The sequence below is a fragment of the Rhipicephalus microplus genome, chromosome 1 (assembly GCF_043290135.1).
Source record: "Rhipicephalus microplus isolate Deutch F79 chromosome 1, USDA_Rmic, whole genome shotgun sequence".
In the NCBI taxonomy this organism is placed as follows: Eukaryota; Metazoa; Arthropoda; class Arachnida; order Ixodida; family Ixodidae; genus Rhipicephalus; species Rhipicephalus microplus.
The window spans coordinates 90,644,813-90,776,296 of record NC_134700.1 but is presented as its reverse complement, the minus strand read 5'-3'; the positions used below and the strand labels follow the sequence as shown (position 1 = coordinate 90,776,296).

At 44.2% G+C, this 131,484-nt stretch overlaps 3 protein-coding genes across 4 annotated transcripts in view; 2 read left to right on the top strand and 1 right to left on the bottom strand.

Annotated features, from left to right (window-relative positions):
* The first annotated feature begins 10,022 nt into the window (after nucleotides 1-10,022).
* Nucleotides 10,023-77,664, top strand: LOC119178511 (coiled-coil domain-containing protein 149). Of its 2 annotated transcripts, XM_075884718.1 has the most exons (12): nucleotides 10,023-10,196; nucleotides 16,115-16,273; nucleotides 21,706-21,762; nucleotides 25,025-25,129; nucleotides 25,474-25,596; nucleotides 28,385-28,560; nucleotides 52,365-52,437; nucleotides 54,183-54,249; nucleotides 55,009-55,141; nucleotides 73,222-73,307; nucleotides 74,060-74,167; nucleotides 77,329-77,664. In XM_075884718.1, exons 1-12 carry the CDS (start codon nucleotides 10,140-10,142, stop codon nucleotides 77,511-77,513), a joined length of 1,329 nt encoding a protein of 442 aa, XP_075740833.1. In that variant the 5' UTR covers nucleotides 10,023-10,139; the 3' UTR covers nucleotides 77,514-77,664. The 2 variants fall into 2 exon arrangements, with proteins under 2 accessions (XP_075740833.1, XP_075740850.1); XM_075884735.1 differs by lacking the exon at nucleotides 16,115-16,273.
* Nucleotides 77,665-90,420: 12,756 nt separating this feature from the next.
* Nucleotides 90,421-120,488, top strand: LOC119178512 (growth hormone-regulated TBC protein 1). The gene is made up of 9 exons (XM_037429718.2): nucleotides 90,421-90,569; nucleotides 95,544-95,713; nucleotides 97,132-97,178; nucleotides 97,557-97,668; nucleotides 101,121-101,239; nucleotides 104,108-104,268; nucleotides 108,777-108,885; nucleotides 111,224-111,409; nucleotides 120,311-120,488. The coding sequence occupies exons 1-9, from the start codon at nucleotides 90,508-90,510 to the stop codon at nucleotides 120,401-120,403; spliced, it is 1,059 nt and encodes a 352-aa protein (XP_037285615.2). The 5' UTR covers nucleotides 90,421-90,507; the 3' UTR covers nucleotides 120,404-120,488.
* Nucleotides 120,489-130,272: 9,784 nt separating this feature from the next.
* LOC119178513 (4'-phosphopantetheine phosphatase) overlaps nucleotides 130,273-131,484 on the bottom strand; it is a 181,740-nt gene continuing 180,528 nt past the window's right edge. The window contains exon 17 of the mRNA XM_037429719.2: nucleotides 130,273-130,582. Within this exon, the coding sequence (XP_037285616.2) occupies nucleotides 130,526-130,582 (57 nt within the window). The 3' untranslated portion in view covers nucleotides 130,273-130,525. The remainder of the gene's footprint in view (nucleotides 130,583-131,484) is intronic.

Genomic DNA, 131,484 nt, shown 5'->3' with positions numbered 1-131,484 from the left:
CATTTAAAATGTTGAGGGGGCTTTTCTTTTTTTATTGAAATAGAAAATAAATGGAGTTTTTTGTCGCCATTATTTGGCGACGGTGATCCCTTTCCACTTGATTGTTACAAATACAAAAATAGAAACATATAAATACAAAAAGAAGGCTTAAGCATTTTTTATGGCACAAAGCTAGTGCCCAAGGAACTAGTGACCGATTGCCGAAAGTGTTAGGAAAATCGGGCATTAGCTAAATCAAACCCAGGAGATCAGACATTCCTGAATCACGAGCTGAGATCTGGTCATCCTGCAGTCCCAGTGCTCCGGGGTGGGATCAATCTATTATTATCATTATCTTCTTTTTTCATAACTTTGCTTGGTTCCTAGGATTTGTGTTCGTATTGCCAAGCAAAGAAGACATTGGGGAGTATTTTTCTACACCTTCATTGCTACTACTGTAATATCATGCTCAAATTATTCATGTAGGCCTGACTACATGCGCACATGCACTATCGGAAGTCGAAGGCCACAAGGCTTTCTTTAGGTTCATCTTTAGTTAGCCAAAGCCAAGTGTAGGCGTGATGTAAAAGTGTGATCAATCTTCCAGTTTAAAAAAAATAAACAGTGGCATAACTTGGCGTACAAGCAATTGCGTTATAACAACATATACTGAAGGAAGATACAAATTATCCTCGCACGTCTGTTGTCATTGATACCCCACACGAAAGGGGCAAATACTCTATGCACGCCCTGACATTTATCTCACAAGCAGCTCAGTACCTCACAAATGTAAATAACCTTTGGGACAAGAAGTAAATTGCATACCTGCACACAAGCAAACACAAGGTTCTCTTCACCCATCCATGCTTGCGAGGTGCGCTTGACAAGCATGGGTCCTAACTAGCAGTGCAGCCTTGTGTTCCGTTTTGTATGCAAATGCACAAGGTGCCCGAACGGTGGTGCACTGTTCTTCTAATACCAGCAGATCTAGAGCATTCTGTTCCTTACTAACCAATTTTTTTTCATTCTATCAACCACTCGAGACGTGGGGCAAAACTTCTTGGTCTTCTTGAACACTACTTTTGTCAATATGCTATGTCATCAGTTTGGCATTAACAAATTTAAGCTTAAGCAAATAAAATATCACCATTTGTTCAAACATGCTGACTGTGCAAATACTATTTGCAGCGGGAGAACTGCTCCTACAAGAATTAGTAGGGTGGTTTTACTGCACAAGATATGCCAACAAACTACTAACCCTGGACCTTGGTAACGTGTTTAACGTACATTTGCAGTTATTAATGCATCTCATGGCACTATATTTATGGTCTCATTCATTTTAACTCATTAAAACTATGAAGATTCATTTTCTACATTGAGGAATTGAAGGAATCGAATTGAACGGTCCTGCCATTCCTGGAGTGGGAATTGGCCAATTTTTTTCATTCCGAAGAATTAAAAGGAATGAAATTGAAATGGAATAGAGACACCCATTCCGCAACACTGGAGCAAACCAAGCAGGAAAGTTGAGAGAAGGCGATCACTCCCATGTGCCTAGTACATCAGCAACAAAATATCAAAAGCAGCCATCCCTGCTGCTAGAGCACTCTGGTATGTAAGAGTACTACCTACTGCCAAGTCTGTTGTTAACAAGTATAGGTGCATGCCTCATAAAAATGAAGCTTGGGCCATGAATAGACTGCCTAGATCCTTTAATGCAATGAAAACTTTAACCGAGAACCTTTGAAGCAGTAATGCAACTGTAAAGCAATAGCGCAGCTTTTTATGCATTTATCTCAAAGAAGGCTCCATGTCTGCCATGGTGGATTAGCGGTTACAATGCTTGGCTGCTGACTCAAAGGTTGCGGGTTCGATCTCGAGCACGTGGTTTTACTTTGATGAAGGCTGAGTGCTAGAGGCTTGTGTTCTGTGCAGTGTCAGTGCTTGTTAAAGAACATCAGATGTGCGAAATTTATAGAGCTCTCCTCTACAGCATCTCTCATCTTATTATTGTTTCGGGACATAAAACTCCAGGAAAGAGTTCGTTAAATTTGGCTTGGTGGACAAGTTAGTTTTGTTTATCGTGGTTGACAATAATGTTGAGCCTTGTGGGTACCTGTAAGAAAATTTCATCTATGCTAGAGGTCAGAAGTTGAACTTCTGTGAAGTCTAAATTCTTTACATGCACTTTTCATTTGGAAATTTTATTTTAGCTTCTGTGTAAGTTTGTTCCATATTGTTTTATCTCTTCTGATGGTTTGTCTTCTTTTGTTCATGTTGGTGAATGCTGCTACCATGGGTGAACACCTCAAGCATGCTCTGCAAATGCTTTTCTCTCATGAGGAGGCCTTCAGTGCCATATAGGCATTAATATATTCCCATATTGCACTTTCAGAGCCAAACAAAAAAGCTTCCTTGGTGTGTGTATATATATATATATATATATATATATATATATATATATATATATATATATATATATATATATATATATATATATATATATATATATATATATATATATATATATATATATATATATATATATATTCCCATACACCATGGCACATCTACTAGTGCCCATGTTCTTTGCAAAAACTAAAACTAGACTTGTGCGAATATTCGAATGTTTCAAATATTTCAACGAATATTACTGTTATTTGAATTTGTTTTGATTCAAGTTTGAATTGTTGAAAATTTCGAAGTTTGAAATAAACGAATCTATAGTAAACCACATGTAATCGCCTGTAAAGGTGGTCTCACTGCAGTAAATAAGCGGTAAGCCGTGAAGATTATTAGAAAAAAATCTGCACTACCGTGATGTTGCACTTCAAGATTAAAGAGCATTTCAACCTCACATCAGTTCATCATTTGTTAAGTTTAAGAGCTTGTTATACTGGCCTATGCGATCTTAGTATAGTAAATTTTAACACTTAACATATTTTACAGTTGTCACTTGTATTCTATCAAAAGCCAAATCTAGCTACTTTTGAAAGTTGTATCCATGTACTTTCTTTGAATCGAAAAGAATAGCATTTTCCATGCCTTATTTTAAATTCTTTAAAATATTGTTTAGATTAGTTTGGTGAGGACAAATATGCCTATTTTTCTGAATAATTTGTGATATATACTATTCAAGTTCTGTTCGAAATTATTTGACCAAAATTGCTATTTGCTTCGAATTCACTTTGAACCTAAAAGTCACTATTTGCACAAGCATAATTAAAACCACATGAATCAAATCTGAACTCATTGCCTCAGGACTCCTGCAGATCTTGTGCATTGCATCACGAATATATGAAGAATAAAAAGTGCTGAAGCTTGCACCAAGTCGTTCAAGGCTCAAAGCACCGAAACTTAACGATCCTGAAGTCAAATTTGGTTGCGTCTGGGTAATTTCCACGATTTAGTTAGGTGATGCTATGTTGTTTCTGCATTGATTCTCAGTGCAGAGAGGTTCAAGTTAAACCATAGAGAGTCGCAAACACGATACAGATGTCCGAATACTGGAGTCAAAAAAAAAGTTATGGCATATTAACGAAGTTGATAATGATGAGTGGCCAAAGCAGTGAGATCATTCTATGTTACTGTAGCTCTCTCTTGACATTGACCACTTATGCTTGTAAATGAGTGCCAAGTGGTGTGTATTTATATACAATGCTTATTTGTCATAACTGGTTATGCTGTGTTGAGTTGTGAATTTCGTTTTGCCTTCATTATTACAACTTTGTAGTTTCGCACCAAGCTTGAGGTTGGCAAAGACGAGGTCTGTGCACATTCTCCGGTGGTTGTTGGCTGTTTCCAGTTATACGAAATGCATCGCAAAGCTTGTCAAGACGTCATCTACTGCTCTAGCCATTCTTCGTACGTGATCGTCATCTTCATCTTCATTGTCATGATGTATAGTGGGTATTTTGCATCTTCTGTGTCGTGATAGTAGAAAGAGAATGTGTGGTCTGGAACACGCTTGTTCTTCATCGTCATCAGTGGCGGCTATGGCACCACAGAGGACAGGCCTCCTTCATAAGCTGCTTTGCATCGGAAACCAAGCATTTGCACATCTCATAGATGTATTGGCACGTCATCATTGGCGTAGGCGTTCCACCATTTTGGCATCTCTTAGTAGCCATCATTGAAACGTTTCCTAGTATTCTCTCATTGCACATACTTGGGGTATTCAGTTCATCGTCGTCGCTTAGCGCTCATTTGTTGCCTTCTACATTTTTAGTGGACCGGTGGTAAGTAGTAATATGTACCCAATTTCTGTGACACGTACCCGTTAATGATGATAATAGTTTTTGGTATCATTCATTTTGAGCTTTTTAACAGCTTCTCCTTTAAAACATCACTTAAGACGGGAGACCGGATGCCTTATTTGGTCTTCAGTGCTGTTTTATTCTTCATCTACGAGCGTCAACTATACCAATCAAGCACACAGTACATGAGTGTTCAGTTTGTATGCATTAGCCCTTAGTATCCAGATCTCGTGCAGCAACATAATTGCTATACTTCATTTCGTTTGAGAAACACGATAAACTAACATTGTCATAGACACATGCATGAAATTCCTTAAAAAATTGGTTCACAATTTATCAATATTGTTACGGAAAAGAAGAGACGGCGTATCGACGAGGCTGTGGATTAGATGTATTTGAAACCAGCGGTAATGACGTGACCAGTTTACCAGCGATCGAGCGGAGACCACCCTTCGTCTTCCTCGTCAGGCGAGGGGCATATTTGATCGGCGACGGATAGCGGCGTGGTTGGGGCGATGGGGAACGGCGGCGTTGAGGTGACGGCGAACGAGCGGTGGAGCGGTCGTTAGGGACGTCTGAAGAAGGGTACACACGACTGGGCGAATACCGACGGGAGTCCTCGTATGGTCGAGTAGAGAAAAATGAGCTCCAGTTTGAGAGCGTCCAAGTGCTGCGGCAGTAGCAGGAGATATGACCAACTCAGTGGCAGCAGAAGTAGATCGGTCTGCCGTCTGCAGTTCTCCATTCCGTCGGATTGCGGGATCGCGGAATGAAATGTAACTGGTGGTGCACTTATTGTCATTGGTCTGGAGGTGGGTCGGGAGGCAGAGCAGGCCACAGGAATACCGAGCTTTTCAATTTCATGCCTGACGACGGCTTGAATAACGGAGACCGCCGGAGGCGTTTTTGCGGCGCCATGGTCGAGCGGATGTGGAGGAAATGGTGCCGGACATTGCGCCTCAAGCTCCCGTCAAACTATACATGTCACACTGTCCTGCATGGGCGGTGCGGAACCAAGATCGGTGCTGGTTGATGTAACAGCCGTGTTTGGTAGCCATGTAAACTGAGGCAGAACACCGCGGCTTTTGGCCGTTTCGAAGCGGTGGAATTTTTTAGTAATCATATCTATGGTCGTAATGTTGGTATACACGAGTGAGTTGAAAGCGTCGTCCGTGATGCCCTTGAGAATGTGGCCCACCTTGTCACTCTATCATTTGCTCGATCGTTCACTTTCCGGCACCTGAGCAAGTCCTGTATGTACGAGACATACGACTCAGCTGAGGACTGTGCACGAATGGCAAGTTCTTTTCGCGCTTTCATTTGGCAACCGGATGGTCCCCAAAGAGGTCGCGAAGTCGCTTCTTGAAGATATCCCAGCTGGTGAGCTCGGTCTCATGGGCGTCGAATCAAACACGTGGGGTGCCGTCCAAGTAAAATATTACGGTGGCGAGCATCATTGTAGGGTCCCATAGGTGTGTTTGGCTAACGCGCTCGTACATACGGAGCCAGTAGTCAACGTCAAGCCAAGGTTGTGCGGAGAATGTACCGGGATCACGGGGGTGGGGCATCGTCAGGTATGTCGTGGCTTGAGCTACAGATGGAGACGCTGAAGAGTTGTTGTTATTGGTAGCCATGGCCGGAGACTGAACGGTGCGGCCACTGCGAAGCTTCGTGGTGAGGACGGGGAACGTTCCACCTCCACCAAATATGTTACGCAAAAGAAGAGATGCCGTATCGACGGGGCTGTGGACTAGATGTATTTGAAACCAGCGGTAATGGCGTGACCAGTTTACCAGCGATCGAGCTTGTTTATTTGTTTCCCTGGACTGATGGCTCATACCCACTCAGGGGGATTGGTCAAGAAAGCGTAGTGTAGTTTTTCTGTGAACATTTTAAGTATGAATGATTTTGTATTATAATAGGACTAATGTAAGAAAAACCACATAAAAAGAGAGCAAACGAGAAGAAAAAATAGAAAAGTCAAGTTTAAAAACTTTGAGATTTCAGGTGTTGTGAATACCACTCAGCTGCGTTTACTTCACTTTGCCATATAGAATTTTTGGGGGAGTATCAAATAATAATTATTTGATTGAAGATCACAAAGGTATATGCTTGGTTGCCTGAATATAATCGCAAACGGCATTGAAAGCATCCCTGTGGCAACGCCCTAAAACTGAGGCACCAAAGCTTAGTGCAGTTTCCGCCGTCAATCTAACGCCTATTTTCAGAAATGAAATAACCAGTAACCTTTTTCGAAGTATAGTGTATCGGCGACAATACAAAAAATAATGTTCTAGTGATTCCATTTCTCCGCAGGATGCGCAGAGGGGTGATGTCTGACCAGCTCTGTGTAAAAACAGGTTTAGGGGGGGAGGGGGGACATGACATCGAAATTTAGTACTTAAAACTTCGAGCTTTCTGGACTGGCTCCAGTGGGTCGCCATGGAAACTTGAGGTGGTTATATTCTGTCCATGTAGTTACTTTTTCTATCGTATCAGAGGAGATTGCTGATTTTCGATATCTTATTGCTGTAATATATTCAACATCTGGCAGTATGGATCAAACTGGGCCATCAAGTGCGGCTCGTGCTAAGGAATCGGCTAATTCATTTAATCTTAATCCACAGTGTCCCGGAACCCACAGTAACCTCGGGAGTCTCAACTGTGGGGGTACTAATGTTTTGAATGTCTTTAGAATTCGAGAGTTCTCTGTAGCTGTCAGAGCTGCGCAAACTGAAGGAGAATCCGTCATTATGACTGTGTTGTTGTGATTTGACGGAAGTTTTCGAAGAGCTAAAATAATCGCCACGAGTTCCGCTTCAAAAACTGGAGTAAAATCAGGCAGTCTCACTGAAAAGGACCAGTCAAGCAAATCAGAGGCAATGCCTACACCTGCCTTTTGATTATTTACTGAAGCATCTTTGGCTATCATATTTTTAGTTTCTGCATGCTCCAAGCAATCTCATAATATGTTATTTAAAATTTTGAGAGATCGTAACTTGGTGTTTGTGGGGAATATATCATCATACTCAATTATAACACGACAACTCGAGTCATTAGTCTCAATTACATATGTTCACAATTATACTTTGTATATTCTTTTGTACAAACATTATCTGAGGTGTGTGAAACCGGGGCCAATGAGCAAGAAAGAAGGCGTCTGGGTTTGCGATAAAAGCATATTGAGATCTTCTTGCCGGTAAGCTATAAAATTTTAAAAATGCTTGTACGGTCAAAATGCGAAATCGACAAAGTAGTGTAGGCAGGCGCGCTTCCTGGTACAGTACGTTGATAGCCACAAACCTAGAGAATCTCAGACACATTCGCAGTGCTTCTCGCTCCAAGACAAGTAGAGGTTTTTTTTTCATAAGCAGGGCCACGCAAGAATAGTGTACATCCGAATTCCATGATGGGGCACATGTACATCTTGTACAACATTATCAAGATGTGCCTCCGTAACCCACATTTCCGGTTACATAGCTTGTGCAGTAAGCCTGAAACCCGCTGTGGCTTGGTAGTTATATACTCTATGTGTGGACCCCAGTTAAGTTTGTCGTTATAAATTATTCCCAAATAGCGCGGAGACCACCCTTCGTCTTCCTCGTCAGGCACACAGTGCGTCGCCCCCTAGAATCTCAATATGCATGCATGTAGCAATATTCTGGGTTTGTTGTGCAGCTCTTTTCAAGGGAGGAATCTATAAGAGTTTATAGAAACGGACATAATACAAGAAAATAGCAAGGTGAATTCCTTAGGCTAATAGCTTGCCGATGTCTCAATGTGTAAAAACATTTTCGCATGACATCGCCATCGTTGAACTGTATTTCTCCAGTATTGCACTGACAGCCACAGTGTTTGAAACACTGGCACTAATTCTAGGTGGTTGCTTCACAAATGTGATAGGATCTTGTGTAGACCTCTGATGGTATTAATGCTGCAAAAACCTGCAAAGATGGCACTTAAGCAAAATACTTATCCACCAAATTGATTAATGTGCATCAGCGTTACTGAGAAAGCTTGTCAATTTACTCTCTCAATTAGACAAAAGAAATAGATCATTTCACTATTTTTTATATGCTTGCGTTCTTTCAAAATATGCGCATACAAGCTTGGAGCTTTTAACTCAATAAACACTACACTCCATACTGAGTACATTTTATAAGATTGTGCACAAGATGTAATCTTCTTTGGTTGCATGTAGTATATGTGTACAAAATTATGAAAAAGAAAAAGTGTTGCTACCACACTATAAAACTTTTCATTTAATTTCTATCTATGTATACAATAATAGTTTTCTGTAACAGTTATATTCAAACCGGATTGAAATTTTCACACTTTGAACACAGATAAAAATTTGTCCTAATTGATCAACTCTTTACATGACAGGAATATAAATAAAAGCCAGAAATAGTGGGCTTGGGGATGGAAGGATCAAAGCACTGCACAGATTTTCATGCAATGCATTAACAAGGCCATAGTTCTGAGCTTGCCTGCAGTAGCCATGTTCTCCAAATTCAATGATATTGTTGATGTAAAAACATTGCATACAGTTTTATTATTCATCTACGAGCTCAGTTCCTTGTACTGATGACAAAACACAAATCTCGTGAATTTGCCATGCACTCAGCAAAACATGATATTTGAAATGAAAGAGGAATATGTAATAAATGAAAAATTATAAAATACAAGTTCTAATTAACTAACAAGTGTTGTTGTCCTGAGCAGTACTGTCTTATATTCCATTTGATTGCATTTATTTATGTGGTATTGCTGTGCAGCCAAGGTGCCAGAGATGAATTATGGTTGGCCAAAGTGGTTGGCGAACCAGTTCAATGTTGCGAATCATTTTAAGTTTTCATTTCTCCTAAATAGAACTGAATGAAAATTAAATTGAGCTTGTTGGGTCAAACTGACCCCTCTCTCTTATTATTTTGTTTTGACATTCTGCTTAAATCAGTCATTTTTGAATTCTTTTAAATAACTTTAGTGTCCTTGTATGAAATGATTTTCACAGCCAAGAATGACATTTAATTTGTTTTACTATTTGAGCTTGTGGTGAGCTTGTTACGACAATCGTGAATTTTTTTTGTCACACATATAGCGCTACAGGTACTCTAGGATTATCTGATGCGCCAGTTGAACCCCTTAATTTCGTTAGTCACGCGGCACTACAGTGATACGCGCTGCAGATATCCACATGTTACTTCTGAATCGTTTACATGCGAGCGCTAGATACCATAAAAACGCGTGGTCTTAAAGCACGTACCGGTTACGGTTAGATAGGAGCAACAGACAAGAGAACTCTTCCCTTGTTTGTCGCTTCGATCATTATACGTGCACGTCCCGTCCTGCCGCGCAGTTTTTTCAGGTGATGACCGCGTACCTAACGCGTACCAACTTGCACAACTATTCAGCGCTAGTCATGGTTGGGCGTTGTGTGCCTCACGCGTCCCACACTTAACTACGCGCAGTGCACGAACTCCTTCACTATTAGCAGCGTTTAGCTGCAGTGTTTTAAACATCGAAGTAAAGAAATAAAAAACTTCAAATGTCGCGCGTAATTTTGTACACAGTGTTGCTTATTTAGTATTTGACTTGGCTGTTATTGGCTGCATTTTCTTGCAACCGTCGCTGACCTAAATTGAAGTTTTAGCAACAAGTGTGACAAAGACTAAAAGCACCACCAAAACTTTGAAGACGCGTTTTGCCTGAATAATACGCTTTTAGGTTTTTTTACCCTGTTGCGCGTTTCGGAAAAGGAACTGTCCAACGTTGCCAGTAGCCGCATCGAGCGCGTAGGTGGGCGCGCCGCAGCTGGTTGTTGCGGCTGTGCGCGTTTGAGAAGCGAAAGTGTGTGCCGTTGCACTTATGTCATGTGCTCGCCACATCTAACCTAAATGAGAGATGTCTTCGACGAAGTACGCTAAGCTCGAGCAAGACTACCAGAAGCTCGTCAGCGAGGTGAGCCGGCTCTTTTTGTTTACCCCGGCGTGAGGCCACGAAGCGAGGCGATTCCGGCACACACATCCGTACGAACGCCGACAACAGCTGCGCGATGTCACGGCTTTGCTATCGCCGAGCGCTGCTTATATACTGACGGAGTTTTTGCACAGCTTGCCACTAAAAGCAGGATGGAATCCCGATGGCTGCGTGTTTGATGGTATCCGACGCACATCTGTTAACTGTTCCGTAGCATGCGAGCATATTATACCGTAGTGTGGATCGATGTGCTAAAGCTTGTATTCTGCAGCCTCGGGGCTTACGAAGGGCATCGCGCTGCTGCGATATTGAGTACTCGTAGAGCTCATACACGTATGAACTTATTCTGTTAACCTTTTAATCACAATGAGGATCGAGCGCGTGTGTTTCGTTGGATATCGCGCGCGCATGTGGGATTTGCCTGTTTTTTTCTTTTTACTATCAGAATGTTTCAAAGAGAAATGTAACTGTGGTTTTGAAGATATATGAGAGAATTGCTGGCATACGTGGTTCTTCTGAAATGTTAATTACGGAAATGTCTAGGAATTGTATTCGATCATTCTGAAACAATTCTTCAGTAAAGTTCAGGCCTCCTCCATTTAATTCTAATTATTTGCTCAGTGGTGCAACTATACAGGGTCAAAGTCATCAACACTACAAAAATCATGCACTCGTCCACGTACCGAAAAACCTTAATAATAAGGCGTCCTCTAAAAATTTGTTGATCTCGCGAAGGTATAAATCACTAAAAATCATTGCAACATTAGACTCAATGCTAATTTATGATATCCGCACATAAATGCCTTCTTTTCAACCTGTCGTCGTTGACGTTAAAATGCATTGTAAAGGATTAAAAGAAAAACTTCATATACACTCCGCACTTATCAGGGAAAACTGCTTTCTGCACTTGTCTATCAGCAAAATCTTTAACACACTCTAATAATCCTCCATGCAGCAAGGAACAATAAATGTCTTCAATATCCATACGCAAAATTTTACAACTACCAAGGTTGTTCTGTGAGAGAAACTGAACAAGTGTTTTGAGAATTATATGCTGTCTTGACTCGCTCCTGAGGTCGATGTTTGCACACTCCGTCTCTATAACATGAATACTTGCCAACCAGCTCAGCTCTTCATTATTGTAATGTGTATGTGCTGTCAGTAAACTTTAACAAAGTGCTTAATTGGCCTGGTTGGTACTGCATGGTAGACAAAGAAAGTGCTTAACAGTGCAAACAACAGGAGGGAATAGAAAAGACGAGAACAGAGTGCTGAACTCCAAATCCAAACCTGGACAAGGTGGAGCTGCTTAGCCTCGTAATAAGAACCGTTGGACAAGTAAAAGATGATGAAATTAGTCGACTCATCCAGGAGGGAGTTGAGTGCCTTCCTTGCGCAAGATGTCAAGACGGCTCGACAACGGTCTAGTGCCGTCGTCGCCAGCCTACGAAAGCCTGATGTAAAGTTTCTCCAATCTGATAAGGAAGGAGGGTTTGTGCTCACGCCGAAGCTTTCGTATGACAGCAAGGCTGAAGAAGCCATGCGAAAGAATTTCAAGTTGCTCCCAGCCATCAAAGGAACTAGAGTGAGGACGCAAGCGGCAAAACTGTGCGACAAAGTGGGGCTAACCACTTTGGTAAAGTCCGTAAAAAGGGCAAAAGGCCTGAGCCTTTCGGTCTTTTCAGTGGAAACACACAAAGAAGGCAATTCTTTCAGAGCCATCGTCTGTGAGCGCGGTACTTGGCAATATCCTGTTGCATTGTATCTTCAGAGGTGTCTAGCAGTCCTGCCCATTGATTACCCCTATCGAGTCAAGAGCCCAATCACCATCAGTGATTACCTCCGGACTGAGTGCTCGAAACGAGTAAGCGCCTTCTCTGTTGATGTCAAGGACTAGTTTTATTTTTTACCTCATTATCTTGTGTGCGATGAAGTTAGCCAGTGCATTGAGCGTTACGGTGGCACCAAATTTAAGAATGCATGTGGAATTCATGTTCACAGGTTTTTAGAACTACTGTGCTTTTATCTGCTTTCGACCTTTTGTACTTTACAAGGACTCCTTCTACACTCAGCGCGAAAGACTGTGCATTGGCTCATACTTAGCTTTGGTTCTTTTTACTCGTGCGGTGTGACAGAAGTCTCATGGCTAACCTTCATCAGACAAGCACAGTTGAACTGTTCCACTACATTGGCGACTATTTTAGTGTTTTACCGGTGAGATATTTGACACCGGTGAGATATTTGACATATTTTGGCATGAAATGCAGCAGCTAGAATTAACATTGAAGCTTATTTATGATGACAAGTTACGATTTTTTTACTTATAAATGCTTTTTTTTGGTGGACCATGTCTATTGGCGGTACGAGCCACGCTCAAAGAAAAGCCTTCTTCCTTTTATGTCCGCCCATTATAAGCTAGTCAAGCGTAGCATCGCTTTTTTCAGCCTAAAGGCAGCTCTAACTCGCTCTTGTCACCACCAGATAGAATGCAGTTCTTCATACCAAGTTCACCGTCTTTAACAAGCAGGTCTTCCTAATTCCCTGCTAAATCCCATCGCCGAGACTATCCTTACGTCACTAGGAGTGTCTAATAAGGGACAAAGCAACAGCTTACTCAACAAGCCTCATTCTAGCACGGCTGTAATTCCCTTCGTACACGAAGTTTCCCATAGGCTAAAAAAGGTCACTGGCAAAATAGGTGTAAGAGATGTGTTCTGCGCACGTGACAAGCTCGTTGGGCTATTTCGCAGGGTCAACAGTAAAGGACCTATAAAAGAAGCATGCAAAAAGAAGCATGCTATGTGCGATGTTCAATGTGTTTTAGCGTTTGTATACAAAGTATTGTTTACATCTGGGCTCTGTTACATTGGCCGAACAGGCCAATGCATTAATGATCGGTTGAGGGAGCACGCTTGTTCTCTAAAAGGCTCTGTTCCCAGCTACTTGACAGACCATTGTAAAAAGTGTGGTTGTCAGCAAATTCTTGACAAGTGTGTGATTATGGGGCGATATAAAAATCAGCGTGAGCACGAGATTAGTGATGCCTTCCACATTCAACAATCTGGTGCTTCCTGTGCTAGCGGACCTTCGATTTTTATTCATAGCTGTGAAATTAGTTATCTAGGGTCCACTGATATGACTGGCTCTTGATAAGGTAGGCCGTTTGGCACATGTATGTGCCATTTTGCTGATTTTACGTGGTTATGCGCAGATTCTGTTTTCCTATATATTTCTGTTGGTTTGCAATAAAATTTGCTTGTTGGTTCAGTGCTCCGTTCTCGTCTCTTCTATCCTCTCCAGTCGTTTGCGCTGTTAAGCACTTTCTTCGTCTACCGTACTGTCAGTAAAATGATGTACAGTTGAAACTCGATTCAACAAAGTGATGACCGTGCGGGAATTGAATCATTACATCAGGAAGTTCATAATATCGAGTAAGCAATGTTTTAGTGTGTTGATACCTCACATTTTAATGTAGCAACACCCAAAAGCTACCATGGCAATGCTTTTTCCATCAGCCAATGGAGCAAAGGCAGCTCAAACATGGAGCTTCATGTGACAAACGAATGTAGCGATTGTGCGTGCTGGTCGAGCAAAAAAGGTGCGAGGAGACGGTCAGTGTGATCTGTCGCATAAACCATAAAAAAAGGAAAGTAGCCTCCACCATTGTCCCTAAGTTCAATTGGTACTCAAAGACATCGTCAACTATTGAGTCTTTTGTACCATGAAAGGGTGTGGTGTGTAGCCTCATCAAAATAAAGCCAGAGCCATGACTAGGGCACTCAGATCAGTGGTCTCAAATACACGGCTGTTGTGGTGCCTATTGCCTGTTGACGTTTTGCTAGCTGCCCACAGCCTCACAAGGAATAAAATGCTTCTTTTTTTGCTCAATAGTACACACATTGTTTACATACCCATTGCGATTAATTATGTTTTGTTCAGGTAAGCGATAGAGGTGGGACTGTTCTCAAGCATTTCTTTTTCATGGGGGGCCACATGCAGTCACCACGTGTTAAAAGTAACTGTGGAACAACATGTCTGTACTTCACTGTCAATGTCGATAATAATCATTCTCCAGATGAGTAACAGTATGTTCCTTGCATCCTGACTTCCAAATCCTCTTCAGAAAGACCCGTACAATATAAGATGTGGGTTTTTTTCAAAGGGAAGCTTTAGGTAAAATTCCATTCACTCCCCCCCCACCCCACCCCTCTGCTTTAAGCTTCTTTACGGTCCTGGCCCTGTCTCAGGACCATGTCTCATGACTGCGGGTGGCTAGCTACCCTGAGCTTGAGATCCATGACCTAGATGGTTCAAAAAGATAGAATTAGAAAGTAAACTCAAGTAAAAACCCATCTTGTGTCAAATTTGAAAGGAATTTGCTCGGCTTTTATATTCATCTATTTCAGGAAAAGCTTTGTTAAATTGGATAGGGTGGTCAAGTTACTGTTAATTTAGGTTGATGACAACACTGAACCATAATCGTACCTGTCGGTGATTAAAAATTTCTTCGTTAGATCAGGAACTTCGTAATGCACTCACACCTTGATATAACTAAATATAGGCTATAACAACGTAAATGAAAAATAGTCTTGCAATATCTATGGTATTAGGAACATACCTTTATAATAATTTTTTGGATTTAATAAACTTATTTTTGTGCAAGATGCAACTTCGTTATATTGGAGATTTGAGTGTATCGTGTTTCATTGAATCAAGCTCTGTCTGCATGGAGGCATAAAAGCTGCAGTTTAAATTTTGCCATTATTCATTATATCAATAGGATTACATTACTCATATTTTTATTGATGTTAGGCAGAACAGGACATAGGAAAATTGTTTCTTCTAGAAGAAGGCTGTGTGCATGTATGACTGCATATTTTGTTTAGATTGAGCAATGTTTATTATGTTTATTTCAAAGGAGAAATAAAAGTTATTGGTGAATTAGAAATTCCTAGCAGCTTATTGGGATGAGACAAACACAACGAGGTTGTTACAAACATATATCTTATATATGTTCATAGGCACATATCTATAGAGATGTGCCTGGCCACAATTATTTACAATTTTTAATCTATTATTACTACATAGTAGTGTAACAAAAGGTCAAGATCTATATTTGTATCAATGTGTGTTCTGAGACTACATTTTTTGTGGCTGAACACCTTTGTGAACCGGAACCAATGTTGGAAGCCAAACTAATTGAATCGATATTCCTAATTGACTCATTTTTATCAAACAGCTTTTGGATTCAGAGACCAAGTGTTCTTTGGGCTCATTAAGCCCAATTTGTCATCGACCAATAAAGCTTCTATTTTGACGAAAATGACTCAGGCTAATAGAAACATGCCAAACTTCTAGTTTATGACGATAATGTCGTCAAACCAACTAATGGCTACCCTGTTGCACCCCGTTGCATCCGCTACTCTGATTCATGCAGTCGGATTTGCATAGTGCCAGGTTTTAAACCATGGTGTCAACAACTTGTGGCTTTTTCAACTGCAATATCTTATTGACACATTGTTGGGTTCCTTTCATGTTCATGCAAAAAATACATGAAAAAAAAGGAGCATTAAATTACATTAAAAATGCTGACCATTTCACCACTGCTGAAAGTGTGTTCTAGCTAGCTAGCATTGAAGAAGTGTTCACTCGATTACTGAAGATTAGCTCAGTGCATTTCTGGTTCATTAAGCCGTTCACCACCAGGTGGTGCCACTGTCACAGGCGTTATTGTTTACACAGCTGGTAGCCATGGTAATCCATAAATGCTAATAATAGCAGTGTTACACGGCCTGATTGGGATCAAGTGATTGATCATGATCGTCAACAAAGGTGGCCACGTGACACACACCAGTGTATATGTAGCCAAAGTAAAACGCCTGCATGCCCGATGGCTGCAGATGGGTGTGCTGCGGTGTCGGTTGGAGAGCAAGTCAGAGGCCCTGCTCATCCTCACACGGGACCTGGAGCAATGCCAGAGTGAGCGCGACCAGTTCAAGCTCATGGCCGACCAGCTCCGTGAAAGACACGGCGAGCTACGCAGGCGCCTCCAGGCCTGGGTCAGTCTCCCCTCTTCTTTCAGGGCGCAACATTTTATTACCACACATGCGAGCATAGTTGTACGCAGGGGCACAACTGCTAACAGCGGTTTTAGTTGTGTCAGAGGCATCGTGTGCACTCGGCACCATAGGTCGACAAAAAAAACATGCGAGCTCACTCAGACTTGCTCAAGCAATATATTTTGCCCTTGGGACTCACTCGGACTCGAACTCATCATAGTTTTTCTCAACCGGACTAACTCAGACTCATGCTCACTAAAATTTTTTGCGCTGGACTTGCGAGGACTCAAGCTCATCGAATATTTCTCACCTGGACTCAATGAGACTCACAGCTCTATCTGTGCCTGAATGAGTCTGAGTGAGTGAATTGATAAGCTCATTAGCATATAATTACTGTTGTGTCATTGCTCTTTAAAGGGCCAGTCACCAGGTACCATAACAATCACTCAGGGAGTTTTATTGTGACAAAAAGGATAAATACAGAGTCAGAAAATATACAGACGAGGGTCCCAAAGTTCACGACTGCAACGTGGCCCTCAAATATAGTTACAAATGAATAAAACAATTATAACCAGCAGTCTGAACTGAAAAATCAAAACAAGGAATATACAACGAATATGAAAAGCAAAAAAGGCAATAAACCAAAAACATAGCATATAATGAGTGCACTTTAAAGCAGGAAAACTCTGGTGCAAGTGAAGAAACAAGGAATGCCTAAACGAGAATAAAAAACGAAAAGACATGCAACGAAAAAACACATCAATATATTACAATACAAATCTGGTACACTTAAAGAAAAAGGAACTTCATAAATTCAACAAATATTGCTTCACTGAATTTTTTTAAAAAATCAAAGAAACTTTATATTTTAGTGGTGAGGGTAAGGAGTTCTATAATTACAGGACACAGAAGTGTGAAGATGATTTACCATATTTAGTATAAATCTTAGGAAGCAGAAGTTATTGTTAGCTGCAAACCTGGTAGTGTTAGTATTTACTAAAAGTTCATATTTAATGAAACTAGTAGAAAGTTTGTGTTATTTGTTTATGCAGAAACATAATTAGATTGAATTTAAATAAGTTGCTAACAGTTAAGATGCTATTACAATAGAAGAGGTGAGCGATGTTACTGTCATGAGCACTGTTAAAAAGAATGTGAAGAGCTCTATTTTGTAAATGCTGTAAGGATGAAAGATGACACTGATAAGTATCACCCCATGAATAGATAGCATAAGTGATATGATAATGTGTAAAAGTGAAGTAAAGAGAAAGGAGTGCTTTATGAGAAAAATACGAGCAAGCTTTAAGTAATGCACGAATGCCTAATGCTATCATTTTTCTAACATGAGCAATATGGAGATCAAATGTGAGGTTGGCATCGAGTTGAACACCAAGAAATGATAAGCTGTCACTGATGTTAATGAAATGAAAATCAAATGTGATCCCTGGTGGTGAAGTTAACTTGTGTTTAGGCAATCAAAAAACCATAAACTTACATTTAGTTGGATTAATAACTAGATGATTTTCTTGACACGGAATGGACATGTTACAGAGTGCAGCATTTCATTTATTAGTGGCACTAGTAACACAACTATCAGCAAAGAAAAAAAAAAGGGTAGTTTTGTCAGCCTATGAAACGCATTGAGACGGTTGTCTAATGTCAGAAAGGTCATTAATGTACAGTAAAAAAAAAAGTAAGGGACCCAGTAGTGAGCCTTGGGGAACCCTTGATTTATTGTTTTAGTAGATAAATATGCACTTGCTATGTATACAGTATGTTTTCTGTTAACCAGGTAACCATTTAAAAACTTGAGGGATGGACCTGTGATGCCATATGCCTCGAGCTTCTTGGACAAAGTGAGATGATTAATGATGTCGAATGCCTTTGTGAAATCCAAGAAAACTGACCCAATGATGCACCCTGAATCAATGGAGCGTTTGATGTAGTCAGAAAAAGAAAGAAGGGCAGAGCGAGAGCCAAATTGACAGGACTTCAGTACATTAATTCTAGTCAGATACTTGTTAAGCCAAACTATAAATAATTTTTCGATGACTTTACTCAGGGCAGAAAGAATACAGATCAAATGATAATTCGAAACACATTGTTTGTCATCTTTTTTAAACACTGTAGGTACTTTGGCTATCTTTAAAGAAGTAGGAAAAATGCCATGCTTGAAAACAGGATTTATAATTACAGCTAGTGGATTGGAAATGACATCTACAAGTTTTAGATGGCCTGCTGAGCTACTATCTATACTAGGGCTGGTCTCCTTAATAGTTTAGATTGCTGTCTATACGTTATCAGGGCTCACGGGAAAAAGGAAAAAAGAGTGGTCAGAGCGCTGTAGATTACAATGAGACCTTTTTTTTGTTCCTGATAAAAAATTTTAGACGAGTAGTTACTAAAAGCATCAGCAACACTTTCAGGCTCATCATGTGTAATGCCGTTATACGTCACTTTCTGCAAAGATGAGCTAAGTGACAATCAATTTAGAAAATCATTTAAAAGTTGCCATTGCATTTTAGAGTTGTTATTCTCATTAGATAATTATTCATCATACTAATTTTCCTTAGCATTTTTGAAAAGACATGAAAGAACGTTGCAATATTTTTGTAATGAGAAGCTAAAGCAGCGTTAAAGGGTGGTCTTTTTAGTTTTTGGTAAAAGTTATCTCTTTTATACATTCTTTTCAGCAGTCCTTGGGATCGCCATGGGTTTTTAGGATATTCATACTTATTCTTACATTTAACTATTTTCGTACACTCAAACAAATTTTAGTTACACCATAGAAGTTGTTGTGTGCCCGATAAATAGCAATATGCTACAAGCATTTTTTCTATCGGCTCTTTACGAGCTGAGAAAACAGTTTTTTTTTTTTAAGTAGTACGAAACAAGGATTTAAGCAGTACGAAGCAAGCTCAGAAACCTTGCCACTCCCCCGCGTAGCTTTCACAAGCCTAATCTCTTCCCTACTACCTTCCCGAGAATCCGAGAGGTTACGTGCGCATGACGTGCCTGATCAAGCCCAACCCCCGAGCACGCGAGTGGCGTTGTTTTGTTGACAAGTGTTATTTTCGAGGTCTACTGCATGATTCTGAGGGATAGTTTGGAAACACTGGCCGAGATGCCGTAGAATGAATGAGCATAATGAGTGCTCGAATATGCAGGACCATCAATTTTAATTTCCTTTCTAGGACAGGCATTTGCTTGAAGTGTTAACTGTGGGGACACAAACGCATGCGAAATGCAGGCACATTAGCCATTGCAATGCACATTGCAATGCACAGGGGGAAAATGAAGAAAAAATCACTGCATATCTACGGACTGAATGATGATGAGTGGGGTGAAGCGTCTGTCCACCCAACCATGGGTTGATATGTCTGTTCGTGCATCTGTCCATCTGTCTGTAGGGCACGTAGCCAGAAATTTTTTGGGGGCACCATCCTGATTTCATGAGAGACACTCCTTTAAAACGACCATTTTAAGAGGGGGGATTTTGGGGGGGGCGGCATGTGCCCGGTGTGCCACCCCCTGGCTATGCCCCTGGTTTTTGTGTCTGTCGGTCTAGTGAACACTCCAAGTACCACCATCTCGCATCTTTTCATCATATAATAATTATATAAAAGTACCGTCATCTAGCGAACATTCCAAGAACCAAATGAGAGGTGGCTACCTACTACATACATCGATGATGCACGACCCACGCCCCTAAAAGTCTATCTCTTGTGGCACATACCCGCTCTCTGGGGTATGTGCCACCAGTGGTTACAAAAGATTATGGGAGACAAACGGATGACGCCATAAGGAGCATCGCCCCTAAAAGAAGTGCTCATTCCCGTATTGCATCGCATTATTTGTCTTAAGTTTTATTCATCTATTCAAGCGACAACTTACATAACTTACATGTCATGTTGAATAATTTTTGCCATGTCAAGTGCCACTGTTAGTAACGTCAGACCACAGTCCTCTAGATAGAGGACCAACGTCGCAGCACTGCCGTGTACGTAGGATAAATCATACATGTACGTCACGCCCTCATTCTCTGGGCGCGCGCCCGCGAAAGGAAGGCAGAGCAGCGTTCATCTAAAAATTTGACCCATTTCCGTGGTGTGTAGCGTTGCAACGTTTGGCAGATGTGATCGTGAACGCCCCATGTTCGCATTGCACTTGTCAGCTCAAAATTGTTAAACTTGGTGAGTGACCTTTTAACATGAATATCTTACACAATCGATGCTCTCCTTGGTATCTTTTTATCACATACTTTCGAGTATGAGATGTCAGTGGTTGCAATTCAATGAGGTCTTTTTTATTCAAAGAGGACAGAGTTGAGTAACTAATGTGTTTGATTAATACGATGTAGAGCTCATTCAGACTCACTCAAGAAATACATTTTGTGCCTAGGGTTCACTCGCACTCATACTCTCAATGCTTTTTCTCAGTCGGACTTACTCGGACTCGCCAAAATATTACTCGCCCAGACTCACAACTTGATCTGAATCTGAGTAAGTTGGCTTATGAGTGAGTTTGTCGACCCATGCTCTGAACCCAGGCAGCATTCCCTGTACGTGTGGTCTGATTGGAAGGTGGCTGAGTAAAAGAGGGCAAAATATTGAAGCTAGCCTGTTACTATCTCGATACGTATTTCGCACCTTTCTCCACAAAATTCTCATATTTTTTAAACATTGCAATGAATATGTTTTTTTTTTTCCAAGAACAAGGTTTCTGATATTGAGCAATAGTTGAAGCACATAAAAAAATTAACTTAGTCCAGTGAAGCTCACTGTTACTCAAAAAAAAAAGGAAAAAGGAATAGCACTCTCTGAGAACACTCATCATTCGGACAATTATCATTGTTCTGATGATAAAAAGCTCTTCCACAGTGACGAACCAATATTTCTCTGTCACATTAAGCTGTTGTCATTTTTAAAACACAAATTTCCACAAAAAGAAGTGAAGCAGTGGATGAAACAGAACCAAGTTGCCAGGTCCTGTCATCTGAGGAGCGGCACTTGAGCTATTATAACCTGCAAGCAGTATCATTAAAAGTGCTCATTGGAAGTCATCGTATAAGCCGATGAGCTACACTCATCCAAAGTGGTTGTGGTAAGCACAATCTGTGTTCATTCAAAAAGATTAAGCACTGCAGGTTAGATTGCTTCTGCATTGGGTTTTTGTGAAAGCCACTCTGCAATGTGAGTGACATGGCAAAATGGTGTACCGTCAATTGGGGCTCGATTGTGTAACAATTGAGGTTATCTCTGGACTAGGCTGTATGTGCAGTGAGAATTTTGTCCAAGGTCAGATACAGCTCACGAGAGTCGAAAAGCCAAAGAAGGAAGTTTGTGATGTTGTAGTACTTTACTGTGATATTCTCCCGAGTACTAAAATATGAAGTAATAAGGGAATTCTGTATGCTCGAACATTTTGCACAGGGTCCAACGGTGGCAAGCGTGTATGACACCAAGAACTTCAAAGGCCAGGCTGAGAAGGTGAGCTTTAGTACATGCAGCTGTAGTGCAACTGCACACGTATCCTAAAGCTGCAATAATAATGCTAGAATAGACATATGTCACTCTCCAGAAGTAAACAGCATCTTTGATGCTTGTTTAGCAAGTCACGGTTAGTCTGAGTGGTTAATGATTTTGCATTTGCTGCAGACAAGCTCTGTACATCCATACATTTTGCATGACCACTAGTATAGACTAGCTATGCTCAGCAATAAGAAAAAGTTTCTCTATTTTGTTTCCACTACAATATATCGTACTACTATTCTGCAATACAGTACCACAAGAAAACTTAGACCGGGAGTTCAGGAGACTTCTAGTGACTGACTGTTTCTATAAACGTGATTACATGGCGTGTCATATATATGTCGATTATGCATGTGTATATACTTCAGTATATTATGTGCGTGTTCAATTATTTGTATGTATACTAGGTACAAACATGTGATGCTGCTTTCTTGTTGAAACAAAGGATTGTAGACTCATCAAAGTGTTTAAGGACAGCTTTTATTTCACAGTCCCCTCTTTCTTGCAGAAGTGTACAGGATGGCAAATCAACTGCTTCATTTCATTCAATCATCCAATTTACTGTGTATCGTTAAAACTTTTCTGCTAGAGCTTATCTTTCACTGCAGGGTAAATATTGTGATTACTACGTCATCTTGGAAGCCTGCTTCTGTTTGTTTTACCTGTAGTTGTTATACTTTTCCCCACTGATGTCTCAAATGGGTGCATTTGTCTCAGTGCTTGCAAAAGGCCTTGCCTGCCTGTCAGGATGCTGCGTGCACATTCGATGCTTGCATGTAAATAGTGTGAGAGCACTGATAACTGTGTTCTTACTCGTTCACTCTAAAAGCTTTAACTTATCTTTTTTAAAATGCAAAGCAGCTTAAGGTTGAGCTCAATAGAATGTGTGGCGTGACCACCCATACTGCGCATGCGCGTCCGCTCCTTCTTTTTCGCCTCGCAACGCTGAGGCTGGGAGCGTCTGCTAACCTACGCTCACTCACACCTCTCTCTCCTCTGTAAGCATTCTTCCCCACAGCGCACACACTTTGCGCGTACCTACCCCTCTCTCTCCTCTCCTACGCTCCCTCTCTCTCGCCTTGCAACGCCGGCGCTGGGAGCATCTGCTAACCTACGCTCACTCCCCCCTTTCTCTGCTCTAAGGCATTCCTCCCCACAGCGCTTACACTTACATTGAGCATGCACGTCTCCTCCCCCCCTTCATTCCTCTCTCTCCACTCGCAATGCTGATGCAGGCAGTGTCTGCTAGCGAGTTTCTTGATTAAGAAAACCGACTGCTCGCGCTGCACAATCGTTAACTGGCCACCTCGTATATATAGGCACTGGATCTTGACCTCCAAGGTAGTGCCAGTTGGAGGTTTCTACTGTGCATTGTTGAACAGTAAAAATTCACAGCGTGCACGTTAACTAAAAGCGGACTGCGGGTCTCTGTGTCCAATTGGAGTCTTGTGTCTCTCATAGCCCATTAGCAGTGATTCGCATGTTCCAGTAGCAAACACCGCTCCATCAATGCGTGCTTTGCGCCGCCCGAGGTTTTTCTCCCGCGCAACACCGTGATGAGCGCCAGCGTCAAGGGCGATGCCAGTGTAAGCATTAGCACTCGCTGCTTCGCTAGTTTCTTTTAGCAGGAGATGGTGTAATTTTTCTGTCAGACAGAATGGTTCATTGATGACTGATAAAGCCTGTCGCATTTGCGTGTACTGCATCATTTAATATTTTTATTGTGGTACAAACCCACAGTAGTAGCTGCGCCCTCCCCCCATCCCCCCCTAAAGAAAAACAGTATTATCAGCTTTGAAGATGAGGGTTGAGTTATTGGCACTCTTTGCATTGGTCTTACATGTAGCAACATGAAAGACGTACCTGTAGGTTAAAAAATAGAATTTCTCATGTTGCACTCTAGTGTGGATGTAAACACGTTGTGTGCATGACAATGTGGGTGGTCTGGGAGTTCAAACCCCTCCACTCCCTGCAAAATATTTCTGATTACGCCCCTGGTATGCCACGCTCATGGACACATTCACATTCATCACATCAACATATCCTGAAAAGTATAGATTGTCCGAGTGAAAAACATTGCAAAACTGTTCTAGTTGCTGCTTCTCCCGCCTTTGTTGCACATGTTTCATTCTGGAACACATGAAGACATGTTAGGCGTACTTTAGTAATTAAAGTATTTTTAAAGGGGCTTTATACTGACTTTTATGTCTCTCTGACTTGCCAACTGCTGTATGTGTTAAATTTTATGAAATTTATTTTAGAATTTACCTTTTCAAAATATTGCACTTATACTGAATTGCTGCATAAATGATGCATATAGCTTTTACATGTTTATCAACAATAAACAGCTTTGAGTTTAATACCTAGGTCTTAACATATGTAGTGCCTCCAAACGATGCAACTGTGTGCACATTATACTCTAATTATTCGTGGCATTAGCATTCCAGCCCCCATTTTTTCAAGATAGCACGAGTAACGAAGCCGTCTTCAAACCTTCTTTACCTGGATTCTGTGAAAATCAAAGTGCAGTTCCCCTGTGTTTGGGTTTACAAGGGGCAAACTCAGTTAAAAAAAATTGTGGCACACTTAACAAAGCCGAGAAATCTGTGACCTTGGTACCCAATTCCAAGTTTTTTAATTGTGAGTTTATTTGCATGTGTGGCACTTTGTTTTCCTCCTGTATCTGTAATCTTACATGCGCTTTGTATAATTTTTAAAATCATACATATTGAGTGCACTTGGCCCTTTCCTCCACTATGGCATTGAAAACACTTTGTTGTGATTTCTTGTTCTTAGACGTCTTCTTGCCTTTCTACATCAGTAGATTTCTTGCTTCTGCAGTGCTGTAATTCATGCTAATGTTGAGCATAAATATGAGAAACATGAATGGAATAATGATTTATTGATGAATAAAACACGGTGAAGCTGGTGTCTTAGAAAGAAGCCTTTGCCTCGCCAATAATTCTAGCTGGTTGAATGAAGTGGAGTGAAGTGGATCATATGAAATGGGAGGAGTGATGGGAGTATAGTAGTGGGAGTAGTGGGGTATGGTGGAAGTTGCAGTGGCACCTACTCGTACTGCCCCCAATCATGAAAGCCTTAACTGAGAATGACTTCGCTGTTAGAAGAGAATAGTCTCACACTAAGGCTTTGGACCATAATGCTGTGTGTGTGGGGCGAACATCAATAATCTTAACTGCTCCCTTCTTTTTGTGTGCAGAGTCTAGCACAGCTCCTGTGTGACTTGAAGGAGCAGAACCGACGTCTGCAGTCAGAGAACGAGTCGCTCGGCCAGAAACTCCGTGAGGCTCTTGAAGATGCCAAGGCATGTATATGGGCCTCTTTTCATGTGAACGAGTCGCCAAGGAACAGTTGAGTAGAGCAGTGAAGTAATCATGGAATTTCTTCAATACAAACTGTAACTCTTCTTTTCAGGCTTTGTTATTATAGCATGAAGCACAAAAGCAAAACATGATCTCCTTGCAGCTGCTCAATTTTGCAGCTGCATTTAACTGGGCTTAACAAACAACAATCACTTCTCTGAATGGTACAAAAAAGGTCAACTCTCGGCTACCTACTGGCTAAAATATGTTTATTGTTTTTTTTGTTCGGTGCTTAAAAGTTCAGCTGCGGTCTGAGCATACGAACTTCACTCTGAAATGTGTGCAGCTTCTTCGAGAGCAGGTGCAGAAGCAGGGATGCAGTCGCCGTCTGTCTGACCCATGCGCTCAGTGCTCTGCCAAGCAGGACCGCCAGGAGCTGGTGCGACAACTCGAAGTCCTGCAGTCAAGGGTCAGTGACCTCGCTGTCTTTTGCTGCCATGGCATGAGGTTTCATTCACAGGGCCATGCATGAGGAAACTTTGCAAGATGAATTCATTTGGTGAAGAAGTAATACCACAAAGTAGACATGGGTAAATATTCGAGAGCTTCAAGTATCTCAGTACATATTTGAACTTTTCTCAAAACAAATTTGAAATATTCCAAATTTTATGTTACACAAAAAGTAATGAATGAACATATATTAGAGGACATATAACTCCCATGTAAAGGCCCCATGAAACCACCTATTCAAGGGAAATTCGCACGTTGGTTGAAGGCATCGAAGCTTGTTATATAGACGGTTTCAAGGTTGCAAGCGTTGTAGCCCAAAAAACTTCCGGCCACCTCATTTACCAGCTTCTAACGTCAGAACTGAAAGCACGTTTTCAAGTTCTTTTCAGGGGGAAAGAAAGTTACTCTTTCATTTTTCACCAAAAAGGAACGTGCGTAAAGTACAAGGGAATGTTTCATAATTTTTATGTAGCTCTGAATAATATTTATTTGAATATATTTTCCCAAATAAGGGTAGGAAACTGTAAGTCAGCGGTATATTTTCTAAAGCTCTTGTTGTTCACTGTTGCTATAAAAGCACATTGGTAGACAAAACCTGACATCATCAGGGGCTGGTGTTTCTAAACAGTGAAAAGGTCTATAGGTCTATAGGCACAAAGTATAATATATTCTAAGATGTGATGTATTTCACCACTTATAACTTGCAGCCTATTGCTATTGAAATTCAGTAACTGTTTGAAGTTACTTCCACTTCACTTCCAGCCAAGAAAGGGACATTTTTCACATGCCTAGTTCAAAATGCTATTCTTTCTTTATGTGTGATGTGTACTATTTAACCTATTCAGTTTGAAATTATTTGGCCAAATACTATTCACTTTTAATTTGCTTTGAAGCTCGAATAGTACTATTCGCCCATTTCTACTACTGAATGATACACTACAAAATTGCTTTAGAATAATGCAGCCTTGTAGAAGCTGGCATGATAAAAGAAAGTGAATGAAAAAGTGAAATTTTATTGCAGTAGTGGTTAAAGGTAAAAAACCTGGAGGCACTGCGCCAACCAAAGTAAAAGTTTAAGAAGAAAAAACACAAAAAAACCCTTTTGGCTCCCACACGGAAGCCTTGCTCATAATGGGAAAAAAAAATGAAACTTTTTTTTCACTGTGAACAAGGCTTCCCTGTGGGAGCCGAAACGTCATTTTTCAGTTTTTTCTTTTTAAACTTTTGCTTTAGTTGGCGCAGTGCCTCCAGGTTTTTTACCTTCAACCATGTATCATCCCGACCAGACAGGCCTCCGTCAAACTTTAAACTTCATTGCAGTAGTCCTCAGTTTTAATTCCAGTTCAGGACAAACTTTGAGGAGCACACTCTTGAAATAACTGGGTCCTTTTAAAATGGCTTGAAGTAATGCTAAGATAAGTACCCTAATCAGAAAAATTACACTTACCAACAGTCTCAGACAATGAGAAGATTTATCCTAAGGCAAGATTTAAAGATGATCATATGAGGCAGTGATGACCTAATACAAACACGAGGGAAAAATCTAAAGCTGTGAATTCTTGTGACATAATGAATTTTGGGCATTACACAGTTTGTAGCTAAATTGTTGTAGTTTCACTCTCCCACAGTGCATAGCTTAATCATGGAAGAGTGCAGCTCATTGTTGGCAGTGACTCAAAAGAAACCTGTATGTTTACTTACCGGATTACCGTGAGGCCACTGTGAGGCGAGCAAGATAAGAAAACATTAAGGTACTCGGGAACTTCAAAAAAGTTGACTGTGAGGCAAGTCAGGGCTTTTACACAGAAACTGTCGTGAGAGCGCAACCAAAAAACACAATGCGAGCACAGGGCTCGCATTAAATCCGTTCGATGCACCTGCACCAATCAAAACCGGTTCACGGCTGTGCACCCAAAGTTCATGAATTTTGCAGTGCGAATTTAGCGTTGCAGGCACAGCGCGACACCCGAAACGAAGGACGATGTTCCAACAAGGTGCAGGCCTAATTTCTGTTCACCTAATTTACTCCGTTCGACTAACACTTCATATGTCACATTTTATGTAAAATTACCTTTGTAGAACAAATTTGTGATCCCCTTTAGATTCTATATACCTGTGCTTGACTATGTCAGCAACCAAGAAAAGCAAAACAAAAGCCTGCTACTTCAGCTTCCCTCCCCTCCCCACTTTCCTCCGCTTTGTATAGGTACACTGACACGAACGGGGAAAAAAAATCCAAGGAATCACACCTAATGTATCAAGTGTTCGGAAATTTTGTTCAGCTGACGTGGCCAAAATACAAAAACTACACTTTGAAATTCGCAATGTCTCATGCAGAGGTTTCGGCACGAAATATAAGAACGAAACTTTGTGCTTGATTTGTCCTCTAAGCTGTGATGGTGAAACGAATGCCATTAGGGTTTTCAGTGTGCAATATATCAATATAAACCTATTAACTGGTTCACTTTATCGTCCCTTTAAGCCATAAGCTGATGTATATATTCTTCCAGAGTAGAGCAGTGTGCAATGCGTCTGTTTGTTATTCAGCAGCACATTCTTCTGATTTTAATAGAATGTTTGCATTGCATGTTTTCCAGTTACTATGTTGTTCTTTTTTTTTTTTTTTGTCTCCTGAGAAGCGTGTTTGAGGGGTTCTACTGTGCCTTATATTTGTGTCCACGTTAATTGTACTGATTCGTGATCGTATGTTCTGCCCTCCCTTCTTCTTTTTCTGATGATCCCCGCAGTGCTCGATGTTGGAGTGTGACCTGCAGGCCGTGCTAGATGAGAAAGAGGAACTGGTGCGGACGGGCGACGCGTACAGGCAGAAGGTGGATCGACTCAACCTGCAGCTGAATCACGCACTGCGCGGAGGTGCTGACTACGTACCACTCGACGTTGATGCCTTACTCATGGAGAACAGGTCTGGATGGCATTTTTTGCGCAGTCGTGAAGGCTATTGTAGTCTTATGGCTGTAGGCACTGCATTCATTGTGGCAGTAGCTAACAGCAGTCATTAATTTTAGGTGAGGTTTGATAAAATTAAATTATACATTTCGTCCTACGTAACAGATTGCAGCCCCGCCATGGTGGTCTAGTGGCTAAGGTATTTCAACTGCTGACCTGCAGGTCACGGGATCAAATCCCAGTGGGGCTGGCTGCATTTTCGATAGAGGCAAAAATGCTGCAGGCCCATGTGCTCAGATTTGGGTGCACGTTAAAGACCCCCAGGTGGTAGAAATTTTCGGAGCCCTCCACTACGGTGTCTCTCATAATCATATGGTGGTTTTGGGACTTTAAACGCCACATGTCAATCATGTAACAGATTGCAAGCCATTACTCAATTATGTAAATTCATGTTGTGCTTCATGTAACTAGAATGCAGTGTTAAAACGCATGCACTGTATAAAGGAACATTACAGTGTTGATCCTGTAAGTGTAATGTACATGCAGACTTGTCATGGTGGTATAGCTACTGCACTTGTTAAAAAGGCTAATAAAATGGCAGTAATCTGCAATTTTAATAGCTACTGAGCCACATGAAAATGAGCCCATGCAAATAGATCGCACGATTGACCTAGCCATGTTTGACCTAGCCTCCCTAGTGGGAGATGGTTCAATTCTTCAGAGAATCGTCCTTTTGTTAAGCTCTACCAAATAAATCAGTAAGCCGAAGTAAAGCATGGGAGAGGGTGTTTAGTTGTGGTGTAATACTTATGATGTGAAATAAAAGTGATTAAGAATGAACCTTGCGTACAATGGTCTACCAATTGGAGAATAAAGAAATCCTGTTAAACGTGCATTTGTAGGCGAAGCCATTGTTCAGCATTTTAAAATATTTTCTCCCACTGTGAACCATAATTGCTGTGCGTACAAATCCATCTAAAAGACATCGTGAAATCTGTAGTTCCTACAGCTTTTTGATCTTTCATATTCTATGTCCAAACCCACACTGCCTTCCACATCTGGCCTGTGCCTTTTGGTTGGGCAAGGCAGTGCTACATATACCCCTATAATTTGGCCATGGTGCATCCGCATTCGGGAAAATCAGATTTCTGGTTCCTGCCTCTTGCTTACCAAACCCGCATTGCCTTCAACGCCCGGCCTGTGGCTCTTTGATAGATGAGGAAATTCTCTGAGTACCCGTGTCCTGCAGCAAAAGTGTCTCTGCACCTGCAAGGATTCGCCTTCTAGTTCCAGCCTCTTGATTATCTAACGCAGATTGACATCGACGCCTAGCCTGTGCCTCTTAGATAAGTAAGGCAAGACTTCGCAAGCACATGTCTTACATCAATGCCGTCTCTGTCCACAAGTACTACCTCTAGCTTGCCTTCATGCTAATGCACCGTACAAGAAAGTCCATCGCGCAGGCCTGCACTTCTACCTTCACTCCATGTGAGGAGTCTCTAAGGCATTGCTGCTCGCCATCACTCCGTTGTGACCATTAGTGAATGAAGAGTGGGTGACAGACTTTATCTTGGCTTGCTCGGCGAGACATGCCAGTGATCTCTCGATCCACTTTGAGCTACGAGCTGCCCTTGAACTGTTGTGCTGCAGTTCCATGTTGGTGGTCCACAACCTATTAACATAAAGAGCTGTTTGAATGGTAGTCCCAATCTTTACTGAATATACAGTTCCAAGGTTTACAGAAGTGGCATAATATCACCTGGTACAGCGGGCTCATAGCTAAGAATTCTTTGTTGAATGCACGAAGTATTGTGTACAAAGCAACACATTTAGAAATCTTGTTGATATAGCCCTCATGATATAGTTTTGACGAAGACACGGTTGAATAATGCTATAACAAATAACTGTATGCTACCACTAAGATAGAGGATTTTCCGCTGGGACATGGACACCCGAGGTGGTGGTGTGGCACTGATAATTACAAATAACACAGCATCAAAAACAGTACATTGCCACTTGCCAGAAACAGCGTGGTGCAAGGTGAATTATACTAATTACACACATCTAATTGGAGCAATTTACAGACCACCCAGAAGTCCACCTAAGTTTTCAGAAGAATTTAATATGTTTCTGTTTGATCATGTAAATGAAAACACAAAACTGATAAGCACTGGCGACCCTAATTTGCCGCATACAAATCGGGCAAGCTTTTCAACTGGGCATGTGGAAACATGTTGTGCTGATGGGTATTACCATTTGATGTTTTCTCGCAACCTCACACAAATCGTAATAGATTGCACACGCATTACCCCTATGTCACAGGCATTGTTGGGCTTGCTTTTCATATTAAGTAAGGTGACTGATTATGCTGCACCAGTCGAAGACGGCATATCAGATCACAAAATGGTTGCAGTTGACATGTTTTTTGATACCGGTTTTCGAGCGAAGCGCCATGTGTATGCGCATATCTAAGATTAACTTCGTGCTGATCAAACGACCATCCTAGACTTTTTAGAAATGTCGCTTGGTGAGTTTGAGAACGAATCAAAGAACGAGTCTGTTGAACAGCTACAGAAACGTTTAAAGAAATTATTAGGTACTGCTCGGATAACTTCATACCCATTCGAGCTAACAAAATAAAACGAAGAAATTCATGAATAATTACGTACAAAAATAATTGAAATGAAATGTAAATAAAAAGGTTTCGCAAGATTGATAAGGCCTCAATAAAAATATCATGTGCCAAGAAAAACAAGAGTAAAGAATGTGCCTTCCAAGAAACACTTTTTAATAACACACTCACTAACTTTCTAAAGAACTCACCTCCTTAGTGTTGGCTGTTTTTCAAGGAAGTGAACGAGGAATTGATATTATAGTAGATGGAAAGGATAGACTGAAATGTGGGGTTTAACCTCTCAAAACCACCATATGATTATAAGAGACGCCGTAGTGGAGGGCTCCGGAAATTTCGATCACCTGGGTTTCTTTAGCGTGCGCGCAAATCTGAGCACACAGGCCTACAACATTTCCGCCTCCATTGGAAATGCCGCCGCCGTGGCCGGGATTTGATCCCGCAACCTGCGGGTCAGCAGCCGAGTACCTTAGCCACTCAACCACCACGGAGGGGCAATATGGAAAGGAAGTTTTAACAGAAAAATCTGATATAGCTGGAACCCAATCAAATGTTTCAATCTCTTTTCTGTAAGGACCAGGGGTTCAAAGAGGTATATGAATCAGGTACTACAGCGACACTTCAAGCAGATGACATAAATATTACTCAAGAAGGCAGCTTCAATCAACTAGTTCTTTTAGATAGAAAAAAGTCATGTGGACCTGACGGCATACCGAATATATTTTTGCGACGGTTTGTGGAGTGGCTGTCATACTACCTGTAGATTATTTTTAAGAAATCATTAAAAAGCCTCACGTCACCTCAAGATTGGCATAGAGAAATTGTTGCACGAGTTTTTACAGGTGGCGATGGAACGACCCTGAAAAATTACAGGTCTGTTTCACTTACGTCAGTGTGTTACAGATTATTTTATCATACTGTAAAAAACATATTCGACAATTTTTAGAACAAAATGAATTATTATGTCACCTACAGCATAGATTTTGCAGAGGCCTTACAACTGTCTCACATCTGATCGAAACTATACATGACTTGTATATTGCTGTAATGCCTGTATGCAACTTGATCTTACATGTACAGACATTTCAAAAGCATTCGACAGAGTTTTTCACCGTAAACTGCTGCTCCAGCTTTGCAACTTTGGCATTAGTGAGAATCTTTTCAATTAGATCGGAGCTTATCTGGGCAATCGACAACAAGCAGTTAGAGTGGGAGATGCCATTTCGGAAAATAGAGAGGTGTATTCGGTAGTGCTGCAGGGGTCTACATTGGTGTCCCTACTCTTCGTGTTATGCATAAAGCACATTTGATCAGTTATCCAACCACTAGTAAAACTAAGCTATTCGCAGATGACTGCCTAATCGATTGTCTGATAGCATGCAAAGAAGATCAAATAAAAATATATCAGTGCTTACAAACCTTAAACTTATGGCGTTCTAAATGGGGTATGGAAATAAACAATAAAAAATCCACTTACACACATATTACAAAAAAAGGAAGTGCTTTTTTTTGCGTGTAACATTGGTGATAATACGCCAGTGAAATTATGTAGTTTTTTGTATTATGACAGATATATTATAAAATTATATATTATAACTATGACAGATAAATTGAACTGGCGTACTCATATCACAAATATTTGTCAGTCAGCATATCAAAAGTTGTGCTTTCTACGAAGGAAATTAGCCTGAAACACGAAATATATCAAGCTGCTTGCCTACAAAACGTATATCCGTCCGTAGTTGGAATACGCTAGTGTTTTGTGGAGTCCACATGAGAAGGTTTTAAACATCACAGTATCTCCGCTGACTAAATGATGATTGGTATGGAGAAGCATTCATCCTCCGTCCGTGCATTTGTCCACCCATTCTTTCTTGCTTCCGTCCGTCCATGCGTCCGTCTATGCGCCCTTCCATGCTTTCGTCCATCCATGTGATCATGGGTGCATCTGGCCGTTCATACATCCCTCCGTCTAGTGAACAATCCGAGTACGGCCATGTCAAATCTCGCAACCCCTGTGGCACGTACCCGCTCTAGAGTGGTATGTGCCACTGGTGGCTTCATACGTACATACATACATACATACATACATACATACATACATACATACATACATACATACATACATACATACATACATACATGCATACATACATACATACATACATACATACATACTGCAACGAGCAAGGTTGCGTAAAAACACAGGTTATTATTCGAGAAACATTAGCCGCAACAAGCTGGTACAGGCAGGAACCCGGCAAGCACGAGCCACACACGGACGTCAACGTCTTCTTTCACTCTGGCACAGAGCTGGCACCACTATGCTTCGGGACAATTACTCCCCGCGCAGAGAGGAGCCAACCTGGCGACCTAGGGAAAGGACACGGCAAGGGGGTCATAGCACGGTTTGAGGCATGATACGTGTACTGTTTCACGCCCAAGGCAGCGTTGGTCCGAAGGTGGATCAATGGGCTCAACTTCATAGTTGACAGGAGATGTTTGCCGCACCACACGGTAGGGGCCATGGTATTTCGACGAAAGCTTCGGGGAAAGACCGGGAGGGGTAGACGGGACCCAGAGCCAAACCAGCATTCCTGGGTTATAGTGTACAGTAGACGCAGAGGAATCGTGGTCAGTTTTCTGGCGCCATTGGTCTTGTGCGGTAAAGCGAGCGAGTTGACGACACTCTTCGGCATAAGCAGCTGCTTCGGAAACAGGCGTTGCTTCGGAAACATCAGGCCTGTAAGGGAGAATGGTGTCCATGGAGCATGATGGCTCATGTCCGTACAGGAGGAAGAAAGGAGAAAAACCAGTGGTTGTTTGTGGCGCAGAGTTGTACGCGTACGGGACAAAATGGAGCACTTGGTCCCAATTAGTGTGGTCGTCAGAGGCGTACATGGCAAGCATATCTCCAAGGGTACGGTTAAAGCGTTCCGTCATGCCATTGGTTTGAGGATGGTATGCCGAGGATTTCCGATGGACAGTGCGACATGCCTTGAGCAGCTCGTTGATGGCATTCGAGAGAAACACGCATCCACGGTCACTCAGTAATTCACGAGGTGCACCGTGTCGCAAAATGAGATGGTGAAGAAGAAAGGACGCAACGTCTTTCGCAGTGGTAGCAGGCTGCGCAGATGTTTCAGTGTAGCGTGTCAAATGATCCACGGCGACGATAATCCACCGGTTGCCTCGAAGAGAGTTGGATAGAGGACCATAAATATCAATTCCGACGCGGTCGAGTGGTCTCGCTGGGCAGGTTAAGGGTTGCAAAGGGCCAGCAGTGCTGTGAGAAGGCGTCTTGCGTCGTTGACACGTGGTGCATGACCGAACGTACTGGCGAACGTGCCGATACATCATGCCGCGCCAGTAGTATCTTAGACGAAGGCGAGAGTAAGTTTTAAATACTCCAGCGTGGCCACACTGGGGGTCATCGTGAAAGGCAGCGCAGATGTCCGAACGCAAATGACGAGGGATGACAAGGAGCCACCTACGGCCGTCCGTCACGTAATTGCGGCGATACAACAAGCCTTCACGGACAGCAAAGTGTCTTGCTTGACGAGAGAGGGAGCGTGAAGTCGTTTCTGACGAACTGTGAGAGAGGACCTCGAGCAAAGAATTGATCCAAGGATCCTTGCGCTGTTCGGATGGCATGTCACTGATGTTCAACGATGACGAATCGCAAATGGCAGTTGATACGCAGGCAAGGTTAGGAGGCAGTGGAGAACGGGATAGTGCATCGGCGTCTGAATGTCTGCGTCCTGAGCGATAAACAACACGGTTATCGTATTTCTGAAGGCGTAAAGCCCAACGAGCGAGGCGGCCAGTAAGATCTTTCATGGACGCTAACCAGCATAAGGCATGGTGATCAATGACATCAAACTGGCGTCCGTAAAGGTAGGTGCGAAATTTTCCTATAGCCCAAATGATAGCCAAGCACTCCTTTTCCGGGACGGAATAGTTGGACTCTGCCTTCGTTAGTGTACGGCTGGCATAGGCGACAACGTACTCGTCGCAGCCATCCTTGCGTTGAGCGAGAATGGCACCGAGGCCGACACCGCTTGCATCCGTGTGAATTTCAGTGGGTGCATTGGGATCGAAGTGGCGGAGAACTGGCGGAGACGTGAGTAGCCGGCGTAGCGCCGTGAATGCCTCATCGCAGTGGGAATTCCAGCCAGAGAGGTCCGCGCTACGGGAGAGAAGCTGAGTCAGAGGGGCAATTATAGAGGCAAAATTGCGAATGAAACGCCGAAAATAGGAACACAAGCCTACGAAACTACGAAGCTCCTTTAGGGTAGTAGGCTTGGGGTACTCGGCAACGGCACGCAGTTTGGCAGGGTCTGGCGATATTCCTTCTTTTGAAACGACGTGGCCGAGAATTATGAGTTTGCGGGCGCCAAAACGACATTTCTTGAAGTTTAGTTGCAACCCGGCTGCCGTAAGGCACTGGAGAACTTGTTCCAGACGGGAAAGATGAGTTTCGAAATTTGCCGAGAATACAACTATGTCGTCTAAATAGCAAAGACAGATGTGCCATTTAAGTCCCCTGAGGACACTGTCCATCATTCTTTCAAAAGTCGCAGGCGCATTGCAAAGACCGAAGGGCATTACATTAAATTCATATAAGCCGTCAGGGGTCACAAACGTCGTTTTCGGACGGTCTGGTTCAGCCATTTGCACTTGCCAATATCCAGAGCGCAGATCCAGTGAAGAGAAAAACTCCGCACCTTGAAGGCAATCCAAGGCGTCATCAATGCGTGGCAGGGGATAAACATGCTTGCGTGTGATGTTGTTTAGTCGACGATAATCCATGCAAAACCTGATGGAGCCATCCTTTTTTCGCACGAGGACCACTGGCGAAGCCCAATGACTGTGTGAGTGCTGAATAACACCACGTTGCAGCATCTCGTCGACGTGTTGAGTGATGACGTCACGCTCAGCCTGCGAGACGCGGTAGGGGCGCTGACGAAGTGGAGTATGATGACCGGTGTCGATATGGTGAGCGACAACTGACGTGCGTCCCAAGGGAGGTTGTCCGTGGTCGAAGGAGGCGCGGAAACGGTCAAGTAGTTGAATGAGCTGATTCCGCTGGTCTTGCGTAAGGCCGGTGTCTACGCTGCGCAACAGAACGTCTCCGTCAGGTAGTGAGGGCGCGGTGGCAGCTGTGACAGCATCCACGGACATCGGTGTCGTATCAGAACGGGCATCGAAAGGAAAGATGTCATCATAAGTGTCAAGACTCCCAATGCATTCGTCATGCAATAAGGTAGTGGGACAAGGGAAGGGATTGCACACGTACACGGCACTGGAGCCATCGGCAAGTGTTATGACGGCAAACGGGACGACAAGGTTCCGGCGACGAGCGCATTCTTGTGACGGCATAAATAGGGTAGTTGAATCGGAAACGGAGTTGCAGAAAAGAGATACCGCGGCGACCGAAAAAGCAGAAATGACGACGTCAGCGGCGACGATCACCTTTTTGGGTGAGCGAGGGAGATCTATGAATGTCGTGCTGAATGGAAACGAAACGAGCTGAGCGCGAGCGCAGTCAACGACCGCATGATTAGTGGAAAGTTCCATCCCAGAATGATTTCATGAGACGCATGCGGAAGCACTCCTTGAATCACAACACGAGCAGTGCATGTGGCAGAAGGTTGGACGTGTTGCGAACTCGCTGTGCGTAAAGAAATTTCAACCAGTGGAGTCGTCACTTTGTTCAGTTTTCGGCATAACACTTCACTGATTATACAAATAGCGGCACTTGTGTCAACAAGAGCAGTTGTGGCGAAACCGTCCACAAACACGGCAATCTCGTTAGGGGGCGAAAGATGAGGCCTTGGAAATTTCATCGGTGGCGCAGCTCTTGCCTCAGGAACTGCGACTGTTAGTTTTCCTCCTGGGCCTGGTTGGAACGGCGAAGCATGGGGGAAGGAGACCGAAGACGGGGTGAAGGAGATCGACGTCGGCTGAAGTCTGGTCGACGTGAGCGGGGGTCATGTGAATCAGGTGTCACATGCGATTCTGATTGCCGAGGTATGTTGCCGGAATGCTGAACATCATTAAAATAGAATCCACGGCGACGACAGTAGTGCGCGACATGTCCTGGAATACCGCAGTTGTAGCAGACGGGCCGGTTATCCGGAATACGCCAAGAGTTTACAGGTGCTCGAGGTGGTGGAAAGGGCCGATTTACCGGATAAACCGAAATTGGTGACCTGTAGTAGTTGGTGGCTGGACTGTATGAAGGGAGCGGCGGTTGGGCAGGAGGTCGGCGGACGGCTTCTGCATAAGTCAGCGGTGCAGCCACTGATATTGGGGATGCGGGCGAAGGGAGAGCCTCAGCAACTTGCGTCTGAATAGCACGGCGAAGTGAGTGGTCCAGTGTTGTGGGGGTCTCGTTGATGGTGGTGACAAGAGAGAGCTGTCGAGCAACTTCCTCCCGGATGTACTGTTGAATTTGAGGCATTAACACGCTGTAGTCGGGGCCACTGCTTTTGCACTCCAAGGCCGAAATATCAGCTGTTTGCGTATAAGCGCGACGTGTAGAAATTCGTTGCTTGCGCAGCTCATCGAAACTTTCACATAGCTGAATCACGGCCGTGACGGTCTGTGGGTCTTTGGCCACAAGCATATGAAAAGCGTCGTCATCAATGCCTTTCATTATATTCTTTATTCTGTCAGCCTCCGTCATCCTGGCATCAACTCGCCTACAGAGGCTGATCACATCCTCAATGTAGCTCGTGAAGCTCTCACCATTTCGCTGAAATCGTCCCCGCAGTCCCAGTTCAGCACGAAGCTTACGCATGGCTGGTCGACCGAAAAACGAGGTGACGGCCTCTTTGAAAACCGACCAGGTGGGGATGTCGGCTTGGTGGTTGGTGAACCATAGGGTGGCCAAATCCGTCAAGTAGAAGTTGACGTGAGTCAGCTTCGCAGGGTCATCCCACTTGTTAATCGCGCTGGCATGCTCGTGCTCTGCCAGCCAGTCCTCGACATCTTGATCTTCAGTGCCGTTGTATACTGGTGGGTCACGCAGACGAAGTACACCAGAACACATGACAGGTGGCAGCGTGGAAGAGCCTTGTGGGGGATTGACGCGCTTGGTCATCGCGGACTGAGATGGTAGCTTGCGGCTGCGGAGCTCCAGGACATTACCCAGAACCTCCACCAAATGCAACGAGCAAGGTTGCGTAAAAACACAGGTTATTATTCGAGAAACGTTAGCCGCAACAAGCTGGTACAGGCAGGAACCCGGCAAGCACGAGCCACACACGGACGTCAACGTCTTCTTTCACGCTGGCACAGAGCTGGCGCCACTATGCTTCGGTACAATACATACATACATGCACACACACACACACACACACACACACACACACACACACACACACACACACACACACACACACACACACACACACACACACACACACACACACACACACACACACACACACACACACACACACACACACACACACACACACACACACACACACACACACACACACACACACACACACACACACACACACACACACACACACACACACACACACACACACACACACACACACACACACACACACACACACACACACACACACACACACACACACACACACACACACACACACACACACACACATACATATGGAGGAGTGACAGACTTATGCCATAAGGAACTTCGCCCCTAAAAGGAATTCAGCATAGGATTTCAAGCGCTTGTTTAGTACAAGAAGGTACTGTTTCTTAATACTAAGGAAAGCTAAAAAAAGCCGGGCTGACACACACACCCCATATGTATAAGCAGATAGGATGAGTGTTTCCTCACATAACTGTGTAGGTAACCTCGTATAGGATGTCGTACGTGCTCACTCTCCCTTTGACCTCACAACAAGCGCGCCTGCCCAAATGGGCAGGATATACATCGTCCACCAAATATACATCGTCCACCAAAACCCTGCCGGCAAGCCAATCTTTTTCGGGAGTCAAAGCCCATTACATTCAGCTGCCTTCCAGTTCCGAGGAAGTTCAGTGACGTTCATAATGGCTCCGGTGATGTGTATAGTAGTTTTAGGGTGCTTTATAGCTACTGATGGTTACTTTGTTAAAGGGACGATGTTTTGTGTTCGACAAGTAGTAATATGTATATTTCGTTATTATGACTTGTGGAGATTGTGCACTCTCATTTTAAGTCACACGGCGTCGAGATATGCAAAACCGAAAAGAGACATGACTGTTTTCTCACTATGCTCTTGACCCGGCTGGAGGTAATAGAAATGCGAAGCAGTAGTGTGAGTAGCAAGAAGCATTGGCATACAGCGAAATTCAAAGATTTTATCGAGAAATTAGAGAAGACCTCCACAAAGTTCAAGAGAAGATTAGTGGCAGAAGTACATAGATTCGAATCGCTACTGGAAGGTAGACTGCAGGAACGAAGAGCTAACAGTGTGCATAACTTAAAACAGAAGTGATGTGTAGTACAACTCAATGAAATAGAAGACATTGTAAGTACAATATCAGAATCCCTGAAAACATGACGACGCTTGGTAAGAAAAAAAAACGTGCGAAAGAAATGTGGGTGGAGGCGAAACTTTGACATCCCGCTACAACCACCTTGACGTCGTACGTCTTGAAATTGTCTAACTGAGTTCAAGGTAATCTCTAATCGATAAAGAAGAAGTATTTTGTCAATTGTTTATGCCTTAAAAATATCCCACGTGGTTTAAATATTGATGATTGATATGTGGTGTTTAGCATCCCAAAATCACCTTATGATTGTGAGAGACGCCGTAGTGGAGGGGTCTGGAAGTTTAGACCACTCGGTTTCTTTACCGTGAACCAAATTCTGAGCACACGGGCATACAGCATTTTCACCTCCATCGAAAATGCAGCTGCCGATGCCGGGATTCCATTCTGCGAGTTGCTGGTCAGCAGACGGGTACCTCAGCCACTAGACCACCGCGGCAGGGTTATCACAGGTAGTTTCAGAAAATTTCATTGAGGCAATTTTGACATTCTTGACGCCGCACTCAGAGTTCTGACTCAAAAGTTTTAAAATGAACCTTCACCCTGGACTTTCTTCAAAATTAATGAACACGAAGATGAATAACGCTAGCTTGTGACAATGAACCATGTTATATCTATCTTGGAATAGGCTTAACATGGCCGCCCGCCCGACAAATCCTAAAGCCGGTATGCGTTGCCTGCATCGTTCTCCAAACTCTTCGAAATGTTCATACACAATTGGAAACTTGTCAACTTTAGAGTCCTGTTACCGTAGCTTTCATCCTTTGATATAAATTATCTTTACACTGGGATTGTGCTTGTGGGTTCAATGCATTGACGTCGTGAAGAGTGTAATGACGTCAAGGCTTGCTGCTTCTTCGGGTAACAAATTGTGCTGCGCCAAAAAGGACATTTAGAATAGCTGGAAACATTGAAAATATCTCCCCTTGAGCCAGGTCTTGCTTATGGAACCAAAACTCCACTTTGAAGTAGCTTTCGTGCTGTTGCGAGAATATGTAGGTCAAAAAAGTTCTCATTGGCTGAAATGTTACTGTTCCTGTTCCTGGCTTTGTCTTATTGTGTCCTCCAGTTACATGTTTCTGTGTGATCTTGCCTAATGACTATAACAGTAAATTAACCAAAAGAAAACATGGGGTATTGTGTGTTCTCAAGTTTTGCTTAAGCCAGTCAGGGTACGAAAAAGTGAATCTGTGGAGGGAAAAACACTAATTTTATCTGCTATATCTGAACCCCAAACCGTTCAATTACTTTTCCTTCAAAACTGTGCTGTTCGGTGAACACTGTAATGTCCGGCACGTTTATTTCCACGATATACTTGATATCTTTGTATCTCTAAAAGGGCCCTGCAATTTTTCAAGTCCATGGAATGAATTTACTAAAATTGCTTATCACCTTACGAAGTCAACACCGCCAAAGTTTTAAGAATCCGTCCAGTACGAGCGAAGTTGAATGAATAGACTTTATTTAAAGTCCGGCAGTTTTACCGGGTGAGGTTGGTGAAGAGGGGATTAAACGCTGTCCCTTCCCGCTCTCTGTTAATTAAAATGGAGGTGCCTCAGGTGACAGCACGAAGGTTTTTTGCACACTGCAACTGAATTTTCTCTTCTCTCGTCCACACGAAAGTGCTAAAAGCTAAGCAGGGAGGGTTGACAGGGGTAAAGAAAATACATCACGTGCACCTCTTTTGCTTCAGCATTTTTTTTTCTCTGAATACGCAAAATTTTCAGTGAGATCGCGCGTGCACGCGTGGAAAACTTGCGGTTTCTCGCAGCGACCTCTGTAACGACCGAGCCTACCATGTTGAAATCAGCCAATGGCTCATAGTTGGCTTTCTACAAATAATTTTCGAGCGTTTTCCGTAATTTGGGAAGATTTTAAAAAGCAATCTTCAGCTGAACTTTATAATTTAGACATGGTGAAATTTGACAAGGCCTTCCTACAAATGATTTTTTAGCTTCCTTTGTCATTTTTTGAAGAAAAGTAAAATCAATTTCTAGCTGAATTTGATAACTTCTTGTGAATTCCAGGATGCGTGCTGGTGTATAATATTTAGCTCGCCTGTTGTCGGGAACCTGTATAACCAATTGGCCGCGTTTACTGATAATGTTCAAAAATTATTGCAGGAACCCTTTATTATATAAGTATATGAGTGTTAGCGAGTGAAGGTGGGGAGTGTGAAACTTTTCACCATATGATGCCACATGACCTTAGCACGAGACTGCTGCTGAATATAAACACTATATGATACCCTATAAGGTATGAACAGTAACGTTTAAGGCCCTTGCTATGAACAGCAGGAAATTTCAGATACGAAGGAGCATATGGCAGAGCGCAATCCGGTGTGCGGGGTGACCACCCTAGTGACGCATGTGCAACAGCTCTACCGAGCACTGCCTGAACGTGTATGCCCATTCTTGCCTGTGCAAAGGGTGCCGTAGGACGCTGTGGCCTTTCCTCCTCGCACTATTTAACCATGGGGTATGACATTCTGCAGACGCGCGACGCCCGCGTGCCTGCTCCAACATAAGTTCACGATGAGCAACAACAACAGAAACTGCAGTGAATTCATTGAGTTATCCACTCGCAAGGAAGAGTTTTGATGAGGCAAGCTGTCTGTGATGAACAGAACTTCAAGTCGACCCATGGACCGTTCCGCATGCTACTCACTCTAGTGGGAGATGGTTCAATTTTTCAGAGGCTCGTCCTTTTGTTAGGCTCTATCAAATAAATCAGTAAGCTGAATAAAGCATGGGAGACAGTGTTTAGTTGTGGTTTAGTAATTAGGATGTGAATTAAAAGTGATTAAGAATGAACCTTGCGTACAATGGTCTACCAAATGGAGATTAAAGAAATCCCGTTATAACGTGCATTTCTAGGTGAAGCCATTATTCAGCATTTTAAAATATTTTCTCACACTGTGAACAATAATTGCTGTGCCTATCCTACACACCTAAAAGACATCGTGAAATGTTGGAGTTCTTACAGTTTTTGTGCATTCCTGGCCTGTGCTGTGATGTTGTCCTTTGTAAGGATTTCCTAACGGTGAAAGCATCTTTCTGCACATGTCACTTGGTGGCTGGACTGTCGGCACAGAACCACAAAGAATTGTGCCCTTTGTCAAACAAAGGGCAGGAACAGCCAGAGGCAGTGGATGATTTTGGGGACAGTCTGCGCTGCATTTTTGCTGTGGGCAATTCCACTGCGTGTGCCAGTGTGTGCGCCAGTGTGTGTGCCAGTGTGCCGGAGGCCACTGCAGCCTGCAATGTGATCATTCCCGGCCACTCGTCGGACCTAGACCCACACATGAAACACGTTTTAGAAGAGTTTAGTGAAATCTTCACCACCACTCCGGGCTGCACAACCCTGGCAGAGCATCCCATAGACACGGGAGACAACCCACCTGTTCGATGCAAACTGCCACCAGTGAATGCCAAAAAACAGGCCATCATGGACAACTGCATTCACGACCTGCTGGCACAGAACCTCATCCGCTCTAGCCAAAGTCAGCATGCCAGTTCTTCAGTCCTGGTTGAGAAGAAGTCAGGTGGCTACTGCACGGTTGTGGATTACCGCCAGCTGAATGCATGCACTAAGGGGCCCCTCTACCCCTTGCCCAGAACTAATTGGTTGCTGGCACAGCTGGGACGAGCCAGGTGGTTGTCAAGTTTTGATCTTTCACAGGGTTTTTTTTCAAATCCCTGTTCAAGAGCAGGATATTCCAAAGACAGCGTTCATTTGCCATCGGGGAACCTTCGAGTTCATGAGAATGCCCTTTGGAGTTGCTGGAGGGGCTGCCACGTTCCAGACCCTGATGAACCGACTACTAGAGGGAATCAATCAGCAGTTTGCCATGGCGTTTCTCGATGATGTCCTGGTGTATTCGGAGACCCTAGAGGATCATCTTGAGTATGTTCGAGAAATGTTGAAGTGGATAAGTTCGGCACAGCTGACCATTAACCCAGAGAAGGTGCATGTGTGCTGTCAATACCTGAAGTTCCTTGGCCATGAAATATCGCCCGGGCAGTGTAGGCCTGACAAGGAAAAATTGCATGCAGTGCTGGACTATCCTCAACCAACAACACTCAAACAGCTGCAGGCCTTCCTGGGACTAGCAGTCTATCACAGAGGGTTCATACTTCAGTTTTCTATCACTGTGCGTCCACTCACAGAACTCCTTAAGAAAAACCAACGTTGGCAGTGGGAGCTGCATCAAGAGGAAGCTTTTAGAGCACTTAAGCAGTCCCTAGCTGACGATGTCGTTGTAAACCGGCCGGACCTCAACAGACCATTCGTGGTGGAAATAGACGCCAGTGTAGTCGGCTTTGAAGCAGTGCTTCTGCAGGCAGCCGAGAATAATGCTCCACTGCGTCCAATAAGCTTCATTAGCAGGGTCCTCACTGAGGCAGAGCAGCGCTATACAGTGCAAGAATGGGAGTGTCTAGCTGTGGTGTGGGCAGTGGACAAGTTCAAACCATACCTTGAGTTCACCGAGTTTGAGATACACTGTGATCACTCCTCACTGTGCTGGATGTTCACCACAGACGAGGCCTCACCTCGTGTAAAACATTGGGTTCTGCGGCTGCAAGGTTTCAACTGCAGGATCAAGCACAGGCGGGGTCTTGCAAATTTGCCAGCTGATGCTTTGAGCAGAGCTTCCCTTCAGCACCAGGAAGTTCCAGGCCCGAGTCTACACGAGATGCTGTTCCCCATGGCTGTTCCAGAGCCCAGCCCACAAATCAGCTTTGAGGCAGCTGCCGTAGAATCTGAAGTGGATGACACTACCGTCTTGAATGATGCAGGGCTCCTCGCCCAGGAACAAGAGCAGGACCCCATACTGTCAAAACTATGAACTGTGATGAAGGGAGAGAAGCTTCCGCCCACTGACAGTGATCAACCTTTGATCAAAGACCTGGTGGAGACGATCCAGATGGAAGAGAGTGGGTTTCTTGTACAGCACCGGGGGAACAGGAAAGTACCTTGGCTACCAAACCATCTCTGCAACTTGGTCCAGCGACTGTCCCATGACCACCCAATTAGCGGCCACTCCGGCTTTTTTAAGACCCTTAGGCGCATTTCTCAGAATTTCGTGTGGCTGGGTATGCGCTCGGACATATCCAAGTATGTGCGATGCTGCCAGGTTTGTCAGCGCACCATAGTCCACCGCCAGAAGCCAGAAGGGCTGATGAGCAGCCAATGGGCCACTGCCCCCTTAAAACAGCTTAGCGTGGACATAATTGGGCCCTTGCCTATGACGCCTCGATGCCACAACTACCTTCTTGTGGTGATTGACAAGTTCACCTAGTTCATTTCTGATTACAGAACTTTTCTGATTACAGGCAGCAAACAGCAAGAGTGTGGTGGCCTGCATGATCCAGGTTTTTTGCAGGCATGGCACACCTGTCTCCATTTCAAGTGATAAAGGAAAGCCCTTTGTAAGCAGCTTGTGGAAGGGCCTCCTTGAGCACTGGGGCATACAAGACCGACACACTGCTCCATACCGCCCTGCCGGGCAAATGGTGGAGCGCCACAATGGCACTATGAAGCAGTGCCTTAGGGCTTATTGTTCCAACCACAAAGACTGGGACCAGCACATCCCTGAAATTGCCCTGACCGTGCGCATGGCTGAAAGCGCTGTCCTGGGCTACACACCGGCCTTCCTCTGTTATGGCCAGCAGCTGAGAACCCCAAGGACACAGGCCGAAGCCAGAGACGACGCGGAGCCTCCTGCGACAGCGTACCGTGCATTTGCTACTGAGGTCTCCAAGTGTCTGTAGGAGGTGCTTGACTTCTCCAGGGCTCACCACAATCACATGTGACGCGCCCAGAAGACTCGCTACGACCAGCACAGGCAGTCACTGACAATACAGGAGGTTGATCTTGTTCTGCTCGAAAGCCACTCCCTCAGCGATGTCACCAAGGGCTTCTCCTCGGAGCTCGCACCTGGCGTTCCGGTCCCTTTTGGGCAGAGAGACGTGTAGGACAGAATGACTTTGTTCTAGTGGACCCCAAAACGGGTCATCGCCACGGTGTAAGACACGCAGATCAGCTGACACTCTACGATGGAGCTGAAGGCAATGTGTAGTGGTGGCTTCACATTTCAAGAGGGGGGAAACCTGTGAAGGTGGCCGAGAGAGGGCGTTACGTGACGGCATCATCATCATCGGGACTTGGCCGAGAGAGCGCACTACATGATGGCACCATCATCATTATTGGGACCGGGAGTTGGGGGTGTCGCGTATGCGGGAAAAAGGGGAGTTCGGCGTGGTTGAGGAAAGTGGCAAGACGAAGCGGTGTGTTGTGGTGATTTAGGGTTAGCACGTGACAAGGTTTTATGTGAGTGCTTGGGGCGCAGTCAGACAAGTGTTTATAGAAATTCAGAGATGCTTTCAGCAGACATGAGAGTGTATCAAACTGAGCATCGGTAATGAGAACAATGGTGTCTTATCGCCCTTCGTTTATGAACAAAGCGAGAATATACGAAGCGTAAAGCAGCAGTATATTGTTAATTGTGAACAAGCCAGTCCTCCAAGACAGAAGGATGGGACGGAGGTGTGAAGCAAGCAGCTGTTATTTAGACACTCGCTTTAACGAACTTTTCCGATCTTGTATCCTTTTTAGTGCTTGTCTATGTAGCTTTTTTTTTCTTACCATCTAAAGAAAGAATGCTGGAATGCGGTTGCGAAGCGAATACTTCAGAGCGCATAGCCACACAGAGCAGGCTATTCTCCTGCATTGGTCTTTCCATCGTGCTGCTGTCTATGTGACTTCCGGTCAGCTGTAATGGCGTCATCTTTTTTCTAGTATCGGTATAAAAAATTTTGTTGTTACAGAGTTCTTTTTCTTAGGTAACTACTTGCGTTTTGAAGATGAAATCCTGCTAGACTGAAGAGCAGTCCTGCTAGACTGCGTATAAATCGGCTTCTTGAGGTGTGTGGGATTTCGTTGCAGTTGGCCTTTAAGAGAGTTAATTGCAGAAGCCAAAGACATTCTTCTAAGGACCATGCTTTTCCTGTAGTGATACTGCTTTTGTGTAATGTAACAGCTGGATTCGTCAGATACATTCATTAGTCATTGTATTTGCCTAATGGGAACAACACATATGAAATGCATCAGCGTTTTAAATGTGAATGCATGTCTTAGTCGGGCTACGTCAGGTACCGCTGGGATCCGTTCATTGCCCTCTACCATAGCAACAGCTGCAGGTGTGCACGTTCCTAGCAACCGAAGCCCCCAGTATGTCTCTCGCTGTTCGCTCTCTCTTCACCCTGCGCGCCACTTCCCGTCCGCTTGCGGCACTCTCGACCATTCGCTGGCTGGGTGCCTCCACATTCGGCCTGTGCCTCTAGGTTGGGCAAAGTCATGCTCGGCATGGTGTATCCGCATCCACAAAGATTTGCCCTCTGGCTCCAGCCTCTTGCTTACTAAGCCTGCATTTCCTTAGACGCCCAGCCTGTGCCTCTTGGATAGGTGAGGAAAATCTCTAAGTACCCGTGTCCTGCGGCTAAAGTGTCTCTGCGCCTGCAATCATTCACCTCCTAGTTCCAACCTCTTGCTTACCAAATGCACATTGCCTTCAATGCCCAGCCTGTGCCTCTTAGATGGGTAAGCCAAGCCTTCGGAAACACGTGTTTTACAGCCATGGCATCTCTTTGTCCACAAGTACTTGGCATCTGGTATGAAGTGCGACGCTCACGGGTTGATTGATTTAATTGACTTGTGGGGTTTAACATCCCAAAACCACCATATGATTATGAGAGACGCCATAGTGGAGGGCTCCGGAAATTTCGACCACCTGGGGTTCTTTAACGTGCACCCAAATCTGAGCACATGGGCCTACAACATTTCGGCCTCCATCGGAAATGCAGCCGCCGCTGCCGAGAATCAAACCTGCGACCTGTGGGTCAGCAGCCGAGTACCTTAGCCACTAGACCACCGCGGCGGGATGTGAGGCTCAAGGGACGTCTTTACACTCTCCCAGAGTACAGTACCAAGTACTGTAAATTGTTAACCACTTTTTCTAAACACACCTTTAGCTTGCCTTAATGGTAATGCATCATACAAAAAGTCCATCGCTCAGGCCTGCACTTCTACTTTCACTCCATGTGAGGAGTCTCTTAGGCGTTGCTGCTTATCATGACTCCGCTGGGACCATTAGTGAATGAAGAGTGGGCAACAGACCGTACGTTGACTTGCCTCCGCGAGACATGCCAGTGATCTTTCGATCCACTCTGAGCTACAAGCTACCCTTGAACTGCTGTGCAGCAGTTTCACGTCAGTGGTCTAACACCTATCACCGTAAAGAGCTGTTTGAATGGTAGTCGCAAGGTTTACAGAAGTGGCATAAAATCACCTGGTACGGCGGGCTCATAGCTAAGAATTATTTTACTGAATGTACAAAGTATTTTGAATAAAGAAACGGACTTAGAATTCTTTCTGAATACATGCATGGGTCGGACGGCAGCATTGAAGAAGCACTGCAAGCGGCAGTGCATTGCGTCGAGAAACACGTCAGTCAGATGGTCCTCCGTCTCCCACCTTCTTAATCAGAGTTGCTCCTATATCGTCCCACTAAGAGGAGACCGAAGACTAGAGGGTGGAGTCCTCCCAAGGGGACATATATCAGGGTACGAACTTCATCCAAGTGCGAGATCCCCAGGATTCATTCTTTCCGAGTGCTAGGCATGATTATTGAAGCTAACGGTCAGCACGGGCGTACTATAGATAAGCTTACAGGGCATGCTGAAGGAGTACTCAGACTCATTGCAAGGGTTTCCAATAAAAAAGGGGGGCTTAGAGAAGATAATCTACTCAGGCTATTTCATGCATTCCTCATGAGTCATGTGAATTATGTTACTCCCATGCACAGATGGCAGAAAAACGAGATTAACAAGCTGAACACTCTAATGAGCAAGTGTATTAAGAGAGTCCTCGGACTCCCATGCACACACGCACAAAAAACCTAGCAAGACTTGGCATACACAACACATTGGAAGAAGTGATTGAAACTCAGCAGAGCGCACGTATTTCCAAACTCTCGTCTATGACGGCTGGAAGGGGAATCCTGACTAAGGTTGGGCTCAGTCCGACGAATTTAAAGGATAGGACCAGTCAGCTTTTGGATAGTGTGCGACAGGCTATTACAGTCTGCCCTATTCCAAGGAACGTGCATCCAACTTTCAACGCTGGTAGGAGGACGGCTCGCGCTTCTGCGGTACGCGCATGCGCATGAGGCAGAGTCGTGTTTTGTAGACGCTGCCCAGTACAAAGGTGACTCCAATCTCTTTGTTGCTAACGTTGTGGACCTAAAGGGACGCGTGTTATCAGCCGCGTCAATCAGCATGTCGTCGGCTTGTAAGGCAGAGCAACTGGCCATTGCACTGGCAATCCTCAGGTCGGACAGAGAAGAGATATTTACCAACTCGACATCAGCTTTTCGAGCTTTCTCAGCTGGGGTTGTTTGTGAGGAAGTTGCTAGGGCACTTGAGGGTAAGGTGCTGACTCATCACGTCATTACGTGGTTCCTGGTGCACGAAGGCGCCGAGGTAGGGGGGTTGGCCAACGTCAATGAGTTGGCCCATGCCCAGGCGCGAGGTCTTGCCGGCCGTACCGGGCACTGGGAAGCCGGTGCGCCGGGTGGGACCGGCGACAGGCTTGGTCCGGCCCTTTCGGAAGCTGACCCACCCCGCTTCAGGGACATTCTCTCCACCTTTAACGAGATCACTAGCCACTACCAGATGAGCTGTAGGGCTTTCCCCTTGCCACATCGAAATCTCACGAGGCCCCAGGCCATGACTTTCAGGCTTCTGCAGACAAAGCCGTATCCCACACTCTCCGTCTTCAATAGGTACACGGAGGTCTCCCCTCTGTGTCCCGACTGTGGGGCGCTTAGCGACTTTAAGCACATGCTCTGGGCGTGCCCCTCTTTGCAGCACCACACAATCCACGGCTTGACGCAGGAAGCCTTCTCTGCTTTCCTCACGAGCCATGACTGGTTTGACCAACTCCGGGCTGTCCAGAAGGCCCTTGATGCGGCGGTGAGGCTTGGCCTTCCTGTCCCAACGTGAAAGCGACCCGCAGTCTTGCCCCTATAAAAACGGGGTGAAGATTCTTCCGGACCCGAATAAAGTTAACTATCTGTCTATCTAGCTTTTAGTTTTAATGCCGCTCAAGAATAAGTACTACTTCTAGACAGCGTTGTGTGCAACGGGAGATGGATTTTCTCAGTAACATCCTTCTGCTGTCTGCGTCCCCTCAATTAAACTGTGCAGTTCAAAACCTGTGATGAAATGATAACTGTGCATTCGTATGACGTTAAAACATTATTGCAAAAAGTTTTGCCAGTGAGTTCTGTGATGAGGAAGTTAAAGGGTGTAGAGAAAGCCGCTCCAGCTGGTTTTATTTTCTCGCTCAGCCATCTCGCCTTTCTGTGCAGCGAAGAGGGACAGGCGTGGCCAACTGTAGTCACTACGCCCACTTCAGCACAGTAACACCGATGTCAGTGATTGCGTCATTGGCAGTTGCTGACACCGGCTGGGCAAGGCTTCCTTCACGTGTTGCTCGTGTCAGGGCGGAGTGGTGAAAAAGTGCGGAGCATGTGCAACCAAAACCATCTCAGCTCAGGGCCAAGGTGCCGTTTGGCAGTGCAGAGGACAAAATCGACGAAGTTGGTGCTGCAAAAAGCTGCCCACAGGGAACATTGCGTCACTTCACGTATGAGGAGCATTGGATGGGTGCTAGAAGAGAGAGGCAAAGGAACTTTTTTTTAAAGGGAATGTTTTGAAGGCGCGCAGTGCTGTGATATCGTGAAGCAACGTTATGAAGTATCATAAACCGTTATAGCCGGGGCTTGTTGAACGAGTTGTCGAGCTTGTTTGGGAGATGTAGAGGAACAAATTCAGAGCTTGTTTACTGGCCCTTTAAGGAGTTACAATTGGGGTCTTACTTCAAGCCACAATTTATTTATTTATTTTTATTTTGAATACTGTTAGCCCTATCGAACTGTTACAGGGTGGGACAGTTTACAATACATAAAAAGTAAATGCAAACAGTATACGATTATACAGACAGCATAGCACGAACAGCACAACGAAAACTAAAAAACCAACACACACAGGTATACACAATGCGAACAAAAAAATTATACAAAACAATAGCACTGCAGTTATACATAAAGAAATTTCAATGTTATACACCGATTGACTGCCCTTTTTCATCAAAACTTTAGAGTTAAAGCACGTCATCAAATATTTGCAGGCTTAGTTTATTCCAGCAGCTTCACCAAAAAAGAATGCTTGCAGGCATCAACTCTGGATACGTAGGGTCACACAACATAAGGATGGTAGGATCAAGGTGATATTCTGCCTGGAGCCCGCAAGTAGAGTGTGGGATCGATGTTTAGCATGCCATGATACAGTTGATGAAAAATCTTTAGTCTTGCTATTTTTTTGTGTGAAGCTAAACTTGGAAAGTTTACCTTATAATCAATGCAGTGACTGATTCAGTCCTTCGGTACTTCAAGAAAATAAAGCGTGCAGCAAGATGTTGCACTCACTCTATCTGATTTATTAGAGTTAGTCAGTGCGGGTCCCACACTATACCCGCGCACTCCAGGGTGGGTCGAGCAACCGTAGTGTAAACCTTAAGCTTTATATCAGGAGATGCCTGTTTTAATTTGCATTGAATCATTCCCAGTTTTCGCTGAGCTGATCTACAAATGTTGGCAACATCCTCACTCCAGCTTAAGTTATGGGTGATAGTAACGCCTAAGTACTTCATCTTCATTGCTCGCTGAATTTCTGTACTCCCAATTTCGTAAGTAAATTGTGACAGTGATTGCTTTGTTTTGACATTCATGCAGACTGATTTTTCAAAGTTAATTTGCATGTCATATGCTACACACCAATCGTAAATTCTGTTTAATGATTCATTTAACAATGATTGTGCATGGGCACTCTTAATGGCAAAATGAGTAGCAGTCACGGATAATAAACTAGATTACGAATCCTGGACCAGCACATCCTTCTGTAGTGCTTTTGACAGTGAAGCTATTTAAGCTAGTCATAATTTGTTTGGCCTGTCAAAAGCTGCCATCATCATGAACAGGTACGAGCAACAAAAATTCGATAAATTATGCTACTCACCATTTGTGCATTAAAAATGAAGGAGGCAACAGTTAGCCCAACAAATGGCTACGAAGTGAAGCCAGTTAGCCAAATGCGTACAATGAGGGAGTACTAGGGAACAGAAAAGGCAATGGCTGGTGCGATGAGAGGTGTGAACGCTTGGTTTCGGTGCTAGTTTCTGTCTCGGGAGTATCTGTGTCGTTCTAACTCGAGCCTCTTTGCACCGAGAATCAACGTAGAAGCAACTTTTAATCACCGAGCTGAAACCTATAAATAGCCTTACAAGCAACAAGATAAGTCTTCAGAATCGTCCAGCCTTGCTGTTTTAAGCCTAGTGCTGTTAAGTGTAAGCTTCACCCTCTTTTTTTTTTACTTTCTAATTATCAGCGGTGAAAGTCTGTCTGGTTGCCACCACTGCATCATTACAAATTTTTCTTTTTTAAAAAACCCCTAGAATTAAGGGTGACTGATTAAATAGAATTGTCCAAGCTAATTCTCAGTGCAGCGGCTTCAGCCCCACTTTGTTTACCTCAGGTACATGCACGAGCGACTGCAGCTTGCCCAGGAGGAGAAGTCCTTGCTCACAGCATCACTGAACAAATTCAAGGTGGGTTTTTTAGGTAGTTAAAAATAATTGCTAAAAGAATATTTGACCCTATGGTTGGTCAGCTACCATGGGAAGCATGCACAATGAATAAACTTGTCTAGCCTTACTGCTTGCAGCTTCTAATCTTTTCATGAATGATTTCTTTTTCATGTTTTTGTCTTTCCCAATTTCTGAGCAATTGAAGTTTTCTTCAAGTTAGCAGTAAGATGATGGGTTTTGTGTACTTATTGTATAGCAGACTATTGCATTTACAGATGTGATATGTTATTGGAAATAAATCACTTACAAATTTAACTCACAAATTTATTTAACGCCTGAAGAACGGAGTCGAGGTAAATCAGCATTATGACTGAACTGCTAAGTTGGCAGCTCCCGTATAGAATAGAACTAGATCAGTAGATCTCAAATGAGGGTTGGTGGAGCCATCTACAAGAATCCAGCAAAGTCATCCTCAAAAAGGAAAAAAAGAAAAAAAAAAGCACTCTTGAAAGCCACATTTTAACAAACTCCTTCAGACTTTTTTTTTTATTCTTCACCGCATAACATTCCATCATTGCAGGCGAGCTGACTTACGTTTTCCTTTCCTCATAAGATGACTGCAAAGTTATTGGTTAGAGAAAGTTATTTTCCATTATATATATTCACCCAAGCATACTTTTTCTAGGATTGCGTGTTTGTTAAGGAAAGTTAGCTAGCAACAGGTTAAATGTGGCTGCAGAACATGCAACCCTTCGCATTTGCATGACACTTCAGTTTCAGCATTCTTTTCCGGTGAGAAATAGAGGCATCTATTTCACGCTTTATGTTGTGTTAACTTGTAATCCCCTCCCCCCGACTTTTCTGTTACTGCAAGAGGTCCCTCATCACTCCTGCTGGTTCCCAACGGGTCTCCAAATTATCCATGGCTGAGAACTGATGAGCTAGAGCTTGATCGAGTAGATCCAACCATTTGTGTCCTTAATCTTGTAGTAAATAGGAAAAAGTAGAAGCTCAGACAATGTTGTTTGTGCAATTGTACAGTGTCTGGTATTTATAATCTTATAATGTTGTTGTACAGCTATCACATGAAATATCATCTTTTTTTCTGTATGTAACATTGGTTTGTTGATTCGGGAAACACCGGGTATTGCTTCATCAACCCCCATGCTATCAACCCCCCCATATATATATATATACATATATATATATATTCAGTACACTCTCAGTAAATCAAACTCCTGTTAAATATTTTCCTGATCCCTTCATATTTCGTTTAATGAGAGAGTCTACTGTATATGAAGTGTATTGCTGCAATATTAGATATTGGCAATGTCCAATGTCTTTATTTCTGGCTCGCACTTTAGTTTTCATCAGCCTTCAGTAGTACTGTTTAATATGCAAATTAAAACACATTAATGTTTGTACGGTATTTCCAAAATAAATTTAGAGGGTACTTAGTAGTTATTGTCAGTTTATGTTGACACATCTGAGCCATGTTTACAGTGCTAAAGATAACAGTGCCTGTGGTTTCACGTGCTAGAGCGACAATATGATAATGAAGCTCGTCATGGTCAAAGGTTCTCCTAATTTCGGTCATCGGGTGTTTCTTAACATCAGGCACTACACGGACTTCTAGCATATTTACAGTCATGCCCTCTTGTTCAGCTGATAGAAACAATCAAGGTTTTGCAAGTCAAGATGCGTTTGAATATTACCTTAGTGCTCTTAGTTCAATTGTGCACATTTTTCATTTCCTGTGGCAACAGAGCTTGGTGGAGAAGAATCGTGGTCGCGCCAGCACAGCAGCCCTGGCCGGGGTTTCGAGCAAACAGAGTGAGCACTTTGACTCACTTCTGATTCTGTTGTTGTGCATGCATTCTGCAAAGTTTCTTGCGGTGAAATGATTTCTCTCTCTTTGGTGCTGGCTTTTGTGTCTACTAAACACCTGCATGGTGTATAGGCTTGAAAGTATGACATTGAAGGCTAGTTACCACTCACGGGCAAAAGCAGGACAAGGAGTACGCGGCACACGCTTTGACAATCGACTGGTTTTTGTACAAAAAAACGAGGAAAGTGATTGGATCACATGAGACACACTGGAAAGGATGTGGAACAGATTTGGCTCATGCCTCTTAATTGTACTTGTGCATACTACTTCTCATTTCAGCTTGCCACATGTGCTGACAAGTTATCATGTCTATCAGGGACCAAGGCCATATCGGTGACTGATCGAATCTGTTTTGTTTTTGCTTTTTATTTAATGTGAAATGCTTGAATTATTTCTTTAGCTAGCTGCTGTCTATGCCTGGAAAGTGAATTTGGGTTGGTCAAATAAGTGCAAACCAATCAGCTCAGTTTTCAATCCCAAGTTCATTGAAGGTAGATCTATCAGGGAAACTCTACGAAAAGTCACAACTTATTCGTGCAGGGAAATATCTTTTACTATGCATCAAACTGTATTAACAGGGCAACATGACACTAACACAACTGGGTGTTGGTCTGATGTTAAGAATATAAATATTTTTTTTACCATTTTCTTTCACTGATGACTACATTGACTCGCCATGCTTGTCACTGCCCTGCGTCATGCAGTGCAGCAGCTGCTTCAGGACAGCTCGCTGGACCTCAGCACAGCGGGGGCCGACCTGCGTAACCTGGTGGCCCTTCTGCTAGAGGCTGTCAACGACCGAACCCTGGCACTCAACCACCAACGAAAGGCCAACAAGTGAGTTTGTTAACTAGAGATCTTGAGGTGCTAGTCGAGACAGATTTATTAGGAAGGCACACTTTACCGAAAGGAAAGGTCCCACATGTGTCCCTGAAACATCGGTCCTTTGTACTCTACCAAAGTACAGTAGACTCATTTTAAACGAAACCTGAATGGACCAGAAAAATGTGTTTCCTTTAAGAGGAGTTTCGTTTACTGAGAGATAAACAGGGGTACAATATCCAAGTAGGAAACCAAAAATATTAGTGGCAGCTGTCCCATTTAAGCAGCAATTTCATTTAAGAGAGTTTTGGTTAAACGGAGTCTACTGTACTCTTGTATGGCGCAAAGTTGTGACAGTGTTGACAAGTTTTTATTGTCTCTACATTTGCCTTGTGCTGTGTGTGTGTGCAAAAATTTTATTGTGCCCCACCCTTATACTACAATAAATCGTTTCACTGTCCAGTACTTTGCATATGCTTGCATTCTTCCTTAAGTCTGTCATGAAACTAGCATCCCAAAAATTGGGTTAGCTATAATCTACAGGTTCTCATACCTGTCAGTCTTGTTTGAGCTTTGCTAGCTTTCAGAAAACTTTCATGAATTTCGACACATTTGTTCCTCTCTCTGATTTTTCGTTTGTACACATGACTCCAATTAATTAGATTAACTATAAAAGAATACACACAGAGTACAGTGTATCATGTATTCCTATCAACTTGACACCTGCTAGAATTGGTTAAGAAACATGTGAAATGAGCAATGACTGGCCAACTGCAATGAGGCAATTAAAGCACAGGCTCTCTATAACTTCGTGAGAGACACCACTCTTCGAGCTCATGACAGTGATGGGGGAGGAAGAGAGGAAAGAAAGGCAGGAAGATAGTGAAAGGAAACCAAAGAACACCCGGTGTTTGTGCATTTCAGGAGAACAAGGCTGGATAGACAGCAACCCTGTCATGTTCACTCAAAATTATCGCAGGTCACATTCCTATCATAAAATAATAGTAGTCGCAAAGTGCATTCCAGTATGAAGAGGTGTGTGGCAGTGTAATTGCTGCTCATATTGTGGCAATTATATCTCATTAAAAACTAACTGCAACGAAATTTGACTTGGGCAGAATCGGTAGAAATTCATAGTACTGTCGAATCTCATTAATTTGAGCACGCTTAATTCAAACTTCCGGTTAATTTGAATTCACGCTGAGGTCCCGTCAAAGCTATGTGTATTCCATTGGGCGAAAGTGCCCTGTAATTCGTACGTGCAAGCTCTTGCGACGGTTAATTTGAACATAACGCGCTCTGAAAATGCTCTCAGCACGACGCCCAATCCCGCGGCAACACCTCCGACTCCTCAACGCTGCACGCAAAGGAAAAGAAAAGGATAGGAAAGGCTGTGGTGGAATGTTCTCTCTCAAATGCCGATCTGCGACGCGCCTGTGCCACGCTTCTCCATTTTCCGTTCCTGCCACATAAAGGCCCTTCTCCTTTCAACACCGTGTGCAAACAGAAAGAGAGAAAAAGAAAAAGCTGCCACGGAGGGTTGGCTCTCTCTCACGTGCAGGGGCCACGCTTCCCCCTTTTCCATTCTGCCATATAGAGGCTTCTCCTTTCAACAATGCTCACGAAAAAAACAAAAAAAAAAAGCTGCCATGGAGTGTTGATTCTCTCTCAAATGCTGATCTGCTTCTTTCCGTGTTGAGGCGCTCCTCTTTTCTCATCATGTGCTGGCCACACTTTGGCTGTGGTGTAGAGAGTATTAGCAGAGACGCAGTTATTGCCGTCATCTCTAGAAAGTGTTGGCGCTAGACATTGTCGCGCGCAACTTCTCTTGCCACGAGAATGCTGAAGCCGAAGTAGAAGTACATTACAAACTGCGTGCCAAATTGATTGACTCACTGTAAGGCAAACGTGTGCAGATGCGCATCATTGATTACTTCAATTAATGATGGATGTCCTGTGATTTGTGAATAAATGTAAATTTTCTGAAACTTCCCCTTCGTGTGTTAGCTCAATGCACATGTGCCACTACATGGTGAGCCCTCCGTTCATTTAGCTTTCATTAATTCGAACTTCCTTTAATGCAAACAAATTTTCGGGCCCCTTCGAGCTTGAATTATCGAGGATCGACTGTGTATTGTGACGGGGTCATGACGTGGCCGAAGACAGGAGACTTTGCGTTGGAATTTAACTGTTTACTTGGGCGAACCTGTGCCCGGTAAACGGAAAGTCCGATTACAGTAGCAGTCTTGAACTGATAGCGGCGAATGGAGCGTCGGCCGTCGATCAACTAATGACAAGCGGCGAAGCGCGTCGGCATTTATACTCTTGCCGTCGAATGTTCTAGCGTTATCGCTGGCGGTAGCGTAGGTTCCAGAATAATCTGTACCGTTCGCAGAGTGGGCGTGATCTTATCGAAATGATCTACTACAGTCCGGAAGCTTCTCGAAAACTGCAGGCGCGGTTTGCGCTGAGAATCGTGTAGTGTTTTGGGACAATAACAAAACTTGGGAAATGGAACGTGGCATTGCCCCCCTCTGAAAAAGGCATTGTCCCGATGCTTTAACTAAAGATGAAGGTACAACAATAATGCAAGAAAGTACAATGAATAAATTACGATACAATAACAATAAAAAAAAACACTGTTTCAGTTTGTTAACGCGCATGAAACGGCTTTAGGCGCGCGACATGGACGACTTCAGGTCGCGATCGGCGTCGTTGAGAGTTCGTGATGCCGTCGGGGACAACCTCGTAATCAAGTGGGCCGAGACGTCGAACCACCCTGTACGGTCCGAAGTACCATCGCAGAAGCTTTTAACTTAGTCCACGTCGGCGACTCGGCGTCTACACCCAAACACGTTCACCAGGCTGGTATTCCATGAAGCGTCGTCGAAGATTGTAACAGCGGCTGTCGGTCGTCCGTTGATTCTTGATATGGAGACGCGCGAGTTGTCGGGCTTCTTCGGCGCGTTGAAGGTGCTCACTCACATCGAGGTTTTCTTCGTCGGTGACGTTGGGTAACATGGCATCGAGCGTCGTTGCCGGGCTCCTTCCGTAGACCAATTTGTATGGAGATATCTGCGTTGTCTCCTGCACTGCCGTGTTGTATGCGAAGGTCACATACGGAAGAATGGCGTCCCACGTCTTGTGTTCGACATCGACGTACATTGACAGCATGTCGGCAATTGTCTTGTAAAGCCGCTCGGTGAGGCCGTTGGTCTGTGGGTGGTACGCTGTCGTCCGGCGGTGGTTTGTCTGGCTGTATGCCAAGATCACTTGAGTTAAGTCGGCAGTAAATGCCGTTCCTCTGTCGGTGATGAGGACATCCGGGGCACCGTGACGTAGGACGATATTCTCGACGAAGAACTTAGCTACCTCGGATGCACGGCCTTTGGGCAGGGCTTTTGTCTCGGCATAGCGGGTGAGGTAGTCGGTAGCTACCACGATCCACTTGTTTCTGAAAGCCGACGTCGGGAACGGCCCCAGTAGGTCCATACCAATCTGCTGGAAAGGTCGGCAAGGTGTTTCAATTGGCTGCAGAAGTCCCGCTGGCCTTGTCGGCGGTGTCTTGCATTGCTGACAGTCCCGGCAAGTCCTCACATAACGAGTGACGTCGGTGGTAAGACGTGGCCAGTAGTACCTTTCTTGTATCCTCGCGAGCGTGCGAGAAACACCGAGGTGCCCTGCCGTCGTCGGATCGTCGTGCAGGGCGTGCAGGAGTTCTGGTCGCAGAGCTGAAGGCACCACAAGGAGGTACTTAGCTCGAAGCGGTGAAAAGTTTTTCTTTTGTAGAAGACCGTTTCGCAGGAAGAACGATGCAAGTGCGCGCTTGAACACCTTCGGGACTTCGGCGGTCCTGCCTTCGAGGTATTCTATTGGGGCCTTAAGTTCCGGGTCGGCCCGCTGTCATTCAGCGAAGTCGTCGGTAGTTATCGTTCCCAAGAAGTAGTCGACATCCGGGTCGTCGGGTAATAGTTGGTCGACAGGCGCACGAGAGAGACAGTCGGGGTCGGAGTGTTTCTTGCCGGACTTGTAAATGACAGTAATGTCATATTCTTGAAGTCTCGGGCTCCATCGTGCGAGGCGACCTGAAGGGTCCTTCAAGGTGGCTAGCCAACACAAGGCGTGGTGGTCGCTCACAGCTTTGAAGGGCCTGCCATAGAGAGAGGGGCGAAATTTCGACGTAGCCCAGATGATGGCGAGGCGCTCCTTTTCTGTTATGGAATAATTGGCTTCTGCTTTGGATAGCGAGCGGCTGGCATTACTAATAACCCTTTCAAGTCCGTCAGCCCTCTGCACAAGAACGGCGCCAAGACCTACGCTGCTTGCGTCAGTGTGTATTTCTGTCTCGGCGAATTCGTTGAAATGGGCAAGTAACGGAGGCGTCTGGAGGCGATGTTTAAGCTCCTGGAAAGCGTGTTCCTGTGGCGTTTCCCACTTGAACTCCACGTCGGCCTTGGTAAGGCTCGTGAGAGGACCGGCGATGTGGGCGAAGTTTTTCACGAACCGCCTATAATAGGTGCACAGGCCCAGAAATCGGCACACCGCCTTCTTGTCAGTGGGCGGCGGGAAGTCGGCGATGGCGGCTGCTTTCCATGGATCGGGACGAACTCCAGACTTGCTAATAACGTGCCCCAGGAACAAGAGCTCCTCGTACGCAAATCTGCACTTTTCTGGCTTCAGTGTGAGTCCAAACGTCTTGATGGCTTGAAGTACAGCTTCAAGGCGCCAAAGATGCTCGTCGAAACTCGAGGAAAACACGACGACGTCGTCCAAGTACACAAGGCAAGTCTGCCACTTCAATCCTGCCAGTACTGTATCCATTACGCGTTAAAAAGTTGCAGGCACTGAGCAAAGGCCGAAGGGCATCACCTTAAACTCGAAGAGGCCGTCCGGTGTTATAAACGCCGTCTTCTCTCGGTCTCTTTCGTCGACTTCGATTTGCAAATAGCGAGTCTTGAGAACCATTGACGAAAAGTACTTGGCGTTGTGGAGCCGATCAAGTGCGTCGTCTATTCGTGGAAGAGGATACACGTTCTTTCTTGTAATTTTGTTCAGGCGGCAATAATCGACGCAGAAACGTAGGGTCCCATCCTTTTTCTTCACTAACACCACGGGGGATGCCCATGGACTCTTGGACGGCTGGATAATGTCATCCCGCAGCATTTCATCAACTTGTCTCTTCATGGCCTGACGTTCTCGCGTCGAAATCCTGTACGGACTCTGACGGAGTGGTCTGGCATTTTCTTCGGTTATGATGGGATGTGTCGTGATTGGGGTCTGCCGAATTTTTGATGATGTCGAAAAGCAATCTTTGTATTGCAGGAGCAGGGCCTTGAGCTGTTCTTGCTTATGGTTCAGAAGTCTGGGATTGACATCGAAAGCTATGGGAGGGGCTTGGTTCCTCTGAGCAGGTTCCGCAGAATTGGCGAGGGCGAAAGCACTGGTGGCTTGGACGATTTCTTCGATGTATGCGACCGTTGTTCCTTTGTTCACATGTTTGTACTCATTGCTGAAATTCGTGAGCATAACCGTTGCTTTGCCTCCCCGCAACTCTGCAATTCCTCTTGCGACGCAAATATTTCGGATGACCAACAGATGCTGACTGCCTTCAACGACGCCTTCCAAGTCAGGTGATTTAGGAGCGTCGACGGAAATAATGACGCTTGAGCGAGGCGGAATGGTGACTTGTTCTTCCAGCACATTCAAGGCATGGTTTTCTGATGGCGTGTGCGGCGGTAGTGCTTCTTCTGTGGATAACATTATCGACTTCGTTTTTAGGTTGATGACAGCATCATGGAGGCATAAGAAGTCCATGCCAAGGATGACATCTCTCGAGCAGTGCTAAAGGACTACAAAGTCTGTAGGATAAATACGGTCGTTAATGGTGACTCTCGCTGTGCAGATTCCTGCAGGCGTTACGAGATGACCTCCAGCTGTGCGGATTTCAGGGCCTTCCCAAGCTGTCCTAACTTTAACTTCGCGGCGAACGACCCACTGATGACGGAATAGTCGGCTCCAGTATCGACGAGAGCGGTCACACTGTGGCCGTCGATAAGAACGTCTAGGTCGCTAGTTCGCCGTCTCGCATTACAGTTAGGGCGTGGCGTCGGATCACGGCTGCGTCGGCTTGTTCCGCTGCTTCCATGTTGCCTCGTCAGGCCACCTTCGGTAAGTGAGCTTTCGCTGTCAGGGCTTTGCCTGGTTGGCGTTGTGTTCTGAAAGCTCCGTCTCGGCGTCGGAGGAGGATCTTCGGTAGTTCGTCGCACAGCAACCGCACCTCCATCGGTTGCTGCCCTTAGTTTCCCGGATACGGGCTAGGAGACCGGCCCTGCGTTGTGCCAGAGTACTGCCGGGGGTGCGGTGACATGCGGCGGCTGGGCGACGACAAACGGGAAGGACGTCGTGGTGTCCGTTGAGTTCCTGTCAGGTAGTTGGTGATGTCACGTGGCCGTTCTCCTGGCTGCGGACGCAGTGCATTGACGGCGAAGCCACGCAGTCCTATCTGTCGGTACTTGCAACGGCGGTATGTGTGTCCGGCCTCGCCGCAGTAGTAGCAGAGCGGGCAGTGGTCAGGGGGAGTGCCAGACGTCAGTCTTCCTCCGCGCACTGCACTGGGCTGCTGGCGAACGGTAGGACGTCGGTGGGGGTGGTGGCGGCGGTGGCGTCTGGCGACGGAAGTGCGATGGGGCAGTGTTTTGGCGTGCGCGTGGAGGAGGGGTGTGGCGGCGGGCTGCAGCAGCATATAGTTCATGGCTTGCAGCTGAGGCTCTTGAGGCTGAGAGACGCCCAGCGATTGCTGGATCTCCTGGCGTACGACGTCCGCGATGGATTCCACGTGAGGCTGCGCTGAAGGAAGTAATTTTCGCAGCTCTTCTTGCACGATCACTCGGATCGTCTCCCACAAGTCAGTGGTTCCAAGCGCTTGAATGCCGGCGTAGCTTGTAGACGAGAACGTACGGTTATATTGCCGCGTGCGCATCTTGAGCGTCTTCTCTATCGTAGGTGCTTCTGAAATGAATTCGGCGACCGTTTTTGGCGGGTTTCTGATCAGCCCGGCGAAGAGTTCCTGCTTTACTCCTCGCATGAGCAGACGGATCTTCTTCTCCTCGTACATGTCGGAGTCAGCGTGACGGAAAAGTTTAAACATATCTTTCGTGAATAGCGCCACGTTTTTGTTGGGCATCTGCATGCGGGTTTCGAGAAGAGCTGCGGCCTTCTCCTTGCGCACCACACTTGCGAAAGTAGTGAGGAACCTGGCGCGAAAGACGTCTCACGCTGCAAGGCTTCGCTCTTGATTCTCGAACCAGGTCCGAGCAGCATCTTCCAAGGCGAAATACACATGCCGGAGCTTGTCAACGGCTGTACAGTCATTGAAGGTGGCGACGCGGTCGAACTTTTCGATCCAGCTTTCCTGATCTTCCAGTGGCAGACCGCGGAAAGTTGGTGGCTCTTTGGGTTGCCGGAGCAGGAGTGGTGCAGGCTGCACGGGGGCGGTCATGGTTGTAGTAGTTGATGTCGGGATCCAGGTCTGCCTGGCTGCTTCAGGAAGGGGCCCGTACTCTGGTTGTAGTCCCCTCTGCCTGCGGCATGTTCGCTGTTCAGGGTTAGCGTCCGTGTCTTCTTTGCTGCTTTGGCTGGGGTCATGGCTTGAAGGGGTGCGTCCGGAACATCAAAGAAGCAGCACCTCCACCAGATGTCATGGGGTCGTGACGTGGCCGAAGACAGGAGACTACGTTGGAATTTAACTGTTTATTTGGGCGAACCTGTGCCCGGTAAACGGAAAGTCCGATTACAGTAGCAGTCTTGAACTGATAGCCGTGAACGGAGCGTGGGCCGTCGATCAACTATTGACAAGCGGTGAAGCGCGTTGGCATTTATACTCTTGCCGTCGAATGTTCTAGCGTTATCGCTGGCGGTGGCGTAGGTTCCAGAATAATCTGTACCGTTCGCAGAGTGGGCGTGATCTTATTGAAATGATCTACTACAGTCCGGAAGCTTCTCACAAACTGCAGGCGCGGTTTGCGCTGAGAATCGTGTAGTGTTTTGGGATGATAACAAAACTTGGGAAATGGAACGTGGCAATATGTTGGGTAAGCAATGATAATGGCTGTGAAAAAGCTTTTAATCACATATTTTGTTTATAATCAGTGCTCTTATTTTCAGCTAGCAGACAACACGGAGCTATAGTGGCGTGTCCAGGCAAATCAGTCACAAAAAGAAATGAGGCCAATCATAGCTCACCACCCATTGAGAGCAGAACTCCCTGCAGCCGCATCCTTTCCATTTTTGCGTGATGGCCCTCTACACGTGTGGATAATTCAGAGGAGTTAGCTTCTTTTATAGTACAACAGTTGTTCTCAAATGGGGGTCCGCAAAGACAATTTTAGGATCTGCGAAAACTATTTTAGGACCCGCGAAATCCTCACCCGTTTTTTTTTTACATTTTTAATTTTTTTTTTACATATGCAACCTTGTTTAAGCGCGACTGTGCCACGTACTGATGAACTGTCCAAAACGAAGGGGCACTTTTGTTTGGTGCCTTTGGTAGCAACAAAAGGCACCTGTTTCACGCTCCAGTTGTGTTAATTTACCTACGTACCTCCCACCTTCCTCGCCTCCAAGGGGTCCCCCATCACTTCCACCAGTCCACAAGGGGTCGCCGACACATCTATGGCTGAGAAGCACTGTAGTACAAAATACTTGGCTGTCGGCTACTGGACATATTTTTTGGCTGAGACCAGCTTTCACACTTTGCAGAAAAATGTAAAACTAAAAAAACTGTGCATTATCAGAGTGAGGTGAAAGAAATTGGAGGTAGCCAAGAGCGTGGTACTTTACGTGGTACACTTCAAAGATGACGAATAAAAACGCGACCGGTGTTGTTCGTCCAAATACTGTTAAAACTAAAAAAACTTTGACTCCTGACACAGGGTGGGAACCTCGGACCAGGAACACCGACAAAGAGATGTATTTGTACCAGACAGCTTTAATATAGCGTAAAATACTTGCGTTAGTGTTCTCGCTTGCTAAATCTTAGCATAATTCTATACCAAAGTCAAAATCAGTAAAAACACGGCCTACTAAATGCTAGACTAGCTGTACTTTGTTCGAGTAATCAAAGTTCTAAAAGTTGAATGGCTCACTTTTATTGCAAGTAGTCAAAGCAGCGAAGATCGAGAAAACTGTAATTATGCTTGGTTCAAAGTAATTCAAGCACTTAAGCATTTTACTAGAAAATGGATTGTGCTATATTAGGTTGTGAGGGTGGCCGAGAGAGGGCGTTATGTGACGACATCGTCATCGGGACTTGGCCGAGAGAGGGCACTACATGATGGCACCATCATCATTGGGACGGGGGGTTGCGTGTGGGAAAAAGGGGAGTTCGGCCTGGTTGAGGAGAGTGGCAAAACAAAGCGGTGTGTTGATTTAGGGTTAGCGCGTGACAAGTGGACTTGTCCGGGATGGCTTCAGGCCCCTCAACAGCAGCGGACAACATTCCTAGGCTCCGAGGTGTCGTTAAAGACCTGTTGCTGGGCACCAACGGCTTTGCCATGGAGCGCGAACGAATCGCGGCAGTCCTGCACGATCGAGTGATGGCGATGCCGCTGCCCACAGCTCCGCACGTGGGAGCATGGACTGTGATCGCTAACACTTGTGCGGTCCCTCGGGCCACCGACGGCTCTGCGCTTCGGCTCGCCGCTGCACACCTCCCCCGCTACTCAGGTGTTGGAGACTTGCAGTCGTCGAAGGAGTTTCTGGAACGCCTGGAAAGCTTCTGTCTCGTGACAGGGGTCGCCGCCGATAAGCGACTGACTCACGTGGTACCGGCTGCCCTCGAGGGCGGCGCGAAGTTGTGATGGCGGTTCGTGCGCGAGTTCGACTCGTGGGAGCAAATAACTGCCGCCTTCCGCTCCGATTTCTCATCGATTGACGCGACGCGTTGCATGAAGGTGGAGCTCGAACAGCGCACGCAGCACCCGGAAAAGAATTTGAAAGAGTTTATTTACGCAATCGCTACGTTTTACGACCGCATCGGGGAAGAGGTCTTTGAAGCCGAGAAGGTGCAGTGCATACTGAGGCAGATATACCCTCAGCTGCAAGATTTGGCGGAGGGGCATGCCTGCAACGACCTCGCCGAGTTGGTGAAGGCAGCCGACGGCTTAATGGAGCGGGCTTGGCGTCGCCTCCAGTACAGACCACCGTCACTTCCGAGCAACCAAGTAGCCAGAGGTCTGACGATCTGCCCTAGCTTGGCACTCGACCATCACTCACTGCCGCAGCCGAACACTATGGCGACAGCGTCGTTCACTTCATTTGCTGCTGCCCCACTGGTGCCGCCGACTTATCACTGGCCACTGCATCCAGCGCTTATCACTGACCACTGCTTATCACTGACACAGCGCCTCCGTTCTCACCCTACGGGCCGGGACCGACATCACAGCAGGAGTCCACGACTGGAGCAATGCCTGTGCAGTGCCATCGCTGTGGTGGATTCGGCCACATTTCTCGTAACTGTGCCACGAGTCGACGATTGGGGCCACCCGTTTGCTTCCGGTGCCAGCGATCGGGTCACCTGCAAGCACAGTGCCCGGGAAACCAATGGCGGTAGGTGCTGCCCCGGCGGGCACCTACGGCAGTGCGCACCAAGTAGAGACCACAGCCGGTGGCAAAGAGCCCCTAATGGACGTTCGTATCGGGTCGTCGACGTTCAAGGCCCTGCTAGAAACAGGTTCAAGTGTAAGCTTCTTCGGACCGCACGCCGCGGCGGCAGCCAAAGTTTTTGGAGCCAAACTCAAGGTGAACGTTTACGTGCTGCATTTGGCATCAGGCTGGTCGCAGTGAACCATGTTTCTAAAGCGTCAGATCGAGTGGGCTGCCGGTTGCCGTTGACAGCAGTTTTTGTGCGTTCCTGGCCTGTGCCGTGACGTTGTTCTTGGTAATGATTTCCTAACGGTGAAAGCATCTCTCTGAACATGTCACTTGGTGGCTGGACTGTCGGCACAGAACCACAAAGAATTGTGCCCTTTGTCAAGGCCGTTAAGGAACAGCCAGAGGCAGTGGATGATTTTGGAGACAGTCTGCGCTGCATTTTTGCTGTGGGCGATTCCACTGTGTGTGCCAGTGTGTGCGCCAGTGCGTGTGCCATTGTGCCGGAGGCGACTGCAGCCTGCAATGTGATCATTCCCGGCCACTCGTCGGACCTAGACCCACGCATGAAACACGTTTTAGAAGAGTTTAGTGAAATCTTCACCACCACTCCGGGCTGCACAACCCTGGCAGAGCATCGCATAGACACGGGAGACAACCCACCTGTTCGATGCAAACTGCCACCAGTGAATGCCAAGAAACAGGCCATCATGGACAACTGCATTCACGACCTGCTGGCACAGCACCTCATCCGCTCTAGCCAAAGTCAGCATGCCAGTACTTCAGTCCTTATTGAGAAGAAGTCTGGTGGCTACTGCATGGCTGTGGATTACCGCCAGCTGAACGCATGCACTAAGGGGCCACTCTACCCCTTGCCCAGAACTAATTGGTTGCTGGCACAGCTGGGACGAGCCAGGTGGTTGTCAAGTTCTGATCTTTCTAAGGGTTTTTTTTCAAATCCCTGTTCAAGAGCAGGATATTCCAAAGACAGCGTTCATTTGCCATCGGGGAACCTTCGAGTTCATGAGAATGCCCTTTGGAGTTGCCGGAGGTCCTGCCACGTTCCAGACCCTGATGAACCGACTACTGGAGGGAATCAATCAGCAGTTTGCCATGGCGTTTCTCGATGATGTCCTGGTGTATTCGGAGACCCTAGAGGATCATCTCAAGTATGTTCGAGAGGTGTTGAAGCGGATAAGTTCAGCACAGCTGACCATTAACCCAGAGAAGGTGCATGTGTGCTGTCGATACCTGAAGTTCCTTGTCCATGAAATATCGCCCGGGCAGTGTAGGCCAGACAAGGAAAAATTGCATGCAGTGCTGGACTATCCTCAGCCAACAACACTCAAGCAGCTGCAGGCCTTCCTGGGACTAGCAGTCTATTACAGAGGGTTCATACTTCAGTTTTCTATCACTGTGCGTCCACTCACAGAACTCCTAAAGAAAAACCAACGTTGCCAGTGGGAGATGCAGCAAGAGGAACGCACTTAAGCAGTCCCTAGCTGACGATGTCGTTGTAAACCGGCCGGACCTCAACAGACCATTCGTGGTGGAAACAGACGCCAGTGGAGTCGGCTTTGCAGCGGTGCTTCTGCAGGCAGCCGAGAATAATGCTCCACTGCGTCCAATAAGCTTCATTAGCAAGGTCCTCACTGAGGCAGAGCAGTGCTATACAGTGCAAGAATGGGAGTGTCTGGCTCTGGTGTGGGCGGTGGACAAGTTCCGACCATACCTTGAGTTCACCGAGTTTGAGATACACTGTGATCACTCCTCACTGTCCTGGATGTTCACCACAGACCAGGCCTCACCATGTGTAAAACGTTGGGTTTTGCGGCTGCAAGGTTTCAACTGCAGGATCAAGCACAGGCGGGGTCTTGCAAATGTTCCAGCTGACGCCTTGAGCAGAGCTCCCCTTCAGCACCAGGAAGTTCCAGGCCCGAGTCTACACGAGACGCTGTTCCCTATGGCTTTTCCAGAGCCCAGCCCACAAATCAGCTTTGAGGCAGCTGCCATAGCATCTGAAGTGGATGACACTACTGTCTTGAATGATGCAGGGCTCCTCGCCCAGGAACAAGAGCAGGACCCCATACTGTCAAAACTATGAACTGTGATGAAGGAAGAAAAGCTTCCGCCCACTGACAGTGATCAACCTTTGATCAAAGACATGGCGGAGACGATCGAGATGGAAGAGAGTGGGTTTCTTGTACAGCACCGGGGCAACAGGAAAGTACCTTGGCTACCAAACCATCTCTGCAACTTGGTCCAGCGACTGTCCTATGACCACCCGATTAGCGGCCACTCCGGCTTTTTTAAGACCCTCAGACGCATTTCTCAGAATTTCGTGTGGCTGGGTATGCGCTCGGACATATCCAAGTATGTGCGATGCTGCCAGGTTTGTCAGCGCATCAAAGCCCACCGCCAGAAGCCAGAAGGGCTGATGAGCAGCCAATGGGCCACTGCCCCCATAAAACAGCTCAGCGTGGACATAATTGGGCCCTTGCCTATGACGCCTCGATGCCACAAGTACCTTCTTGTGGTGATTGACAAGTTCACCTAGTTCGTTGAACTTTTCCGATTACAGGCAGCAAACAGCAAGAGTGTGGTGGCCTGCATGATCCAGGTTTTTTGCAGGCATGGCACACCTGTCTCCATTTCAAGTCATAAAGGAAAGCCCTTTGTAAGCAGCTTGTGGAAGGGCCTCCTTGAGCACTGGGGCATACAAGACCGACACACTGTTCCATACCGCCCTGCCGGGCAAATGGTGGAGCGCCACAATGGCACTATCAAGCAGTGCCTTACCCCCGAATGCAGAGATGTTACTTGGCTCGCGACTTCAACTTAACTTGAGCAAGTCAGCGCGGAGCAAGCAGCGGACTTCAAAACACCCAAGTCAGCCTTCGCGTTTCATAGATGCTCAGGCTGTCTTGCTTGGTCAAGTCAAGAACGAGCTTCAAAGCAGAAACACGCTGCTCGCCTGCTAACGAGGGTAATAATGAAGTTGTTCTCGTAAGGCATGCATTACACCAAAAAAAGGTCCTAAGTTTTAAAATAACTATAAAAACGAAGGGTCACAAGCATATTCTTGCCATTTTACGGCGAACGAGCGGCACGTGGTGCCTGCCACCACAGCGATGCGCAGTGTTGCTTCTGTAAAGCGTTCGTTGCCCGCTGGTTTTAGTGGCCACCCAAATGCGGTGCGTTTCTCCACGGTTGCTTGTTTGGAGGAGAAACAGGCATCGCGTTGGGTTCTTTCGTCGTTTTTTTTTTCTCAATCGAACGCCATGGCATGTATTTGTGCTGACCTGGCTCACGATGTGACGCGATTTTCACGGTATTTGCCTCTGTTCGCCTGTGTGCATGCCTGTAATGGGCTAGGTCGCAGTTATTATGAAAAAAAAACAAGTTCTGGGAACAAATGTGATTCGTATCCTTTTGTTGAGCTTGGTAAACAAGAGAAAAAGCGGGGGTCAGGACATTGCCCTCAGCAGAATTCTGTCTCGCGGGGTGCAGCAATGTATCGCTGCATGATGGTGACGCGGATTAAAAAACCCGTGTTAGGGGCACCTCTTTTTTGTGTGTGTGTAATTTTACGTAGCGTTGTGCTACAAGCGGTGCCTTTCTGAGCGAGAAACAGCGCGCTAGACGGGACGAAAGGATAGACGAGGCACACGGACACAGCACCGAGTCAATTTTTTTTTTTACCGAAAGAGACGGAAAGTATCGTCGTGTTATAGAAAAACAGAAATAGTCTTTGCGGTTACGGAACACTTCGGCGTTGTCGACACCAGGGCTATTAATACGCACGTGTGTGTAGTCGACACAACCTGTCACGCAAGGGAACTCAGCCACTTCATAACAGTCCGCCGGCTGCGGAAAGCGCACCAGCATCGCGTACAGGCGCTTTGCGATGAGTAGCGTAACTTTTCCGACTGCACGGCAAACTGTCGACTACGGAATGCAGACGAAATTTCCGGTGACTGGTTGGAATGTGCCAGCGCTGTAAAACCTGAGAGCCATCAGTAGCTGTAACACTGGATGCACGGGCTGTCTTCGGTTGTCCCCACTTTCACGGAGCGGCAACATAACGAGCAGCTGCCCCACGGCGTTCTTCATGAATCTGTACCTAGCGTGGAATTGTTGCTCGTCGTACAACTCCATCGGATTTCCTTGGTCACCTAAAGCGGTTCCAAGAATCTTCGGCAGGCAGTGCGCCTCAAAAAATGCTACGCTTATGGCGAGGCAAGCAAACTCAAAAGCGGCCACCTTTCACGCGACGTCCATTCGAGAGGTGGCCATGTTGGAATAACGCGTGAAGTCGCCTTCAAGCTAGCCCCGCAGCTGATTTGAAACTTGTCCTGACTTCGACCGAGCCAAGTCGCCTTCAAGTCATCCGCAAGTTCGAGAACGATTTATGGCGACCGGCAAGACGGTCTTGAGTCAAGAACGAGTCAAGTACGAGTCAAGTAACATCTCTGCATTTGGGGGTTAGGGCCTATTGTTCCAACCACAAAGACTGGGACCAGCACATCCCTGAAATTGCCCTGACCATGCGCACGGCTGAAAGCGCTGTCCTGGGCTACACGCCGGCCTTCCTCTGTTATGGCCAGCAGCTGAGAACCCCAAGGACACAGGCTGAAGCCAAAGACGACGCGGAGCCTCCTGCGACAGCGTACCGTGCATTTGCTACTGAGATCTCCAAGTGTCTGCAGGAGGTGCTTGACTTCTCCAGGGCTCACCACCACCACATGTGGCGCGCCCAGAAGACTCGCTACGACCAGCACAGGCAGCCACTGACAATACAGGAGGTTGATCTTGTTATGCTCGAAAGTCATTCCCTCAGCGATGTCACCAAGGGCTTCTCCTCGGAGCTCGCACCTGGCGTTCCGGTTCCTTTTGGGCAGCGAGACGTGTAGGACAGAATGACTTTATTCTAGTGGACCCCAAAACGGGTCGTCGCCACGGTGTAAGACACGCAGATCAGCTGACACTCTACGATGGAGCTGAAGACAATGTGTAGTGGTGGCTTCACATTTCAAGAGGGGGGAAACCTGTGAAGGTGGCCGAGAGAGGGCGTTACGTGACGGCATCATCATCATCGGGACTTGGCCGAGAGAGCGCACTACATGATGGCACCATCATCATCATTGGGACCGGGAGTTGGGGGGGGTTGCGTATGCGGGAAAAAGGGGAGTTCGGCGTGGTTGAGGAAAGTGGCAAGACAAAGCGGTGTGTTGTGGTGATTTAGGGTTAGCACATGACAAGGTTTTATGTGAGTGCTTGGGGTGCAGTCAGACAAGTAGAAAGAAATAGAAATTCAGAGATGCTTTCAGCAGACATGAGAGTGTATCAAACTGAGCATCGGTAATGAGAACAATGGTGTCTTATCGCCCTTCGTCTATGAACAAAGCGAGAATATACGAAGCGTAAAGCAGCAGTATATTGTTAATTGTGAACAAGCGAGTCCTCCAAGACAGAAGGATGGGACAGAGGTGTGAAGCAAGCAGCTGTTATTTAGACACTCGCTTTAACGAACTTTTTTGATCTTGTATTCTTTTCAGTGCTTGTCTATGTAGCTTTTTTTTTTTCTTACCATCTAAAGAAAGAATGCTGGAATGCGGTTGCGAAGCGAATACTTCAGAGCGCATAGCCACACAGAGCAGGCTATTCTCTTGCATTGGTCTTTCCATCGTGCTGCTGTCTATGTGACTTCTGGTCAGCTGTAATGGTGTCATCTTTTTTCTAGTATTGGTATAGAAAATTGTGTTATTACAGAGTTCTTTTTCTTAGGTAACCACTTGCATTTCGAAGATGAAATCTTCTAGACTGAAGAGCAGTCCTGCTAGACTGCCTATAAATCGGCTTCTTGAGGTGTGTGGGATTTTGTTGCAGTTGGCCTTTAAGAGAGTTAATTGCAGAACCCAAAGACTTTCTTCCAAGGACCATGCTTTCCCTGTAGTGATACTGCTTTTGTGTAATGTAACAGTTGGATTCGGCAGATACATTCATCAGTCATTGTGTTTGCCTAATGGGAACAACACATATGAAATGCATCAGCGTTTTAAATGTGAATGCATGTCTTAGTCGGGCTACATCAGGTACCGCTGGGATCCGTTCATTGCCCTCTACCATAGCAACAGCTGCAGGCGTGCACGTTCCTAGCAACAGAAGCCCCCAGTATGTCTCTCGCTGTTCGCTCTCTTTTCACCCTGCGCGCCACTTCCCGTCCGCTTGCGCCACTCTCGACCATTCACTGGCTGGGTGCCTCTCAAGAACATCCAGAAATGTGTGCTCGAGACGCCGCTGTGAAGCGCCTAGACTGAGCCGAGCACGCTGTTTGTTTTGTTCACTTCACAGTATCTTTAACCATGCATGCTAGCTAATAGAGCTGGAAACGCATAGCGCGTCTCTCGAGACAGATAAACACCACGTGCGGCGAACGGCACTATTAGCAGCACGGTGGAAAAAAAAAAAGAAGACATTATTCTTCTAATGCTGGGTTCTCGCATGCAAAACACCGTTGTGGACGCTATGCAATGCATTCGCGTTTCCTCACGATTCTCTATGGGGAGGTGGGGGCATTTTTTTTTAATTGTTTCAATTGCCAGGTTTAAGGGGTAACACTCATAAAATTAATGCCACTAACATGCTTATTAGAACTCATGTGACAACTCTTGCAATTATATTAGGATTGAGGATCCTCTTTCGTGATTTAGTAAATACAACGTAGGCAAACTGTATGACTGTGCACCAAAAGGTTGCAGTTTACAAGTGATGGTAGCCTGAATTTTTATGGCTCTACCACATTAGGTTTTTCACATTTTCAAGTTTTTGGTTTAAAGATTATTAAAGAAAGAAACAAAAGGTCAAAACAGTTCTGTACATCTCGCAGGTAAAGTGCATGCACACTGTGTACATGCCTGCATACTTGTTTGTAAAAATAGGCGTGTGTGTTTCAATTTTATTGCATCTTTAAGGCCTGCCAATATAGCTTTATTTTCGTGATACACTGTAGTACTTCTTTCTCAAAGATATAATCTGGTTGTTCAGAAAAGGGTCACAGGGTTTCCAGAGTACCAAAATAACCATAACACTACGTCTTTATACTGTGCTGTATAAACTGTCATCCTGTCATCAGAAATATCTGTCAACATGCAAAGTATGTTGAGAGCGCTGTGCCCTGCTCTGATCTGCCGCCATCCATCTGATTCTTTATGCTGTTGCTCTCAATATTATGCACTACCAACTAGCCCATCAGTCTGTCCTTTTGAATTCATTTTGTCACGATTCCATTGCCGCTGCTTTGAGTATAAAGAGTGCACTGTAATGGATATGTTGTCTAGGTGCATAACGAAGATATTTGTGTGGTGCGCTTAACCTGGCGTCCTAGCCTCTCGGTCTTTAGTTGAAACACTGTCTCGCATGTGTGAGCTCATGCTTTTTCGTTGCAGAGTTCTGGGCAAACGGGTGACAGAGCTGGAGAACAGGCTCAAGTGTGATGGCACCTGGAGGGTCAACATGCCTCTCTCAAGCACAGGTGATCTAATGGCGTTGCGCTCGGCTGGATAAGCTAAGAAAAATTTACTTTGATCGCTTGAAATGGACAGTACTGCACGAGACTGTCTAGTTCTATTGATGCTGTTTTAGCAGCCTTTAGCTTGACCAGATTAATAAGAGGAAAAATGGTCTGGGCTCAGATGAGGCAATGTGATGAAAAGAATGGGTCCCAGTTATTATAAAGATTGATTAGTCAGGTTAGCAATCTACCTAGCGCTTCATTATATAGCTTCCTGAAGAGACCTTCATTTTATAGCTTCCTAACAGCACATGCACTCAGTTGGTTGAAGGGGTCACCGGTCATAGTTTGCATGATCAAACATGAGGCATGCTTGCACACAGGCTAGTGTTGAATCTCTCTTGCTCTCCCACACACAGGGAAATGTTTTTGCACCAGAGTACAATGTCACTGATGCACACAAGCATGACTGTCATGTCATGCGCTTGCCGAAAACATCTGCAATATCCGAGTGACACTGTTTAAAGCTGTAGGCATTGTTTTTCGTTGCACCAGACTAACAGTCAATGCAAGGGCAAGTTGTAACACCTAAGAAATATTTTAAAACATGCAAAGCCTTTCGAGGATTTCACTGTCATCAGTAAGATAAGTGAGTTACTCTACTAAGTTGCCTGAATTTAGTGAGCGGAGGTAGAGCTTAGAACATAAATACTGAGCAGTGATGGACCATGTTAATGCCTGATATGTGACACTATGGATCGCTGTCTTTTCAGATCCAGCAAAACTGGGCAGCAGGAGCAGAGGTGGCAGTTTTGAAGATGGCAATTCATTGTGCATTGGCGCTTTAGAATTATCCACCTCCAAGCCAATGCCAGACAAAGGTTGGTTGCTTTCCTGTAAATGAAGCCTGAATTGAAACTTGCATAAAAGTCTGTGCTTGTTACAACAGGCCCATGCGCAACAAATCGTCAAAAGTAACAGTCATTCACCAACTTTTATTTGGTTCTGCCTATTTCATACAGCTATTTACAAATGATTTACAAGGGTAATTGCTAACAGAATTGAGACTACATTAGAATTCAATCAACCAAATTTGAAACAAGCAGAATGTCGAACAGGCTACTCAGCAATCGACCACATTCATACTATCAACCAGGTAATAGAGAAATGCTCAGAATAAAGCCAACCACTGTACATTGCCTTCACAAATTATGAGAAAACATTTGATTCAGTATAAATATAAGCAGTCATGCAGACACTGCGGAATCAAGCTATCGACAAAGCATATATATTATATAAAGATCCTGGAAGAAATCTACAGGGGATCAACTGCCACCATTGTGCTCCATAAAGAAAGCGACAGAATACTAATCAAGAAGGGGGTAAGGCAGGGTGATACAATCTCCCCAATGCTATTTACCGCGTGCTTACAGGAGGTTTTCAGAGGTCTAGAATGGAAAGAGTTAGGGATAAGAGTTAATGGAGACTACATTAGTAACCTGCGCTTTGCCGATGACGTTGCATTGCTGAGTAACTCAGCGGACAAATTGCAACTCATGATTACGGAGTTAGACAATGAGAGCAGAAAAGTAGGTCTTACAATGAATCTGCAGAAAACGAAAGTAATGTACAACAACCTCGGAAGAGAACAGCGCTTCGATATAGGTATCAGTGCACTTGAAGTTGTAAAAGAACACATCTACTTAGGACAGCTAGTAACCGCGCAGACGAACCACGAGATTGAAGTAGCTGTAAGTATAAGAATGAGGTGGAGCACATTCAGCAAGCACTCTCAAACAATGACCAGTAGGTTGCCACTATCCTTCAAGAGGAAGGTACATAACAGCTGCATCTTGCCGGTACTTAGCTACGGAGCCGAAACCTGGAGGCTTGCAAAGAGGGCTCAGCGTAAATTGAGGGTGACGCAGCGAGCGATAGAAATAAAAATAAGTGTGACCTTAAAAGACAAGAAAAGGGCAAGGTGGATCAGAGGAAAAACTTGGGTTAAGGATATCATAGTTGAAATCAAGAAGAAGAAATGAACATGGGCTGGGTGTGTAGCACATATATAGGATAACTGCTGGTCATTAAGTGTGGCTGACTGAATTCCCAAAGATGGCAAGCAGGTTAGGGGGAGACAGAAAGTTAGGTGGGTAGATGAGATTAGGAAGTTTGCGGCTATAAGTGGCAGCAGCAAGCACAGGACCGAGTTGACTGGCGGAACATGGGAGAGAGAGAGAGAGAAACAATATTTATTTACGCATTCGGCGTGCGGGAACATGGGAGAGGCCTTAGTCCTGCAGTGAATGTAGTCAGACTGATGATGTTGATGATGATGATGATTTCATAAGTATAGAAGGCTTTGCTCTTTACTGGCTGTGCTGCGATAGACAGATAGCCATGGCAGACAAAAGTCATGGCGTTGTTCTTCCTAATGAGGCATACAAAAGTTACTTTTTCTACATCAGTGCGGGCTGACAACAGAGCTGATCAATGCCAGTTAGACTACACTAGTAGGTTTAAGTTGTAGCTGTCAACACTAACAGCCTCTAGCTAAGTCGGTCTGAGGTCAGGTTGATACTGCTTAGTGTGTTGTCACTTGTTGGTACAATTTTGGGATTGTGCTTTGTCACCATAAGCCATATTCTTGGCAGATCACTTTTGGAGGTAACTCTATTTTCACTTGATTTCAAGATTCGAGTGCCAAATACTTCCGGCTGTCTAATAGGCCACAGTGGTCTGGAACTGTGCCAATCATGTTAGAACAGTGGTTTAGGAATGATATTGCTCGTAAACCAGATATGTACAGCGCTATACTTGAAGAAGCTAGAATATCGGTGAACGAGGTTGCATGTCGGTATCGCTTGTAGTGTTGCCATCGTACAAGTGCTGACCTAACAGCGTCTTGAAAAAATATGCACGTTTGACTGAGTAACAAGGTCAATGTTGTAAATGCATAGGGTGAGAAACTACCAGACATCACATGATTCTGAAAGACAGTGGGCTCAACAACAGAGGAAGGGCTGGCAAGTAAGTGCCGGGAGAAATTAATTCAAAGCTCATTGGTGAAGCATAACCGAACGTTGAGTTCACACTTGATGTGGCTGTTCGTTGCCTGCCTAAGTACATGAAATTTTGGCGAATGGACTACTGCTGAGTAAGTGGATGGATCAGCTAGCTGTGGTCTTAGTACACGAGTGTGTCGATTTCAGTAAATAGCTGAGACTTTTCAAAGCCAGGCATCGCGTGACATTCATGAAGACTGCAGTGAATGCGACGTTAGTGTAGACACCATCTCTGGGCGGAAAATAAATTAGCTGCTATTGACATTAGTTGCTTCTCCTTCTATTCATCACTGAGCAAGTGCGATCTGCATAAGTTGCAATCAGGTCTACGTTATTGCATGTGTGTATGCTTATTTAAGAGTGTCTTTCATTATTATGCCACATGTTCTGCTTCTTCTGTTTTCACGATCACAATATCAGGATCTTTGGCATCATTCAAGCAAAAGTTTAAATTAGCAGTGTTGTTTTGACAATTTTTTGGCAATTATGAGTGTAGTCATAGTCGGCACCTCAGAAATTTGCCTTTTCGCTATTGGTTATAGCCGGGATGTTGGATATTATACACTTCAGACAAAGCAAAACTTTTTCAAGAGTATACTATATAAGAGTGAAAGATATGATCTGCTTTTCTAGCTCAATCGCTGGCTCAGTTGTGTCTGTAATTTCTTACAAAGCTTGCACTCTTTAGTGAGTGCATTGTAATAGCACTTTTGAGAACATTAGTTGCTATTTTGTACAGAATAAGCGAGACTTAGGCATTTTTTGAGCGATGCTATGAGTATATATGATCTCAGAGAGCAAAACCATAGAGTGGTTTGTTGCCATAATAGTAAAACGAGGCGTGCTGCATTTCCGTGATATCCTTTAGTGGCTCCCTAACAATTACAGAAAATATTATTGCCCAGCAGCTTTAGTTAACCTTTTTGTTTTTCTATAAACACATTTTTCTTGCTAAACTTCCTCCCACTGACGTGCAGATGTTCCACGTTCGGTGATCTCGAGGGAAAACTCGCGGGACGAGGAAGAGGACTGCATAGCGGGCGAGGAGGACCTTCCGCCCGAGCTGCAGAGGCTCCTGTCGGCCGCCATGAAGGAGCTCAAATCACCCCAGCACCGAGCAGCTCCACCTGCCCTCAAAGAAGTGGCCGACCTCGCCTGCTGACACGAGGCGTCACCTGGCAGTGGCATTGGTAGCAAGATCCATCGCCAGTCCAGTGTGTAAATTGCCATCGGAGGACCTGCAAGGCTTGTGGCCGTGGCTTGCTAAAAGAAAACGCACATGAGTCACGAAGCACATATTTTGTTCATCAGTGAGTGCCAATGCCTTGGGACATGCTCAGCGTGTGTTGTTTGTGAAACAAGATCTTGGAAGGGATGCTTTTCACGTTTCGGTGCCACCATATATACACCTTTCTACTGGCGCCTCGGAACATATCTTCTCACGACTGTAGCACATGTGCAGGAAGTGTACAGTTCTCATGGAATGAAATGGGACATCAAAATGTCAAGCATGCCAATAGTGTGCACAATCGCTTGAGATAACCACTTCACATCACTGCGAATGTGGCCTCTAAGATGGCTTTAGATCTAGTGTATATGTATGAGCCAATATGACGACGGTGTGAATCAACCTCAATATGGGGGAAGAAAAGTATGTGGATTACTTAGTCCTAGATCGGTATGTTTAACTTCATGATTTCTGTTGTAGGTCGTTGCTGTTCCTAGTTCTTTCACGAAGGTGCTCACATGGGCTCGCAATAAGCAATCTCAATGCATCATTGTGATGGACAGCTGGCTATCATCCAACAAATGTCAGGAAGGCTGGGTTGTTGAGAGTGTTGCACAAAGCCATCAATGACAGCAACTTCATTCACAGCATAGAAAATACATAGCACACAGAGCAGAGGCACAGCACATTGGTTGGTCAGCATACATCTCTTTTTTTTTTTAATTATTTGCAAGGCTGAAAAAGTATATATGTTTGATCTAAACTAATTCACTGTTTACCTTTGTTGTCCTCAAAAAAATAATAGGAAATACTATTAGTTTGTTTAGATGGACACTCTGTTGACTTGTACTGAAGTTCTTCATTTCCACAAGATGAGTGCCTCACTGCATGGTGTGCAATATGGTCTAGTCGCAGCTCCTTATAAAGTCAGCCCCACACATTGACTAAATGGGGGTGGGGGGAGGTGCAATTACCCACCCTTTCTTGAAGGAGAAACCTGCGCATGCCTATGGCTCTTGGCGCTTTCGTTAAAGGCAACTTCCTTCGTGTTAGTAGATGTGTTATATTTCTCAGGTGAGATCTTGTGGCTGGCAACTCTTTGAAGCTTTTAGACTCCCTGCAAATGTCCTGCAGGACTCCCTGCGGGACATTTGCAGGGATAGATTTCCCACACATATCAAAACACTTAACAATGACACCACATTACTAGGCATTCAATTGTTCAATGTCATTCGATTATTCGATGTGAGTTGTGTAGCATTTTGGTCTATTGGTAGCAGCCTCATTTACCATGTTAATGTAGTTGGTCTGTAAGATTACTGATTGATTGATTGATTGATTGATTGATTGATTGATTGATTGACCGGCCTTGACATTACAAGGCTGCTCAAGGGCTGCAAGAAGTTAAATAATGGAGGGCCCCAGATGAAATTTGGTCATACGGGTTCTTTGACAAGCATTTAAATTTTAGGTATGGGACAGTTTCTCTGTCACATTTTTACCAAAAAGTCACTACCAAGTCTGGAAAATGAAGCAGTGAGCTGTTTCACTTAACGAAGCATTGTGGCTTCACTTGATAAAAGACATCTGCCAAACAAACTATGGCTTGTGCATGCAGTTGTTCTTGTTGTTCAGCTAAATGAAATCACTTTGAAAAGCCAAACCACGTCTAGACCATAGTCAGATACAATGTAAGGAACAGGCCCCGCCCACACAATCAAAGTGCAACCTTCCATTTATTCCATGACAAAAGAAATGGTAGTCCTTCTCATGAGCTTTGTGGTGGGATCACCAGTCTTTGGGCTCATAATGGTTTTCTAGAGTTCATGCTCATTGGCACGAACTCTTGTTCATCTGCCTTTGAGAGGGGAAATGTCATGAACTTCCAAAGCTGTGACCAATTTTAGTGCTTTTCTATTTCCCTCTATATTACTTTCAGAAATCTCATGCTTATGAAAAAACACTTGGACTGGCTATGGCTTCGATAGTCTCCTCTACTACCATAGCCATTTGAAGACACCAGTGCTTTCAGTCAAATAGACTTCATTTATGATGCGTCACTATTTGAGATGGGTGTCTGTTTGCTTCAAGAGCTGGAAGGAAAAGCACTGCTTGAAAATGAAGTGTGATGTGCAATGAACTGAACTGAACTTGCAGTGGCAGGGCTGCGATTAAAATCACATCGAATCTTGAGGGCCAAACTCTAAATGTTCATCTCCCAGATTCATTATAGTATATTCATTGTTTGTCTTTTCCTGGTTTGATGACTGCAGCAAGAATCAAGTTGACACACAGTGTTGGTGTGTCTAGGAAACTGTTCTGGTTAGAATTCTGCTGGATGACTAGCATTACATTTTGTACCTGTACAAGAAAAGCATTACATCGCGTTGCTTGTTCACTGTTTACTCTTTTTATATGTTCAGAGACTGACATCAGACTATTGTGTAGTCAGTTACAGCCAATTCAATTGTATTGGGACCACATATATATGAGTTATGAAAGACGCAAGTCACCAACATTGCTTTGTTTAATTACCATTTTCACTTGTGTGAAGTCAGAAGCATTTTTTGCATGTCTTTTTACAAGGTGCATGCCTTGTACAAGGCATATCGACGATTATACTTGCTGAAGCAGAAAACTGTGCTCAGAGTACCGTACAAAGAAGCTCACCGACTGCTAGCTTGCTGTGAAGCCGTTCGTTCACTTATTGTTTCCTCTTACTCTGCACTCTCTATATGTGCCTCAATGATGCCCCAATTAAACCGACTGACACATCTTTCACTCATGTCTAACTCACAGAATGTTGTTCTGCTTGTGCAGTTGCCCAGAGCACAGCCAGCTGCTACATAACAAAGTTCACAGCACTGTGCTATCGGTTGTGTCCTTGGTATTATCAACTCAACATACCAATGGGCACAAAACAGTGCATTGCAGAACAGCCAACATCATAGAAGTGTGCAGGATTTATGCAGCATGACCCTGTGCCATCTAGTAGCACCTTATGCAAAATTAGCCAGCACCAAGGCACATGCGAGATGCTTAACGAAGCTTTTTCACACTATTAAGCAGAGTAGTGGTGCTTACAGAAGTAAATTCAGTAAAATGTGTGGCACATGATAAGTGAATGTTACAAGCTAAATGTTGATACTCTATGTTATTTTGTCTTACATTAATTGGCTTTCACGCCACAATGGTGTGTTGGTAAAAGTGTTTCTACAGGATGTGTAAGCTGCAACAATAACCAATAACAATGAAGCTTTCTCAGGATAAAGCATGTGCAATCAACTATAAATAATTGTGACAGCATCCGGTCTAAAAGCTAGAAGCATGTTACAGTTAGACCTCTTGAACTTGGAAAGAAAATGCTGCAGATCTGTATGCAAGGTTCCCGTAAACATGCGAGCCAAATGTCATTGTACTGCATGCAGACAAGATTATACCAGAGCTTTGTGTCAATAACAGCTAGAGATTGCTTGATCTGTTTTTTGCCAGGTCACCAACTACATAGCAAGGAAGCCTCACAGGCACTGGTTAATTTTATGAAAGGCTTACTAGCAGACATATCTTGTAGCTCACGTATCAATTTGTGTAGAGACTGTAGCCAACACAGGGTGCTGCCATAAGCCCATGCCATGAAAGTCCGGACCACAAGTAGCATCCAATATGTTAAAAAAAAAAGGACGAATTGCTTGAGGCCATGACATGGTGCAACGTAGCATTTGACGTTACCTCATGTCACCTCCTTGACACCAACCCACCTGACCTCTGTAGCTTATATTGCACTCACAGTGATGAACAGAAAGGTAGTGCTTGCCTTGTGAAGCAGCTGGACACACTCGAAGATTTTTCTTGACAGGAAATTGGTGAGGCAACATAATAAACTGCAGGGGAATTCGAGGGAGCTCTGACCCCTTTTTCCACCCCTGAAATTTTTTTTTATGCTGCAACCTTTCGGGTGGTACTCAAATATTTACTCGTGCTCGCAGCAACTACCAGGTGTGAAAGTTAGCCGTTCCACACACAACCCCCCTCTAAAAAAAAAATTCCTCGTTGTGGCCCTGGTAAGGTAATTCTAATCTTGGAAGGATTTAACTAGGCCCCCCTCAGATCCAAGGAGTAGTAGTTGAAGGCTTCCATTTTTTTATATTGTTGAGTTTTTTTTTTTCTTGTACCATCTCAAAAAGTGTGCATAAGCAATTTTAGTATTTGAACCTGCAGACTCATTATATTGATGTGCGCTGCTCTTAAGTGTTTTGCACTGTTGTTATAGTAGTACACAATAATTTTGGGAAAATTTTTTTTAATATGAGAATGGGGGTGTGGACATTTTGTTAGACTTTTAACAATGTTCCATGTTATATTTCTGCACTCATGTGCTAACTGTTCACTCAACTGAATTGACATGTAACTTTCGACAAGTCATCAAAACTTATGTGTCACCGTAAAGGGCATATGTGAAAAGATTTTATTGCGTGCTGTAATTTATCTAGTCAATGCAGAATAAAACAAATTTTTGATAATTGACTTGACTCATGCTGTTTTTGTTTGTTTTTTTTTTTTTGTTCATCAATAGGCATCAGGAGTGAGCATGTAATAATAAGCAGCTTGTTGCTTGTGCTGTAGCTAAATAGAAGGAAATGGGATTTGAGCAAGACTACATGGACTGATTACAGTAGACTTGATCAGCTAGCACTTTGAAAGTAATATATATGGAAAAGCAAATCTGATGAAGGTGGTGAAAGATGTATACTGTCAAACCCAGTATCTTGAATGTAAAGAAAATTATGCATAGCAGGCCTTTGAAAAATGTCGCTCTCTGAGAAAAACGCAAGTTCAGCCACACCAAATAGAAAACGAGCATTAGAATCAGTTCAAGACAGCCAAATATGAAGCTGCCTATATGCAAGATTGCTTATGTAGTAGTGCCCTCCAGATTCAAAATGGTACTGAATTGGACATAGTCAATAATATATTTACCCTACCACTTTTGACGTATCACTCACGAAATTATTTGTTCTTCTAACACGTGCGTAGTCTATTCTCACGGCATTGGTAACGTTCATGCTGACGTCACAGATAGGTTTTTGTATTACAACTTTGTCCAGCAAGCCATTGATTTATTCTGGAGCAAAATCATGCCACAGAGAAAAAAATTTGCGAAGGTGCATGTCGCGATATACAGCTAGATGGCTCATTCAGCTAGTTAAGCTCTAATTTGCAAACCATGATTATGAATTATTGGTTCTTGGCAAGTCTCAATCCGGAAGAGTTGTGCTATGTGGTGAAGCACAACAATCGAAGAAAGCAACATCTTACAGTAATAATCCTCAGAACCATGGTTGGCAGCAGCGTTTTCATTTGGAGGTGCAAACCAGTGTTGCATCGTGGCTGGGGGAGGGGGAGAACACTAGTATAGCTTGGGTGAGGGCAAGTAATCTTGTGAGGCTTGAGGTGGGTGACTGCCCCTTTTTGCACTCGCCCCCCCCCTGCCATCCCCCATGCTGATTTAACTGATTTATCCAGGTACAAATGCATATTTAATGAGTTGGGGAATAAGCTATACTTTTGAATATGCAATTGCATGTTGCATTTCATATTTTCTCTGGCTGGAGTTTTAGTATTTGAAGTATTTGAGATGAAATACATACATGCATTTCCGGCATGTAAATAGACCAAAAATGTGGTTTTATGGCAGAGCGACACACCCTGTTGAGAACCACCATCTCAAAAGAAAGTTTGCATATAACGGCATCTCTCATTATTATTACATCTTTTTAAAGTTTTAAAGCGCTGCTACCAAGTGCAAACCAAACTAACATTAAAGACCTACTTTATCTTACCAAGTGGAACCTGTGCCACTGCTTAGGAGAGACTAGGAATAAGACTTTGTGCATGTATAATTAATTTGTGGAAATCATGACATTTACTTATATCAATAACAAAACACTGGAAAATAAAATTGTTTTGTAGAATAATGTCCTGATTGTTGGAAATAAGGAAACTACTCTCTAAAAATTTCTTGGTATTAGGCACTTGCAAGAGAAAATGGCTGAATTTTTAGGTGCATGCGAGCTAGTATTCAATGTTTTCTGCAAATATATTCAATACAGTGTACACTATAGCCTTACTCTGAGTAATGCTACTTGTACCAATTTGTACCATGAGAATACATTCAAACCTAGATATAATAAACCCATATGTAACAAAATATCGGTTATAACAAAGTAAAAAAAAAAAGTCTTGCAATATATATATAGCATTATGACTGAATCTTTATACCAAATGTTTGGATATAACAAACTTAATTTTGTGTAAAATGCAACTTTGTTGGGATAAGGTTTGAGTGTAGAACACTGGGTGAGTTGGTACATCATATGGAGAAGAAATGTGCACAAAAAATGGAACATGAAAGAGATGACGACCCCTGTAGCACGACTTCATAAACTATCGGTATTTATTAAGAGCTAATTTTTTGCAAGCTTATTCGTTTTTTCACAAGGCAGCTGTAATAGTACTGGTCAGAAGGAATTGTAAGTGGTACAATCTAGAAAGCATGCCTGGTGCTTGTAAATGTACAATAATTAAATGGAACGAGAATTGAATCACAACCAAGTACGAACTCTGTTTAAAGCTCTTGAGTCTTCAAAGGGTGACAGCAGTCCTAATTCATGTCAATTACTCTGATTGATTGTCCATGTGACAGGAAGCAATATGGTACTATACATTAGCAATGTGAAGTGGTGTGGAGGAAGGCAAGATTTATATAATGTACATAAAAAGTTCTCGTTCGTGAGGAACTCTTTGCATGCACTGCTTTTCTAGGCAATGAAAAAAAATGAAGGCCCATATCTTTGGGTAATCCTCTGCTCTAGTGATCATCTCGATTTGTGAATGTGGAAGGAAGATTCCCATGATCAAACTCACGATGCTTGTTGTTCAGTATAACTTACATGTGCTAGAAGTGCCTAAGATATCCAGGAGTTTTCGAGATGCAGTACTTGAATACCATCTTTAGTAGGTTTCCTTGTAGCGCATGGAAATCTACTAGGTAATTTTCTTGTAATCTTCGTAATCTTGCATACCATACAGCAAAGCCGAGAAAAATGCAACGAAAACTAAAGCTCATGTTTTTGTTTCAGGATTGGATTGGATTGGATAAACTTTTATTTGGTCCTCCAAAACACAGATCACTGTGTTGCGGGCAGCTCCCACGTGGGGACTGAGATGCCAAGCTCCTCAGCCGCCTCGCGGGCTTGGTGGACAGCCCAGAGCTGATCTGCCAAGGACGAGCTGGGGATTGCCGCCTCCCATCTGGCAGAGGTGATGTGCGATAAATGAGCGAATTTGGTGCACTGCCAGAGCATGTGTTCTAATGAAGCTATTTCCCCACAATGTGGACAAAGATTACTTGGGTATAGGTCAGGGTACATGATGTGTAACATTTTCAAAGTAGGGTACACCCGCGTTTGCAAAAGCCTTAATGTAAGTGCTTGGGGCCGGGTTAGATTTTTGTGAGGTGGAGGGAAAATCCTTCTAGACAGGTAGGAATGTTTAGTGAGCTCGTTATATGTTGTAAGAATTTCCCGGTTATCCCCTTCACCGGTAGAACGCATCCCCGGGGAGGCGCGGTTGGAGAGTTCTCGCGCCGCCTCGTGTGCTGCTTCGTTGAGATTGGGAGGGGAATTGTTGATTTGTCCAAGGTGAGCTGGGAACCAACTCAGAAGATGATGTGTTATGTTCTTGCCTTGCAGTATTTTCAGCGTTTGTTCACAGACCGTCCCCTTGGCGAACGCCCGTAGTGCTGCCATGGAATCACTGTAGACGACTTCAATGTTATTCATCTTGAGTGCTAAGGCGATGGCCACTTGTTCCGCAATGATTGGGTCTTTCGTCCTGACCGTCGCTGAGTTGACGACATGGCCAGCCCCATCGACTACCACTGCCACAAACGCTTTCCCATTGGCGTAGGTTTTGTTTCAGGAAATATGTGGGAAACACTTTTGGCATGATGTCAAGATTCAGAATTTTGCGCTGGGCAGCCAATCTTCTTTCGAAGAATGTCTCTTACGTCATGATGGCTTGCTGCGTGCTTCATAACTGCCTCTGTGATGAAGTCTTCTTTATTGTATATCGCCGAGTGGCTGTCGCGAAGACCATCTGCGGCCTGCTTGAGTTCCTGAAGAGTAATCGCTCTTTGTGACTCACTCAGTGAGGACGAGAAGATCGAGTGTCCTCTACTCGAACAGTGCTGAGCATATTTGGTTGCATGAATTCGTGAAGCACTTGCCAATAAAACACATTTGCTTACTAATTTGGCACACCTGTTGCACCACAATGAGGTCAACAAACAAGTTGGCATTTCAGTTTCTATTGGCGCCTTTTGTCCGCTAGATCAAGCCTTCTGATGTAACTAATTTTAGTGTGAGTACAACCTTCTCCAATGTATGCTGTAAGAGCTCTGTCAAGACTCTGTGATAGAAACAGCCCCAGCTGATACGGCCAAGCTGTAGGCGCCCTTGCAACTGGCGTCATCTAATAAAATTAACTGGTAAATGCTTGAAAATATTGTGCTAATTCTAGTTTGACGCGCAAGATGTAATGCTGCAAAAGATTTGTATTGTCAATGTTTTTTGAGACATTGTATTACAACGCCGCAATGCGCTCCTGCTCAATCACCGGTCCATAAACTTGGGGATACCCAGTCGTTAGCTTCGAGTTTTCTAATAAGTGCGACTTTTCTGTTTAGTTATGCTCCTAGTTCTCCTCATAGGTAGTACAGATGACTTTTTGGTCTGCCAGTTCTAATCTCGCTTGACTTGTTCTTAAATACATCACCATTACGATTTATTTTTCTGCAGCCAGGAAGTTATACATTGTGGTGTACACGTATCCCGAAGGAGTACGGCCACCAGCGTGGGTCCGGTCTTAGCGAGCCGCAGGGCACGCGTTAACCGTCACCGTGGCGGGAAACACGATACTGCTCAACGTCGCAACACTTTATTGTGGCAACACCAAACGCAGTACAGCCCGTTGCAAATAGGCGCGGCGGGAAAGCAAGTATAGGCTTATCCACGCCACGGGCACAAAGTACTACACAGGGGTGCCACGAGCACGTCTCCGCGGTAAAGGTGATCCACGAAGACACCGGGACAAAGGGCCCGGTTGCTCGAGCGAGGGCAAAGGCGCTCGCGTTGGCTTCGAAGGGAGACGGGTCGGCGTAGCTAGGCCACGCACTAGGACACCGTACTGCCCTTCGGCCGTGAGTACGCAGCGGGGCAACAAAAGGTGAGCGTTCGCATCGGGCGCGAGGCGCCGTCAGCGAAGTCCGACGAGCCCCGAGCGACGGGACTCGACGGACGGAAAAGAATGCGTGGCTCACCGTTTGAAGTCCCGGACTGTCCTCCCTGCTCCCGACGCAGCGCGCGAAAACCTCTCGGGAGGCTCCCCGCGCGGCGCCACAGTCAACATCCGCTACCGGGTGAGGGAGTTAAACGTCACTCCACCCTTCCCAGCGCGGCAGACAGAAAAGGAGGGCAGACATGTCGGGACATGAGAATGGTAGAAAAGGCGGCAAAGCCCGCGCAAAGGCAGCGGGCCAGCCTCAATTCCCACAACATACACTGCAGCCATACTTTAAAGTGATTTAAGTGATTTATTTTCCTGTACTTCTTGTTTTTTTTGTAAATGGATTGTGTACTCAATTTGTTCACATATAAACTTGTGTTCTGGAATTAAATAACTAATAAAGACATTATTTGTTGACTTACATTGTCTTTGGCTGTTGTGGAATATATTTATGAAATATTTTTCGCTGCTTTTTGGCGATTAGAGAAGTACTGACTGAAAATTTTGAAAATAACAAGGCTTGAAATAAATTGATATGTGCAGATGTCATCTTCAATGAAATATCAATTAACCTAGAACATATTTCAAATAAATTTAAAGTATGTTATGCTACTGCATGAAAAATGGAAAAAACTTTTGACATCAACATACAGAAAGGTTCTGTACAAATGTATCGCAAGCGAAACTTGGATAGAATTGGGCGTGTTGGTACAACATGATTATAAGTGCAAATCAGGACAACCGACAGGTGGGAACAGAAGAAAGGACAGAGCGCTGACCTTCCAACAATTTGTTTCTTTCGAATGCCTTCACTTTTTGTACAGTTATACACTGTTGCAACAGCTATATGTGAAACACAATGATACAAGAATTTATCACGTAGACAAATCTAAATACATTTGTTCTATTTCGGTGATCATGACAGAGGCATATGCGTTGGCAGAAGGGCGGTGCAAAAGGAATACTTGCTCTCCTCAAGCTACGTGAGCACTATCCCCCCCCTCAAAGCCACATCAGTGCCCCTCCTCTCCTGCTGTCACGAAACGAGCGCTCAAAAAGGGCGCACAGCCAAATTCTCGCGATAAAGCGCGAGAGAGACGCCGAGAGGTCAACGTTAAAAAAAAAAAGAAAACAAGCATCCAAAGGCTCCCCGGGCGCGCGTCCCTCTCTCCTCGGAAGCGTAGGTTCGCCAACGAACCTCCTCGCATCGGCGGCCGAACAAGCCCTAGAGAGTTCTCGATGGAAAGGGGCGTGGTGATGCAGGGTTGCGTCATCCGTCGCGGACGGCCCTCGTACCGTCTCGCCCTTTCCCCAGCCTTCGCTGCGCATCGCGCTGACGAAATGATGAGAATTTTCTGGAATCTCGCGCGGAAGGTATTTAACCGAGCATCAGAGATGGGAGATCAGGAGAAGAAGGAAGTTAGCGCCAGAGTGCGTTGGTTATCCCGCCGCGTCTGTCGGTGAAGGTTTTGTCCTTAGTGACAAAGCAGGAGAAGAAGAAAGTATGCGCCAGAGTGCGTAGGGTGTTCCGCCTTGTGGGCGAAGCCTTTTGTCCTCAGTGACAAACGAGGAGAAGAAGAGGTTTTCCACCTGAGGAGTGAAGACTCGAGCTACAGGCAAGAGTGTGTGTCTACCGCTATCGAGCGAAGACGCGTGGCAACAGCTGCGTGTGGGAAGCCGACGTGTTTCCGGCGAAGAAGTTTGAAGCTTGGAGAGCGGCCAAGTGAAGACGCGAGGTTTCCTGGAAGAGAAACTTCGGGGGCAGCGGAACGACAACAACGCTGGACTTTGAGTGAGTGATTCTCGGAAGAGTATCATCCAGACTTTTGTTCCAAGAACTTTGGACTGAATAAGTTTTCTAACTCTTTAGTCTTTAAGTGTCTTGGTTGTTCGATGCATGCGACTGCATTGTAGTGCGTGGTGTTGTCTGTGTCCGTTGTTTCGAGAGTGGCTGATTGTACTGCGTAGTACGTTGTTTGAATGGTGGCATATTGTATTCAACTATTGTCGAGTGTGCATACTCGTGTATCGTTTTGATCTGCCATAATTGAGAATATAATTTTGTTTTGTTTATCAACTCTCGGCTCTGACTTGTTGTTTGGGACACAGCCGGCGTCCGCTGGCGCGCCAAATAGGACCACTTCTAAATTGTCCACGCTTTCGTGGTGCGATTCGGGGGCCGATACTTCGGCCCTTGGAATTAGCCCGGCGATCGCCTCCCTAATTAACGGGACCTGTGACACCTGCCATGATGCAACATAAGGTTGCACCCCCTAAGGCAAAATTCTGGCCCATGTACGGAAGGCGAAGGTATTCCAAAGAAAAAAATATGGTTGGAAGTGCTGTGTCCTCTGTTCAGTCCCATCCTGTCGGTTGCGCTGATTTGCACCCATACTCAGACAAAATAAACACATTGCAGCCATTCCATATCCAAGTTTTCCCATAGCATAAAGATTACTGACAGATATGTGTGACGCGTCTTTCAGTTCATAATTGGTGAGTTCATTTAGGAGCACAAGATAAGATATGGGACAACGAAGACTGTGTGCGAAAAGAAATATAAAAAAATTGTTATAGTTGGCTTGTGTTGTCCATACCGGATCTCGATCCACCGGTCTACATTGAGTAGACCAGAGGATAGGTTGTGAGAGCATATAATGATAAAGCAATGTTTTCCCTGACGGTTCTCTTGCCTTTCATTGTAAGAGCTAGCGAGCCGTTTTAAAGAATGCCATGTGGAAGTGGCTGCGAGATGATATGCAGTTGATAACTGAGACCAGCAGAATTTCAACTTAGTGAGTATTTTTAACATAATTTCAACATGTGTAAGTATTCAGCCCCTCCCCCCCCCACCCATTTAGTCAGTACGTGTATCATACAGACTTTGCCTCCCCCCTCATGCGCATGCCTATGAATATTCCACTGGTTATCTTGTCAAATAAAGAACTCTTTTACATCGATGTGTTCGCTCGCCATAAACTGCGTTTGGTTTAGTAAAGTGGATCAATGTGCTTGCACGTGATCGATGATGTTGTTTTATTATGTCTCGGTTTTGTATGCACATAGTTTGGTTGTTAGAGAGCACGTATGAAGCAAACAATAAAGAAGTTGCTGAAAGTTAGCGCTGTGTTGTGGCGATTGTGCTTCTCTTTTGTTTTCGTCCTTAACCTGCGCTACCGCACACACACACCGAAGCGCATGAGCTGCGGCATTCTACTCTGATGGCCTGGGAACTGTAAAATAATCTTCGCTTGGAGAGAACACTTAAGTTCAAAATCTCCCGCGCAAGTTGTTTTACAGTGTTGCTAGCATGAATTTTGAACGAGTAGCAAGGTTTGGGGTTTCGCGCGCAGGGCACTTGCTTTAATTGCACGTTTAGTGACGGCATAAAAAAATGAACTGATGTGGTCTCGCACGCAAGCACACATAATTTTTCATTTATATAATAGAATTCCGAAAGTGAATTTCTGGCGTCACCTGGCGTCACAAGAGCGGCAGCACAGTATCGAGTGTGCGTGCATTTGTTTGTTGGGTTCGTTCGCATGGTTCGTCTGCAGGGTAGGTGTGCTTCCAAGAGCATGGCATGGCTGTTGTCACCAACGCTGATGGATCATCGATGTCTGCGGGGAACGAGCAGCGCGCTAGGTAAGCCATCATTCATCAACTACCACAGCGTCTTCGACGGAACCGGTTTTTGTGAACATCGCGACGCGAATTGAACGGAACGACCGGGACTTTCGGGTCGTAGTGACGCGTGTTGTGCTGCGCTGAGCAATGTTTTGTACGGTTTACCTGCCGGCGATTTCGTTATTCTCGTTCTCTGAGAGACCATCGCCGCACTGGGTGGCCGCGGGCTTGGCCCAGTGCGTCCCGCGAAGCGCGTGTCGGCTGATCAAAGCGCTGCTTTGCATCGCTTGCGTACGACGCGCTCGTCGATTGCAAAAGCAAGGCGAACGCTCGAGTGCTTGGCCGCTGTCGAGGCCGCGCTCGAGCGTGCAAGTATCTCGCTCTTTCTCCGGCGGGCGCTGCACCGCGAAACTGGAGACGATGACGCCCCTTGGGGCGTCAAGCGCTGCCGACAGCAAGCTCTTTTCTTGCACGGTTTGCTGAACGTGCCAGGAAAAGCGACGCATCGGCACAGTGTGGAGAAAGGAAATACATATTAAAAAAATAAAAAGGGTTTCGAGGTTGGCGCACGCTCATCCTTTTAGATTGCGGACGCCGTCACTCGGCATCATAATTCGATCAGCGCGTGTTCTGCTACAGTGATTTCCGAGGCTCGTCTTGCGCTCGTACACTTTGCAGGCATGCGTCGCTATAGACGACGACCTAACACATGTACAGCTCATGGTTTCGTTTGCAGCATGCTTAATTCATCAAAAAACGTTGTATGAAGCACGAAAAACTTAGCCGTAGTTTTATTTAACTTTCAAAAGTAATTTTGATGGGTGTGTTAGCCTGGGTTTCGAAAAGATCAAAAGAACTACGCTCTGTTCAACGCGGTCGTGCATCTTGTATCAGGTACGCAGGAGCTTTAGGCAAACATGACATTAAATCCTCAACACAGTGTGTCACAACAATACCTGTTGTGCAGCACTTTTTAAAACTTAATAGGATAAACAGAGCAGCATATTGATAAATGGGGGAATTAATGGTTGTACATCTAGTGAGAAAAATAATTCCACCAATCAGTGGCCTCATTTGTACAGCTTGAATGATTTTTTGCATTATTAACTAAAACAACTGATCACATCCAGCAGTTGCTGAATTGCTCGTGAGCAGCAATATGCATTCTCGTCTCACACATGCACTGCCAGATCAGATGGAAGGCTAATCATGCAAGTACTTTTGTATGGTGGTAAACGTAAGTCGACGATCAAGGATTGCCATTGGAGTGTGTGTCCAAACTTTTCAGCAGCCACTACTTTGTTTATCAAAGTATTTTTTTTATCTCCAGCACACTCATTGCGAGAGAAGGAGAGTAAGCTTGTGGAAAAGTAAAAAGGGGGCTAATGTTTGAGTAATCAAAAGCAATGAAATAATAAATGAGAACTTCATACCTTGGTGGTAAAGAAAGCCATGCGTTTATTGAAAGACTTTCATTACGATGTCTCTGGTCGCCTTAGTCATATGACGATGACGTGTTAATTTGGTGCGTATCAATCTGTTAATCTTAAATAAATCCGTCTTAAAAGCAACCTAGAATTTCAACTAGGGTGTTGAATTGGGCTTGTTATTGAGCTGTACAGGCGGAAAGCGTAGGCAGAATACGTGAACGCACAGCATTGATGTTGTCTGCCCTGTTTTGAGTGCTTTCTTTAATTATTAGGTTTTGTGCTAATTTGCTTTTTGTCAGGGAACATACTTTTGACACTCCTCTCACATCTTTAAGATAAATCACTTCGTACTTTCGAAGTTTCTGTCAGTGTGAATCTTTATTTACTGAAGCAACATCTTGTAGTGGCTTGTGCATTCTATAGCTGACACCACATTAACGTACTCTACATATGGCCCTCCGTTGTATTATTAGCATCTGGAAAAGATGTTGTAGGGCAGGGTGATTTATTACCTCTTTGCACCAGTGCATAAAAATAAGTTGGATGAATTGGCAGCGATTCATTGTTCATGTCTGTTAATGCATCAATATATGTTGCTTTTAGGTGTCATAGACATTGATGCATATTCAAGCATTTGTCAAAGCAGAAGGTCTCGCGCCATTGTTTGCATGCCATGCAGATTGTTAATGATCCATTGTTAAACTCTAGCATAGGCTGTAGGTGAAGCTGGAGTTAACGAACGAGTATGATTTGCATGTTTAATTTTTTTATGTGCTGCAGTTGGACAGTGAATCACTGTATTGACGAGAAAAAAAAAACGAATTATTCTGAAAGAATGGGGACACAGGAAGAAGACGCACAGCACATCACGTCATTTTCTTGTTATCAGTATGTACAAACAAGCCAATGTTTCAACTGCACTGAATCGCTACGTAAAGGCAAGACTGCATACAAGTCAGAAGCTATATTATATACGTGTGCAAGTTTTTCTTTATTTACTCAATTGTAACACAACTGCAATGTGAAAGGTGCCTTTCCAGGAGAAAAGAAAATAAAAAAAAATAACAAGATGGTGTGCATCATTCTACTTTTTAGACAACTTGAATTTTGGCATAGGTCATAGGTACACTTCACATTGCGAAAATCTCGAAAATAAAACAACAACAAAAAAGGCATTACACAAGAGTAAATAGAGTGTTAGATGATGTACCAGTGCAGTAAAAACCTGTTGATTGTTTCTACATAGGGAACCTGAAATTTTATTTGCACAGTCAGCATTTCATGCAATGCTGATGAATTCATTCATTGTAACTTTTTGGGGATATGTTCCTTCACTCTTTTGCTCCGGACCAACTTGCTTAGATATTATGTATGGCTAATTTTTTTTTTATTTTGGCCAAGTTGAGGATGAAATAAGGACCACATCTGTGGGTCTAAATTTCTGATTGCTATTGTTAGCAGGTCCCGTTGACAGATATCCAAGTAACAAATGTCATCCATAAATCTTTTGTATGATTCAGCCTGAAAAGCAAATAAGATTAAAAAGAAATAGAAGGCAGAACCAATTGTTCTTGAATTATGCTCAGATTTGAACACCAGTTGTTGCACATACAAACAGGTGAACATTGTTTCTTGAACTATAGAGAAGCTTTCAGGCAACACGAATTGATTTCACACGTATTTCCGCCCACAAGTTCTGTTTACATGTATTTGTGTGAGCATGTTCACATGGGTTGTTAAAATGTGATATTTGAACCATTCAAATTTTGGCACCGTCTTTACATGTTTATAATCAACATAACTTTGCATTGCACTCTTGCAAGTGTGACCATTTTCACTTTTGGCTGTGGACTTCTGGCACTTGCGCACTTGCGCAAATAGACCCTCTGTCCTTTATTACACTGTAGTGGACTAGATAACACGCATCCACACTGCTTCATTCACCCTATTCTATCAGAATATGCTGTCACCATAGATAACATGCCGCAGCAGTTGTACGCTGTTATCTTTATGACGAGGAAACTGTGCCATAAATTAGGCGACTCGAAACTATTCGAAGAACTGGAATAAATTCTCACATTCTGTCTTGCCTGCTGTGCTGTTTTAAATTTAGATAGTCTGTGGCGTTCTTCTGAGAGTAGCATAAAGCTCCAAAGTGATTGCATGTGGTTTGTCAAGAAATTAATCCACAATTGGGCAGTGCACAAAATTAAACTTATGAGAGAAGAAAACAGGACAAGTGTTGGTCCAGCGCTTGTTCTGTTTTTTTCTATCGTGCGTTTAATTTTGTGCACTGCCGAATTATGGATAAGTTCCAACTCGGCCATCTTTCAGTTCTGCTAAGTAAAAAAAATCCTGGTAGTTGAAAAAAAAAAAAATTATGTCATGGGAATAGGTGCAGTACGGCTATTACTGCCAGCTTACAATTTGGCTGAACATGTGAAAGCTCGTGCACAAAGTTCTGTCGCAGAAGACTATGGGAGATATGCTCTTTTTGCCATGTGTAATATTTTGATTCATAAATATATGTGAAATATTATCATATTGGAAGATTAATTTTAATATTTTACTACATTTTGCTATTGCAAAATGCTGAGCAAGTGTCCCCCCTTTGGGAGATTTCGAATATCTGCCCCCTTCTCTCTTTCCACTGTTTTCAGTGTTTCTTCGTTCACTATTTTTGTCTGTGCTACAAAGGCATGTGAAAACAGTGAATACAGGTGCATTCAATAAAGCATTTTATTGGAAGCACGGATTTGTGCTTTTTATAACCACTTTAATATATTTGTTTAAGGGACTTAAAATTATTTCAGTCGATGAAATAATGTCGAATTGCCATTGAATGAATGGGTGTTTATTGTTCAGCGACTCTTTAAAGATACAGATTTTTTTAAAATATCACATTTGCATTGTTTTGTGCAGCTTGCAGAGATAAATGGGCACATGATGCAAAAGTAGAATAGTAAAAAAAAGAAATGCACAAAGTAATCAAAGAGCTCTGACTCAAGCTAGTAACTAATTGTCCTGATGGTAATAAGGGAGGCTTTGTACACTTTACTTGTTCAGGATTGAAAACTTCTCGCTGACTTGGTAAACATTAGATAGTGCACACGCTGAATGCATGAAGCATTTATATTGATGTTAATGCACTTTTTCTCGAATACATAAGATAGTTATACATTGTACTGTATAAAATATGCAAACATTAGCTGTTTTGCTTATTAGCTGTAGGTACTCTTGTGAGTAAAAGGTTTGAGTACACAGAACCAATGAAAATGTGTTTCTTGTGTTGTGAACATGCATCTTAGAATTACGATGTGTGCTGAATTAAATGAATATGTGTGTTGTGCTATTGAATTTCGTACTTTATGTATAGGTCACAAGACACGCAGCATTCTTGTTCTGCAGACATTCGTGCATGACTGCACAGCATATGATGAATGCATGGGGCACTAACAATGATGTTGTTCCTTCAATCACCAACTTTTCTATTTGGGATTCTGGCAGCAAACTCTGCTAGGAGGGCGGTTCGCTGGAGTGACTTGTGTGTGTCTTCTCGCAGGGTGGGTCCCTATGGCTTTGAGTGGCCAGAAGGTTTTGACCACGAGGTTCACGAAACGTTCTGGCGTGGTTATCGGGCGGTGCTGGCGCGGCGCCTTCACAAGTGGGACCAGCTACTGTCTAACGCCAGGCCTGCTGCCTACCCTAACCTCCGTAACAGCAGTGCCAAGCGTGCGTAGGCTTTATACGCCCAATGTACTTCTGCAAAACTTCTGCACTTCTTCTGATGTACTTGTACACTGTTCAAATAACTCCTTCAGGGTGCTCTGTCCACATTTGTAGACGCAACTCCTGTCTGCCAGTTCCACTGGCAGATCCAGAGGTGGGCTAGTAGGACTGATCCTATCCTTACTTCAGTACTCATAGTCCACCTCCTATCACCAACTAGGACAAAAGAGTGAAACTACTGAGAGCACACATTAACAGTATTTGTGCTATGAAGGGGTTTTCCTGCTAGGAGAAACAAGAAAGTCATGACTACGCCCCCTCTTCAGTGCTAGTTTACGTGACCACCTCCTTTAGAATAAGTGGCTGGATACACCTCTTGCCAATTCTATCGAGTGGTGGCTAACAAAAAGCAAGGTTTATTTATTTTTGAGTGATCTAAACCTCCTGCATATTCGATGTGCCTTCATTCAACTTTAATGTTCTACGTAATGGTACAAACGGTTACCTTGCTGAATTCGCAACTACTATTTTAGATTAATTATTTGATGCAATGCATTCTGGTAGCTACGTCAATAGTGTATTTTAGCTTCTTTGAATTGTATATAAGGAATAACAAGTTACTTATGTATTTCAATCCAGAGATTTTATGCTATTTATGTAAAACTATAACATCATTGATTTCAGAATTACTAAAGATTTTTAGTTGCTTTCTACCTATGGGTAATTACTGGAAAATCCACGAATCAACTCTTTGTCACCTTCTCTTTATCACAATAGAATATTGAATGCCTTGAAATAAACTATGTAAGTACAATATATTCACAGCTGATATATCACAATTTTCACCTTAAAGGGTAAGAAAAAATGAAAGGAGTGAAAAATAAGACACTGCAGTCTTATCACTACTACTCTGTCTGTTTAAGAGCTAGAAAGGCAGCAGACTTGAAAGATATTTGAAGATATATGGAAGTGCCAAGGCACAAAAAAAAGCATGCAATAAAGAAACTTTGGTCTTACCTCGTTAGTCATTTCACTGCAATGTGAGAAACATTAAAAAAAAAGGGGGTGTCCTCTTCTATCAAATTAATCATTTCAGGTTCTTAAAAACAGGCAAAGTAAGCAGTATCATACACATCAATGAAGGTAAATGATCTAATTATAGTATTTAAAGTGTTTGGTATTTTAACTTTGGTGCTTTTTGTGTGCGGAGTTGAAATATAAATTATCATTATATCGTTAAATGTGTATCCAACCAATAGAATGTGTGTCCACGCCACCCTCTGCTTTCCCATCATTCACCAGTGATTTTTATGAGCTCTAGCGCTCACAGGCTGTGAAGTACGGTGTTAGATCAGCATTGTTGATGCCTTGATGTAATGACACTAGCAGCAATTTGACAGTAGTTGTTCGTTGCCTTGCAGTGAAGCGGTATGTGAGGAAAGGTGTTCCCCGAGAGCACAGGAAACAGGTAATGGTTAACCTTTTTCTTTATTTTTGTTCTTGCACATTTCCATGGAGCATATGTGGTTGCTTGAGCGGTTTAAGTGGAGGTGTGAGTAAAATTTCGTAACATGCCTTTCTTTAACCACACTAAAATCATCATCAAGTATAAATGTCAAAATGTACATGCACTTGTTGGAGACTTTCATACTAAAAGGTGGCACGATCATTGTAGTTACACCTCATGTAGATGCTGACGGACATTTTCTTTTATTGTTTGCTACTATAATTTAATTTTTAGAAAGTGCCCATATTGTGTCTTCTTTTTGCCCATAAGTGCCCATATTGTGTCTTCTGTAGTATGCAGCATACCTTTTAACTGGCCCAACTTTGTGTTTCTCATCAGGTGTGGATGGTCCTGTCGGGAGCAGCTGCAATGCAGATTGAGCAACGAGGCCTTTACCAGTCACTGCTGCAGCAGAGCCGTCGGCCAGACCTTGTCGAGACCATCCAGATCGGTTAGTCTGCATTGGTGCAGTCACTTTTGGTATGCTGTAAACACCTGAAACTCTGTACTATACTGGAATCTCCATCTTTCATGCCTCTTCCCATCTGCCTCCTATCTTGACCAGACTTGATCATTCCTTTTACTTACAATGTTTGCTGCTGTTATTGCCCATTTAAATGAAGACATAAACACAGCAAAAGCTCGCAGGGGCTGCCTCTTAAACACTGGGTCTGCACAGTAATTAGATCTTGTCCAATACGTGATGCAGCGTATGGTATGACATTTAAAAGATGGTTTCTGCGTCTGTTGGAATGTGTACCGGTTTGAAGTTTTCTGTGTTGCTGCGGGGAATTTTTAACTTTCCCGGAATCGCACAGTGTGTCTTCTGTTTTGAAGATATTTCTCTCTTTCCCTCCTTCCTCTTTAATCGAGCTAAGTCTGAATGCGTGCTGCAGATCGGAAATTGGGAATGGACGGTTTTAGTCTAGAGTAGTATAAGCAAGGTACCACATGAAATGCGTTAGTGTAGCAGGGCCAGACTGTACGTCCATGAAGCATTGTGGCTGTTTAGTGGGCAGCATCCACCCACTGTTTTCGGAATTGAGTGGGCAACACTTAATGCGTGCAAACATTTTAGTGTGCAAAACATGGGGGTGGGGGCACCCTATGAGTTATATCTGCCTGCTGTGCACTTATCGTGTTGTTCTGCTGCCTTGGAGAACTCACTGGTTCACATTAAATGATGTGTCTAGTTTACGCTTCATGTATTCTTTCTTTGGTTGTAGATGACAGGACAGCCTTATTTTCAAGAGTGATGCTCGGTTCAGCACACTTTTATGTGGAGGGAAAATGTTCCTGTACATTCGTAAACACTTGTCACACCTTTACTTTAAAATTGACGGAGCACTATTTGCTTTCTTTAAAATAGTTTACATGCCTAAATTGTTTTGGACCCCCTGCAGCATCCGATATACCTCAAGATTGGTACTGAGCACGGTTGCGTTTTTGTTTGCCTGCACAGCTTGCTGCTTTCACTGTTCGCAGCTAGATGGCCCACTTTGTGGCACTTGTTTTCAACAGCATTATTAGCTCATTTTTAGTAGTTTGGGACTATTTCAGATTTAGTAAATTTAGTGTTTGCTATTCGATTCACACTGGAATCTTACTTTTTCAGCTATTCGAGCCTTCCAGATACAAATACAATCAACGTCCAATTGGCAGTAACCCCTTCAAGTTTTTAATATGCTTCATCCCACCATATTCTCGCATTGTGCCAAAGCTTTCTTTCAAGTATGCCTCGTCGTGGTGGTTTAGTGGCTAAGGAACTCGGCTGCTGACCCGCAGGTCATGGGATTGAGTCTTGGATGCAGCTGTTGCGGTTTTGATAGAGGCAAGAATGCTGTAAGCCCGTGTGCTCAGATTTGGGTGCAGGTTAATGAACCCCAAGTGGTAGAAATTTCCGGGACCCTCCACTACGGCGTCTCTCATAATCATATGGTGGTTTTGGACGTTAAATCGCACATATCAATCAAAATCAATCCTTTCAGATCGTAACTATATATATTATTTTACTCCAGAAAACACTGGTTCTAACATAAAGCTGATAGATGTCGCAGTGGGAGGATGGGGGGGGGGGGGAATCAATTAATACTGTTTTGGAACTGAAATTCGGGCAGGAACTCCAAAACATCAAATGCTTCCAAACAGTTTTAGCATCCAAAATTTGAGATTTTCTTCTATATCGACATCTACAAGGCAGGTTTAGAACTCCAGACTTGAAGGGAGCCCACTGATCAGTTGGGCATCCACAGAAGTTGAAAAAAGAGGAGAGGCTAAAGAAAGATCATCTTTGCCTTTTACATGTAAAGTGTTGTTGGCAATATTTCAGCTGTGCCAAATTCTGTTCATCAACACAATTTGGCCTCTGCATTGCCTCATTCTTAATAAGACAACTAGGAAACACCACTCCACCGGCACTTCATCAACCTAGCCAGAAGAAACACTTTCATGCTTCTATCTTAAGAGTATGTTTAGGAATCCTCTCAAACTTTTTTTTTGCAATTTTATTTTGAAATGTTAGACAAATAACCTAGAAATGTTCATGAAATATTTGATTCGCTTCACACTCAAAATTTGCTATTGGCACTGCTCAACTTGTTTTACGTTGTGCTGAAAGTCTTTCATGTAGCTTTTCAATATGTTTTACCTAATGGAACGTGCTAACACTCATGCAGACATTTTTTTGGGCCACATTCTCTTACACCAGTGTTTCGTTGGGATGCGCGAGATTGGATTCAGAAGAGTTAGCTGCGTGCCTCGTCTCATATAGCATTAGAATTCGCTGCTATCACATTCATTGCTTCACCCTTTGCAGTGAAACTGTGACCTTTTTTTATGTGACAGTGATAGTGGAGCCAAGTGGAAGCTGTGGAAATTGTGAGACATATTAACCCTTTCACTGGTGGGTGTATTTTTTTTGGCAGATTTTTTGTTTTTTCCAACTGTTACACTGATATTATCTTTTAGTGGTGCAGTTGGGTGGTGTTAAGGACATTGAAATATTTTTATGGGCAATTCTATTATAAAAATGAGAGTAGTACTAATTAAAAGCTATAAATTCTTGACATAAATATTTGTAATGAATAATAAATGAATAATTAGCCATTACTTACAGCGTTAGAAGCACTAACTATCCATATGAAAAGTTCAAATTGTTCAAGAGCCTCTGAACTTCTGTCTAAAAGGGCGGGTGCATGGCACTAGCTCTCTGTATCTGCGCTGCTGAAACTCTGGCAAAGAGATGCAAGCTGAGGCTGATGTGCAAACATGGTGTCCTAGAAAGCTCCCACTCTCCATAGACACACCTGCATTATTGCTTTGTACAACACTCATCTCTCGCGTGTCTGGGAGTGACTTGAAAAGGCAAACTGGCAGAAGAGGTTACAATGGTGATGGGCCGTTGGTGCCAGATTGCCGGAGTAATAATCATTGAGGGTTGCTGGTCCAGGTTGATTGTGTGACCTCTGTCTCACTGGGGTGACTTCAGCTTCAGAAAGCTGGTAGTTTTCTTGCGTGTAGCTGCTAAAGTTCAGAGAATATTTGTGTATAAGTTCTTCTGAAAAACGAGTTTATGCAGTGGCAGGCATTTTAAGGAACTGAGTGCTGCAGTGAGTGCACCGATGTTGTTTTTGGCTGCGTATAATCACATGGCTGGGGGCGCGAGAGATGCTTAATGGCCGTGCATTTTTCGTGTGGATTGTTCTCACTTCAGGTCACAGATGTGGACTTTTCACATTGATTTTTTATCTGTATGATTCCCAAAGCTCGACTACAAAATGACAGCTGAGATTTATTCATTGTATTGTTGTTGCAACAGTTGAAATGCATCCGCTAAACCATGCTCTCAGATGCAAGTGCGCAGTTTAGATACCCGTTGAATGTCTTGATTTTTGTTTGTTACAGATGTACCTCGTACATTTCCTGACAATGTGTATTTCCAAGGGGGTGGACAGCAGCAGAAGTCACTCTTCAACATTCTGGTCGCATACGCACACTTCAATCAGGGCGTCGGCTACTGCCAGGTACGACAGAAAGTCAACTGAAGTAAAGGGTATAGTGTCTGTCGGCACGAGTGGATTACAGCCTTAATGGGTGATATTTAGTACAGGTGCCGACCTGGTTGTCCACCTAAAAATTTTTGCTCCTGATGTTTACTGTATTTACTCACGTAATGAACCCACTCATTTTTTTTTCAGAAATGTTGACATTAATTTGGGGGGAGGGTTCATTACGTGGGAAAGAAGAATTGCGGGAGTTATAAGAGCAGAAGTTTTGCTTTGCAGTATCAAAAAACTCTCTCTGAAACCATTTCTGGCCATGAAGTCAGTGACAGGAATGCCTGTTCTGGAGCCTTTTTGCGTATTTCAGAACTTCGCTCTTCATTGGGGGAAAATTTTCTTGTTCTGGTCCACAAAATGTACGATGGACCTCTTTTTCTTTTTTTGTAGTTTGAAGCTTTTTCTCTTGCTTTATTCAATAATGAATGTGCACAGATTGTCGCTGAAGTGCCATCCAGTCACTCGGTTTCCAGCGCATGTTCGACTAGCTGTTTGACCAAGTTTAAAGCCGGCCATGTAGCTAGTGCACCAGCCCAACGTGCCCTATGCAGCAGGCGTTTAACAAAGTTCGCTGCGAGAACCCAACAAACAAATGCAGTCTCGGTTGGCCGCGCAATTGGTTACGAGTTCATGTTGCACTGCCAGCGCAGTTGCGCCTTTGCACTTTGTTTTTATGCCAGTGTTCTTGGGTTTCTTCTGCATTCGACAGATGGTGCTCCGCCGCAAAAGCCACGACTTTCAAATTTTGACCCACATCTTCTGCGCTTGAGCTGCTCACAGCTGTTTAGCATGGTTGTTGAACTATGTTTTAACATCATTATTTTGTGATATAATGGTGTCACCTAATATTGCTTCGATTATCAAGGGCTCTGGGTATCATTATGAAATGAACAGACACATACATTAAAATATAGATTTTTTGTCAATGACTAGTGTGGGGTGCGAGTTCATTATGTGAGTGGGTTCATTACGCTAGTAAATATTGTGCCAGACAAAAAAATTGTGCCATTTGTGTGCGGTTTTCGTGTATGTTTTTGTTGACAGCTGCAGTTGTAATGTCTAAAATACATGATGAGGCATCTTTGCTCTCACTTTTATGTTAATGCCGCTTTTGTAGTAGGGGAGGTTGATAATCTGGAGATGTGTGTGTAGTTTAGTTAGTTGTGAAAAAAATGACTTCACAAAAGTATATGGGCAGTGTTGATAATGAAAGGCGATGAAGGTCTTGTTTGGCACCAGTCATCCAATTAGGTCAGGATGTGACCAAAGCAGTCATCAAGTTGAATGACATAGAGAGTGAGTGACATCTATGCAAGCAAAGATTTCATGAAGGAAATGAACACGAAGGCCAAGCTCCATGTAAGAACTGAAGAACTAGAGGGAAGGCTTTATGGCAGTACAGAGGCCCGTGGAAGCAGTATTGCTGCAGATTCGCAAGTTTTTCAGGTGAGGTGATTCCATCCTGTGCAAGCAGATGATATTAATAATAATTGATGGGGTTTAAAGTCCCAAAACCACCATATGATTAGGGGAGACGTAGTCAAGGGCTCCGGGAATTTCGACCACCTTAAGTTTTAACGTGCATCTTAATCTAAGCACACAGGCCTTAAGCACTTTAGCCCCTATCGGAAATGCAGCCGCTGCGATCGGGATTAGATCTCGTGACCTGTGGGAACAGCGACTGTGCAAACAGAAGGGACGTGATCTTACTTTTTTGAGAATTATTATGCAATCAGAGGTTTTGAACTTAAAGGCATGCTAGAAAAAAAGCGTATTTCAATGTTCTTTGACCTGATACTTTATTGAGGGCTTGGCAGACATGAACAGCTACACTGTGATGGTCGTTGAAAAATATATTAGTCCTCTACAAGTTGCTGATTACTTGATGTCATTAAAAGTCAGTTTTTAAAACCACTACATAGTGTTTTTAGGGACTTTCCTTTCATTTTGGATGTCTTACATTGGTGATAGTGTTGTGTATTTCAGACATTACAACTGCAGGTGTCAACAAAAACATACACGAAAACTGCACACAAATGGCACAATTTTTTTGTCTGGCACAATACAAATCACCAAGCTTCTCACAAATGACACTTGCAGAGCACTGTTTCCTGATTGGCTTACCCTCAGTTTATGACCACATGTTAGTGTGAGAGCAAAAACTTAGAACAGCACAAAGGTGAGCTAGTTAGTGAGAATTCATGAGAAAGAATAAATGAAATGCCTGAATAGTTATCTTTCGTGTAGATCCACACAAGTGCAGGATTGACAGGCAGCGATGCGTGCCTGTGCATACACAAAGAAGTTTTCCTGTCTACTTTCTTTTTCCGGCGCAGTGCACTTTTTCAGTCGTCGGTCGATGCGTTTCTCATTCAGATCTCTTTGCTCGTGTCCATGCCCCGCCATGGTGATCTAGTGGATAAGGTACTTGGCTGCTGACCCGCAGGTTGCAGGATCGAATCGCGGCTGCGGCGGCTGCATTTCCGATGGAGGCGGGGAAATGCAACCGATGCTTAATGGCCGTGCATTTTTCGTGTAAATTGTTCTCACTTCAGGTCACAGATGTGGACTTTTCACATTGATTTTTTATCTGTATGATTCCCAAAGCTCGACTACAAAATGGCATTTATACATTTTGTACATTCAAAAACCGCAACGAAGTGATTTGACCATCTGCAAAGGCTTTTTTTTTTTGGGGGAAAATTCAGCATTCAAAGCTTCAAGGATGTAGACTCATCTGCCGTTCTTTTTATAAGTCCTAGTTTGAAAAATGTAGTTGTGTGACATGGCCAGCCAGTGCATCAGAGGAGCTGCTGTGGCGGTGTTATGCAGGGTCTGAACTTCATAGCGGGTTTGTTGCTGCTGGCAACAGAGGACGAGGAGTCCAGCTTCTGGCTCCTGCGTGCCCTGCTTGAGCGGCTGCTGCCCGACTACTATGGCCGGCACATGACTGGCCTTCTCACAGACATCGAGGTGCTCGCTGAGCTAATCAGGCAAGCTCCTCTTCCTCTCTGTTTCATAACACTTGTTGGGATGATAAAAAGAACACTTCGAACATGCGACAAATTCCTGTAACTTCGCTCGTTTTTGATAAATTTGAGAAATCTTTGCGGCAGTCTATTTGGGAAGCAATACTGTTGGTGTGGTAAGTCGATGAAGCCAATGTGTGTGATATTAAAGGACCCTGGTAGTGGAATCATTTTTTGGGGTTTTTGTGCTGTAATTTGTAACCTTGCATTCGATTACCCTGAAAATGAGTCACAAAAGCTCTGATGTGTCATATAAATAATACTAGCATAGTTTTGGCATCACTTCCAAAATTTTTTTTTCCCTTAAATCATGAAGAACTAGTACCCGAAAGTGGAGGAGTGCCTTAAGATCACATGTGCCCGAGCTTTGGGGACGTTGAAAGCACAGTTTTTTAATGTGGTGCCCGCTGACATTATATTATTTGTTAGTATGAGTGTGGCTATGAGTTAAGCCTGCTTAACTAAGATTGTGTGAATATTCGAGCACTTCGAATGTTTGAATGTATAGTAAATCATTTGAATTTGCTTTCATTTAAATTATCAGAAATTCGGAAGGATTCGAAATGAACGGATTGGTGTATGCAAGTCCACTTGTAACCCCCTCCTCTTGTGAAGGTGGTTTCACTGCAGTGGAGGGATGCTTTACCATAAGTACATCCTTTAAAAAAAAAATGCACCCTGCTGCAAAGCTTTACTCTAAGGTTAAGTGAACCTTGGTTAAGTAAAACTCCAGCACTGTACAATTCTGACAAAAAGGCATTGCAGGGCTTCTTTAAGCGTGGTTTTGCTGGTAATGCGTCACTCACTGGCTTACAGCACAAAAACAGAAAAGATGTTTAAAAACACAAATGTTGTATTCAGCGCTTGTCTTGCATGTTCATTCTACAGAGGTTGTACAATAAAAGTCGGGAAAAGTTTTAGAAGAAAAGATTTATTAGAGACATTGATACAATGCCTCAGGTGTCTTCAAGTATGTCCTGTGAATGTAGACACACTTTTGTCAGTGGCTTTTCCACCACCCGAAGGCTTCCGGATAGGCGATTTCCCAGAAGGTTCTTAATATACGTCTTAATGTTTCATCTGCAAAAACAAATTTTCTCCTACATCTCCTATTGCAATTAGCACAGTGTTAAGAGGAGATGCGGGTCGAAAAACGCGAGTATTTTTTCAAAATTACCGATTTTTTATTTTCGCCTGTTTTGACAAAATTAGTACCTCTATTGTTATGAAAAAAATAATACAGGTTGAGACTTAACTGGAAATGCTTTAAAATTTCATCTAAAGAGCACAAGGTGCCAGTTAAAAGGTCAAAAGTGTGTATTCTTCGAGCACCTTGACGCCGATAATGCGCCGCCGCTAGCCATTGTTGATCGCATGAGTCGAAGAGTCGAGCCTCACTCTTCAAATAACAAGAGTTTCTCTCTCTGATGCAGTGCAAGAAATAATAAAAAGAATCACTCTTCTGTGCGTTTTTCGAGTGCCGCGACTGGCTTATCACATGGTACGAATCGGGGACCGCCATTGGCCGCTGCGCGCGTGTATGTGCTGTGAAACCTATTTGTGGGGTCCATGTCTTGTCGAGAAGCCCAGCTGAACAATGCTTTTCTCGTGTAATTATCTCCATTATGAATTAAAAAAGGCATTGCTCGCAAGTGAAAGCCGTTGTGCGGCGCACTCTGTAGGAATAGGCTACGAGCAGCTGGTCCGATTTGCGGCAGTTGTTGGCTTGCAAAAACCAATGCATCAAAGTCATTCACACCCATCAGCCGTAAAGTTCGTAATGCGGCAATGGATGACGTCAGCGCCAATCTTGAGAGGTCGAAAGAGCTCGCAGCGAGAGAACTTAGCAGGGACGACATTGCCATTATGTACGACGGTATGTGGCACAAACATGGCTGCAAAATGGCATGACACTGGCATTAGTTTGGATTTTGCAGTCCTGTCGAACTTCTTCCTAGCTTGCAGTTGGCACAAGGCTCTGCCAGATGGAGCGGAAGTTTGGCAAGGATTTCATGGCCCTGTTTGTGAGGGAAATGTCCGTGAGGAGTCGGCTCGAAAACGCCGAGAGAGACAAACTCATGGTGCTGGCATATTTTAGTCGCAGTGGCCACTACGAGAAGGATTGTTCTTTTTGGTGTGCAAATTTCGTCTGATTTAATAATATCTTTCATAAATAAAAACTCAATTTTAACTTTAAAACTCATTTTTCTCAAAACACAAATTTTCAATGTGCCCCTCCATTTTTGGGCATTTCTAGTGCTCGGATCTGCATGAAATTTTGCCCAAATGTTTTCCAAAGTATGAAAAATGCAATTATCTAGTTTGAATCTCAATATTTTGTTGTATAATAAAAAATTGTATGTATACCTTTACTAGGGTAGGTGAAATATGGACTTTCTACGTCTATTATTTTTCACGCATATTACATATTGTTACGGCAATATTTTGTATGTGCTTCCTAATTAGTTATTTGCACTCTAGACTTTATTTGAAGCATTATGAACTATGAATGGTAAAAAATCACAGAATTTTAGGGATGAAGAGAGGGAGGCAAAAGGGTTAAGGTTTTCACTTTGTCATGTTGCAGAGCTAAAAGTGTGTAACTTGCAAGAAACCTAATTATATATTTGAAATCAGCATAAAAAGTTCAATAAACAGTTCAAGTTTCATTGCTCTGGGGTGAATATTAAAGAAAAAGTGTCTTCGAGTAGCATCTCCCCTTAAGTCACTCATATCTTACCCAAGGGCTCGTAATCTTGAGAAAAATTATTTTATCACACTTTCGAATGAATGGCATATGTAATGTTAAAACGGTGTTGAATTTCGGTCAATTTTTTATGATAGCTTCTGAATTTTTCTCTTCTTGAGATAGATAGAACCTACCAATTCAAATACTGGATAATTTTCTCTTTTTTTCTGGTTTTTCAGATAGGCGACTTTAGCTTCCAGTCATCTCACATTTTTGTAAAGTTGAGTAATTACTTGCCTGACAAATGCATCGAAACAATCCCCTGTGAAATTGTCCCAGTCATCCTTCAGCACAATTGGGAATATTGATGGGTGGAAATTTTATTATTATTTTATTTTTCTATATACTATACCTCTTGACATGTTCAGGAACAGCATCTATGCTCGCCAATTTTGGCAACACCAAGAACAGTCAAATGGATTAAAAAAATGAAGAAAATGATTGATTCATATGCTCAAGTAAGCATTACAGGAACAAACCATAGCGCTGTGAAGGCTCATAAAATGCGCAATCTCTAGTAGTGTTCTCTTTCTTAAACGAGGTATGCACAAACCTCCTTTTGACAACTTGAGAAGCGATACACTGTTCCACTTGCTGTGGCTGTTTCATCCCAAATACTCATTGATGCAATTGGGAGATGGTGCATTCACGACACAGTGGAGCAATGTTTTTCCACTTTTGAAACATGACTCCGTGATACGTATATGTCCCACTTTTTTTCAGCAATCTACTGGGCAAATGATGGTGAAATTTTTTTCATACTATTTCTTTTTAGTTTATATCAATATACCACGGCTGGTTTTTACATCGCCGTGTAGATAGTATAGGTGAAACCACAAAAGGTTAAAGTACTTGCTTCTTTAACAGCATTGGAAGGTCCCTTGATGGGGTCTTCTATGGAAATATTTCACTTTTGGAAATAAGTAATAGTTGGCTGGTACCTAGTCTTGTATGTAAAGGGGTTGGGGAATCACCATAATGTCATTCATCGTCGTGTATCATCACGTATTGTCACAATTTAGCCTGTACAACTACTGCTTGGCACGTATTGAATGAAGGACACATCCCCCATAAGAGTGCAGGCATAGTGCGAGTGTTTTTCAAATTTTACCGACAGTTTCTGCGCATCCTGTAATACAAAAGGGTTTCATGCTGGGCTTCATCAAGATTTACCTCACACTATTTCTGTCACATAATTGATGTCATTAGTGAAGGAGCACACTAGGTGTTATAGCATCTGCATACGATGCATCTTGATTCACCTTTAGTGTCCACTTCGCTTTCCTTTGTGGCCTACCTAAGGAACACCTATTTCATGAGTTGCACAATATGGTGGACATTGTACACTGCTACCCAGTGTGCATGGAAGAAGCCCTAGAATATACGATGCATCGTGTGCAACTTTGCTCTGGATGAAGGATGAATATCTGAACAAGTTATTGCGGTGTGTAGATTACATTAGGCACACTGCCATTTGTTTTGTTTTTTTCTCAATAGGCACTGGAAATTTGTGCTTGAGAAAAGGATAAAAATTATTTTGTTTTCTGTTCTGTGTGGTCACCTTCCGAAGGGACTGATTAATATTGCTGTGCAAAATCTTTTGTTTTGTAAATGCATTGCTATGTCATGGATTATGAGACTGTGTACAAAATTTAAACGAGAGAAAGAGGAACACAACTTCCTTGCGATGACTTACTGAGCCCTGCCCTTGCATGGAACGTAGAGAGCGGATCCCTCAGGTGCATGCCCACCTGGCCAAGCACGAGGTGTCCTGGGCGATCATGACCACCAAGTGGTTTGTCTGCCTCTTCGCCGAAGTGCTGCCAATTGAGGTGGGTGCAGCAGCAGTAGCGCTTGGAGGAGCGATGCCTTTTGTATGATGTAGCAAGCATATTCTTTTAAATATGTCAAATCGGAGGACACTAAAGGATGTCTGTGATATCAACTGTTCCTTATGAGCGTGTATTGGCTCGATGCTAATATTTCACTGAATTTGCATATCTGTATACATGTTTATATTTAGATGTAATGTGGGCCTCTAGTAAAAGGCTTAAGGCAGGAGTGGGTCACATGTAAGGAATTTGAGTGCAGCAGTAGTAGTAAAAGTAGTAGCTGTGGTAAAACATGGCATCCATTTCAGAAACACAAAAAGCACTAGTACCACTACAATAGGGGCTAGCATACTACTAGACATAAAATATGAGGATAAAAAAGAAATACAATGCACACTTGCCTATGGTATGTCGTTGACTAATATTCTGTACCTTGCTGGTACCGCAAAGTATGTAGTTGAAAAAATTGAACAGTCCAAAAAGGTTGCTGAGACATCAAGACGAAGTTTCTTAAATTCTTGGAATTAGAGCAGCCTAAAAAACATTTCCAGTAATGCCTTTTGTCATGCTTGGCTTGGGGCGAACAGCTTTGGTTGCATTTGAGCTACAGTGACATCGTCAGTACCTTGGCGATTGCCGACCGTTGGGGGCGATACACCCCAGGGCACGGAGTTAACCAAATTTGCACGCCTGAAGGAAGCTCCTGTTTCTTTCCTTCTCATCTCTACATCGCTCTTTCGCTTTCTCGATTTTTTTTCTTTTCCTTTGCTACTCTCCTTTTCATTGTTTCTTCGTTCTTTCTTTTTCTGCCTTTCTTTGTATTTTTATGCCTCGTTACTGGGTTACTGCGGGAAGCCGCAACGTATCGTGGGCACATGCACAATCACACTGAAAAGCCGCGAATTGTAAGAAAGAAAAAAAAAAGAGAGAGAAAAAGTGTTCAAGGTTACAAAGCGCACCTGATGTACCTTCTTTCCCCATGCCATCCCTCCCTGCTTATCTTCCAGTGCTTTTGTTGGGATGAGAGAAGAGAGAAAGCATTTTCAGTGTGTGACAGATCTTTGCAACTCTGCCTGTACTTGAGGGATTCTAAAAATTTTTTGTAGCGGTTGATTCGTGAGGCAGTAAGCTCCTTTCCAGAAGCCATTCCATGGCTACTTGGAAAAGTGTTGTAGGACCCTTTTGACTGTATTCGATTACATATTGGGGTCTCTCTGCATCCCGCAGTTAAAATGGTCTTTATGATAAGTCCACAGGGCTTTTTTGATGCTACTGCAACGTTTCATAGTCCACCCAGCAAAGTGATTTAGTGGCCGTGTCATTCTGCTGCAAACTGCAATTTCACCAACTTTGTCATCGTATGCAGCATTCGTGTTGCAGCAAGGGTTAAAAATCGCCTGTATACTGAGCAAGTTGTAAATGCACTCACTCAGACTGAAGGGTGCAAAAAAAAAAGAAAGAAGAACAAAGAAGAAACAAAAACAAAGAAGAAACGGATGACATGACCAGAATCTAACAACTGAATTTAGTAGTGACTGAAAAGCGAAAGTATGTGAGCACAGCATCTATGCACATCCTAAAGACTCTTGGCTGGGTAGACTACTATTTTGGATTCATATGGTGACACAGAAGGCCTCGCAACACACGTTTCAAACTGACCCATGAATGTAAAACACTTTGGTAATCTCCCGAGTAGTGCCCCGCCACGGTGGCCAAGTGGCTAAGGTACTCGGCTGCTGACTCGCAGGTCGCGGGATCGAATGTTGGCTGCGGCGGCTGCATTTCTGATGTAGGCGGAAATGCTGCAGGCCCGTGTGCTCAGATTTGGGTGCACGTTCAAAAACCCCAGGTGGTCTAAATTTCTGGAACCCTCCTCTGCCGCATCTCTCATAATGATATGGTGGTTTTCGGATGTTAAATTCCACATATCAATCTCCCGAATAGTGTTATCCTGATACTCCAATAATACTTTGGCGTAGGGCAGCAGTATTTCTTGCATGCGCAGTCTGTGCCATACAATGAAGTACAAGATGAGGGCTTTCCTTTTAACGAAGCCCCATGATCCATGTGAGATTGCGCCCACGTCTGTTGTCCACTCCTTCTCGTCCTTTGTTTTTCGTGCCTTATAGTTTGAGCAGTAAAGGTGAAGGTCATATATGTTGGACATTTAAAGAATCAAAATTAAAATTCAGAATTGAAATTATTTGACATTCTTGTAACTTCCTCATTTTTTATCTTCAGTGGTTGACTTGATTGACAAATTTTCCCGTGAATGACACTCTTCTGGCAAGCTTTTGAAGTCTAAATGTGAAATACAGCCAATGTTGTGACTGTGCAGACAGTGCTGAGGATATGGGACAGCCTCTTTCTGGAAGGGTCCAAGGTGCTCTTCCGGGTGGCCATCACTCTGGTCGCCCAGGCCCAGGAGAAGATCTTGGCCGCACGCGGCCTGGGTGAAATTATGGCCGCCTTCAAAGAAGCTGCCTCGGGGCCTCAAGTCACCGACTGCCATGCTTTCCTCAAGGTCAGGGTTCATGTTATCCACATCCTCTTGGGTCTTCGTCACAACCATTTTAAGAAGTTTTTGCATGACCTTTTCAGCTTTCATTCGTTTTTTGTCTTATGTTATAACCGGCCCCCGCGGCTGAGCCGCGCCCCGAAATGCACGAACAGAGTGGCCAGGGCAAAAAGCGAGCGTTTATTGTCTGGCTTGGGTTTTTATAAGAACGAAAGGTAAGGGAAGGGGAAGAGGGAGATAAGATAGAAAGCGCGCGTAGCGTAGACTGGCAGCGCTTGTTTAGTGGTGGCGAACAGTTCATGGCATTCCTTCTTCCTTAGAATCCATAACGCTCCACAGGCTTCTTGATACGTGTGGAACGTCTTAGCTCTGGGGGCGGGTGGCCCGGAAGACCGGGGCCAGTAGCCGTTGGAGCTTCGCAGTCTTGTACTGGAGGGTCAGGGCTTATCTGGGGACTAGTGAGAGCCTCTGGACTCGACGGTTCTTCGATGCTTCTCCGCCTGAGCTGGTCCATGTGCCGGTGAACAAGCCCGTTCTCCGTGTCGACAGACACGATGCGTGCACCAGAGGTTGACCGGACCTTCCCAGGTGTCCACTTGTCACCACGGCCGTAATTGCGAAGTTCCAGGATCTCCCGGTGCGAAGTTCCACTCGGCGCTGTTAGCAGAGTGGACATCCCCTGTTGCTCGGCTCCTGGGAGGAAAACACATGTCTAATCGGGTGCGGAGCTGGTAACCCAACAACATTTCTGATGGTGAGCGCCCGGACGGAAGCGGCGTGTTTCTATAGCGGCACAATGTTCTAGCCAGCGCCCTTGACAAGTCTGCGTCCCCACACTTCTTTAGTCCGTCTTTGATGGTTCGCACCGCACGTTCGGCGAGTCCATTACTCTGTGGATGGTACGGGGGTGCCTGCACGTGAACTACCCCGTTCTGTTGCAAGAACTCCTTGAACTCCCACCCGGTGAATGGCGTGCCATTATCAGACACTACCGTGTGTGGCAGACCGAATCTACTGAATAGCGTTCGCAGGGCATCGACTGTGTTGCGCGAGGTTGCGTGAGCCAGGGGAATGGCCTCAATCCATTTACTGTGAGAGTCCACGACGACAAGAAGCATCTTGTTTTGGATCGGACCCGCGAAGTCGACATGCAATCGCGACCATCTTTCCTGCGTCTCTGGCCCGCGAATGGGTGCTTGCGCAGGTGGCATGGGCAACGCCTGTACGCAGTGCTGACACACAGCGGCTAAGCGCTCAATATCGTGGTCCAAGCCAGGCCACCAAAATTTTGACCGTGCAACTGCCTTCATTGCAGAAACTCCTTGATGAGCTCCATGTAATAACTTCAGTAGCTTCTTCCTGGCTTCCGTCGGAACCACAACACGATGACCCCAGTGAAGCAAGTTATGCTGCACGGACAGCTCGTTCCGCCTTTTGTGATACTCCCGCATCTCTGTGCCTTTCTCCGCAGTGCGTTGTGGCCAACCTTGGATGACGTATCTGCACACACTTGACAGTACGCCGTCTGACTGCGTGAGGGCTTGAAGCTCTTTCATGGGCACCGCCGGCTCGTCCCACTGGTCCACGACGAGGACGTACTCAGCCGCATCCTCGTCGTCCTGCAGCTCCTGTTCAAGAGATTGGGGTAACCGGCTTAATGCATCCGCGTTGAGCATAAATTTTCCCGGCTTGTACTGCAGTTTATACTTGTATGCACCAAGTAGCAGCGCCCATCTTTGTATTCGGGCTGCCGCCATGACGGGGGTCTGACGGTCGTGCCTTAACAGGCCCAGCAACGGCTGGTGATCCGTAACCAGAGTGAACTCTCGGCCCAACAGGTAGTCCCTAAACTTAGTAACACCAAATATGAAGGCTAACGTCTCGCGCTCGATCTGAGAGTACTTTCTTTCGGCAGTTGTCAGCGTTCTCGATCGAAAGCCTATGGGTCGCTTCTCGCCTTCGGTGTGATGAAAAAGTGCAGCACCAACTCCGTATGGGGATGCATCACACTCTAAGAAGAGCTCACAATTCGGATCAAAATGAGTGAGTATGGGTGCCGCGCACAACGCATTTTTCACCTGGACAAAGGCTTTCTTTTCGTTGGTGCTCCACGTCCACTTAGCGCCCTTTTTCAGCAGTTTGTACAACGGTGCTAGAATGGTAGACAAGTCGGGCATAAACTTGTTATAAAAGGTTACTATGCCCAGAAATGAGCGTAGCTCGCAGACATTCTGTGGAGAGGGGGCTAGCCTAATAGCATCCACGTTCTTTTCCATGGGATGCAGTCCGTTCGCGTCAATACAGTGACCTAGATATGTGACAGAGGGCTCGCTAACGCGGCACTTATCAGCACGAAGCTTAATGCCATGTTCACGGAAGCGCTCGAGCACAGCCATCAGATTGCGGTTTTCGCTGTCACCCTCTTCCGCTATCAACACGTCATCTAGGTACGCTTGCACCCCAGGCAAGCCCTGTAGGATTGATTCAATCCGTCTTTGAAATATCGCTGGTGCCGAAGCAACCCCAAACGGGAGGCGGTTGAAGCAAAAGAGGCCCTTGTGGGTGTTTATCACGGCCAATTTGCGAGACTCTTCGTCTAGCGGGATCTGGTTGTAGGCGTCGCGCAAATCCAAAATGCTGAACCGCTCCCCCCCACCTAATTGCGCAAAAATATCCTCGATAAGAGGCAGCGGGTATTGTTCTAGCTCGCATACTAAGTTCAAAGTAACCTTGAAGTCACCGCAAATGCGAACTGTGCCGTCTTTCTTTAAGACTGGAACAATGGGCGTAGCCCATTCCGAGTGCGTCACTGGTGATATAATGCCAGCTGCCACGAGTCGATCTAATGCCTCTGAAACTTTATCCAACAGAGCGTAGGGTACCTTTCTTGCCTTGAAGAACTTTGGCGTCACTCCAGGCTTGATGTGAAGGCGCACCGGTGGGCCTTTCATGAGTCCTACGCCCTCCGTGCACAGGTCGGAGTAGCGGTTCAACACAGCAGGCGCGGGCGGAGACTCCGGGCTCGCCCCGAGTGGTGGCGCAGCTACGTGGAGTACTGCTGCGCCCTGCTCTTGTAGTTTCCGCAGCAAATCACGACCGCACAGGAGAGGACCTTCGCAGTCCAAGACGATTAGGTTGCAATCAACCTCCGCCGATTTGTGGCATACACGCATTGACAGTACTCCGAGTACGGGTAGCTTCCCCAAATAGCACGCCAGCTTTATCTTCGGCTCCTGCAACTTCGGCCATTGATGACGGTGGGCTTTGTAGGTTGCTCTAGGAATGACGCATACGGGCGAGCCGGTATCCACGTCCATCTTCAGCTTTACGCCGTTCCACGTGAACGTTTCCTGAATCGGTGGCACCAATGAATTCTTCGATGTTACGGACCAAAGTTGCGACGCACTGCTATCACTATCGGTGGCTTGGGCTGTTACATTCAACGCATTGTCGATCCTTTGGCACATGCGTGCCAAGCGCCCTTGTTTTCCACATTTGTAACAGTGCCTCCCACGCATTGAACAGGTCGCGCGCTTATGATTACGCTTTCCGCAGCACTCGCATGGCTTTCCGTCTTCGTTTTTATTCTGGCCTCGCGGCACCCAGCGTTGCTCTTTCATTGCCGACACTGTTACCGCGGGTGTTTCTCGATTTATGTTCTCCGCATCTAACTCTGCCCTTTATGCCGCCAACGCAAGTGCCTCTGCTTCTTGTAATGTCAACTCAGGTTTCGCGAGCAGCTGCTTTTGCAAATTTCTTGAACGTACCCCGCACACGATACGGTCTCTTAAGGGGGGACACGGCTTTGGGATCGCGAAAAATGGCAAAAAAATTGATTTTTTGAAACTCAAGTTTTCAGTTTCTGGAACCCTTTTTCTATCTGGTTCCAAAATATCTACACTGAAAACCGCGCAGAAGTGCTTCGGAAAATTCGTTTCACCCACCTAGGTAGCAAAAATATTTCTGGAAATGGCGAGAAAACGGCGATTTTCAAAAAATAATAGCTTCGCTATGCTTGGGCCGGGAGCCGGCTTCTTGGGCTCATCGGAAAGAGCATTTTTCCGTGTTTAACTTTCCCGCCTCAGCTGGCTCCTCCCTTTAACAACAAGCGAGCAAAAAGCAAATGTTTGAAGGTCGTTTTGAGGCCCTTGATTGGCCGTGGCCGCCATGTTGCCTCAGCTCGCCTCGCCATTGGCTCGATGCTGCTCCGGGAGATCGTCGTCTGCTGCTTGTGCGTCGCGAGGACATGGCTCTCGAAAATCGCCACTTCGTGACGTGTTCACGGCTTGATAATCACTTAAGATATAACTACGCTTTAGTTACGAGCAGTAAGCGGATGCGCGATCAGGTTATTACGAGCGTCAGCGCGGTCTACGAGCGCCGCGCGTCATTGAAGTCGTCTTTAGCCCCAACTCCGCCGACTGCGGGCAGGAACGACCCGCTAGCGCATTCGTGGCGACGTGTTTCTTCGCAAGCAACGAAGCTGTAAGCGGCGGCACGATCTGATTACTACAAGTGGCCGCACCGGATGCACGATCAGATTACTACGAGTGCGGCGCGTCATCGGAGTGGGCTTTAGGCCTAACTCCGCCGACAGCGAGACTGCGGGCAGGAACGACGCGCAAGCGCACTCTTGATGACGTGCTTCTTCGCAAGGAATGTACCACATCACTCGCTAGCTCCTCCGAATATTGTACGGGCATTTTACGCATCGGCAGCGGACAACACAGTCAATCTCGTCATCCCCCCCCCCCCCCCCTTCACTGCCAAGGATCGCTCGGAACAGCGGCTAGCAGTTTCGCGCGTCGTCATTCGAAAATGCGATGCCAAGTGCAGTGCGTGCCGATTTTTTGTCTTCGTAGTTACTCATTTCGCGGATCGTCATCGAACGCCGCCGGCAAGTGCATTACGCGCCGTCTGCACTGTCCACGCGGCCGCGCACCCCACGGTCATATGGAGTGCCGTCAGTAAGCTTTTGTGATGCGATTCAGACGTGCTTGGAGCCGTGCTTGATATCTCCACGAACGTCTATGAATGTTCCGAGGTTTATGAATTGCTGTAGATTAGAATTTCCGCGACCGGCTGTATGATGATGCGCTTCATAAAAGAGCATGTGTGAATCAGGGGCACGAATTTTTATATGCCCGTTTCGTGTCATTAATTATACTGCTAGAAATTCCCGTGCCACCAGTCTTCTGCCCACAACTTTGTTATTTGGAAAGAAGGCATAGGCCGTCATGGTGTGATCCATTTTTCTGATGCAATAAACTTCTCTCCAAATAAAAAAAAGTTCAGTGAATATTTGTAATCAAGTACTTAATTACGCTAATTACAACCAGCACAAAAAAGTATGTTTAATAATTTCAGTATATGGTTTTATTCAATTACAATCTTTTCTGTCATACTTATCACACCACTCCTTCATACATAGAACTTGGTTTGAAATTCATACTTGTTCTTTGTAACTCATGAAAAGGAGTAAATCATGAAAAGAAGTCAAATATCACAAGACAAACCTGAGATCACAATTTTTAGGTGTCTTAAAGACGTAAAGAAAAGTTGAAACTTTAAACGCAGCTTTCTCAATACTGTTTTTTTTTTTTGACATTATGCTCAGCCCCTCCACATGGTTCAGTGAAGAAATATTTGTTTCTCGTAAAGTATTTGTGGTATCGCTTCAAAATTTTTATGAAAGCACTGTGAGGTTATTCTTAGTGTCTGTGCCAATTTTCATCAATATCCAACGAGAAACAAAAAAGTTCATTAAAAAAAAGCCTGTCGAAAACTTCGACAGGCTTTTTCTCACTAGCGTGTTTTGGACATTGTGCATTGCTCGTGGAAAGAGTAGCACGAGAATGACTGGACCGATTTTGATTCTGTTTTTTTCCCCTGAATCCCTGAACACTGCTTGTGGGTACAGCAATCTTCAATTTCTGTTTTGTGGCCCTGTTATTTTTCTAGACGATGATTTGTCCGTGCCATTGTTTCTGACAATGTGTGTCGGCAGCCATGATGATCTCTAAAAAAAAAAACGAGAACTTATTAAAAAATTCCGAGAGTGTCATACCCTGTAGCTTTCTTTTGAGTAAAGATCAACATCATTCGCAGCTTCCTGGCATGTTTTGTTGCAGCGCTAGGCTTTCCACGAGCAGACCATGTAATTGGATCTTGTAGCATTATGTAACTTGAGAACTACTGAAGCTATCATGATGAAACTGCATATTTCCCTATTCTAGACACTTATGAGTATGCATGCCAAATTTCATTGCTGTAGGTCAACAAATAAAAAAGTTTTTTTTCAAAGCCACCTCCCCCCTTAACATCCTATCCAGCACGGACGAGAAGTTCCAGTTATGCGCTAGGCGCCGTATTTCCACAATGAATGCGTGAACAGACTCTCCTTCCTGCTGGTTTCGGTGGAAAAACTTGAAGCTTTCTGAAATTTCGTTCATCGTTCATCACCGCATCGTAGCCGAGTGCGTTTGGCTTCTGCGGTGCCACTCTACCGCACAGTACATCAGTCGTTCTCGACCCAAGTGTGGCTACCAACAGGGCTCTTTTCTTGGCATCATCAGTGACTTCGTTTGCTTCAAAATAAGCCTCAACCTTCACGAGGTACGCTTGTCACTTATCTGTGTCGTCGTTGAATTCCGGGAGGCGGTGACTCAAATATATAAGTGAATCGTGTATTTGTTTTGCAATTTCACGCGCTCAGTCATCTTCTAATTTATGCTCATTAAACCTGGATTTAACAAAATTGACAAAGCCCAAAAAAAATCATTATAAAGAGGATTTCGTTATGTGCAGGTTCAGTATGAAAATTCAAAAAATGAATGGACAAATTAAACAAAAGGAGTAATGAAGGTAGAGCTAACCCAAGACACTTATTTGGTGGTAGAAAATGCGTTATTATTGTGATAGCAATTTTATTGACACTCTGTGGTTTTTAGCCATCGCCGCCATGTTTCGTAACAAGCCCAAATTGATGAAATGCCCCAGTGCATAGCAACATTAAAAATGGGTAAAATCGTGTAAGCGCTGTTGAAGCAGAGACTAATGAGCCAGCCCTTCCCTATCACATGGAGGGTGCATATGATACTCCCCCTTGCACGTTAGAACTGCTGTCAAGTGCTCAAACGTCTTGAACGAGCATGAAAAAACGCAACGGGGGGGGGGGGGGGGGTTGCTTGAGTAGCGACGGGGAACTTTGATTTTAAGGGCGCAGTAACAAGTGCCAAGTGTCAGTGCGCTTTCAATGCGAAGTGACTGTGTGAAAAGAGCACTTCGTCCTGGAGCGGCTATATTTGCTTACACCGTTTTGTAGGAGTTCCACCACATTGGGCCAAAAAAAGTTGGCTGCTGCTTTACTTCGTATGACATTAAAGTTTTTTGCTATCGCATTCGTTGCATTGCATTCAATGCGCTGTCATGTTGCTGCTAGAGCTAATTGTGAAGGCTACAGTCCCACGAACTTACGGCGCAAGACAGATGTGCGTGACAAATTGACCTTTGAAGATCTGTCATTGTCACATGGTGTAAGAGAGCGAGCGGCTGGGTGCCAAAAGGTGCTTGCAGTACGCAAAGAAATTCCTTCGCATTTGAAAGCTTGTGAAAATGATGAAGTGTTGCTATGTGTTGGTGGAAAATAATATTCGCAGGCAAGATTCCACTTTCAGAACGCTAACATTGATGTTATGAGAATAAGATGAATTGATGTATCAAACAGAACAGTTTTTTATTGCTTTAAGGTTGTCAGTGAGGCATCCTTGATGTGTGGACCATATTGCTGATGCACACTTCAAACAGATATGCGATTTATAGGCTAGTAACTCATCACAATTTTGTGTGTGACAGCGGTTACATCTTGGAAAAAGGAGAACTCTGTCTACTGACAATAGTGATGTGGGTGTGTCATGGCATATAATCAGTCAAGGTGATGCCCAGTAATGTCTGAATTATGTCTCTGGTTCTTTATGTTTGTTGGGACTTGAGCACTGAAAAGTATTGCAACGCTTTTGGCTGATGATGGATGGAGGTTATTGTGGTAAATAATTCTACGGGTCATTATTAACCACTAGCCACACCATTTGCCCGTTTGCTTCCGCTCATACTGGGCACAGTTTGCAATGTTGCTAGATCACTGACAACCGTTTAGTTACAATAGAGATTTCCGCATGTTCATACATTTCCACGCACCTGTGCACTTGTGTGCACACAAGTGTGTGCCTGTGTACGTATCTACGCATGCACAAGTGCACACGAAAAAAAAAACGGAGGAAATGTTCACAGTTTAGCAGTAATCACATGCTTTTATGTATTTTTATCGACAACTGAATCGGCCACAGGCTATTATGTTTTTCTGCCAACTATGTGGTATTCATATTCATAAGCTTCTTGCTGTGGAAGTTTTGATACAGCACTGTTTCTGGAAGTAAGGTTTTTGAACTATTCGAAAAGTGATTTGTGTAGGACACTTTATGAAGATCATTTGGAAACTCTGGATTTAAAGCTTGCCGAGCCAATAGACCCTTTTCATAAATCGCAAGTGCGCTTCTCTGAGCTACATATTGGCTGAGGTACTGGTGGCATCTGTTATGCTTCAAGCGGAGGCACGGCCCTAGTTGGACGTGCTGGGGCTTGTCTACTCTGTGGGTTTATGTCAAGAGAGCCAACTCTACATTTTCTACATCACAGCGTAAGCAATGTATGCTTGAACAGGCTGTTTGCAGTAAGTGACTAGCTGCCATCAGTTGTTTATACAGCATAACAGGAAATCGAACTTCACAATTTGGAAAAAAGAGTCCATTGTATATGCATAAATCAGCAGGTCTAAATTGTGTCTTGCTCAGGCTGCTTTAGTTTTCCAATAGTTGATAACATTGGGCTCACTTTTCTTGTTGAACGCAGGCCATCTTTAAGGAGCCCAAGTCACTAAAACGATCGCACATTGAGCAGCTGCGCACCTCCTGTCGAGAGCGGGTTATAGCTGCACGAAGGTGACCCCCTTGCTGTTGGCCACATTGAGGACTGTTGAGGACGTGTACGAAGGGGTCGAGGCGTGCATAACCAAATCACAATCGTCAAGTTCCAGATTGTAGCCTCCGCAGCTTGTTCCTGCTGTGAGGTTGTGGTGTGCAGCCATTGCTTGCCTGGACAGCCACGTGAGCCTAGGCAAGTTGACCACATCACTCGATTGCAGTCATTCTGACAGCACACAGAAAACAAGTGCTACATTGTGTCGTGTCACCTAAAACTTTTGATATAGTGTTCAAGTGTTATCTTGAAAGTCTCTAGCTGCTACACGCGCACATTGAAAAATGCTCCGATACTGACAGTGTAGGCTGATGTGGGCCTACCTGCAGCTGGTTTTTTGTGCGTCAGTGTGTTGAACCAGATTGCTTGATGTCGAGGAGCATCACCACTGTGGCATTGTCCTGAGAATGCAGCTGAGATGTTTCATGAAATGAGCAGAATGCACTAAGTGGGCTGCATCACCTCCATGCTCAGCTGGTGATCTGACAGTGACACCGCGATGGCTATCTGCCCGATTCATTCGCCCACTTGGTTCCGCACGACTGGTTCATCTTCGGTGTCAGTCAGCCAGCAGTCATTTGACTGTTGTGGTCCTGGTGCTCTCTGTTCGCAACTCTCGCCACATGTTGCGCAGACCCGTTTTTAAAGCGGGAAACCTGCCATACCAAAGAAGACATGTAACTTGCAGGTATCGGTGTGACAGCTCTTTGATCGCCACAGGCCATAGCTATAAAAAAGCTGAAGTGCACTGCAGAGAGAAGTTGATAAAAATTGCTGGTGTGTTTTCTGTTGGTGTGCTTGTTATGCTCGAAATCAGACCCTCGTGCAGTGTCAACTGCTACCCGCTTGGACTTGCTACTGCCACCTGCATCTTATGCTTTCGACGTGCAGATGCGGCTAGCTTAGACATGTGTGACCACATGGTTCATTATCTCTGTCATTTAAATGTCTGACTCCTGTTAGTGAGCTGAGCGAAGTTGTAGCAAAAGATGCGAAGCGCTGTCATGTATTGTTAGTTCTTGAAGCTAGCCATGCTAGGTGTTTTTTGTACTGCACCTAATTTAACCTTGCCTGGCTCTAAATTGATAAAGACGGTTTGTGCACTGCAATGAATTCAGTCGGTTTCTGCTCGTTGGAAAAGCTGCAGCATGTGCTTTCGGTGTTGCCAGAAGAGGCTTCCACCAAATAAAGCTGAAGATTTTTTCTCTGTGAGAGTAGCAGCAGTGCGCGCAGACACACTGAAGAATGATATTGCGGCCCCCTTCTTGCCCACTCTGCCATCAGTTTCCTGAAATACTCTTCAGACTTGTCACCCTTTGATGTCTACTTTCTCCGTGCATGCGCATGACAAAGAAATGGCATTGCACATCATATGAGGACTTCTAGCACTTCCCTTCTTTTTTTTTTTCCCACATTGCAATTTCTAAGCGTGCCTTTCAAGCTGAATGTTGTGGTTCCAATTGTTTTACGCTGTGGGGAAATTCGCAGACCTGTGCAAAGGTGGCAGCTGACATGACCGCCACGTGGACATATAGTTCTCCCATAGTTTTGACCAAAGACCTGCTCATGAAACCCTCTAGTGCAATGTTCCTCTCTGCTGACTACAGCTTTTAATGTGATCCTTGGGCATTGACCCCCTTTTAAAGCTGTTTTGAACCGTTTGACTTTGTTATAAGCTGCATATGTCGAAACGCCAATTTTTATGTGTTTTTGGTTCTTCACTTTGTACCTTCCACTGCCAGTCAAGACCTTTACCATAACCTTACTGTCCCATTTGCACATGCTCCATCTCCATGAGTAAGCGTCAACGTGTGTATTGAAATGGTTACACCACTCTCTGTCCTTGTGTGGATTTCTCATGTCACTCATTTTAAAGCACTAGGCGTACACTTTGAAGCCCGCTGCTGCCATTTTTAGTCTCTTACATATTCTTGTGCATTGGCAAGTATAGAATAGCAGGTGTCTTAGTGACCTGCGTCATATCATCGTGTTGCCACAGCTTTACAGAAAAAAAAAAGAGCTGTGATAGCAAAAATAAAAAGATTTGTGGCATGTATATGTGCTTGCTGGACAAGTTGTTACACGTGGTTAGTTCATGATATGTCCGATTTCTATATCTTTGACGGTATAAAACAAAACAAAAATTTGCGCTGATTCTGCACAATCAGCTGATGTATTAACAGCAAAAGATACAGCACAAGGGGGGTGAAAGTGTTGGTTAGAGAAGGTGGTCGAGACAGCAGAGGCATTGAACCTCCCATGACAGAAGTGTCCTATGGGTTCGACGGCGGCCAAGTGGTTCTCTTTTGCACTCTGCGTATTATAGATGCTATATGCTTGCCAACCTTCATGATTTCATAAAACAAAAGATGTCAGCTTTAGAGTTTTTTTACTATTAGCTTCACTTGCACTTGGTCCGAGGCTAAGCCCATGAAGAAGCATTATAGCTAAAGTCACTAAGCAATTTTTTAGTGCCAAATTTCAGACACTCCTTGATTAGGCATTTGGGCATAGCCATCTGCACATTTTATGCCTGTTAGATCACCAACGAAGTGCCGAGAATAAACCAGTGTTGGAAGTTTTTGTGCTCGCTGCTGACAGACAAATGCATAGTAATACCTACGAGTGACACTTGAATGTTTTGCTCATTGTGGTATTTTTTTTAGGTGAGCTTGCATGATATTGTTGCACATGAACATTGTTGTTTCTTAAGCACAAGAACCTTTTGCCCTCCACTGCTGACAGCGCTGATGGAACATTGGCAAGTTTTATAGTTAATCTGGCCAGAACATCAGGACTATCTTCGTATGCAGGTATAAGCTCTATTGATAATGGCAATGTTTTGGCGATCTGGCAAGTATGGTGTTCACTATCTTGCACAACAATGATGCCAGCTTGTAGAACCAAACAAAAATGTTAGCCTCCATCACAGATATTTCATGAATACGCTTCATTAACTTCAATAACGACTTGGTTTGTCTTGCTGCAACCAAGGACTCTGGTTAACTCTGCACTTAACTAGTTATTAAGAAAAAAAAGGTTCACAGACAACAGCCAACACCTGCCACTTTTTTGGGTCTAACAACTGTCGCGATGTAGGAAATTTGCCACTGGTAGGCTGGCTGTTGCAAGTTTGCTGGTAATGTCTTTATGTAAATAACGTATGCCTGATTGGGCTTGAAATTATCGGCACGGGCAGAACTGACGGCCATAGAAATGATGCTAGGGTCTTTTGAGTGTTTCGCTGGCATCTAATTTGTGCATATGCCTGGTTTGTTAGTACCCTTCGTGACCTGACTGGGTTACTTCATTAGCGGGCAGAAAATTCTGAAATGAAAAATGCACTGTCAAGATTACATTATGTACACAATGTGACAATTTGACAACGCTATACAGTGGAAAACTGCAATAACGAAAGCCCGCGAGTACGAAAGCCCCGCGGCAACGAAATAATCCTGGACCCCCGGCGAATCTTCATAGAAGCCCATGTATTACGTATCTCGCGGCAACGAAATGTTTTTGGACAGCGATCCCGCATTAACGAATTTTCTACCACGGTGCGGGCCTTATTTCACTCTCCTGCGAAAGGTTAACTTTCGAAAATATGCTCGTATGCGTGTTATGCGCACTAAAAATTTGTAAACGTCTGCTTTTGCTGCGCTAGCGTGAATACCGCCATTTTTGTTTACTTAAATCGGCGATGGGATCTGTGTCCGGCAACATGCCTGGCCACACAGCTGCAGGCGATGACAAATGATCAGGCGATGGCAAATGATCACACAGGCTTCATCACCACCTGGCAAACATCACGCATGGATTGTGCTTCGGCCTCACCAGACGAAGATTTGGACAAAGGCGCACTTGACGGCGAGAATGGTGGCCTCTATCCTTGACCAACGCCTGGGCGAAACTTTGAGCCATTGACATCGACATCCCAGATGAACTCACCGTTGATGCGTTCGTTCATGCTGATGACGACGTAGTTGTTTATGAGAAAGTGACTGACGAGGCCATTATCGAAAGCGTGCGCGAAGCTGACGACACCGAAGACCAAGAAGAGAGGCACGCAGAGAAACCCAACCCGCGGGTTGTTTTGGATGCGCTGGACACCCTTTTCTCCTTCTTCGGCGCACATGACGACGACGTAGCAATGGACCTCTTTTTCCAATGCGAAGGGAGAGCTTTGAAGTTGTTGCATGGCAAGAGTCGGCAAAGTCAGTTGACTGACTTCTGGCAATAAATTTTCGTTCTGCTGGCCGTATCACTGTTTTTATGTCTCACACTCGCGGCAATGAAATTCTCGCGAAAACGAAATTTTTCGGTTTCCCCGGAGATCTCGTTATTGCGGGTTTCGACTGTAAGTGCATTGGGACGAGTGGTAGGAAAACATAGAAGTAACGCTCAGTAGCCCTCAGTAACCCAAGTAACCCTCAGTAGCCATGAATACCACGAAATTTGGTTATAACTTCAACGTGCATGACACTGAGCAAAACATTGTGAGTGCATTTATTATAGCACTTTCATTTAAAAGGTAGCAAAAGCTTTTTTTTAATTATACTGATTGGACCTTCTAATTTTCATGCATCATGTTTCACTGAAACAAACCACGTCCACGAGTCCTGACACGTGAAGTCGGTGGGTGGTTTTGAACGTCTCAAAATGCCATTGTATTGATTTCTTGATGTGCTCAGCGTGTGCACCAAAGTTGCCCGTTGCAGTAAAGTACAGTGAAGCATAGAAATGTTTTTGTGCCCAACATATTAGACAAATAGCAGAGGGTAGTCAAGTACAAAAATGTCTACCATTTTTCACATGCTACTTGCTGATCTAAATCTATAGCATCAACTTATAAGCTTGACTGACTATACCATTTTGAGCCAAAGTATTTTATTACAGAAGTAGCACTCGATTTCTTTGAGCATTCAGTAACTGCGCCAAATGTGCAAGTCTAGCTGCAACAATTGTAGTTTGCCTAGTCTGCTAAAGATACGTAATGTGTGGCATTGTACAGCCATCTTGGGCATCTACCTTTAGAAGAGTTCTGGTATGCGGTTTCAGGAATTTGTCGGTTGTGTACTGTGGTAAAATGCACGAATGGACTCTGCTAGCGTGATGTACAAGGGCTTTTATTGCCAGTAGAGGGTTAAACATTCGAATCCTCTGCAACGCTTCTGCGCCTTTTTTCACAACTTGTATTCCAGTGCTATGGTTGAGCAGATGAGTGCGTGAAATTCCCACATACGGTAAATGAATTTGCAGCTTTTTTTTTTTCCGCATTTAAAAGGCATTGCAGCACTCACACAAAAGGCAACTTTGGCCAGGAGCATCAGCATCATATTTCTGCAGTACTTCAGTTTTCGTTTGTTGGTTTGTTTGTTAGATGGGTTCTGGGGGAGGTAGGATTTAATTTTTTGCTTTGATTTGCCACTGGACTAAGTAAGTTAATGAAAGAATAACTATTTTCATGCATGAAAGCCTGCTATAACGTAAGAAAGTTTGTTCAGTCTTTCAGCTGCACCAAGACTAATCTTTTGACTCATGCGAAGCTCCATTTCAATTCTGCTTGCCATATTTACATTACCGATTTTATTTTTGTAGTGCGGTAAAAATCAATTTCTTTTTTATGTAAATGTAAGTTTCTGTGCAACCTTATCGCAGTGCCCTGCATACAATCGACAGAAAAGAATCACGACAGCAATAAAAATGAAACAAATAAAAAGATTGCACCTATTTTTTGTATACCAATTGTTAAGCTTTTATTTCACTCTTGTGTTTTGGCTGTCATATCAAATAAAATTATAGCACTGGTGTTTACTTGTTCTACGTGAATAGGAAAAATTTTAACTTTCGTAATCCATGTAGTTAGCCATTTGAGGAGGCAACTTTTTGCAAGCAGTTTCTCTGGTGTCGCAATAGATGGCAGGTAAAGATGAGCCCACACTGCTAACCTACATAGTTAATATTATGTGCTATTAGAAATGCCACTCTCATCTACAGAATTTGGTTGCATCATTGGTGATGCATTCATGCGATGCTTTTTCTCAATTTTATGGCTTAACGCAGGCTTAAAACATGCACTATACATTTTTATGGTCATAAATGGGGAAGGCTATGAAGTTGCAAGCATATATTTTTTTTCACAGATTTTTCGTTGAATATGCACTCTACTTAATCAGTTGCACATTCCACGATTTACTTCGTGCGTCTAGTCATGTGATGTTCCTTTCACTTCTGCTTTTTTCGTTGTCATGATTACATGACTTGCGATGGCCTTAGCAATTGGGCTTATTCACTGGCTGGCATATTAACAAAATGTTAGTATATGTAGTTTAAGGCACAATGGTAATTTTTATGCTCATTTTTTTTACCACCCTTCTCACAAAAGGGACTATTCGTAGTGTAAACTCACTGTTCAAATCTCAAGTTTTTGAAACATCATCTTATATGATAACAAATTTTTTGGATGTCCTTTTGAATACCACTGCGAGTGTTGGCATCCAAAGAGCAGATGACTGGCAGTTTCTTTGTCACATTTGCCATTGTGGTTATTTTATCAAATGGGGTGCATGGCACAAAGAGATGATACTGAAACTTCATTCTACTTCATTCACGTGCACCTCTGCATTGCTTTTTGTATGCCAGGTATCGCATTCTTTACAGTTTGAAATGTCACTTGCACAGTTTTTCGTGACATGGATGGCGGAATGCGAACCAGACTAAGCTTGTAATTCATTCCAGCTATTAGTAAGAATAAGGGTGCTGCCATCGGGTTGACGATGACTGCAGTAGAGTTCGTTTAATTACTCTGTTAGATCAGAGACGGAACTGGAGAAGGACATACCGTATGCATGGATTCAAACGCGACATGAACTTTTTTAGTGCAGCGATTTGTATACGCAATTGCTCGATATAACCGTGTCATGTCATGATGAATCTGGTCTCTGGAAGAATGTTGGCACATTGCTAATGCAAATGGTGCACAGTTGTGTACGTGTTTTTTTTTTCTTTCGAATGTCCTGTCAGTCTTTCTACTGGTTATGTGTTGATAACCAGACTACCACCATGCTGCTTCCTTTTTTGAAAAGGCTTTGGTGTACTGACCATGTCAGACGGACAAGTTTTGTGTTGCTTTGAGAAAGTGCACATTGCTGTTAGTGTCATTTTCAAGCTCGTCATCATTCAATGTATGGTGTGCTCACGGAAATAACTTTGCTAAACCAAAACATGTGGCCTCAATAGCTGTTTCTCAAAGGCAAATATACACCACGTGGTTGGCTCTATTTCAGAAATTGCATTGGATGAGCTCAAATTTTTCGACTACCCTTGCTGAATACATTGTTTTCCTCCATTAACAAAAGCAGTCTAATTTATGATCTAAAGTTTTTAAATGTGTAGAGAATGTTGGAAACCATTTAGCCATATGATGCAATGGCAAATTCTCTTTGTGTGTGAAAAGTTAGCTTACTTTTCACAAATATTGTTAAGCAATCAAACACATAAGGTGTAGTCTGATTCCCAGATCGGCATTGCTTTCAAATCCATATGTCTTTTTTTTTTTACCTAGCTACCACGCCACCAAAGTGACACACTACTTTGGGGAAGTGTACTCGCTCAAAGTATTGCTAATTTTGCCCAATGGGTATCGGATGGCAAGCGAAAATTCGTTGTTGATAAGAGTGAGGTAAGACCTCGGATTGTGTACCTTTAAAGTTTTTTCTACCTATGCTTCATTCAACCACAGGTCTTTCTAACCACTTGGTTCCAAACTTGCGTTTGTATTGCTGCTTTCGCATGGGGCGACAGTCTGCAGGCCCCAACAGAATGTGCTGTGGGTTTGTCCAGGTTCCGGAATGCAGTTTGACAACCGATATCATTGAACAACTCTGGTTTGCTGTGCATGGGGCTGAAATGTTTAATGCTTGCAGTTAGTTGGCACAGTTGTCCAATATAGCCAATTGATTTTTCTTTGTTTTTAGTACTGTTAAACAATCACTGTACAATTTTATATAAACCAACCCACTCAATTAACTGCAATCGTCATCTGAAATATTGTCTTTCTGACTTTACAATCTGCACATAAACTTAGCTAATGTTTTCTGTATAGAGGGCATTGATGTACATCACAAAGGATGGCTGTTATTGCCATTTAATGCAACCTTTATTGAAAGGTAGCACAGTTTTCGTTCGAGTCCAGTTTCTTCAATATATACCGCACAGCCTTGTTCATCCAAATATTCCTGGCTGGGGTTCATGTCATACATTCATGTATGCTATGTGCAGCTTATTTAACTTTTCCACAAGAAAAGATGTTGGACATTTATGATACAGTCGAACCCCTTTATAAGGACACTGATATAAGAGACACCACTGTGCTTGCAGTAAGATATGGGGTGATAAGAAAATGCATACGTCCTACCTTGATTATAAGGGACATCTAATGTAAAAGACAAGAATTGCTGCCTGAAGCATGTCTTTTATGAAGGGGTTCAACTGTACATGCCTTTGTGTGGTAATTGACTGAGCTATCATGCAGAAGATGTCTGTGTGGAACATTCAGTGTTCAGACATTTGTTGTCAGAACTGTAGTGCCTTCAGCAGGGGTGATTTTTGGTGACAAAAACGAGTCGAATGACCCCGACTTTGTTGTCCTGTTTTTGTCAACAGAATCCTTGCATCTGTCGGTTACAGTGCACTTGTGAATTTAACGGAAACCACTTGTCTACTCTTGTGTAGTGTTTCATGCACAAATATTTGTTCACTGTGCACTAAACTTGATTCAAATAAGACGTAAAGGGTTTTTGCAATATTCTGCGAAGGGAGAAATTATGTGCTTACGACATTGTGATATGCGCCCTACAGATGCCCTAGCTGTGTGTTTTACCTCATGAACAGGGCCTCATGGTGCCATATGAATACATGCCTCATTGAGAACACCTGTCTGTTGTAAAGGTCTTTCTTGGCATGAAGAAAACAAGACAAAGATGATGTTCTGTGATCTAGTTTGTATATTGCAAGGCGTGTGTATGTAAATAAAGACCATAGAAATTGGAGCAGTTGTGCTTGATTTTGTGGCACGGAACAAGTTGAATAGGTCTGCCACTGCAGTCGTTCTGTGCCCATCAGCTGTGGCAGGCCAAATCTCAGTTTCACTACTTTCATTGGAAAGTCGGAAGGCTGCCTTGATGCTTCACACACATGACTGGTATAAGGAAACAGAAAGAAAGAAGGTCTTGCAGCAGGGCACTGCTACTTTGCAGTCCTGCTAGTACTTGTGAGCACTGAAATCTTCATGAATGGTTTCTTTAGTAATATAGTGATTACGATGAAAAACTGGGCGAGTTCATGTAAATTTATTGTGGCTAACAGCACAAAAAAAGACACACAGACTAGAAGGACATGGTGCAGCGGTGGCCTGTGCCTACTTAGTCTGTCTCTTGCACTGTTAGCCACAATACTATTATGATCGTTGGGGTTTCAGGTCCCAAAACTGTGATACAATTACGAGGGATGCTGTGAAGGAAAACTTCGGAAATTTCGATCATCTGGATCATGAAAATTTATGACACCGTCGAACCCCTTTATAAGGACACTCATAAGAGACAAAGGGTATAAGACATGGCGTAAATATACACACAAGAAGGGAGAGAGAGTTGTTTCCCTTTAAATAAAAGAGCATTTTAAAAAACAATGTGCACAAATAAAAACTTCAACACAAGCTCCACTTTCTTCAAGCTTTATTTGAAGGGTGCAGTTGGTGCCCCCCACATTAAAAACTTTTACAGAATACATCAGCCAGAGGTGGCTTCATTTGTCTAGTCTCTCCTATATACAAACAAGTGCTGTCCATTCTGTACATGGCATATATACAAGACATGAGACGTACACAAACTGGGCTACAATAAGAAAGGCGCGCAAAACACCCCAGAGTCCAGTGAGCACCTATCTCTCACTTTTTGTTTTGTTTTGTTTGGCTGTCCTAGAATTGGGAGAGAAAAAAAAAGTTTGTGCAAACTAAACAAAACAGACGTATCACTGTCCAAGGCTTCTCGGTTTTAGGTTGTCTCGGTTTTTGAGACATTCAGTGGGCTGTCAGTGTGTGGACACAGTGGCTGAAGTGCTGTCCGAGGTCGCTCTCTCAGTATTCTCCTAAAAAACAAAGACAGAGAGAGAAATATGAAAAAGACAGGACAATAAGTCAACGTTAGCTTGAAAAAGCAGTGACATAAAATTTCAATTTCGAGATGTAGCCTTCATTTGATATCTTGGTATGCATCAGCTTTTTTGTAAAGTTTGAATTGCGTCCATTACATGGAAGTCATTTTATTTGTAGGGCAAATGTACAAAGGCTTAATGGGGCATTCAGCACCCTCAAATATTGACAACACGTTGACATGTTCAGCAAACATTGAAGCGTTCAGTCACAATGTGCTAGTAAAGATTACGTCAATGATCTGAGTGTTATCATTGTGGTGTCGACTGGCAAAAATGCCTGGCAATGGCTTCATTTCAATTGTCTGAACTGGTTCATCTCAAATTCTGCATCTTTGCCTCACTGTTTTGAATGATTTCTTGAGTGCTTATCATTGCGTGATAGTTCGAGGCAATGATCTCAACGTGCATTAAATGCCAGCATGTAATGAAAAAGTTGTGCGCCAGAGGCATTTATGCCAGTGGTGTTTCAAGTGCCACAACAAGAAATGTCTGTTGTGGACAGCTTCAAAAGTCGTTCATAACAGTTTCCAAGTAGGACTGCACATGCAATTTACACTTTCTGTAAACACGTTGCCGCGACCCATTGAACGTTTGCCTTATGGATCCACAAACTGTGCTGCTCTTCGAAGGTTGATAAGTGACATGGGCAAGACTTTCCAGCATGGATGCCTGGCTGTAGACGAGATGCGCAGAGCGTCGACAGCGTCACCATGTGTTTCTGTGTGTGGTTGAGTGATGAAAACAGGCGAGCCCTGTAGAATGCTAGAATAGGCAGATGCGAACAGAATTATAAGCAGTATGGATAGACGTTGAAGACGATCGTTTGTGTTGAGTAA

Coding starts and splice junctions, on each gene's coding strand:
- LOC119178511 (XM_075884718.1), top strand. CDS start 10,140: ATGTCTTCGACGAAGTACGCTAAGCTCGAGCAAGACTACCAGAAGCTC. Junction 16,274..21,705: donor GCAGGCGCCTCCAGGCCTGG/GTCAGTCTCCCC, acceptor CATTTTGCACAG/GGTCCAACGGTGGCAAGCGT. Junction 73,308..74,059: donor CATGCCTCTCTCAAGCACAG/GTGATCTAATGG, acceptor CTGTCTTTTCAG/ATCCAGCAAAACTGGGCAGC.
- LOC119178512 (XM_037429718.2), top strand. CDS start 90,508: ATGGCTGTTGTCACCAACGCTGATGGATCATCGATGTCTGCGGGGAAC. Junction 97,669..101,120: donor TGTCGAGACCATCCAGATCG/GTTAGTCTGCAT, acceptor TGTTTGTTACAG/ATGTACCTCGTACATTTCCT. Junction 111,410..120,310: donor ACTGCCATGCTTTCCTCAAG/GTCAGGGTTCAT, acceptor TGTTGAACGCAG/GCCATCTTTAAGGAGCCCAA.